General features: G+C 47.2%; 2 protein-coding genes across 2 annotated transcripts; one reads left to right on the top strand and one right to left on the bottom strand.

The window, feature by feature from the left end:
* The first annotated feature begins 80,308 nt into the window (after positions 1–80,308).
* GADD45GIP1 (GADD45G interacting protein 1) lies at positions 80,309–85,577 on the top strand. The gene is made up of 2 exons (XM_063119127.1): positions 80,309–80,661; positions 84,836–85,577. Exons 1-2 carry the CDS (start codon positions 80,339–80,341, stop codon positions 85,197–85,199), a joined length of 687 nt encoding a protein of 228 aa, XP_062975197.1. The 5' UTR covers positions 80,309–80,338; the 3' UTR covers positions 85,200–85,577.
* Positions 85,578–92,489: 6,912 nt separating this feature from the next.
* On the bottom strand, positions 92,490–134,716 carry LOC134393900 (tetratricopeptide repeat protein 39A-like). The gene is made up of 19 exons (XM_063118930.1): positions 134,699–134,716; positions 132,835–132,923; positions 123,407–123,502; positions 118,182–118,313; positions 117,634–117,701; positions 116,877–116,944; positions 115,321–115,385; positions 112,281–112,380; positions 110,072–110,137; positions 106,912–107,020; positions 105,297–105,364; positions 103,593–103,652; positions 101,467–101,628; positions 100,349–100,440; positions 99,469–99,589; positions 97,697–97,808; positions 95,797–95,911; positions 95,024–95,140; positions 92,490–92,672 (listed from the first exon to the last, which is right to left on the bottom strand). The coding sequence occupies exons 1-19, from the start codon at positions 134,714–134,716 to the stop codon at positions 92,555–92,557; spliced, it is 1,776 nt and encodes a 591-aa protein (XP_062975000.1). The 3' UTR covers positions 92,490–92,554.
* Between the last annotated feature and the right edge of the window lie 9,463 nt (positions 134,717–144,179).

The following is a 144,179-nucleotide window of genomic DNA, read 5'->3' as shown; positions in this document are numbered from 1 at the left end:
CGGAAGCTTCAGCTGGTACAAAATAGGGCAGCACGGTTACTAACAGGGACTGGCCGGCGAGATCACATTACGCCAGTCCTTTTCCAGCTTCATTGGCTGCCAGTCCAGGTCCGGGCCCAATTCAAAGTGCTGGTATTGACATTTAAAGCCCTAAACGGTTTGGGGCCAGGTTATTTGAAGGAAAGCCTCCTCCCATATGTACCTACCCGGACCTTAAGATCATCTACAGGGGCCCTTCTCCGTGAGCCCCTGCCAAAGGAGGTGAGGCAGGTGGCTACTAGAAGGAGGGCTTTCTCCGCTGTGGCACCCCGGTTGTGGAACGAGCTCCCCAGAGAGGTCCGCCTGGCGCCTACACTGTACTGCTTTCGTCGCCAGCTGAAGACCTTTTTATTCTCTCAGTATTTTAACACTTAATTTTAACTTAAATTTAAATCTTACTGTTTTAACTCTGTATTTTAATTTTATATCAACTTTGCTGTGTGGTTTTATCCTGGTTGCGCTTTTTATACTGTATTTCGTAATTGTGTTTTCACCTGTTGGGTGTTTTATTGTGGTTTTAATTTTTGTGAACCGCCCAGAGAGCTTCGGCTATTGGGCGGTATAAAAATGTAACAAATAAATAATAAATAGATAAATAAATTGTGTTTTTCAGGCAGGCATATGTGTGCTTTCTGTGTTCTTCTGTGCAAGGGACTGCTAGGCACAGCCACAACCAACCTGCCTCTTGCAACAGCCCACGGCTGCTGGCGCTACGAGTTCGTCTTAAGTAACATCCATATGCCTCCAGTTATCCCAGGGACGGATCTGCCTCTTCTCCCTGAGACCCACTGGGCAAGAAGAGGAGGTGGGGAAAAAAACCACACTCCAGATGGCCAGAGCCGGCTGTATTTGTAGTACAAGCCTCAGCTCCAACAGATGTGCCAGGACGCCATATTGCAGACACAGATGTAGGAGTCAAGTGCTCTGTGAAGACATTACATCTTCTTTGGGAAATGAATTAAAACACACACACACACACACACACACACACACATGCACGCTCGTGAGCGAAAATATCATTCCAACCGCTCTGGGCTCCAAGGCAAGAAATCTGCAACGTCTGTGCAGGTTGGGGAGTTAAACACATTCTCTTTGATTCCTCCCTCAATGCACTCCCCACCCCCCCCCACCCCCCCACAGCTGAATAGAAAGCGTTTCAGGGCATTTTGGATGCCATCCGCTCAGGATTTGCAGAGGCAATTAAAAGCGTCAAGAGGGTTTTCTGCAGTATGCAAGCGCTATCGCTCCACCTTGCTCTCGATTCTTAAAAAAAAAAAACCTAGCTAATGAAGGATAAACACTTGGCAGGGACTGATCCGGGCATTTGGGCCCAACCCAGACTGTTCAGAGATAGCCAATCAAATGATTCCATGATTTCCATTGTTTATGTGAGGGAAGATTGAGATGGTACTGTTGGACTACGAAAATCAGGAGAGCTGTCACAATTCCTGGCTCTGCCACAGGCTTCCAGTGCTGCCTTAGGCAGGACACGGTGCTTTCTATTTCTGGCTGGAAACTATATCAGTGACTTCGGGGGGATCTACACTATTGCTTTTAAAGCGCTTTAAAGCACTTTGAAAACGTTTTGAAACCTGTATATGCAGTGTGTCCTGGGCCCCAACAGTTGTCAAAACTGTTATAAAGCGCTTTAAAACGCTTTAAAGCAGTAGTATAGATCCCCCTCTTCCAGCAGCAGAACCAATTGTACGTTGTGATTACATCCCTGGAACATGGATCCTATTTCAACCACTCCTTGTGCAGAGATATGATGACCTCCTATCAAATCCAGTGCCCAGAGCAGTTTTGGGTGAACTGGGCAATGAGAATATAGCAATTAATATCCCACGGACTGCACCCAACCTAGCAGGAAAAATAGCCTTGGACCCTAAGCCATATTTCTGTGCCTCTTTTCGCATTACAATTTAAGAACGCAGAATGACGAGTCGCTCCCATTCAACTTGAAGAAAAAAGAAGCAACATTTATAACAGTGTGGAGAGAGCCCTTATCATCACTTGCGCCTCTGGTTCTTCTTTCCCGTCTGAAACATTTTATATTTTTACTTGTTAAATTACGTTCAGTTTCTTTCTGTCTGCCCATTCTAAAGAAATAAATTCCAAATATTATTTTGAATATTTGGCCCAAGGGCATCAAACCTTCTTCAGCCCAGGGTCCAAATTCAGCTTTGGAGAAGCTCTCAGGTGCTTCCAGTGGTGGGTTGGGCCATAAATATGAACCATAGGGGCTTATTTTAGCTCAAAGTTGCATGTTTAGACAGAAACACGTTCTAGATTTCCCACCGTTCTGAGCCAGTCAAACCCACCATCAGATACACGTGTTCCTTATTCTTTCATCCTACCGGTCTCACATTTATAACCGTTTTACTAAACTTGCATTACATAGGTCCTGGATAGCTGCTCAGTTTAAAATGGCTCTTCCTGCAAGTAATACCTACTTGGCTGTCTCTGCACCTGTGCCTTGTTGTGCCTTCGTCATTCCTCAAGCACGGAATTTTCTGAGTACTTTATATGACATCATTGTCCTCCAGTGCTTTTCCCGCACAGTGCTCCTTCTTTCCCCATGTTATTTCAGAACATGGAAAATGTGGTATTTCTTCGGTCACGCCATAAAAGCACCAGCCCATGTACTTGTACCTGGGTGAAATGAGGTGCTGTGTGTGTGATTGAAGTTATGATGATGACCGTAGTAACAACAATGGGGTGAGAATGTCTCCCCACCATGCCTGTGCCATTCCACCGCCTCCTCGTTCCGTATCCTGTTCCTCATCTGTCGGTTCCTCCTGCAAATTTCTCCGCATTTCCTTCGGTCTCAGCTGATGAACTGTCTACAGTACTGCGCTCTTCGAAGCCTTCCACTTGTTCTCGTGATCCGATTCCTTCTCGCGTCTTTATAAATCTTATTCCCGCTATCCTCCCTTCCTTGCTTCATATTATTAATTTTTCTCTGTCCTCTGGTTCATTTCCTTCTGCTTTTAAACATGCTACAGTCTCTCCCATTCTCAAGAAACCTACTCTTAATAGGCTATCTCTGTCTAACTACCGACCTGTCTCTTTGTTGCCTTTTGTTTCAAAGATCCTGGAGCGTGCGGTCTACTCTCGTTGTCCTGACTTTCTTTCTAGTAACTCTGCCCTGGATCCTTTTCAATCTGGATTCCGTCCTTTGCATTCCACTGAAACAGCCCTTACTAAGATCACCAATGATCTCCTTACTGCCAAGTCTAAAGGCCATTATTCCGTTCTTATTCTCCTTGATCTAACTGCAGCCTTTGACACGGTTGATCATGATCTTCTCTTAGATTCCCTTCATGACCTTGGACTTTGTGGCTCTGTCTATAACTGGTTTGCCTCCTATCTAGCGGGTCGCTCTTTCAGCGTGTTGGCTAATGGCAGCTCGTCTTCCTCCTTTCCCCTTTCAGTAGGGGTTCTGCAAGGCTCGGTGCTTGGCCCGTTACTGTTTTCTTTATACATGTTGCCCTTGGGCAAGCTTATTCAGTCTCATGGCCTCCAATATCATCTGTATGCCGATGATACACAATTATATCTCTCATCTCCGGAACTTTCTCCTGATGTTCACGATCGTATCTCAGCATGTCTTTCAGATATCTCAGCTTGGCTGCTTCATCGTCGTTTGAAACTTAATATGGCAAAGACGGAGTTGCTTGTTTTTCCTCCTAAACCTTCTCCTCATCTCTCTTTCTCTCTTACTGTCAATGATGTTACGCTTACTCCGGTCAAGGAAGCTCGTCGTCTTGGCTTTATATTTGATTCCTCGCTCTCCTTTATTCCTCATATTGAGGCAGTAGCTAAATCCTGTCATTTTTTCCTGTATAATATTGCCAGGATTCGATCATTTTTGTCTGTCTCTTCTGCCAAGACGCTTGTTCATGCACTGGTTATTTCTCGGCTGGACTACTGCAACCTTCTTCTCTCTGGCCTTCCTTCTTCTCACATCAGTCCGTTGATTTCTGTTCACCACTCTGCCGCTATGATCATCTTCTTGGCTCGCCGCTCTGATCATGTTACTCCACTTCTGAAATCTCTTCATTGGCTTCCAATTCACTTCAGAATCCAATATAAACTTCTCCTGTTGACCTTCAAAACTTTTCACGGTCTAGCTCCTTCTTATCTCTCCTCTCTCACCTCACACTATTGCCCCGCTCGTGCTCTTCGCTCCTCTGATGCCATGCTTCTCGCCTGCCCAAGGGTCTCTACTTCCCTTGCTCGGCTTCGCCCATTTTCTTCTGCTGCCCCTTACGCCTGGAACGCTCTTCCAGAACATCTGAGATCCACAAGTTCAATCGCAGCTTTTAAAGCTCAGCTAAAAACTTTTCTTTTTCCTAAAGCTTTTACAACTTGATGCTGTTTGGACTTTATACTGTTATACTGTTAGTTTTACCCTACCCTGCGCCTGTTTACCCTACCCAGTGCCTGTTTGCATTCTCTTCCCCTCCTTATCGCTCTACTATGATTTTAATAGAATGTAAGCCTATGCGGCATGGTCTTGCTATTTATTGTTTTACGCTGTACAGCACCATGTACATAGATGGTGCTATATAAATAAATAAATAATAATAATAATAATAGTATGGTTTTCTTGCATAGCACAACGCGACAGGAGTCTGTAAGTGTGGCAGAGCGGCAGCGTACCAATACGACTGTCAGGATCTATGCTGTACTGAGTGTTTGCAGGACCCAGGTCTTCAGTCAGGACCTGTCCTGCTGGGGTGTTTGCAAGCCTCAGGCCCCTGACTAACTACACACAGGAGGTGTGATTGGCAGGGCCGGTGCTACCATAGAGGCCACTCAGGCGGCCGCCTAGAGCGCCAAGCTCAGAGGGGCGCCGGGCACAGTGCAGCACTCATACGAGTTGGCTGTGAGCCGGTCCGGCCCGAGGATTCAGCTGCCCAGTCAAAGCAAAGCCAGGGAAGCTGGGGTGGGGGTGGGGCGGCTCCACGTTCGGACTTCTGGAATGAGCCTGAAAGAGAGAGAGAGAGAGACTGTATAGGTGAATGGGGTGCATCATGGGGTCTTTGAGTGAATGCATGTGTTCATGCGTGTGTTTGTTTGGCGTGAGTGATGCTGTGTGTGTGTGTGAGTTGGGGAGGGGGATGATTTGGAGGTGACATTCCTATTAAATAATGCATTTTAGACCCATCGACGTTCCTTTCCAATTTGTTTGCTATAATTGGCATGGCGTATTTCGTGCACTTCAAAATAAATTTAGCAGTTTCAAGTTTTGTGCTTCTTATTTTTTCCAGGTGACAGGAAGTAGAAGCAGCAGTACAGTGGTGGCATAAACTGGTCATGTGGAGAAGCCCTTTGTCTCAGGAATGGATTAGTTTTGCTTTGAAGCAACAGGAGAGGGCGTCGTTGCTATGCCACCCAGTCCTTTCCTGTATCAGACCAATTCCTTTGTCTGTATTCTTTACCTGCCTGTTTTGTAGGATTGTCAGGCCTCCTGAGTTTCAGACCCTGAGAGGTAAGGGGTGGGGCTTGGCAGATCATGGGGTGGAGCTAACGGTGCCCATTTTGGAATGCAGATGGCAGCCAGTGGCAGATCAAAGCCTGTCTACATGCCTTGCTGTACTGCCTGCTAGACACAGGCAGGCAGGGGCAGAGGAAGAAGAAATGGCAAAGGTGCTAAAGCCATGCAAGGAACAGCCTGCCCCTCCCTCTTGATTCTGGCTCTTCTCCCTGAGATTTTAGACTTCTGCCAGATGCTCTGAGAAGAATGTTAAAACCCTAAAGTCCTAACAACTGCCAACCCTACTGCTGTTGCTTAAACTTATGTCCCCGTTCTACAGCAGGGACTGTGGAGGAATCACAGGGGGACAAAGGAATGATCATGGCGACAGTACTGTGTAGCAGCACGTCCACAGGAAAGGGCCGACTAGACGGGGCTCAGCTCACATGCCAGCAGATGTCACACGCAGGGCCGATGCTACCATAGAGGCCACTCAGGTGGCCGCCTAGAGCGCCAAAGTAAGGGGACGCCGAACGCTGCACCTGGAAGCCGCTGTCCCACAGCGGCTCTGAGAGGGCAGCTTCCAGGCGCGCCGTTCCGAAGCCGCCTGCCTGCCTCAGCATCCTGGCTTCGCTTCGGCTGGGCGCCAACCCAGCTGAAGCGAAGCCATGCCCATCCCCCACTCCAGTGTCCTGGCTTCGCTTCGAAGCCAGGGTGGGTGCTGGGGTAGGGGGGCAAGCGGGCGGCTTCAGAATGGCACGCCCATAAGTCGCTCTCCCAGAGCAGCTTCCAGCCAGGCACACCGTTCCGAAGCCACCCGCCGGCCCCCCAACCCCAGTGTCCTGGCTTTGCTTCGGCTGGGCAGGGGTGGGTGGGTGAAAGCAGCTCACCTGCCTAGGGCACAAAATAGTCTGGCACCGGCCCTGGTCACACGACTCCATTCCATTCCCCGCCCCACCTAACCCTTTTAAAATATGAGATGCCGTTTCTGTTACATTCTTCAGAAGGTTGGGTGTCCTCTTCTACAGAGGACTGTCCTCTGTTCTGAAGGTATCCTCTCTTCAAAGGGCCGCCCAGTCCAAGTCTGCTTTCAAGATCAAGAACCATCTGAAGGGCGAGCTCAGGGGGCAGCAGACTGGGCCAAGGCACACAATGCAGGTCACCGTCTCCCACACTAGGGCGAGATCTACCGCATTTCTATTTAAATTATAATGATCGCTTCTACATTTGCATTTATACATGTAAATTAGCATGTGGATGTTTTATGCAAATTGTTGTCCTCTTCTGTCCTGTTTTTGGCACTTCACGAACAGGCACCCTATCAGGAGGCCCAAGCAGAACCAGTCTCCATTCTGAGTGATAGTAGCCGTAAAGATTTAAGGTCCACACAAAATTTTCTTTTCAGCTGTTCAATAGGCTCTAGAAGCTCATTCTTTTCACTGACATGGGGGTTGTGGGGAGAGAATGAACAGAGTCCCGAGGTCCTCCTCTGATTACCACTACTGCCACCAAAATACAAAGACAGGAGAAAGACAGGGTCAACTCCAGGCTTACCTATTCACAACAGCACCTACTGGCTGAGGCCCGATGCTCGCCTGCCTGGCCCCGCACCTCTGCCCCTGAGTGGGAAAAGCAGCCGTCTGTTTTTGTTTTGACATCTGGATTTCCTTGGTATGAAATTAATTTGTTGCATGGTGTCGTGGTGATGGTAAATAGAGGGTGGACATTGTGTGAACGCTGCTCCTAGACCTGCGTGGCTTGTTTTGGGTAAGAGGAAATTAACTTTGAATGATCTGGATCGCTAACCTCATTTTCTCCCCTTCTTTAGCCACGTGGCTTTGGGTTTTTATAGAGTATGTTTGGGTGTGCACAAGAGATGGAATCTGTATGCCTCCAATGGGCTTCCCTTTGGAGGGGAAATTCCCAATCAGCCTGCACCTGGGATCTTGATCCTTCCTCCTCTCTGTCTGTGACATAAAACATTAACATTAATAAAAATGAATGTGGTTAATATTCTGCAGCTCCAAAACTAGGTAAAGCTCTGCCCCTCCAGGCACCCTGTCGTCTTGTTCACACCATCAAAGAATTGAATTTATCTCAACAGGACATAAAGATCGTCGCTGGCTGACAATTTGTTTCCAAACACATTTCAATGCACTACTGTTAGCCTTTAAAGTAGGGGTGTGCACGGACCCCCCCAATCCGCTTCGTGGCCCGATCTGGAAAATCCGGATCGGGCCCGATCCTCTTCGCGCCGCTCCGCCCGTCTCCCGCTCCGCTCCGCAGAGTGAGATACAGCTTCGCCGCCGTCACTATATGGACGGCGGTGGCGGCGGCGGCGCAAGATAAATCACCCACCCACCCACCCCGCCCCCTTACCTTCCTCCGTCACGGGATTCAATTGAGGCCCCGGTTGAAGCTGGAAGAGGCCTCGGCCTTCACTTCCAGCTTCTACCGGGGCCTCAATTGAAGCCGGTGACGGAGGAAGGTAAGCGTCCCTCCTCCCTGCTCCCTTACCTGGCGCCGCCGGCGCCGCTGCATGGATGGCGGCGCCAGGTAAGCCAGCCCCCCGCCCCGGCCCAGCCCCCGCCCCCTTACCTTCCTCCCTCGCGGGCTTCAATTGAGGCCCTCGTTGAAGCCGGAAGAGGCCTTGGCCTTCACTTCCAGCTTCAACCGGGGCCTCAATTGAAGCCGGCGATAGAGGAAGGTAAGCGTCCCTCCTCCCTGCTCCCTTACCTGGTGCTGCCGCCGCCGCCACCACATGGATGGCGGCGCCGGCAGCGCCAGATTAGTCCCCCTCCCCCCCACTTACCTTCAGGCGAAGCTCCGGATTGAGGCGATCCTCTTTGCCTCGATCCGCAGCCCCCCTGACTCTCTTCGCCTCCGCCTTAAGGGTAGGCGAAGCCCCCCGCTCCGCTCCTGCCTCTCCAGTTCAAGGAGAAGCGGAGCACATCCCTACTTTAAAGTACCCTTTCCTAACCTGGTGCCCTTCTCATGTTTTGGACTTCAACTCCCATCAGACCTAGCCCACATGGCAATGGTCAGGAATGCTGGGAGTTGTACCCTAAAACATTTGGATGGCACCAGGTTGGGGAAGTCTGATTTAAGTAGTCAAAAAAATACTTGGACACTTGACTAGTCAATTGGCTCCACCCAATGCAAATAGTATATGGAGGACCCTTCCCCCCAGATCTGGACCATGAGCAATGTGGGCAAAGGGTTCAAGGCCCCCTCCTCCACCCCAGACCCATATGGGGTCAAGGGCACTCCTGCTACTTACTTTTAAAAAACCAAAAATATTCATGCAGCTGCTGATTGCATTAATAATATCACGTGTAGTTTAAACCAATATGGGCCTGTATGGTCCATGACGATCCAATAATAATGGTCCCATTCTGGAACAATTAATTCATTAGAACCGGAGCAAAGAATAGAAAGACTTATGCTAGCTAGAAACCAAGCCCAAGATAGCTAACTGTTCTTATGAAACAAGTTAAATTCTACACAATGGTTATTAATTATTATTTATAGCAATATTATGCAAATGTCAATATATGTGAATGATATTCAAGAGCCTGAACAGTTTCTTCTTGGCTCTTCTCCTCAAACCCCAGGGAGCCTCCAGTTACAGCATATTTTAAAAATTAAATTAAACATGCATAGCAACTAAAGTAAGCTATTAAATGCATTTATAGTTATGATAAGCAGACATGCTCCTGAGCTATAGTGACCAGATGCAAAGGAGGGCCCAGCACGGCTCCTGTAACTTTAATACTTGTACATAAGAGGAAATTTTGGCATATGCTGCTTGTCACGGAGGGATCACAAAAGCTGTAGCTGCTGAAATCCTTCCTGCAATTCAGCAAAGGCCCCTGTCCTGCCTTGCACCTGGTCATCCTCTCCACATCACTTGGTGACTTGTACCACTGTGTGTGTGTGTGTTCGCACAACTGTGATAACTATGTGTGTGGGTGTCTCTGTGTGGGTGTGCTCATGTAGGTTTGCTAGCTTCTTTCTGAACCCTGTACCCCTATTCCTATTTGGAAAGTCCCACAGCATGTGGTCAGTAGATTATGTTCTATGCAGTCACCATACCGTGAAAAGGATATTGTAGTAGAACTGGGGAAAGTACACAAAAGGATTCTCCGTATCCCACCAGCACGCACATTCGTTATGATGAGACAAGGGAGAGGCTTTCTCTGTTGTGGACCCCGAATGTGGAATGCCCTCCCCTTGGAGGCCCGACTGGCGCCAACGCTGATTTTATTCTGGTGCCAAGTGAAAACATGGCTTTTTAACAAAGCTTTTAATGGTTGAATTCACTAAGTTGGCACATCATTTTAACTGTTTTAATAGTTTTACTGCTTTTAAATTATATATTGTTTTAACTTGGTTTATGGTTTAATTGGTTTTTAGCTGTGTATATTTACTGTTTTATACTGTATGCTTTTATCTGTATGCCGCCCTGAGATCTTATTGATATAGGGCGGGACATAAATGTTTTAAATAAATAAATAAATAAAAAAGTAAATAATCAGGGGGCTGAAGCAACTCCCGAACAAGGAAGGATTATTTATTACATTTTAATACCGCCCAATAGCCGAAGCTCTCTGGGCGGTTCACAAAAATTAAAACCATGAAGAGCATAAAAACAACCAACAATTTAAAACACACATACAAAATACAATATAAAAAGCACAACCAAGATAAAACCACACAGCAAAAATTGATATAGGTTAAAATTTGAGATTACAACAGCAAAGTTTAAATTTAAGTTAAATTAGGTGTTAAAATACTGAGAGAATAAAAAGGTCTTCAGCTGGCGACGGAAGGAAAACAATGTAGGCGCCAAGCAAACCTCTCTGGGGAGCTTGTTCCACAACTGGGGTGCCACAGCAGAGAAGGCTCTTTCACAGCAGAGAAAGCCCTTTACAATGTTTCATAGAATCATAGAATAGCAGAGTTGGAAGGGGCCTATACGGCCATCGAGTCCAACCCCCTGCTCAATGCAGGAATCCACCCTAAAGCATCCCTGACAGATGGTTGTCCAGCTGCCTCCTGAAGGCCTCTAGTGTGGGAGAACCCACAACCTCCCAACGTAACTGGTTCCATTGTCGTACTGCTCTAACAGTCAGGAAGTTTTTCCTGATGTCCAGCTGGAATCTGGCTTCCTTTAACTTGAGCCCGTTATTCCGTGTCCTGCACTCTGGGAGAATCGAGAAGAGGTCCTGGCCCTCCTCTGTGTGACAACCTTTCCAGGCCCAAACTAGGCATTACTTGTGGTTAGCAAGTATGTCTGTTTTTAAAAATGTTTAATATAAGGCACATGAGGGGATTTTCATCACCCAGCCAACCCCTGCAACAATTATCATTAATTGTGTGTGGGGGGGGGGGGGAAGCTTCCATTGCTGCCAATGGGAACTTTTTACATATAAAGCTAATTGCCATGCAGGGGAGGATTTTCATCAGGATTGCAGCTGGGGAGGAACAGTTAAACCTCCTTTCCCTGTGCACTGCAGTCCTTAAGAAAAATATGGGGGTTGCACCTAGTATGATTAAAAACGAAAGAAAACTAGGTATGGTTGCAAACCGCGAAAGTAACATCTTAGTTTAGAAGAAAGGTGAGCAACAGGGGTCATGAAAGAGGTGTATAAAATTATGCATGGTGTTGAGAAAAAGTAGGGTGACCAACTGTCAGGATTTCCCCGGATTTGTCCTGGTTTTTGTTCTTTCCATGGTGTCAGGGGGGATTTTCTATAATTTTCAATAATGTCCTGGAATGACACACCCCCCTCTTTAAGGCTGCCATTAGCATGGCAGGAGGGAGTGACATGCTTTCTTGAGGCACATCATTCCCCCACCCCGAGCTCCAATTGAGGTCTTAAAGGGGAAAGTGGGTCATTCGTGGACATTATAGAAAAGGCCCCAATTGGAATGGATGGTGGTGGTGCAGAATGAAATCCTTTCCCCTCCTCCACTCCAATCGGGTTCTTTAAGGTGGCGGGGGAATAAAGTACTTTCTGCAGGACTCAGAAAGCTGCTTCCCCCACACACACATACACACGGTGTCCTCTTTTTTGATTTCCCAAATATGGTCACCCTAAGAAAAAGGAATATGGAGAAGGTTTTCTCCCTCTCTCAAAATAATACTAAAACCCAAGATTATCCTATGAAACTGAATCCTGGGATTTTCAGGACAAATAAAAGGAAATACTTCTTATTTATTATTTATTTATTTTATTACATTTATATACCGCCCCACAGCCAAAGCTCTCTGGGCGGTTTACAACAATTTAAAATGGTAAACGTTAAAAGTATACAAAATTTAAAAACCATCAAAAACATAAAAACTGTATAAAAAAAACAGTATCCATTTAAAAACAACAATTCTGGGGTCCATTAAAACCAAACTTAACGTTGTTAAATGCTGTTAAAACGCCTGGGAGAAGAGAAAAGTCTTGACCTGGCGCCGAAAAGATAACAACGTTGGCGCCAGGCGAGACTCATCCGGGAGATCATTCCACAGTCGGGGGGCCACCACTGAGAAGGCCGTCTCCCTTGTTGCCATCCTCCGAGCTTCTTCACAATCACATACCTTAAAATATGTAGTGATGGCCACAGACATGCATGTCTTTAAAAGGGGATTAGACAAATTCATGGAGGATGAAGTTATCAGTGGCCACTAGTCCTAATGGCTTTATGGTACCTTCAGGATCCGAAGCAACATGCCTGGGTATGTCCGTTGCTGGGAAACCAAAGTGGAAGGAGGCTGTTTTGCTGCTTGTAAGCTTCTTAGAGGCATCTGGTTGGCTACTCTGGGAAACCGGATTCTGGACTAGATGGGCTCTTCTCTGATCCAGCATGTTCCATTGGTGCTGGTCTCTTCCTCAACGCAGTCATTGCTACAGCCCCAAGTGACTTAACTAGAATAAGTCAAGAGGATGGAAGTGCTCTGGAGGGAGGTTCAGGGTAGGGTGACCAACTGTCAGGATTTCCCCGGATTTGTCCTGGTTTTTGTTCTTTCCATGGTGTCAGGGGGGATTTTCTATCATTTTCAATAATGTCCTGGAATGACACACCTTCCTCTTTAAGGCTGCCATTAGCATGGCAGGAGGGAGTGACATGCTTTCTTGAGGCACATCATTCCCCCACCCTGAGCTCCAATTGAGGTATTAAAGGGGAAAGTGGGTCATTCGTGGACATTATAGAAAAGGCCCCAATTGGAGTGGATGGTGGTGGTGCAGAATGAAATCCTTTCCCCTGCTCCACTCCAATCGGGTTCTTTAAGGTGGTGGGGGAATAACATACTTTCTGCAGGACTCAGAAAGCTGCTTCCCCACACACACACTAGGTGTCCTCTTTTTTGGTTTCCCAAATATGGTCACCCTAGTTCAGGGCTTCTAACGGAAAACAATATATGCTTAGGAGGGCTCTTGTGCTTTCAATCACTATACAACGGAGAGGATTTCAGTAAGTACAGTTTTTTGGATCCCTGCATGGACGATCCCTAATCTAGGGTGACCATATGAAAAGGACGACAGGGCTCCTGTATTTTTAACAGTTGCATAAAAAAAAGGGGGAATTTCAGCAGGTGTCATTTGTATATATGGAGAACCTGGTGAAATTCCCTCTAAATCACAACAGTTAAAGTGCAAGAGCTATACAAGAGTGACCGGATTTAAAAGAGGGCAGGGCACCTGCAGCTTTAACTGTTGTGATGAAGAGGGAATTTCACCAGGTTCCCCAATTATACAAATGACACCTGCTGAAATTCCCTTTTCAATACAACTGTTAAAGATACAGGAGCCCCGTCCTCCTTTTCATATGGTCACCCTACCTAATCTATGCAGAGCTAGGGAGCAGGCAGCCTTCACCCCTTATTCTTGATCAGATGACAATATCATGCAATTAACATTGCAATTTAATTTACCTAGAGGTGCTAGCATTGTACCAGCCTCTGCTCCTGTGTCTTTAACAAGAGTTTGATTGGTAGACATTAGCAGATGTCAAAGTCAAGCAAAGCTCTGCCCACTGATTTCAGTAGGATCAAGCTTCTATCAACCAAGTTGATCAGGGGTCTGGAAACAAAGCCCTATGAAGAGAGACTGAAAGAACTGGGCATGTTTAGCCTGGAGAAGAGAAGATGGAGGGGAGACATGAGAGCACTCTTCAAATACTTGAAAGGTTGTCACACAGAGGAGGGCCAGGATCTCTTCTTGATCCTCCCAGAGTGCAGGACACGGAATAATGGGCTCAAGTTAAAGGAAGCCAGATTCCAGCTGGACATCAGGAAAAACTTCCTTACTGTTAGAGCAGTACGACAATGGAACCAGTGACCTAGGGAGGTTGTGGTCTCCCCCACACTAGAGGCCTTCAAGAGGCAGCTGGACAACCATCTGTCAGGGATGCTTTAGGGTGGATTCCTGCATTGAGCAGAGGGTTGGACTCAATGGCCTAGTAGGCCCCTTCCAACTCTGCTATTCTATGATTCCATGATGTACAAACAGTGCAGCTGCAGGAACCCTTTTTTTATGGTCAGTTGGCAGTCTTAGAGAGAATGCATAGCCCATCAGTAGAAAACACACATTGCCCATGGAAAGTAAGCATCTCCAGTCAAAACGATGTCAAGGTCAAGGCCTAGGAATGGCCTCTGCCTGAGATGGATCAATAGTCTAACAGGTTATGGACTGATCAGCACCCCCAGCCGAGCACAGCTAAGGCAAAAGGTGGCCAAATGCTGGAGCCCCTCTTCTATAGGGATGCTTTAGGGTGGATTCCTGCACTGAACAGGGGGCTGGAGTCGATGGCCTTAGGCTCCTTCCAACCCTGCTATTCTATGATTCTTCTTTAGCCCCTCTTTACACACAGACCAAGTGGCAGGAAAGTCACTGGAAGCCACATTGGCTAGCAGTGTACGCAGCATTTATTTTTTGCATTTATATCTCACCGTTTCTCCAGGAAGCTCCAGGTGGCATAATGGTTATTCCTGCCGCCGCTGCCGCCACCACTCCCTTCCATTTTATCTTCCCGACAAACCAGCAAGGTAGGCTAGGCCCAGAAAGAATGGCCACCCAGTGAACTTCATAGCTAGGTGGGGATTTGGACCAGAGTCTCCCCAGTCCTAGTCCAGGATATTAGCCATCACACCGCACTGGCTTGCCATGTCAATTAGCTGCCACCACGTGGTTTTCTGTACACCGCCACGCATTGTGGACAAACACAGAGAAAATCACATAGCGGCGGCTGATCCCCACGGCGAGTTGCCTCACTCCAGGGCCCTGTTGTGCAGAAAGAACAGCAGCTGCTGCACAGACTGAGTCTCAACCAACCTTCTCTGGGCTTGTTGTTCAGGTGAAACCAGCCGCCTACGTTCCAAATTAAACTTTAATAAGTTCCATATTCTTCCTCTAGCAACAATGAAAAAGTATCCGAAGGCTGCAACGTAACTCATCGGCCTTGCAGCTGCCACTTCTGGTGATTCGTGTTTTGAGGCTTCACTGTGGTCTTTTGTTCAGTTTATGTTACTGAAAACAAAAACCATCAGGCGTACGTACACCCGTGGCCAAAGGTATGCAACATAGCGCAGCCCCCTTCGTGCCACAACCTTGCCAGCAACCAAAGACATATGATGAGGCTGAGATTTGGTACACTCCCTCTGCGGAATGTTCCCAAAGTCTTCAAATGCATACTCCTACTTGGTGTGTGCTATGTTGCCCCCGAAAGGTTCTTCTCTTAGAAAAGCATTCAAATGGAAGCAGTTCTGGTGTGCTGCCTCTAATGACCAGGGCATGTCCATTCTTCTGGACCATCAGTCAGGCTGGCTACATCTAGAACTCAGGGCACTGATGTTAGTGGAAGCCTGAAAACAAATGATCGTTCATTCAGATCGAGCCTCGTGTGGCGCAGAGCGGTAAAGCAGCAGTTCCTGCAGCCGAAACTCTCCCCACGGCCTGAGTTCGATCCCAGCAGAAGCTGGTTTCAGGCAGCCGGCTCGGGTCGACTCAGCCTTCCATCCTCCTGAGGTCGGTAAAATGAGTACCCAGTTAGCTGGGGGAAAGGTAATCACGGCCAGGGAAGGCAACAGCAAACCACCCCGCTATAAGGCCTGCCAAGAAAACGTCAGCGAAAGCTGGCGTCCCTCCAAGAGTCAGTAATGACTCAGTGCTTGCACGAGAGGTTCCTTTCCTTCCTTCCTTCAGATCAGCCTTCCCCAACCTGGCGTCATGCAGATGTTTTGGACTAGAACTCTCAGAATTCCTGACCATGGGCCATGCTGGATGGGGATGATGGGAGTTGATTCAGGGTATTAAAGGGGGTAAGATAGGCTGTACTGCCTCTGGTGTGCATATTCATCCCACTGTTGTCTCTGTACAGCAGTTTTTTTATGATGATTCAAAACCCTACAAAACAGAGACAAAAGAAACATGCATGGAACCCACAGGACGTTATGCCTTTAGTAGCCTGACTGTGCCCCATCACACCCCAGACCAACATGAACAAGCTTCCACTTGTCTTCCTCGGGGCATCAGGATTCTAATTGCATCTGCTCTGGAGCACAACCAAGCTCATCATGTGCCTTTACAACCTTGGCTGTTTCTCCCGAGGAACTGCAGGGGAGGCTCCCTGAAACCCAGGGATATTCAGGGTGCACCAAGAGAATTAGAATAGGAACGCTGTTCCAGTAGAGAGACGGGCTCGCCTCAGCTCCTCAGTTCTTAAATATGCAAGCCCAGTTATAATGAATAAAAAGTTAGTTGTTTTAAAGAATAAAAATTAGTAGAACTTAAAATCATGGGGAAATTCTCCAACTGGGACCCTGTTCTAGAGGTCATCTGAAATACCTTCTTGGAGTACTGACCTTCAAGGAGTTGGACAGAGTTTTCTGCAGCTTAGAATACTCGTTTCATACTCAGCTCCAAAGCATAAAAATCATCAGCCAGCTCCCTGCAAACTTTTAATATTATATTCACTTGGACCTCATGTGATGGATCCAGGATCTGCCTACTGCAAGAGGAAAGGACCTTCCATGAGAGGGTCCCCTTTTTGCAGACCCCCTCACCCCATTCAACAGTGTGTAGCATTCTTTTGCGTAGCATTTTCAGGGGGCTGCCATGGGACGGAGGGGACCGGGGAGTCCATTTCCGCCAGCACCATTGATCCAGCTTAAATCTGAATTCCACCCCTTGGCTTTCCTCTTTCCCCTTCGGGGTTGCTCATTGAAGTCTATTTGCCTTCTTTGCCATAAAATCCACTTACCTTTTTTCCCCAGTGTCCCCCAACCCCAATTTCCCAGAGAGGGTAAGAAGCCAATTGGCTCGTTCACCAAATACGTGAAGGCAATAGTTAGACATTTCGTTCCTTCCTTTTATGTGCCGGTTTTCTTGCACTACTTGTCTAAGTGGGGGCATGTATCATACTTTTTTATTTATTTATTTATTACATTTTTACACCGCCCAATAGCCGAAGCTCTCTGGGCGGTTCACAAAAATTAAAACCACAATAAAACACCCAACAGGTTAAAAACACAAATACAAAATACAGTATAAAAAGCACAACCAGGATAAAACCACACAGCAAAGTTGATTATAAGATTAAAATACAGAGTTAAAACAGTAAAATTTAAATTTAAGTTAAAATCAAGTGTTAAAATATTGAGTGAATAAAAAGGTCTTCAGCTGGCGACGAAAGCAGTACAGTGTAGGCGCCAGGCAGACCACTCTGGGGAGCTCGTTCCACAACCGGGGTGCCACAGCGGAGAAAGCCCTCCTCCTAGTAGCCACCTGCCTCACTTCCTTTGGCAGGGGCTCACGGAGAAGGGCCCCTGTAGATGATCTTAAGGTCCGGGCAGGTACATATGGGAGGAGGCGTTCCTTCAAATAACCTGGCCCCAAACCGTTTAGGGCTTTAAATGTCAATACCAGCACTTTGAATTGGGCCCGGACCTGGACTGGCAGCCAATGAAGCTGTAAAAGGACTGGCGTAATGTGATCTCGCCGGCCAGTCCCTGTTAGTGACCGTGCTGCCCTATTTTGTACCAGCTGAAGCTTCCGGACCGTTTTCAAAGGCAGCCCCACATATAACGCATTGCAGTAATCCAAGGGAGAAGTTATCAGAGCATGGATAACTGTAGCTAGGCTATCTCTGTCCCGATAAGGGCGTAGTTGGTATATCAACCTAAGCTGATAAAAGGTGCTCTTTGCCACTGAGTTCACCTGTGCCTCAAGTGACAGTTCTGGATCCAAGAGCACCCCCAAACTACGGACCCGATCCTTTAGGGGGAGTGCAACCCCATCCAGGACAGGGCAAACATCACCTCGCTGAGGAGCACAGAGAGCCCTAAAGAACCATCTCCAGCAAGGAGTTTTGCCCACTGATCCAGCGAAGACTTTCATCTATCGGAGCCAAGAGTAAGAATTGGCCTGAGATGACTTGACATATATGTGTGGAACAAAGGAGGAAGGAAGAAATAAAACAAATGAACAGGAGCAGCTAAGATGTCAGGAGAGCAAAGACGAGAGTGAATAGACAGCAACGAAGTAAGGAATGGAGTAGAGTAGACTAGAGTAAAAGAAAGGCCTACAAATGAAATAGTGTGGATGAGAACCAGAGTTGTAAATACCTAGGAGAATTCTCTGTCAACCATGGATTTTGAGTCCAAGCCAGAATAACTTTGGATTGGAAGCAAAAGATGGAAATAAGAGTCAGTCTTGATCCAGTTCTGAATTTGAACTGCAGTGCCCATGGTCAAAGGCGCAAGGGGCAGCCAGGCATATAATCCCACCCCCATTGGCTAGAACTGGGTAGTCTCCAGAGCAAAGGGTTAAAACGCTCCTGACATTTGGTAAGGAAAAAGCAAATAGATTCTAGAAACCTATGAAAGCCTCAGCAGAGAACACAGCCAAAACCAGCTTTCTGTTTTGGCCAATGGACGTGTTCAAATAGTTATTATTGGGAGGATATAAAACCATGTTGAACTTTGAATCAAACCCCAAGCCCCGTGATAGATTTTCTACAACTGCAGACTTTTGGAAGCAATTTGCAGAAATGTGCTGTTAAAAATATTGGCAAAAGTTAAGAACAAAGAAAACGAGAAGAAAGACTGAAACAAAATAGCAAAGGGAACGAGGGAGGGGGACGGGGGGCGGGTGGGGGGAGAAGAGCAATTGGACCATAAAGGGGGGGGGAGGGGAATTGCAAAAGCCAAATGGATTTATAGACTGTGATGTGAGAAGGGAGGGGACAGACTTTGTGAGATGGTGCTGGGTGAGGTTGGGAGAGAGGATGGAAAACTGCAATTAGCTAGTTCAGGGCTCTGACTGTTAAAAGCCATCACGTCCTCCTTGCAAGGAAAAGGGATCCGGAGGGCTCGCTTGGGCATGTCTTTTGAGGTTCCCGACAGCCCTGTCCTTTGCCCCTCTCCCACCCACCCACTCACACCCCCTATTGCTTGAGCAGTGTGGCTGATCCAAGGTCTTATTACAGCTCCAAATTGAAGCAGGCTCCTCAGGTTGAGCGCGGCCAAAACTGCAGAGCTTGGAAAGGGAGGGAGGGAGGTTGGAAGGTGTTTTTGGCTGAAGTCCAGGTGCGGAGGTTGGGTGTGCAGGAATGGACTGGGGCTGCTGGAAGGGGACGTGTGTTTCCACTTTGGGAAAGAGTATGTGAGTGTGTGTGCGCGTGCGCCTGCGTTCATTCGTACGTGCGCTAATGTTAAGTTTCTATTAGTTAACAGAACAAGAGTTCATGAAGCTGCAGGCCTGTGGTCATGAGCATGCTTTAGGTTCTGCAGCGCTCCAATGTCTTCCCCAACCTGGTGCCCTCCAGATGTGTTGGATCGCAGCTCCCATCATTCCCAGCCAGCATGATGGGAGTTGTGGTCCAACACATCTGGAGGGCACTAGGTTGGGGAAGGCTGCTGTAAAGACAGGTTTGCCTCACCTTTTGGCAACTTCAAGGGAGCGGCTCTCTCTAGGAGGCAGAAGTTGCAGCAGGGGAAACCGCAAATGAAAAAAAGGTGTGTTTCTGCTGCTGGGGAAGGGAGGCTGAAGAAGGTGACCAAGCTGTCGCCTGGTTATTTCTCCTTTCCCTTTAAATCTTCTGCTGGACCAGAAGCCCTTGGGGCCTTTGTCTGTCCCTTCCCCTACCTGCCCTATGGCTTACCGCAGCCTAGTTGTTCTTCTGGCAAACCTATGTCTGGGCTGTACCACTTCATTTTACAGGGAGGGGCCTACAACATGACGGGACCCAGACAACATAAAAATAAAAACTCCCCTGAATGTTGAAAACTAGCATGTGAAGGAGAAAGAGGCTAGCCTCGGCTTTTCTCTGACGTGCTAGCTTTCCATGTGTAGAGATGTGGCATTCAAGAGGCAGCTGGGCAGCCGTGTCAGGTTCCTGCATTGAGCAAGGGGTTGGACTAGATGGCCTTATAGTCACCTTCCAACTCTACTATTCTGTGATAATTCTACTTTTGGTCCCACATAGAAGCATTCCACGGTGGGAGGCCCTTCCCCTTTCCAGCCTGAAATGGTCAGATTTGTTATTAGCAGATGTGGGGGGTGGGCGAGCACAGTAGTAGGTTTAGCTGAGGATCACAGTGGTAGCAGCAGGAAAGCCAGGCGTCTAGCAGGCTCAGGGGGTGAGTCATCAGCAGGACCAAGAGATCAAAGATGGGATCGAGCACGAGGAGGCAGGTGGCTGGAACAGAGGCTCTGGAAATGAGCAGGTGACGGAGGTCACAAATGAGCTACAGTAGCCTCCCTCAACCTAGTGTCCTCTAGATGTGTTGGACTAGAACTCCCAGCAACCCTTAGCCATGCTGTCTGGGGATGCTGGGAGTTGTAGTCCAACACATCTCAGCAGCATCAGGTTGGAAAGGCTGAGCTAGAGGGATAAGCGGGGGAGTTGGTTGTTTTATTATGGTTTTAATTTTTGTGAACCGCCCAGAGAGCTTTGGCTATTGGGCGGTATAAAAATGTAATAAATAAATAAATAGAGGCCATCAAGCCTCCAGCATCCCCCTTGTTTTGGAAACTGGCTGTCATTTTCATAGCTTCCTTCCTACCAAGGATGCCCATGTGGCTATGGCTAGCCTGGACTGAGTAGCATAACCAGAGGATGCTAAAATAGTCGTTCCTCCTTTCTCACCTCCATATCAGACCTAGCAGTTCTGATGTGTACAATGGGCGCATCCAGTGAGGACATATTCAGATGCAAGGATTGTCCAAAGTAGACTCTAAGGAGGTGTGTCATTTCCCTCTGTCTCCCAGAACTTGACTGACTGGAACAGATGCCCTGGCAGATAAATGGGCACAACTTTTCTATTGATGGCTTGGTTAAGCTCTCATCTGAAAGTCCCTAGTTCAAATCTCATCTTAGCCATGAATTTTTGGGTTGGCCTTAACGCCCAAATTATATGTGACACTCAGTCCCATGTATCCCCCACACACACCATTTTTAAAAAACCAAAACCAGCTGAAGAGTTGCAGTCTTCAGCAGAGTATCACCAGTGGAGCAGTCTGGGCACTTACCATTTTCATTCATTTCCACTGTTGCTTAACATTTTCATTCCTGGACACTTTCATTACAAAATCCTACCTCCGGTGCCTTTCCACTCAAGGGTGAAAAGATATGAGTCCTAGTATATTTTCCCCTTGTAAAGTGAAAAGCAGCTGGGATGGATATTTTGAGAATACAAATGGTCAAAAGTGAAAGGCCTCCTTCATTATCTCCTTTCGGTTTTTTACCTAAAATGGCTGCTATTGTTTTGTTTTTTAAAAGAGGGTGTAGGGGAAAATACACATAACTAAGCATCATGTATACTTTGGGCTTTAGTCAGCCGTTGTCAGCCTTCAAACAGTAATGTGGGAATTATAATACTGGCATATCTTTCAAGACTGGTCTAAAGATTACTGATATTCTGTCTGAGAAGCAGACTGAGAAGCATTTGTACTCTTAGCCAAAGGACTTTTGTGCAATAAGTATTTTTTATCATATAAGTACTCTTCAAATACTTAAAAGGTTGTCACACAGAGGAGGGCCAGAATCTCTTCTCGATCCTCCCAGAGTGCAGGACACGGAATAACGGGCTCAAGTTACAGGAAGCCAGATTCCGGCTGGACATCAGGAAAAACTTCCTGACTGTTAGAGCAGTATGACAATGGAATCAGTTACCTAGGGAGGTTGTGGGCTCTCCCACCCTAGAGGCCTTCAAGAGGCAGCTGGACAACCATCTGTCAGGGATGCTTTAGGGTGGATTCCTGCATTGAGCAGGGGGTTGGACTCAATGGCCTTGTAGGCCCCTTCCAACTGCTATTCTATGATTCTAAGTGTAGGGGGAGGTATGAAGGAGATCCGCAGGCGGCTGCAATAGCCGATTCGCAGGTGCACAGGAGAGGAAAGGTGTAAAGATGCATGAACCCTAAAAGCGCACAGGTGTAAGTGATCAGGGCTTCACACGCTATGGAAATAAAGGGGGATAATATTTTCCTGATGTCCAGATTCCAGCTGGACATCAGGAAAAACTTCCTGACTGTTAGAGCAGTATGACAATGGAATCAGTTACCTAGGGAGGTTGTGGGCTCTCCCACACTAGAGGCATTCAAGAGGCAGCTGGACAGCCATCTGTCAGGGGTGCTTTAGGGTGGATTCCTGCATTGAGCAGGGGGTTGGACTAGATGGCCTTGTAGGCCCCTTCCAACTCTACTATTCTATGATTCTATGATAAGGGAGGAAGGATGTATCATGTACCAAAATGAATACTATATCTACATTCTGGCTCAGGGAAACCCTAAATTCTGTGCTCAGAATAAATTAATCTAATTACATAATTTGACATCTGTATTGCTTTTTGCATACTTTATTCTACTCCTCCCCCCCATTTAATTACTGGGATATTTGGTAAAACACCTGGTAGCAGAAGGCAAAGATGCCCCAATCATTGGCATGCATGCCCAAGCTTATTCACTGCAGTCTTAAAGACTAGAAACTTTCCTGCTTGTTTTTAATGAAAATTGAGATTTCTGTTGTGCAGAATTCTGTGCCAGATATCAGATCTTGTGCTTGTACAGCCAGCTCCGGCCAGACAGAATTACACATATCCTTTCCTTCCCTACATATCTGCAACTTCTTTTTCATTAAGTGCTTTTAACGTTTCTTATCACATTTTATCCTCAGAAGAACCCTGAGAGGTAGGTTAGGCTTAGATATGAAAATGTGCCCAAGGCTTCAGGCAGTACAGAGATTTGAACCTTGATATCTCCGTATGCAAACATCCTCTCTCCAGCACACTACAGGTAGCACCCCTGAGCTTATGACTTATCCCAACAGCCCCTGCTTGTAAGCCTGCCCAGTCCCCTGAATGGTCCTTAACACAGAATCCCTTATGCAAATTAGGATAAAGCCAGATGTAAGCCTCTTAGCAGCCATAGAAAGTCTGTCACCCACAGAGTAAACCAGGCTTTTTTACTTGCTTTACACACATAACTATATGCATGTAGAGTGCTGGTTCTTGCCCTCCCCTAATGCTTTAAGCAGGCTGTCTGCCTTTTATTCCTGCAGATGGAGGTGTGTTGGTGACACCACACATACTAGCCAATAGGTCCCCACTACACCTAGTCTCGCCCTAATAAGTTTAGAAGTTGCAGGACTCTCTCTCTCTCTCTCTCTCTCTCTGCTTCACCACACGAGGCTAAAATCCCGCATCCTTATCAGGGCTTCTGCTTCCAGATTCTTTGCACGATTAAGATTGGCTTCTTTACACAAGCAGACACGTGCTTTGAATCTGGGACTTCCTTACATATACAAGTTGTATATGTTTCGTTTTACAGCCACTAGATGGCACTGTGGTTATAGCCGAACGGCACAATTTCACACAGCTATTAAAACGTATTTACATGTATTACTGCATTATCTCTGATCTTTTTAAAAGTGGGATAAAAGTCAGAAAGTGCAGGAGATGCCCCAGAGGTTGATGACATTGTGTAAAGGACCTGCAAACATCCATGAATGACCAAGTGGGTGTGTTTGTGTGTGTTTCCAATGCAGTGATAGCACTTTTGAATCACCTGTGTCACAAATGTCTTCTCCCTTAAAAACTTAACTGCTTAGCCTGTCTAAGCACATGTCTCATGTGGGGCTGCCCTTGAAAATGGTCCAGAAACATCAGCTGGCATAGAACACCACTTCCTGTCTGTTGATCTGTATGAGTAAGAAAGAATTCGGAGTCATGTGAATGCATCAACCTCTGGTCCCTGCAACTTTACCCAGAACTCCCCATGTTAAGTAAAACTTTAAGAGAAACTGCCAACAGCCATGAGAACTAGAAACATGTTCCTTTTCCAAAAGTTAAACACAAACAAAATGGGAACTCAGTTGTTTAATTGTGTTAATGTTACCTTATGCACACACTAGTGAATTCCCACTTGTAAAGTGCTAAGTTCTTTTTTGAGGAGGGATTTTACTTCTGTCCTTAACCAGTTGGCAAGAGCCCTAATGCTCCCTCCCTGCTGCTCTCTTGTATGCCGTGGGGAGGATTTGTGGTAGGGAACAGGGAATTCTCAGTCATGTGGATGCAAGTTGAAAGGGGTGGTGGTCAGAGGAGTTATTTACCTTAGATCTCTTTGCCTACAGACTGGAAAGCCTTGGAACTATATCTGTCTCTGGCCCTTTGCAATGACAAGAAAGTGAGAAGGGTGTTTTTGTGGTTGCTTCTAGATGGAGGCCTCCTAGCACTACCAATCAAAAGCGGTCGGAAAACATGGGAGTGTTACAAATGAAAGATGACATTATTTGGACCTCTTGTAAAGTTTTGTGGTTGAGGCAGGGAGGTTGCACAATAAAAGGTTTGTCTGGAAGCACTCTCTGTTTCTGTGTCATCAGGTTGTACCAACTGGTGGCAGGTGGCTGCCATCTTGGAAGAGGCATTCCACCTTCTTCATCGCACTGGAGAGAATACTTCTTCTAAAGTGGCGCTTGTTACTTGGTGGCAGTGGGTGGTGATGCCACACAGTTTGCTTTATCTCAGAAGCCACATTCCTTCGTGAAAGACAGGAGAACGCCTCATCTAAGATGCTACCCACCTCGCATGGGTTTTAAACCAGCCTTCTCCAACCAGATACACCCAGGCGACAACTACGACCCTCAGAGGAGGCCCTGCTGGCCGTTCTGAGTCAAACGGCATGCCCCCATGAAGAACCTTGGCGGCAGGGCCTTCTCTGTGGCGGCACCTACCCTCTAGAGGAACCTCCCTCGTGCAGTTTGGGAGGCGGAAAACATAACACCTTTTAAACACCTCCTGAAGACATACCTTTTCACACAGGCTTTCCCTGGTCTTTAATGTAGCTGGTTTTATATTGCCTTTTAACTTTTTAATATTTTAAATTTATTCTTATTGTATTTTATGGTTTTTAACTGTGCACTGCCCAGAGAGCTTTGGTTGATGGGCAGTATAAAATGTAAATTATTATTATTATTATTATTATTATTATTATTATTATTGTTGTTGTTGTTGTTGTTGTTGTTGTTGTTGTTGGACTGCACTTCCCACAATTCCTGGGAATGATGGGAATTGCAGTCCAACACATCTGGAAAACACCAGGCTTCAGAAGGTGTAAACACCTGATTGCAGGCATTCTTTCAATTTAATTTTAACAAAGTTGCAGCCCCCTACTACTTAGGCACTTAAAAAAAAATCAAAACATTTTAATTGATTTATATAATCAAGCAACTGACTATATGCCACGCTACATCCCTAAAGTACAGAATCCCGTGGGAATTACCTGACTCCATATCTTTGGCTGATTGTATGAATATGTACAGATGATACACGTACCCCCCCCCACACACACACATCTGGCTTCTCCTCTTTGAAAACAGCCACACTAGCTGTTTAAGATTACGGCCCCAATCCTGCTAACTAAAGGAAATGTGTCATGCAGGAGTGCTAAGTGGCACCGTATAGATACCCTACGTGTATCAGGGGTGCTTATGCAAGCGTTCCCACTGGATTGTGTCCATTATACTTAACATTACAAGTTTAATACTTTTTAGACGGGGAGGAGAGGGACAATTCTTTTAATATCCGCCGATCCACTAGCAAGCCTGCTACAACCGCTAACCCTTTCCCTCCTGTTTTCTCTCTCCCTCCCTAACTCTCTTTTTCTCCTCTCCCTTTCTTTAATTAAAACCGGATTTTGCTCCTGGCCTGCCCAGGAATGAGGCATGGAAACCATTACGCCTACTTATTATTGTTTCAAAACCTTCCCAAACTGCAGGTTATTAGGAGGAATAATCTCTCGTTCAACCACAGCATGCAGACCTGGGGACTGTGGTGCACCCTTTTCTTCCCAGCCACTGGCGGGGTGGCCGGCAGCCCTTCGCAAGGGTGCCGTGTTTGCCAAATCAGGTGGTCTGGAACTGCCGTCAGTGCAAGCACTGTGGAGAGTCTAAATGGGTTCCGAGGGAGCTGGGAGCCCAAGCTTCTGTGGCGTGGCCTCTCAGAAAGCCAAAGCCAAGAGATTCCCCCAAGCACCCTCTTCTTCACCGGAGCTGCTGGCATTTCATATAAATATAAGGTGCTGAAATCCTGGCAGCTGACCTGTGGTGGGGATAGAGAAGATTGGCGTGACATCAGAAGCTACTTTCTCAGCTGGGTAGGCGGAGTTGGCAAGGGATACCTCTGCCATGGCAGGTGACGTTGCAAAGAGCAGAGAGTCTTGGGGCCTTGCTAGACGGAGGTTTAGCCCGGTGCTCGCCCTGGGCTCGCCCCTGTGCGTCCAGATGACGCACAGGGGATCCCGGGGTCAGGCAGGGGTGAAACCTCCCTGGGCCCGGGGTAAGTGAAACCCCATTTAGCCCAGTTTTTCCCGCGGTCTCGGGCTCAGGTCGGGCTGAGGCCGGGACCGTGGACGTGTGGACCGTTCCATTGCTTTTCCCGGCTACCACACTTACGCGTGAGTAGCCGGGGAAAGTGGCAGGCGGGCTGCAGCGCTCCCACCCACCCCATCCCCCGATTTCCCCCCCACGACCTCCCCTGGTCTCCGATCCCCCCCGTCCCCACGTCCATGTCTCACCACCACCCCATCCCCACCTGCTGTGTCCTGCTGCTGCTGCCACCACCAATGTCCACAGTCGCTCTGTCCTGCTGCTGCCGCCGCCGCCGCCACTGTCCTCAGCCAGCGTTTCCTGTTGTCGCCATGTCCGCCCTGTGATGCGTCCAGGGGAGGTCATGGGGGGTATCGGGGGACGGGGGGACCCTATTTCTTGTTTTAAAAAAATACTTACCTGGTCGTTGGTGCACTCCTCCGCACCCGGCCGCTTTAAGTGGGAAAAAAATGGCGGACATGGCGGGGCTTCCCTCAGCCCCATCGGGCCTCAGGTGTAGACGGGACCTACAGGCCGTGCTACTTCTAGCGCAGCCTGGCCCCTCCTCACCGCCGGATTCGGCGGTAGGTCTAGCAAGGCCCTTAGAGTCTGTCCTCCTCCATTCTCTAATTATCCACTGCCTGAGTTATTCAAAAGCAGGGCTGGTAGTCAACCGAGATTTGTGGCTGCCACCCATTCCGCCTCCCCCTTGATGTCTTGCTGGGCTTCGGAGAAGACCTCTGAAGTTAAGTATAACGGTAGGCACAAGCCCCCAACTTGACCCCCTTCCCCAGGCTCAGAAGAAGAGTCAGGCTCTCTGGCCTACAATTGCACTGGGCGCTTTGGAGGTGCTCTGAAGCAGAGAGGAGTCCGCCTGACTTCGAGTCTATCTGACTGTGGTTGGAATTGTGAAGGGAGCAGCAATTAGGGGCAGGCGCTGTCCAAGATGCACTGTGCCATCCAGCTGGTGCGACCCAGGATGCTCAACAATGCTGCAGAGGGTGCTGGGGAGTGGGGTGGAGGTGAGCACAACTCTTGGATCACACACAGCAGTGTGCCGTTGAGACTGCCCTGCCCTAATTTTTGACTATTTGCATAGAAAAATACAACCACAAATACAGTCCACACACATACACACACACACACTGCCGCTAAACTCTTTTGCAGTACAGAGAATTCTGCTCTTCATGTTGGCCAGGCAAGCAAGGCCCCATGGCTAGAGACATATGCTCAGGGCTGTGTGCAGAAATGTAACATTCTGTGCATTGATACAATCCAGATTATGCGCCATGAAAAGCTGAATTCCCCATCATGCCTAAATTAGGCCTATTTGCATAAATTGAATACCTTGTTGCCCTTTTGCATTCTTTAACTTGGTTTTTGTAATCAAGCAAAGGAGCTATACAGGATACCAAAGTCTCGATTGGAAATCTTACCCAGCTACCCCTCTGCCCTGTGAGATCTCAGGCTGCTTTGACCACACTCTTTCAAGAATATTTTTGCATCCCTAGGGACTAGCATCTTGCTTATTTTAGAATAAAATGAAATGAAAGTTTAGATTCTCAGGGGCCTGATGCCTGTGCCCGGTACCACAGCCTGTGTGTTCTCTGTGCTCCTAGGGAGTTGCAGCCCTGATGTCTACGCTGCAGAGTATTTCGCATGCTCAGTAATTCAGGCATGAGCTGGAGCTTGGCACCACAATCTCCTCTTTCACGGAAAATGAAATGCAACTACGGCTGGCTGTGTGCAACTAAACTATGCAAATCAGCTGTGGCCCTCTGGCTCCGGTGTAATCCGGGTCACTACCAAACCAGCTGCCCCCTCCTGCCCTCGCCAGGCATGCGACCACTGGCTATTCTTTTCTGAAAACTGCTCCTCAGAGAAAGAACACCAAGTAAGCTTCTGTAGCTGGTCTACTAAAAAAAAAGAAAAAGAAAGCATGACTGGAAATGCTTGAGAAATATGGAGCATTTGAAGTAGCTTCATCCTTTTTAGGGTAGATTTTGTATATCTGTTTTTAATGTTCATTGATTTAAACTACGGATGTGCTCCGCTTCTAATCGGACCGGCGAATTAGAAGCGGAGCGGGGTGCTTCGCCTCCCCTTAAAGCAGAGGCGAAGAGGATTGGGGGGCCGGCGGAGCGTTGCGAAGAGGATCGAGGTGAAGGCGGATCCTTCGCCTCGATCCGGAGCTCCGCAAGAAAGGTAAGTGGGGTTTACCGGGCCCTGCCGCTGTCGCTGTCGCCCATGCGGCGACAGCGGCAGGGCCCGGTAAACCCCCCTCCCTCCTCTCCCTTACCTGCCTCCGTCCGCGGTCCCTCGGCTTCTTCAACTGAGCCCGCGGCTCAACCAAGAAGTCTAGGCCGCACTTGCGGCCCAGACTTCCTGGTTGAGCCAAGGGCTCAATTGAAGAAGCCGAGGGACCGCGGACGGACGCAGGTAAGGCCCCCTTCCCCCTTGGTCCCTTACCAGGCTCTGCAGGTAAGGGAGAGGAGGGAGGGGGGCTTACCTGGCACCATTCCCCTCCACTGCGGAGCTCCGATTCGGAGCCGGAACTCCGCGGCGAAGAGGAGCAGACTATGGGCAGAGCGGTGCGGAGCAGAGCAGGCCTGATCCGAAATTTTTGGATCGGCCTGCGTGGCGGATCGGGGGGTCCGTGCACACCCCGAATTTAAACTTTTGTAAACCACCCAGAGAGCTTCGGCTATGGGGCGGTATATAAATGAAATAAATAAATAAATTTAGCCTACTTTCTGTACTGGCTGATAACGATGTACGATTCTGCCTCTTGCCCCTCTCTTCTTTACCCCACAACTCTCCTCCTTATCCCCCCCCTTCCTTCTATGAGCAGGTCTACACATTACCCAGACTTCTGTGGAACTTTCCCCTGGCTTTTTTTTTTTCTAACGAAAAGGAATCACTGAAGGAAGTCACTGCCCATTCAGGAAGGAGAAGGGTGCTTCCAGACAAGATTGTTAATGCGCAATCGCCCTGCCCAATTCATGGAATTTTGCAAGGGGGGTGGGGGAAATGACATTGTCTTCCATTTGTAACTCTCTCTTATTTTCCCACAGCTTCTATCTTTTTTCTTACCTTGGAGAATCTTTTAAAGAAGAAAAAGACGGGATAATTTGTAACACACTCAGAGAACGTTACTTATTGGGTGGATTAAAAATGTAATAAATAAATGAGGCTTTCAACCCCCCACATTAAACAGGCTACTGCTTCCGGATTCTTTGTGGGATTAAGATCAGCTCCTTTACATGCCTTCCCCCCACCCCAACAACCCACTTTTCCTTCTTTCTCTACCTTTCTATACGTTCCATTATACAACCACTAGGTGGCAATGTGGTATAGTGAAATTGTGCAAATAAGCCAGGGTTTCATGCTGACATCTCCCTCCCAATCAATTTCTCCCAATTATTATTATTATTATTATTATTATTATTATTATTATTATTATTATTTCTTACCCGCCTCTCCATTTTGATCGAGGCAGGGAACAACAATACACGGTAAAATATATAAAACTGAATTAAAACATAATATACATTGTTAAAACATCCTAAAAAAGAAAAGAAAAAAGCCTTGGTTTGCAGCCTCTCTGTTGCGGCAACCTTGCGTGATCTGCCACCCTTGGGTCAGTCCAGAACCAACTCCCACTCTGCAACTCCACCTCCACAGAGATATCTCAAGATCTCCACAGGGTGGTGAGATGTTGGGTGAAGCCTCCATGGGCGACTGACCCCAAAACCCACTTCTTGGGGTGTTGGATGGGTAGCGTTTTACCCCTCAAGCAGGGCCAGATCCTTGGCATGTCGTTCCTATGGTGTTCCATGGCATTTTAAGAAATGCAAGTGGTAGCTCCTGGACCCAGCCACTGTTTAAAAGGGGGGCCAGAGGGCAGGGTGGGTTCCCAGTGTGTGCTTGACACTGGGCCTGCCCTCAGGCGCTGGCTTTTCTACTCTAGTCCAGTTGGCTAGTGAGTCACCAAGGCTTTTGTAGTTGCCCTGTATTGTACGACTTGACTCGTTTATTTGAGCCATTTGGGCTGTGCCAGGCATCTGAGACATGGAGCGCTTTGTTCACGCCTGTTCCATGTTTGAGACATACTATATAGACTCTACACTGGGAATTGTGACTGTTGTAGTCCAAGATATCTGGAGGGCACCAGGTTGGGGAAAGCTGGTCTGGTTGATGGAGTTAATCCACAAGGGTTTGATGGGTGACGTGTACATAATCCCTCCACCCTCCATCCCTCCTGCCTAAGGAAATGATTCTGTGAGTCTCCCATGAAAGTTTTTTCAGGCCCAGGAAGCTGCAGTCCAAACTCCTGTGCAATGGCACCCCCTAGTGTGCATACCTGGAGAAGCAGGAGGAGGAGAAGGCAAAATATAAGGAGCTAAAGCACATCCTGTTCTCTTCCCAGGGCACGCGCACACGCACACACACACATCTTATAATGGGAATGGGCCATGCCCCCACACTCCCAACTTCCATGGCAAGGGAGGAAAGAAAAGTCCGCCAAGTAATGGCACTGGGATATCATGGAAGGAAGGAAGGAAGGAAGGAAGGAAGGAAGGAAGGAAGGAAGGAAGGACAGATGGACACAGACAAGCTGGAGCGTGTTAAGAGGAGGGCAACCAGGATGATCAGGGGTCTGGAAACAAAGCCCTATGAAGAGAGACTGAAAGAACTGGGCATGTTTAGCCTGGAGAAGAGAAGGTTGAAGAGAGACATGATAGCACTCTTCAAATACTTAAAAGGTTGTCACACAGAGGAGGGCCAGGACCTCTTCTCGATCCTCCCAGAGTGCAGGACACGGAATAACGGGCTCAAGTTAAAGGAAGCCAGATTCCGGCTGGACATCAGGAAAAACTTCCTGACTGTTAGAGCAGTACGACAATGGAACCAGTTCCCTAGGGAGGTTGTGGGCTCTCCCACACTAGAGGCCTTCAAGAGGCAGCTGGACAACCATCTGTAAGGGATACTTTAGGGTGGATTCCTGCATTGAGCAGGGGGTTGGACTCAATGGCCTTGTAGGCCCCTTCCAACTCAGCTATTCTATGAGTCGAAGGAAGGAAGGAAGGAAAAGGAAAGGAATTCTGGATCTAAAAATGAAGAAAGAATCATTCTTTACTTTCTCTCCTTTATTCATTATTCATGGTCAATATCAATTAGTAAGTGTTAGAAGCTTTATAAATAACAAATAACTTATTAGTATGAAGTCATAATTTCTATTCTTATTCTTATTCTTATTATTGTCTCTCTTTTTCGCTTGTGGCGGTTTTTCTGGACAGACATGAGGGGCTTTACAAAGTCATGCAGTCTTTTACTGATTCAGGAATTTCTTGACTATTAAGCATGTTTTAAGTATGACTGCTTTCTGGTGTGGATGTATTTTGGTAGGCCCAGTTTCTGAAGGTTTTCTGTATAGTTTTTTTATGTGGTGCCAGTGACTGATGTGACTAACAGAATAAGCGTGACCTTTTCCTGTTGCCGTAATTCTTTAACTTCCATATTGCATATTTTCTTCTTCCTTTTCTACAACATTTTTGTCATTAGGTATTGCTATGTCGATGAGGTAAGTGTGTTTTTCGATGATGATGATGATGATGATGATGATGATGATGATGATGTGGTTTACTATTTTCCCTCTGTCTCATGTGCAACCCTAAGCTGCATCTAGACAGCAGCATCTTCCACAGTGGCTGGGAAGCTACCTCAAGGGAAAGGTATCAAGTTACCATGGAACCTCCTCAGGCACATGATCTGAGACTGGTGCTCCAAAAATCCTCTGCAGCACTGCAAGGGATCACGGGGTGCACCTCAGATCACATGGCACAGCTTTTGGGGGCAGCAAAATGTCTTAGGCTATGCCTTCCTACACCTATCCCATCCACATCACTTAGCTCCAGCCCTGCAGGACCTTTCCTTCCCCTCAGAAAGAAGTCACTCACTCAACCGTTAGGTTGTAACCAAAGAGATTCAAGGCCACATACAAGAGTCGGCAATGGGATGACATTGATCAGAGACTTCCTGTGGATGTAGTGTAGGTCAAGGCAAGATGCGCATTTGCCAGTTCCGTTGTAAGACTTGGAAATCAGGCCATTTCATCAGGATTGGACTGTCTCACTAGCTGTATGATTTAACCGACCACCATCCCTGCAGGCCCCAACATTATCAGGTTGCTTTAATTGCAGCCCTCCAAATGCTGGTGGACTGCTACTCCCACGATCCCTCGCCAATAGAAATGCTAACTAGGGCTAACTAAGTCCACAACACTTGGGGGTCCACCAGTTCTTCAGCCCTGCTTAAAAGCCTCATCTGTATCCTCTTAATTGGTCTTTAGTGAGTGTAGAATTTCATCCTGGAAAAAGACATTGGCTTTATACGACGTAGCCTGCTAGAGTAAATGATTAGTTGTTTAAATACAAATCCCATACATTGCTTCGAGTGTTTGCGTATTCAGCGGGTTAATCAGAGACCGAATAAAGGGCTCCAAAATATCAAGGAGCTCTTGACATGCCACTTTTGCATCCTTTATTTAGAATGTTTTTAATTGCCCCTCCACTTAAAGTGCTCAAGACAATGTATAATAAAAATACAAAGTTTAAATACAAAAACTTAAAACATACTATAAAAGCAGAGAGCAGCATTTAACTTGGCAGAATGATGTCTTTACCAGCCATCTAAAGAACACTAAAGAGGAGGCTATCCTAACTTCCCCGGAGCTAGGGAGGCTGTTCCAAAATTGGGGTGCTACTACAGAAAAGGCCCTGTTATGAACACCAATCAACCTCACCTCCCTAGGACGTGGGACACACAACAGGAACTCAGATGATGAGCACAAACATTATTATTATTATTATTATTATTTATTTATTTATTTATTTATATAGCACCATCAATGTACATGGTGCTGTACAGAGTAAAACAGTAAATAGCAAGGCCCTGCCGCATAGGCTTACAATCTAATAAAATCATAGTAAAACAATAAGAAGGGGAAGAGAATGCCAACAGGCACAGGGTAGGGTAAGCAGGTACAGGGTAGGGTAAAACTAACAGTATAAAGTCCGCACAACATCAAGTTTTAAAAGCTTTAGGAAAAAGAAAAGTTTTTAGTTGAGCTTTAAAAGCTGCGATTGAACTTGTAGTTCTCAAATGTTCTGGAAGAGCGTTCCAGGCGTAAGGGGCAGCCGAAGAAAATGGACGAAGCCGAGCAAGGGAAGTAGAGGCCCTTGGGCAGGCGAGAAACATGGCATCAGAGGATCAAAGAGCACGAGCGGGGAAATAGTGTGAGATGAGAGAGGAGAGATAGGAAGGAGCTAGGCCGTGAAAAGCTTTGAAGGTTAACAGGAGAAGTTTATATTGGATTCTGAAGTGAATTGGAAGCCAATGAAGAGATTTCAGAAGCGGAGTAACATGGTCAGAGCAGCGAGCCAAGAAGATGATCTTTGCGGCAGAGAGGTGAACAGAAACCAACGGACTGATGTGAGAAGAAGGAAGGCCAGAGAGAAGAAGGTTGCAGTAGTCCAACCATGAAATAACCAGTGCATGAACAAGCGTCTTGGCAGAAGAGACAGACAAAAATGATCGAATCCTGGCAATATTATACAGGAAACTGGCTCGTATGGGAGGAAGGCAGTTTCTCAGATATCCTCTGCCCCCTGTACAAGCCATTTCAAGAACGTGGGCAGCAGCAAGCAGAATACTGATTTGTCACTGCAGCAAAACATGATTCAGAGCTGACCCGGAAGCAACCTGGGTCACCTGCAAGTAAGGGGAAAGAAGGCCCTCCTTATATGCCTGCTAGACACCAGAATATCCTCCATCCCTCTTGCCCTTGGTCGGCCCCTCTTCCTTTTGCCTTCCACTTTCCCTAGCATCAGCCTCTTCTCCAGGGTATCCTGTCTTCTCATTATGTGGCCAAAGTACTTCAGTTTTGCCTTTAATACCCTTCCCTCAAGTGAGCAGTCTGGCTTTATTGCCTGGAGTATGGACTGGTTGGATCTTCTTGCAGTCCACGGCACTCTCAGAATTTTCCTTCAACACCTCAGTTCAAAAGCATCTATCTTCCTTCGCTCAGCTTTCCTTATGGTCCAGCTCTCGCAGCCATAGGTTACTACGGGGAATACCATTGCTTTAACTATGCGGACCGTTGTTGTCAGTGTGGTGTCTCTGCTCTTAGCTATTTTATCAAGATTTGTCATTGCTCTCCTCCCAAGAAGTAAACGTCTTCTGATTTCCTGGCTGCAGTCAGCGTCTGCAGTAATCTTTGCGCCCAGAAATACAAAGTCTGTCACTGCCTCCACGTTTTCTCCCTGAGCTGCGGGTGGCGACGGCCGACAGAAAGCTCTGGCGTGGGCTGGTCCATGAAGTCACGAAGAGTCGGAAGCGACTGAATGAATAAACAACAAAGACACAGTGCACCTCCAGGTGATATTGAACCCCAGCTCACTGGCCCCAGTTAGTTGCGTGCACTTCACACCAAGTCAAAGAAGAACTTGAAGATAAGCCTAAATAAAGGGTGCTGCCTCTCCTTGGAGGGAGCAGGGTGGGTGAGTGGGGACTGTGTGAGCAAGTCATTCATCATGTGCATTTGCTGATTGGTTTTAATAGTGACGACCACGGACCAACACTGATAAGAAGGAAAGAGACATCTCAGAAACAAGACACGCCGTGGAAAGTGCCCACTCCGTTCTTTGCCGTATTAACGAGCCCGGGCATAACCTGGAGAGATTGCAAAGCACAAAGAGGCCGCTCTGTTATTTTAGTATGAGAAGCTGTCCAGATTTTGTGCCTGGAAAACTTCGCCCAGAGTCCTGGGCGAAGATAAAGGACGAGCCAAACCTGATTGGAATCAGAGCTGTTCCCCGGCAAGAGATAAAAGACGGTGCGGCCCTTGGGATCCATCTCAGGCCTAACCATCCTCGATCATCAGCAGTTCCTGGAAAGCACCTGAAGTGGGGTGGGGGACACTTTAGTGGTGCACTCTCCAGTGAGAAGAAAACGCACGACAGGGAGCACAGGGATGAAAGAAAAGCGGAGGAGAGATACGGAGAAAAATGCCTTGCTAGAATCTCTCCTCTGTCTTATAGACAGGAGAAGGACTTTGGACAGTACCAAAAGTCCCACTCTCTTTCCATCAGTCCCTGTCAGAGGCACCAAGTGGACTGACAGAACCTGCAATTAAAAATCTCCCTTTGATTGCTACGGGGGAGGGTCTTTTTGCAGCAAAAGTCAGCTCAGCTCCCTCTACCAGCAGCTCACCCAGGTGCAAGACTACATTAACGCACCTGCTGCTCCCCCCCCCACTCCACACATGCACACAGAAAAACATCCGTGTGTGTGTGTGTATGTTCAGGGGGGAGGCAGTAACAAAAATCTCACAAAGCACAAGAGAAACACCATCTGTGCAGGGAGGGATGAGCAAAGCGCACTGCGCGCCTCCCAAAATCTGGAGCCGCGATTCGGTCACGCGGGGAGAGGAGGAGACAGGCTGAACGTATGAAAAGAGGTAAGAGAGGAACCTTTGGCAGTCGTGAATCAGTGAATTATTAAGATCAAATTAGTTCCATTTATCAACTCGCCCAGCTGAGATATTGCTCGCAAGCGGTGCTTGTCCCTGGCCGGGCATCCTCGCTACATCTGCGGCTGGTTGTGGTTTAATACAGATGCCAAACTCGTAATTCTAACGAAGGGTGACAGGGTCACCTTGAATCCCAGATGCTCACATTCTGACAGATGGCGCTGGCAAACCTGATTAGCTGCCACCATGCCAGCTCCGATGCCACCTGCATCCCTCCCTAGATTCACCCCCCACCCACCCACCCACCCCATCCTATTACTCACACCCCACCCCTGTTCTCGCCTCCCCCAAAGTAGTCATTATCCAGCCACTTCATAGGTAGGGTGTTTGGTGGTAAAAACAAAAACAAAAACGAGGCTCTGTCATGGAGGGTTTCCAAGGCCGTGGTGGGATGAGTGGAGGAGAACGCCAGAACAAAAGGACCAAATGCAGAGAATATAGTTGGACTAGGATATTGGGAGACCCACATTCCCCTTTGTGTTATTTCAGTATTGATTGGATGGATGGATGGATGGATGGATGGATGGATGGATGGATCCCAGTCAAATGAAAAGTGGATCACAGATACACGGAGTTGGAAAGGATTTTTAAAAATCACTTAGCTGAGCTCCACATCCAAGACCAAATGTTTTTAAAGCAAACCAACCAACAAAGCCGCGTCCCATGGATTAGGCAAATACATACTTCCTATCCCTATGTACAGTGCACTGAGGGACATCAGGAAGGCAGGACCATCACTTTTGAACAATGTGCACTTGATGTACAGGAGCATCAGCCCTCTAATGACACACCGTCCAACACGAAGATGGGCCTCTTTTAACCTCTGAAATGTTAAGGGTGCAATTCCATGCATGTTGAGAGAGGGAGAAAAGCCCTACAGCTCTCCGCATTCCCTAGCCAGCATGCCTGGCTGAGGCATGCTGTGAGTTGTAGGACTTTTTCTCCATCTAAGCATGCATGGGATTGCATCCAGTTCTGGGCTCCACAATTCAAGAAGGACGCAGACAAGCTGGAGCGTGTTCAGAGGAGGGCAACCAGGATGATCAGGGGTCTGAAAACAAATTGGGTTGTTTTGGGTTCACCTCGATCCAGAGCTCCAGACGCAGTTAAGTGGCGGGGAGGGGGACTCACCTGGCGGCGGTGGCACCGCCGCAGCCCGTGTGGCGATGGAGCCAGGTAAGGGGGCAGGGGGAGGGGGGGCTTACCTGTGTTTGCTGCTGGCGTCAATTTAGGCCCCAGCTTCAAGCCAGAAGAGGCCATGGCCTTCTCTTCCGGCTTGAAGCCGGAGCCTCAATTGAAGCCCATGACGGACCGCGACGGACACAGGTAAGGGGGCGGGGGGAGTTGGACTTACCTGGCTCCACCGCCGCCATCCATGCAGCGACGGTGGCGGAGCCAGGTTAGGGGGAAGGGGGCTTACCTGCCTCCGTCACGGGCTTCAACTGAGGCCTGGCCCTCAGCTGAAGCCCGCAACAGAGGCAGGTAAGGGGGTAGGGGGGAGTTTCACTTACCTGGCTCTGCCGCCGCTGCCACAGTCCGTGCGACAGAGCCAGGTAAGGGGGCAGGGGGGAGGGGGGCTTACCTGCCTCTGTCATGGTCCACTGCGGTCTTCAGTCGAGGCCCCAGCTTGAAGCCTGAAGAGGTCGTGGCCTTCTCTTCCGGCTTCAACCGGGGCCTCAATTGAAGCCCGTGACAGACCGCGATGGAGGCAGGTAAGGGGGCGGGGGGTTGGCTTACCTGGCGCCACTGCTGGCACCGCTGTCCATATGGCGGCGGAGCCAGATCTTGCCCCGCCGAGCGGAGTGGGGGACGGGCGGATCGACCCGAAACAGTTTGGGCCTGATCCAGAAGTTCCAGATCAGGCCACGACGCGGTTTTGGGGGTCCGTACACAGCCCTACTGCATACACAAGAGTTCCACTGCAAGTCCCAAGGGGAAAGAGGTGAGCGCCATCACAATCACTCGCCCAGTGAGGGCGAGGCTGAGGCATGAGTACTCCAGTAGCATCATTCCCTCTCCTCTCCCACTCCATTCTGGCTACAAGCGAGACCCACTTCATGGCCCGGGCAGGAGCCCAGGTCTTTGGTCTGTACAGGGCTCCTCCTGATTGGCTCAGTTGTGCCTGGGGGTGGGGCGGCTCCCTCCCCATCTTCGCTAGTGTGGGGTTGTTTCATTGATTCACACTTGGGCTCCCCTGAATGTAAAATACGAACTGTTCCACCTGGTTAGGGCTCCTCGGACAGCCACTGTGCTCCCGGCGTCTATGATTGGCCCCCCTGACTGAAGGTGGTAAGAAGACAAGAGCACTCTGTCAGTTGCAGTGGCAGAGGGTGAGGGAACTGCAGTGAACCACTGGAGGCGGAGGCGGCTGTCAGTGTCTGTCTAAGGCCATTCTTGTTGTGCATCCTGACTCTTCCCCCTTGTCAAGAGAGTCTTTCTCACCTTGGGTAGATCTGGCCTTGAACTCTAATCCTAAGAGAGCCACGTATATTCATAGAATCCTAGAATAGCAGAGTTGGAAGGGGCCTACAAGGCCATCGAGTCCAACCCCCTGCTCAATGCAGGAATCCTCCCTACTGTTTAATGCATCCATCGGATATGATGGACAAGAGGAAGAGGGGGAGAAAGAATCATAGAATCCTAGAATAGCAGAGTTGGAAGGGGCCTACAAGGTCATGAAGTCCAACCCCCTGCTCAATGCAGGAATCCACCCTAGAGCATCCCTGGCAGATGGTTGTCCAGCTGCCTCTTGAAGGCCTCTCCCTAAGTGGGAGAGCCCACAACCTCCCTAGGGAACTGGTTCGATTGTTGTACTGCTCTAACAGTCAGGAAGTTTTTCCTGATGTCCAGCTGGAATCTGGCTTCCTTTAACTTGAGCCCGTTATTCCGTGTCCTGCACTCTGGGAGGATCGAGAAGAGTTCCTGGCCCTCCTCTGTGGGACAACCTTTTAAGTCTTTGAAGAGCGCTATCATGTCTCCTCTCAATCTTCTCTTCTCCAGGCTAAACATGCCCAGTTCTTTCAGTCTCTCTTCATAGGGCTTTGTTTCCAGACCCCTGATCATCCTGGTTGCCCTCCTCTGAACACGCTCCAGCTTGTCTGTGTCCTTCTTGAATTGTGGAGCCCAGAACGGGACGCAATACTCTAGATGAGGCCTAACCAGGGCCGAATAGAGAGGAACCAGTACCTCACGTGATTTGGAAGCTATACTTCTATTAATGCAGCCCAAAATAGCATTTGCCTTTCTTGCAGCCATATCGCACCGTTGGCTCATATTCAGCTTGTGATCTACAACAATTCCAAGTAGCCTTCCGGCCCGGCCCTGGGAACTATGTGGCTATCCCTCCTCCCTTTGGTAGGTGTTGCACTCCAGAGTAGTGGTTGTGAGGCGCATGCAGGGATTTGCTCTCCTGCCTGGGGGGACTGGGGATTGGCTGTAGCAGGGGCTTGAATCCACATACCTGAGCAACTGCAGCCAATGGGTTGGGAATGCTGTGGCTTTGTTGTGCATGCTGTGATGCAGGGCGTTTGCCCCCCATTGTTGTGAGTTCATTGGCTCTCTCCATGTGTGGGTGGCACATAGGTCCAAGATTAACATGTTCCCAGGGATGGCAGGTGCATGTCTGCCATTTTGTATTTTCAGGTTGTGTATGTGTGTGTGTGTTTTCTCTCCTCTCCCGGAACGAGCACGCAGGAATACAGTGGCCATTATTTTAGAGCAGTGGTTCCCAAACTTTTTCAGGTAACCACCCCCTTGGTTCCACAAACTCATGCCCAGTGCTCCCCTACCCTTCACTATAAAAATCATTATTCAGAATAGCAGCTTTCAACGAACCACTAAGGAAGTTAATAACAATGAAATTTAAAAGAGTAACAATTAATTGAATATTTATTCAAAATCCAATTACATTTTTTTTAGTTTATTCAATTAAACATAATTGATGAACTTGATCCAGTGATATCATCTTTTCAAAGTCTGATAGTCATTTAGCAAGAATATTAGATACCACATTTAGTAACAAGGGTAGATAAGAGTACCTCACTATTCTGTAAATTCTTAATGTGATGGATGGGCTTGATGAAGTGATACCAGTTTCCCAATGTCTGGTTTAAAGTCACTTAACATGAGTCTTAAATCACCACGTTTAGTAATCTGGAGTCGATTTCTTCGCTTGGAGAGAAGTAGGCAGACCACACTAAAACCACATTCCACCAAATAGGATGTTGGAAATGCAACCAGGAGCTTCTGAACCGCTCTATATAGTGTAGGGTAGCAATTCACCGTTAAAAGGACTCTTCTTAAACGGTGTTAATACACGTGTGGATTCTTCCCCTATATGGCTTGGGACCAAACTACCTTCTCCGCTAAAAATGTCCCTGGGTTTTAAGACCTTCTGGAGAGGCGCTCCTCGGAAAAGACCACCTCGAGATGCCCCCTTGCCTCTTAGCGCCCCCCCTACGCAAACCCACCGCCCAAGGGTGTGGTACCGCCCACTTTGGGAACCACTGTTTTAGAGTAATGGTGGCATCTCTCTCTACCCCAGCCCACCAGTGTAACTGGAGTCTAGAATTGCTGTGCCCATAAATAAGTAAGTAAATTCTTTCCCTCAAACTGGCTTTACGCTAAGGGTAACGCCATACAATAACAATACATTCATTGGCTGAACTGGCCATATCAGTTTCCCTGACAACCACCCAGGGGCAGTGAGGTTGAGGGATTCCATGTGCAGAGTTTGACTGGAACAGGTACTTCTTCCAAACACACACCGACCCAAAGATACAAACACGGAGTGGCTGGCCCCCTGCATTATGATCACGATGGCCTTGTAGGCCCCTTCCAACTCTGCTATTCTATGATTCACGTGCTCCAGTTTTGGTTGATCTCTGCATTAAAATCCTATTCAGTTTGTGCCTCTGTGTGCATACAATCAGGCTGGGGGAAGGTGGGGTGCTGAGCTACCAGCATGGCACGATGAAAGAAAGACTCAGGGCTTCGCTCTTAGGCCGCCTAGACCACCTCTGAATGCATCTCATTATAAGCAACACGGACATAAAGGATGGGATGGGATCAGGAGCACCATTTGGGCCCCCTGGCTTTGCTCAGTGGATGCCCTACATACAACATTATTTTTAGTGGAGTTCAAAGCTAGCATTCAGGGAGATTAATGGATCAAACAGTCACATCAGCTGCCGTTCCAAACAGTTGGCCCCACTGGGTGGGGTTTGCAGAGAATGCTTCCAGAGCGCGGCTCATGGCCTGAATGGAGCCAGCCACCCACCTCACCCGCGGTGACTTAACAGCTGCCAGGCGTCTTGGGCAATGCAGGAGACCTGGCTGTTTTGTCCGGTGTCCAGGACAAACTTCATCCTTGGTGTATTCATCATATCCGCAAATAAAACAGTTGACGGTGTTGCTGTGCATTGGGTTACTGACTCCCTTTTGGTTCTGTCCTCTCTTGTAAAGGCTACTGATTTTGGGTCTGTATAGGTAAGCATGGGAAGAAGGGAAGGAATAGAGAATTTTTCATTTCCACCAAACCATCAGCTCTCAAAAACAGCTTGTGTATCCCACTTTGCAAACATTTAATCCAAAACAAAGCATGTGGCTTTCCTAATCTGGATTTTTTTCAGACAAGATGTAAAAAGTACTGGAGGAGGAAGCCAACGGATGGGTTTTTTTGTTTGTTTTTTGTGAATTCTTACAGCTCCGTCACACCAGCGATTTATCGCACACTCGCCATGCCTGGAATGCAGTTTGCAGCCCAGTACTCACATGACGTCATCCCTGTCCTGCACTCATTTCGCCTCTTCCCCTCCATGTTTTGTTTCTTTTTGGAGAGGGGAAAGTCTGGATTATTTTCCCTCCCTGCAAAATAAATGTGCCCCTCCCTCCCATGCATTGCTGTCATTGCATTCTATCTGACCATCCTGTTCTTTGTTGGGGGCATGAGTGTCTAAGGGCAGTCTCGCTACAAAAGAGGAGGGTGGTGCGGTTCTCTACTGAACTGTGAAGGAGAGGGAGAGAGGTCCCATTTAACTCTATGTTCTTACTCCTGAGTAGGCATGAACAGGGGTACATTTTCACCTTAAAAGAAATGTAGAAAATGCACCCTCCTTGCCCGCAGCTCTCTCATTTTTAAAGATAAAGAGATCAAAACTGGTGCAATGATAGCTCTTAAGTAGAGCTTTCAGCATGCCAAGGTTGAATCAGATCAGTTCATCCCTTGATTTTTTAGGATTTTTTTTTAAAAAAATCTCCCCTAAACCCTTTTCCTGATAGCCCACCAGTGTGAAGGACCGCTTTTCCTTTCCTTTGATCATGGGGAGCTGTGCATCTCCAAGTTAATAAAATAGAGATCTGCTGGTTCCCTTACCCAAGAGCAAATCCCATTGATTTCAACTGCATTTGCATCCAAGTCATACTAAAATCAGATGCATGCTTCCCTTTGAGTAAAAACCCTATGAAAAGAGAGAGACTTACTTCTGAGTGGGGTCACTCAGGCCACAGCTAGACCTAAGGTTTATCCTGGGATCATCCAGGCTTCGCCCCTGCCTGAACACTGGATCCCCTGTGTGTCACCTAGATGAACAGGATGATCCAGGGATAAACCTTAGGTCTAGCGATGGCCTCAGAAGCTTTTTTTTAAAAAAAGTCTAAAACACCAAACTGGAAAGAAGTACTCTGCAACTCTATGCTTACTTCTGAGGTCCTACTTCTGTTTACTCAGAAGTAAATCCCTCTCTGTTCAATGGGGTTTACTCAAAGGTGTGTATTTATTTCCCAGTATTCTGCCTGAAGTATTTGGTCACTGAAAAGTTGTGATTTTTTCCTGAATGAGAGCTTCCATTACTATTGCAAGTTCCGTGTGGAATTTAGCTCCATAAGCATCATGGACTTACAAAGAGAGTCTCCACCGTCAGGGCCGTTGCTACCATAGAGGCACTCAGGCGGCTGCCTAGAGCGCCAAGCTAAGAGGGGCGCCGGGCGCAGCACAGCACTCATGCGCATTGGCTGTGAGCCGGCCCGGCCCGACGATTCAGCTGGGCCTGGGCAGACAAGATGGCGCTCCACGCCTGCCCAGCCAAGCGAAACCAGGGACCCTGGGCTGGGGTGGGGCCTCCACGTTCGGACTTCTGCCCGGAAGCCGTCCTCCCAGAGCTGCTTAAAAATCAAAGTTGGCATTTTGGGGAAGGGGGCGTGGGGTGAAAGTAGCTCACCTTGCCTAGGGCGCAAAATAGTCTGGCACCAGCCAATGCAGGAAACTTTATTCATTTCTTTGTTGGCTTCTTTTCTCTGTCGGTTTTAAATGCCCTCAAAGGCTGTGGATTCAGTAGTATAAAACTAGGGCTGGACTGAAACAACTCCTCCATTTTTTATGCTAACCCCATATAACTGATGTATCTGCACCATGCAGTACCCAGCAGGGTAGAACTTGTGAATTGCCAAACATGAGGAAGCAGGTAATCAAGAAGAGGGCATGGATTTGCATAAAATATTCTTATTCTTATTTATATATAGATATGCTAATTTAGTAATGATTATCATAATTTAAATACAATCCATCTCACCATATTGTGGAAGCCTGTGAGTGTTATCACACAGCGGTGGGGTGGGGTGACGTGTGGAGGGGTGGAATCCCGTTTCCTTACCGCTGCTTCTCCGCACTTCCTCATTGTTCCCGGTTGGGAAAGAGGAAGTAAACAAAGACCACGAGGTCCATTCAAAGGCCGTTTTTATCATGCCACTTTTTCTGCACACAGCAGGAGATAAACACTTGTTTGATGGACCTCTGTGTGCCTACCTTCTCAGTACCAACACTGGTAATGGGCAACAGTTCTTCAGGTCCTTGATCTTCAAAGCAGACTTGGACTGGGACTATGGTAGGGTGACCCTATGAAAAGGAGGACAGGGCTCCTGTATCTTTAACAGTTATATTGAAAATGGAATTTCAGCAGGTGTCCTTTGTATATATAGAGAACCTGGTGAAATTTCCTCTTCATCGCAACAGTTAAAGCTGCAGGTGCCCTGCCCTCTTTTAAATCTGGTCACAGTATAGCTGCAGTATAGCTCCTGCAGCTTTAACTGTTATGATGAAGAGGAAATTTCACCAGGTGAGACATGCATACAAATGACACCTGCTGAAATTCCCTTTTCTATGCAGCTGTTAAAGATACAGGAGCCCTGTCCTCCTTTTCATATGGTCACCCTAACTATGGACAACCGTCTGTCACGGATGCTTTAGGGTGGGTTCCTGCATTGAGCAGGGGGTTGGACTCGATGGCCTTGTAGGCCCCTTCCAACTCTGCTATTCTATGATTCTTTGGGCAGCCCTTTAAATAGAGGACTGTCCTCTCTAAAAGAGGACACATGACCACTCTAGCAGGCGCATTTTACTGGAGCCCAAGGGTTCCCAGCCCAAGGTGCATAGCCAGTTATGGATCATGTTTGAAGTTGTTTATCCAACTTGGGGTTTTGTATCTACCGTATTTCTTTGATTGTAAGACACCATCGATTGTAAGACGCACACTAATTTCAGTACCACCAACAGAAAAAAAATCCCCTAAGACACACCCGCGATTCTAAGATGCACCCCATTTTTAGAGATTATATGGGGGGGGGGAAGTGTGTCTTAGAATCGAAGAAATAGGGTATATATGGATTTAGGACGTCTAGGGCAGGAGCCACACTGCTGCTTTATAGTAGTATTGAAGTGCGCTGATGACTGGGGCCCATGGATACATCTACACCAAGCAGGATACAACACTATGAAAGCGGTATGAAAGCAATATAAGGCATGTGTCCTGGGCCCCAACAGTTGCCAATGCACTTCAATACCACCATAAAGCAGTAGTGTAGATCCTGCCTCCATATACTGCTTTCATACCACTTTCATAATGCTATATCTTTGTTAACGTCTTATAATTTTGTTGTGTATTTCAAACGTTTATGGTTCCCCCCTGCCCCAATGTATGTTTTAAACTTTGTAAGGTCGCCTTGAGGCCCAGCATTGGGCAAAAGGCGGAATACAATAAATAAATAAATAAATAAATAAATAAATAATATCTTGCTTGGTGTAGATGTGGCCTAGGACTTCTTGTGAAAGAGGGATTTTCGTAGTGAAAACTAACTGCATCACGAAAACTCAAACACTATTGAAACAAAGTTCAAAACCCAACCAGTATGCCCTCCTCCTCCAACCCAACCACTGTTGTCCCACCTTTTCAGGAACTTTTGCTGGAGTTCCACCCCTTCCTGTACCCCCTCCTCCACCCAACCCCCATTTCCTTGCCAGCTGCACATCCATGTACGTGCTCATCCTGCCCACTTTTTTTAAAATAAAAATAAATGCAAACTGCATTGTTATCCTGTACAGGGGGAGGAGGAGGAGGAGGAGGAGGGTTGATATATCACTAATTGGCACTAGATCTGGGCTAGCATGATGAATTCCATCTTCTTAAAATCATCTGGAATGACCCCAAAGCAGCCAGCCCATATGCTTTTCATCACAAAGTATTAGGCTAGAGACAGGCAATGGTTTTTAAAACAATTGAAACAGGTTTAAGAGAAACATCACTGTCTATAGTGCGTACGTACATAACCAGGCAAGGTATGGGTGGGAAATGTCCTCAGAAAGAGAAGAAGCACAACCAGGCCTTTAGGGACTTTTGTACAGGTGGCTGTTAATCTACTGAAATTACTTTTAGTTCCGCCACAGAATTGAGATCTGAGCACAACACAAGGAGCATTTCCTTTCCTGCTTTTCCACTACATAACCTCTACGTGGTATACTAGCCATAAGAAATTTATGTTTGGTTTAACACAGTTGGTCACAAAGTTTTGTGTGGTGAATGGACGGCAAGCAAGCATAAACCAATTAACTATGTGGGGTCTCTCTGTTCATAGCTAGAAATCCTTTCCTCATCATTATTTTCCATGCACTATGAAGAGCTCTAAGGTCAGGGGAGCGACTGCAGCAATTCTTAGGAAGGTTGGAGCCAGAGTGCTTATGCCCAAGGTGACAGCAAGTGGAGGCTTGCAACTTGGGAGAAGCTGGTATGGGCAACAGCAGGGTTGACCTGGGGGGCACAGGTATGTGTGCATTTGTAACCGAGAATCCTGCAATATTGCCACAGGCCACTGGAAGAGAAACTCTTGCTAAACTTTCTAGGAGCAGTTGGGAGCAGTTAGCTGGGAACAGAGATTTGAAGAGGTTGGCTAGTTATTATAAGTCAGATGGCTTTGGGGTATTTAGGCACCTGAATCTTGTGTTTGTAGGAAGGAGAAAGCCAAGCAAGTTATAAAGGAAGGTCTACAACTTCACCAGATGGGTGCAAGCAGATTGCCTGTAAATATGGATCTAACTTTCAGCCAGATCTTTAGAGAGTGGCGGCCAAGTCAGGCTGGGGGAATAAGGAGAAGGATTAGTGGAAAGGCTTTTTAGTATCGTGCTCTGTTGTTGTTGTTTTAATCTTCAAATCTGGGAGTGAAAATAAGCCATTAGATCTAAAAACGTAGGGACACAACTCCTAGATTCTACTGCAGACTCTAGATGGACACAAAAATCCACTAAAATGGTCCCACTCCCACTTTGCAAAACCAGTGAAGGTTGTTTGCTGGGAACCCTTCTGTTGCCTTGATGCCCTCTGATGCAGAAATGACCCGCACATATGCGCACGCGTGCACAATGTAGGACATGCTGCCCCAAACTTTTCGAATGATATGAGCAATATTGGTTATGAGCACTATGCCATGAGCCCAGTGATCCAACCTCAAGATCCAATGTTCATTGGCCTCTCCTGATGCATCCACTGTGAATAACCGTTTCATGGCGTGCAGACTCCACTTCCCAGGGAAATGTGGCAGTTATTCCAGCAGCACCCTTTGCACAGCACTTTTCAGATCTGCAACTGAAATGGCCACTATACGGGAACACGCACGGTAGGGACCTGCATCCTGGCCCTGCATTTCCCATCTCTGCATTTTCTGCCAACACATGGCTCCCAAGTGACATCCAGTGGCTGGCTCCATTCATCACAGGACAGCCTCTCCAGAATGCTTGCTCCCAGGGAGCCACCACCATACTACGAATGCAGCCTAGCCCATGCTTGTTTTTTGCTCCTATTTTCTGCAACCATTTCCATCGCAATATTGAGAAGGAAGCAGGAGAGGGGGAAAGAGCAGCTTTTTCAGCGTGTTCAGAAGAGGGCAACCAGGATGATCAGGGGTCTGGAAACAAAGCCCTATGAAGAGAGACTGAAAGAACTGGGCATGTTTAGCCTGGAGAAGAGAAGATTGAGGGGAGACATGATAGCACTCTTCAAATACTTAAAAGGTTGTCCCACAGAGGAGGGCCAGGATCTCTTCTTGATCCTCCCAGAGTGCAGGACACGGAATAACGGGCTCAAGTTAAAGGAAGCCAGATTCCGGCTGGACATCAGGAAAAACTTCCTGACTGTTAGAGCAGTGCGACGGTGGAATCAGCTACCTAGGGAGGTTGTGGGCTCTCCCACACTAGAGGCCTTCAAGAGGCAGCTGGACAACCATCTGTCGGGGATGCTTTAGGGTGGATTCCTGCATTGAGCAGGGGGTTGGACTCGATGGCCTTGTAGGCCCCTTCCAACTCTGCTATTCTATGATTCTATGATTCTATGGAAAAACTAGTGGTTGGGTTCTGAAGATTTGCACAAAATATGGACCCTGGTGAAGAAGAGATATGCAACAGAAAAGGTGGTATTTTTTTAGTCAGCTGATGACACCCAAATATATTTCTCTATGCCTTCGACAACAGCGTCAACTAAGGATAGTGTGTCTCCTCTGAATGAATGCTTGGAGGCGGCAATGGGCTGGATGAGGAAAAACAAACGGAAGCTGAATCCAGACAAGATGGAGGTGTTCGCTGTCAAAGGCCGCAACCTGGGTTTGGAGGTGTGTCAGCTGGTTCTGGATGGGGTTACACTCCCTCTGAAAGACTGTGTTCGCAGCTTGGGGGTGCTTCTGGATCCGTCGCTCCAAATGACAGCCCAGATAGATGCGACAGCCAGGAGTGCCTACTATCAGCTTTGGCTGATACGCCAGCTGCGCCCCTTCCTAGAGTCGGAAGACCTAAAGACGGTTGTGCATGTGCTGGTAACTTCGAGGCTCGACTTCTGCAATGCGCTCTACATGGGGCTACCTTTGTGCCTAGTCCGGAAACTTCAATTAGTCCAAAATATGGCAGCCAGGCTGGTCACTGGTACACCTGGGGTGACCACAGTTTTAAAATCTCTTCACTGCCTGCCAATTAGTTTCCAGGCAAAGTACAAAGTGTTGGTTATCACCTTTAAAGCCCTACATGGTTTGGGTCCAGGCTACCTGCGGGATCGCCTTCTCCCGTACAATCCGCCTCGCACACTCAGGTCCTCTGGGAAGAATCTACTTCAGTCAACCAAAACTAGGCTGATGGGTATTACCCAGAAGACTGTCTCTTCTGCTGCTCCCAGACTATGGAATGGCCTGCCGGAGGAGATTTGGCAACTTGACAGTCTTTTAGAATTTAAAAAAGTAATAAAGACTGATCTATTCCAGTAGGCCTATCCAGTGAAATTTTAGAATGTTTTTAGGATGTTTTTAGGATGTTTTAATCATGTGTGCTATGTTTTAATCAGTTTTTAATATGTTTTATATTCATTGTTGTACCCCACCTCAATCCAAGTGGAGAGGTGGGCAAGAAATAAATTATTATTATTATTATTATTATTATTATTATTATTATTATTATTATTATTTTATTGGCCTGAGAGTAAGTTTTATGCTTTAAAATTAAAAAGGCTTTGGGCGGCAGAATGGAAAGGTCATTAATATTCATCCTTAGCTAAACTCAGTTAATAGAACAAACCCCTCTCACTCTGGAAACCTGAAGGCATAACATGTTAGTCTTCCATTAGAAAAAAGGGGTTTCAAGTGATTCTGTTTGAAATATCTCAGCATCTCAGACTAGGCCTTGCTCTCTAGACATCAAGAAGGAGATCACTGGCTCTTTGACAGACAGATACAGGGAGTCTGTGAACCACTAACTCTCTTCCTTGCCTAGCTGAATTCTTAGCCCTTGGTCTGCTCTTCTACCTTCTGTAGGGTGACTATATGAAAAGGAAGGACAGGGCATCTGTAACAATTGTAGAGGAAAGGGAATTTCAGCAGGTGTCATTTGTATGCCTGATGGAGTACCTGATGGAATTCCCTTGTCATCAAACAGAAACCTGCAGGAGCCCTGCCCTCTTTTGTATCTGCTCACTCTAGTATAGCTCCTGCAGCTTTAACTGTTGAGATAAAAAGGGAAATTCCCTTTTCTCTAAAACTGTTGAAGATACAGGAGCCCTGTCCTCCTTTTCATCTGGTCACCCTAATTTACAGAGCAATCCTCTGTATGCTTATTCTGAAGTAAGACCCATTGAGACTTTCTCCCAATAAGTGTGCATAGAACTGCCGCCTTTACATTCATTTTAATTCTTGGGGACTATTCACGCAAACACAAGGCTGCCATGAATCTAGTTTAATGCAGCTCAATGCTTGCAGGTGAATATTAAGACGATTATATGTGGTTGAGATTTTTTTATCTGAGAAGAATAAAAATTTGCTTGTAAATATCACAATATTACAGACAAAATACTGCAGAGCAATGTACTGTTTTCAACCCTTTTCCATTTTAGGGGTGGGGGGTGGCGGGAATTACTGTGACAGATTTCTTATTTTCTTCAACAGAAAAGTACTCAGCAAAATTAGGCTATACACTGCACTAGTAACCAACCATTTTTTGTATTGGAATATCAGACGTAAATGTAAAAGAACATTTACATTTGAAATAAGTGAGGCAGATAGCCTACTCCCCAAACTGAACTTTTCTGAGAATATTGTACAATCCTACATCCAGTTTTTAAGGTGTGTCTCCCCATGCCACCAGATCTAACTCTACAGGCAATAAAATAAAGGCTGCATCCTATGCACATCTTCTTGGAAGTAAGTCCTATCGAACACAAGAACTTACTTCTGAGTAGATATATGAGTAGATTCTCTTCTCCCAGGCATTTTTAACAGCATTTTAACAGCATTTAACAACGTTAAGTTTGTTTTTAATGGACCCCACAATTGTTGTTTTTAAATGGATACTGTTGTTTTTATACTGTTTTTGTGTGTGTGTGTGTGTGTGTGTGTGTGTTTTTAAATTGTATACTTTTAATGTTTACTATTTTTAAATGTTGTAAACCACCCAGAGAGCTTCGGCTGTGGGGCGGTATATAAATGTAATTAAATAAATAAATAAAATAAATAAATATGCTTAGGACTGTGCTGTAAGATAGCCTTTTCGGGAAATAGAACGATCGAGGTACTAAAAATGAAGATTAAGTATTTATGAACCTAGCCAGACTTCTTATTTAATAATGATGGGGGTGGGTGGGTGGGAATTCATGGCTTATATTTTCTACTCCGGTGCTTGGTATTAACAGTTATCTCAGATGTTCATATACATGAATCACATAATTCCTAAAGTATTTGAGAGCCATAGGTAAAAATGCTTGCACTTATTTAATGGGAACACCCCATTTCTATCACCATGATCATTTTGGGAACAAATGAGGTTTCTAAAAATCCCAGTGAAAAAGGAACCCAAGGACATACAAATCTGTTTTTCGGTATGCAATACGTATCTTATAAAACACAGTCAATATTGCTCATCAGGTGTTATTATTTCCTAAATAATTTCCTACATAATAATGATCAAATACTACTTCTTTAAGGTACTTGTCATCCCCAGCTCTTCCCTGGCAAGTCTCCCAGAATGGCTTGCATAAAAAATATTAAAAGAAATCACAATTACAATTTTAGAAAGCCCGTAAGACAAAACAGTAGCCAGTCAAGCTGATAATATTTCCAGCTTTAAAATGAATTCTGGAAAAATAATTCTGCTTTATATGAAGTAACTTTGTATATCTAATAGAACTAATCTAAGATGGACTCATTCAGCAAGCCTCAAATCATAGCTCTGTTTCACCTTTCTTGCAGGGGGAGGGGTACTACCGAACAGAAGATGCAGCAGAGACAACCATCATAATAATATGTATTGATTTATTAGTATTTATAGAGGTTTTAAATCAACAGATTTCAATGTAATGAACAAAAAACATAAAAACATAAACATATAAAAACGATGTTGGGAATAGAATGCTGACATCAACTTATGTGTCTGCTTCCCAGCAGAACCCAGAGAGGATTGGAGAATGTCCCGGATCCCTCAGGAGGGTGGAGTGTGCATAGAGGATGAAACAAGACCTCTGCCTAGGCCACGTCCTGAACCGTGCACGCTCCCCAAATTCATCTAGCTGCCATGCCAACTGCTCAGCCGAAACAAGTGCCGACCAGCCTGCCGAAGGTGGTGGAGGCCTCCTTCCAAGGCCCGTGATTGAAAGAAAGACCCCTTGGCCGAAGCCAGTACAGGGCCCTTGGCAAATGCCAGCGCCATGCCTGTACAGAAGCTGGTGCCGCCTCCTGTGCGGAGCCCAGATATCACCAGGTAGCCAGAGCCACCCCACATGTCTACCCCGAAGCCGGTGCCTCCCCGTGGGCAGAGCCTAGTGACAACTTCGCCGCCGAAGCCACGCCTGACATCTCTCTCGACATCAATGGCGGCCTGCGTGGAAAAGGCCGTGGAGATGTCTCTGGCAAAGCCAGGGCTGACCGATGGACCCAAGCTGGATGGAATGCGGCCTATGGCACTCTGGAAAAATGAAGGCATAACATGTTAGTCTTCCATTCAAACAAAAGGGTTTTCAAGTGATTCTGTGGAAGAAACTTAAATTATCTTGACTAGGGAGGAATGCGGCCCTGAAAATGACATTGTTAAAGCTGCAGGGCAGGGCTCCTGCAGCTTTAACCATTGTGATGAAAAGGGAATTTCACCAGGTTCTCCATATATACAAATGGCACCTGCAGAAATTCCTTTTCCTATGCAACTGTTAAAGATACAGGAGCCCTGTCCTCCTTTCCATAGGGTCACCCTAGTTTAATGCGAACACAAGACACTCCTCTGCACCAGAAAAGACAGGAGCACTATGTCGGTTCACATCTGAAAGAACTGTGCTGTTATTGCAACGGAAGCTCTAAAAATCACTACAATCCAGAGTCTTCAAAGCAAAACAGGATGACAACAGGGAGGAATGCAACAGTTTGGAGGAACATTATCTGGGGCAGGATCTACACTACTGCTTTATAATGGTTTATAATGGTTTTGACAACTGTTTGGGCCCAGGACACATTACACATACCGTTTTCAAAGTGTTATACCCTGTTTAGTGTAGATCTGGACTAAATGAGTGGTTATTTGGCAACAATATGGGGGCATGTGCGAGGAGGACTACTGTGGAAGTACTCTATAGTAAGAATAATATTTATGGAGCACATTTTCCTAAGCGCTCAAAAGACTTTGTGTGCATTATCTCAGCCAATCTTACAACAGCCCTGGTGTTACTCTTATGACGAAGCTTTTATTGCGCCTTTCCCCTGCCTTAAAGCTCTTTTGCCCTCGTATTATCCCCCTTTATTTCCATAGCGTGTGAAGCCCTGATCACTTACACCTGTGCGCTTTTAGGGTTCATGCATCTTTACACCTTTCCTCCCCTGTGCACCTGCGAATCGGCTATTGCAGCCGCCTGCGGATCTCCTTCATACCTCCCCCTACACTTAGAATCATAGAATAGCAGTTGAAATAAATGGGCTTTTGAAAAGCTCCCACTCATTTCAAAGGGCTTGTGCATAGAATCATAGAATAGCAGAGTTGGAAGGGGCCTATAAGGCCATCGAGTCCAACCCCCTGCTCAATGCAGGAATCCACCCTAAAGCATCCCTGATGGAGGGCTGTCCAGCTGCCTCTTGAAGGCCTCTAGTGTGGGAGAGCCCACAACCTCCCTAGGCAACTGATTCCATTGTCGTACTGCTCTAACAGTCAGGAAGTTTTTCCTGATGTCCAGCTGGAATCTGGCTTCCTGTAACTTGAGCCCATTATTCCATGTCCTGCCCTCTGGGAGGATTGAGAAGAGATCCTGGCCCTCCTCTGTGTGACAACCTTTTAAGTATTTGAAGAGTGCTATCATGTCTCCCCTCAATCTTCTCTTCTCCGGGCTAAACATGCCCAGTTCTTTCAGTCTCTCTTCATGGGGCTTTGTTTCCAGACCCCTGATCATCCCGGTTGCCGTCCTCTGAACACAACAACTTTATTGAACACCACAACCCTGCCCCCCCCCCCACTGCACTGATTGTGATGGTCATGGGGCTACTAGGGTGTTACTCTGCTTTTTCCTTAGCAATAGCCTCTTTTGTTGCTGAACAGATTTGGGGAAAACAAGGACTTCTCTCTCCTAAGTAGCTTCGTGGATATCCCCTGTAAAGTCATTAAATGCCCTCCTAGACATCTTTACTCAGAAGTAAGTCCCGTTTAGGAGCACTGAACATTGCCTGGGACCGGGCTGGTAGAAAGAAAGAAAGAAAGAAAGAAAGAAAGAAAGAAAGAAAGAAAGAAAGAAAGAATAGAGGTGTGTTGGACTACTGCAACCTTCTTCTCTCTGGCCTTCCTTCATCTCACATCAGTCCGCTGGTCTGGAGTGGGTGTGGAGAGAGAGAGAATCCCACTTCAGTAAAGTGCCCACCTGGATGGAAAGAGACACGGGGCTCTTGCTTCCCTGCTGCTTGACTCAAGGTTGCCTCTCCGCCTCCCCTTGATGCAAAACAGGGGGGGGGGCTACCTGGAATAAAAAAAATGTGCTACAGCCCTCCTGGGATTGGTATCATCAGCCAACTGTGGAGACAGCTGATGTCCAAGCCTTGTGGAAAGGGCCCGCTTCCTCTCCCCACCTGGCACAGTGCACCTCTCATACACACTCCATCTGTCAAACACACACACACGCGCACACGCACACACACACAAGCCCTCTGTGGCTCTCTAGAACTGGAATATGTGTTTACTCAGAAGTACGTCTCTGTTCAATGGGGTTTACTTAAAGGTAAGCATGCATCTGGTTTTAGTATGACTTGGATGCAAATGCAGTTGAAATCAATGGGATTTACTCTTGGGTAAGGGAACTGGCAGATCTCTATTTTATGAACTTGGAGATGCACAGCTTCCCACGATCAAGGAAAGGAAAATCAATTCTTCACACTGGTGGACTATCAGGAAAAAGGTTTAAGGGAGAAAAATTTAAAGAATCCTAAAAAACCAAGGGATGAACCAATCTGATTTAACCTTGGCATGCTGAAAGCTCTACTTAAGAGCTATCACTGTGCCAATTTTGATCTCTTTATCTTTAAAAACGAGATTACTGCGGGCAAGGAGGGTGCATTTTCCACATTTCTTTTAAGGTAAAAATGTACCCCTGGTCATGCCTACTCAGGAGTAAGAACACAGAGTTCAATGGAACCTCTTCTTGATCCAGATGGATTGCTTATAACCCACATGCAAATTTAATCCATAGATTAATTAATTGATTAATCAACTAAAACTCCCTTTTATTGAAAAGGAGAGAGGAAAAGGGGAGGGAAGCTACACAGCCCGCTGGAGAAAAGGCATGCTCCTCTCTTTCATCAGCAATACCGCCCCTTGCAAACATGCCCACAGAACATCGGATTGAAAATGATGGATGAAAATACACATTAAAGTTTGAGCGGTGTGTTTTCACATTACTGGAAAAACCAGATTTTCCACGCGCCAAAATACGTCACTAAGAAGAGGGAGGAATAACCACAATGCAATTCACTATGACAGCAGACTATAACACTGGTGTGGTGGAGCTTTCAGGCCGTAGCTAGACCTAAGGTTTATCCCAGGATTGTCCTGGTGTCAAACCTGTTCATCTAAGTGCCACACAGGGCATCCAGTGCTCAGGCAGGGACGAACCCGGGATGATCCTGCGATAAACCTTAGGTCTAGCTATGGCCTAAGTCACAGAATTTTACAGAAGTCTGGATGACAATAACTTCAATTTGTAACCCTCCTGTTTCCCCACCGCTTTTTATCCAACTCCCTTTGGACTAGTAGCCATTGATAGCCTTCTCCAGGAATTTATCCAACCCCCTTTTAAAGCCATCCAAATTGGTGGCCATCACCACATCTTGTGGTAGTGAGTTCCATAGTTCTTCTTCACAGAGCACATAGTTAAACTATGGAATTCACTACCACAAGATGTGGTGATGGCCACCAATTTAGATGACTTTAAAAGGAGGCTGGATAAATTACTTGAGAAGAAGCCAATCAATGGCTACTAGCCCTGATGGGTATGTGCTACCTCCAGTATCCAAGGCAGTATGCCTGTACCCACCAGTTGCTGGGGGAACGTGGGTGGGAGGGTGCTGTTGCACCATGTCCTGCCTTGTTGGTCCCTGGCCGAGGGCTGGTTGGCCACTGTGCGAACAGAGTGCTGGACTAGATGGACCCGTGGTCTGATCCAGCATCAGGGCACTTCTCATGGTCTTACGTACTTTCCTTTCTACAAAAAATATGTTAAGCAGAGAAAAAAGGAATAGGTGCACAGTGGTAGTGCTAGAAGCCCTCCATCCGCCTGGAAGCACCCAGTGGCTTTAGAAGACCACAGCTTTGTAACCCCATAACTGAGCTGAATCTGGGGGAGACTTCCAGTTCATAGCTCAAGCTCTTTTAATCAAGAAGCTTACCTAGCTCTTCTAAAATGTAGAGTGTTGTGGCACCTTAAAGACAAGAAATATATATTCTGGCATGGGCTTACATGTCCACAAAAGCTTATGCCAAAATAGATTTGTTAGTCTTGAAAGAGCCTCAAGACTCTTCATTGTTTTTGCTGCAACATGGTTGCCCTCTGGAACTAGTTTGTCTAGGCCAGAGGTGGGCAACTTGTGGCCCGCCAGATGTTTTGGCCTACACCTCCCACCATCCCTCACTGTTGGCTAGGGTTGATGGGAGTTGTAGACCAAAACATCTGGGAGGGCCGCAATAGGCTCCAAACACGAAGGGGATGTCACACAAACTCAATGGCAGCTACAGGCAGAAGTCAGACTAGTCCGCAGTCTCCCAGAGTACAGCATGTGCAGAAGACAGAGAGAGAGACTTTATAGGAAACTGCAGCCATCTGGCCTTGTTATAGGAGCACAGCTTTGGCTCAAAATTGTAGTTACCCCATCTCTTTATGAAGGATTTCATACAGCTGGAAAAAGGTGTTAGAAATTACTGACATAGAGTAGTGGATGGTCTGAGAGTCTCTTGGATAGGAGATCTCTGCAAGCCACATTTAATAGCAGAAAACAAGTTCAATATGTATGTATACATGTATGTAAGAAGAACCTGGATAACACAACCAAAATGCTCAAGGGGTCAGCTAGAGCCCTTTCACTAAAGCGTGTGGGGCTTTTCAGTTTTAAAACAAGAAAACTAGGGAGCCAGGCAGAGAAGAGGGTTGGGCAGTCTTGATAGAGATTTTCAGAATTATGCATAGGGTGAAGAAAGTGGACAGAGATCATCTTCCTTCCTCTCTCATCGGGTCACTGATCGGTAGTAGTTCCAGGACGGACAAATAAATAACTTCTTCATGCAGCGCACAATTCACACTACCACAAGATGCTGTGATGGCCACTAGCTGAGATGACTTAGGCAAATTCATGGTCTATTAGTCGATATTCACCATGATAGCTAAAGGGAGCCTCTGAGGTCACAGGCAGTATACCTCTAGATACTTGTTTCCTGCAAATGAGCAGGGGGTTGGACTCAATGGCCTTGTAGGCCCCTTCCAACTCTACTATTCTGTGGTTCTATGATCAGGAAAAACTTCCTGACTGTTGGAGCAGTACGACAATGGAACCAGTTACCTAGGGAGGTTGTGGGCTCTCCCACACTAGAGGCCTTCAAGAGGCAGCTGGACAACCCTCTGTCAGGGATGCTTTAGGGTGGATTCCTGCATTGAGCAGGGGGTTGGACTCAATGGCCTTGTGGGCCCCTTCCAACTCTGCTATTCTATGATTCTATGATCAGGAAAAACTTCCTGACTGTTAGAGCAGTACGACAATGGAACCAGTTCCCTAGGGAGGTTGTGGGCTCTCCCACACTAGAGGCCTTCAAGAGGCAGCTGGACAAGCATCTGTCAGGGATGCTTTAGGGTGGATTCCTGCATTGAGCAGGGGGTTGGACTCAATGGCCTTGTGGGCCCCTTCCAACTCTGCTATTCTGTGGTTCTAGGGCAAACAGCAGGGGAGGGCTTTTGCCTTCAGGCCCTGCTGGTAGTCTTCCTGGAAGCATCTTCTTAGATCAGATCGACCTTTGGTCATATCCATCAGGGCTCTTCTTGGGGATTTTTTGAGCTGTATTCAAAGGACGGGAAGCATGGGAAATTGACTTTAACTGAGTAGTGGGCACCACAGGGTAGAGTGACAGGCTCCTGCCCCCTGGATAGTAAACCAGTGGACATAAGAAATTGAACTTCTAAATGGTGGCAGTAGTTTGAAGGGCAGATGGGTACACCCTGGTGTTTCTGCCGAAAAGATGGGGGTTCTTGTGACTCACAGATTTAGCTTCACAGCGAAATCCAAGGGGTCTGTAAAGTTAGGTTTGGAGGTTTGGAACGGAAATAAACACAGAGGGACACCCCAGGCAGCACCCCTGAGAAACAACATGCAGTGGCAAAATAAATAATACAAAAGAGAGCTGGCGAGTCACCTCGAGAAGACCTACAGAGGTATTTCCAAAACCAGGCCAGCCTTCTCCCCCTCCCAGTCCAGACGCTCAGCAGCTCAGACCCCTGCCCTCCCCTTTGATCGCCGCCAGCACCCTTGGGTGAGCACTAAGGCAGCTTGGATGGGCCATGAAAGCCCACTGCAGCCGAGGCTGACTTGAGGACAATCCACACTGCTGGACAAGATGGAAGTGCCCAGGTGACTGAGTGCCAGCTTCTGCCATCTGCCATGGTGGCAGACGCGGAGAGGCTTCCGCCCATCTGTTCCCCCGCTTGGATTACAGAGAAGAAGGCCTTGGACCTGATTAGGAGTCGGGCTCTGGGTGAAACCAGCCCACCCCTTCTCTCCAAAGCAGAGGAGGAGGCCTGGCACAGGATCACCAGGTCTTACTGGAAGGGACTCCAGAGGATAAAATGCATTTACAGCACAGGCTGAGACAGCAAGAAAATTAACTTCTAGGGTCACACACCTCATCGCGGCTATGGATTTTGGGGGCGGTGGCAGTGGGAAGGGGGGGGGGTTAGACCTACTTCCAGCGTTTCCATCTGGCACCTCCTGCTATTCCACTCCAGACTGTTGAGCAGCACGTGCTGGGAACAGGGAGCAGAAGGGCACGGGGAAATTAACACACACACCAGCTCAGAGGAGCCTGGGAATATGCCACATTTCCAGGATACTAGAAATCCTCTCCCATCTTGGCAGTTCCAAGACTTCAGCATCTGCCACTCCTAAGTGCAAAGGGCAGTTGTGTGTGTTCCAGCGATGGCACGGGGGCTTTTAAGCAGAGCTCCCTCCCCCACAGCTCCCATCCTTCGAGCCTTTTTAAAAGCCTCTAAAAGCCTCTCTATTCCCCTTGGCCTTTGCCACTGCTGTTCTCATCTTCTCCTGCAGCTCCTGTGCCAATAGGACAGCTCCCACTCCCCAAATGCATCACAAAACGAAAGGCCTCCTCCACTCAGAATTTGGCTTCGATCCTTCCAGGCCACATGCATTTATGGAAGGAGGTCTCGGAACGGCTGGCACGCGCCTGTCGCTTATTATTGCTCTGCCCTCCGTGCTGAAATGATGCAGAAGAACTCAGTCCTTCCCCCAAAGGAAGGGAATGCACGTCTCCCTTAGAAACTTCTGAGGAAGTAGGAGTTTTAAATCCAGCCTATCTGGAGGGAAGCAGAAGAGAGTCTCAGGCCAGATTTGGTCTGAGGAGAAATCCAAAAGATTGTAGTTGGGATTGCTGCCTTCCCGTTTTTCAAACCAAACTTCCCTTTCTTTCTTTCTTTCTTTCTGCCTCATCACAAAGGTCAAAGAGCAACTTGAAACCTTCATACAAAGGTGTCCCTCTGACCAAATGTCCCCAGTTTGTGACTATGCCTTCTTCTTCTGTCGCATTGGTACACTTCAATTCCTTGGGCATCCAAGTCCTTAGGCAGGGTCTCAGGGCCTCTTTACACATTATGTTTTTATACTGTCCACCTAAAAAGTCATATGTGAATTTGACAAATTTATGTATTCAACAGTTAGGGTAAAAATTGTACAGAGCATGGTTATTTGACACAGTTCACCTGCTATAAATCTCACTATATGCTGTTGGCCATAGTAGTCAAGACAGGAGCGTCCACATTTGTTTATTCATGAGTCTGCCTCCATCACATCTAAATAGGGTGACCATATGGAAAGGAGGACAGAGCTCCTGTATCTTTAACAGTTGCATGGAAAAGAGAATTTCAGCAGGTGTCATTTGTAGGCATGCATCGCCTGGTGAAATTCCTTCTTCAGCACAATAGCTGCAGGAGCCTTGCCATCTTGACCAGTTACAAAAGAGGGCAGGGCTCCTGGAGCTTTAACTCTTGCTGAAATTCCCTTTTGTATACAACTGTTAAAGATACAGGAGCCCTGTCCTCCTTTTTATATGGGTCACCCTACGTCTAAAGGAGGAGGCGTCTAATTTTGATACAAAAAGGCGCCTGCAGAGTGGGGAACTGAACCTCACACTGCCTTATCTTGCACTCTGAAGCCTCAGGCAATGTTTTCCCTGGCTTCTGGTATCAGAGTCAGTATGGGTGGGAAAAGTATTTCAAGCCACTGGCTGCAGAGAGGGGTGGTAACGCACCTTCTATAAGGGGGAATTGGACAACCACCACATCCCTGCTTTCACAGAATCATAGAATCATAGAATAGCAGAGTTGGAAGGGGCCTTCAAGGCCATCAAGTTCAACCCCCTGCTCAATGAAGGAATCCACCCTAAAGCACCCCTGACAGATGCTTGTCCAGCTGCCTCTTGAAGGCCCCATTTAACTCTATGTTCTTACTCCTGAGTAGGCATGACCAGGGGGTACATTTTCACCTTAAAAGAAATGTGAAAAATGCACCCTCTTTGCCTGCAGCTCCCTCATTTTTTAAAATAAAGGGATCAAAATTGGCACAATAATAGCTCTTATGTAGAGCTTTCAGCATGCTAAGTTTGAATCAGATCAGTTCATCCCTTGATTTTTTAAGGAATTTTTAAACTTTCCCCCTTAAACCCTTTCCCTCATAGTCCACCAGTGCGAAGGATCACTTTTCCTTTACTTTGATCATCGGAAGCTGTGCATCTCCAAGCTCATAAAATACAGATCTGCTGGTTCCCTTACCCAAGAGTAAATCCCATTGATTTCAACTGCATTTACATCCAAGTCATACTAAAATCAGATGCATGTTTACCTTTGAGTAAGCCCCATTGAACAGAGAGAGACTTACTTCTGAGTAAACACCTATAGAACTGACTTTTAGTAGTGTGGTCACTCAGAAGCTTTGTTTTAAAGTCTAAAACAGCAATCTGGAAAGATGTCCTCTGCAACTCTATGCTTGCTTCTGAGGTCTTACTTCTGTTAGTAGGAAAACACAGGAGAGTTACAAGTGGAATACAAAGTCATCCGGACCCCCTTTAAAATTCCATGGATGAGGCTGGGCCTTTCCACAATAAAAGCCTTGTCTGGAAGCACCCCAGGCATTCCTGCTGGTCAATCTCCTTAGCTCTCTCCTAAATGTAGCCCTCTTGGGCTGCCAACCTTCTTATCTGTTTGCCTGCTGCTGCTCCCCAATACTTTGTTTCAACCTCCTTCGGTCTGACTCCTCAGCCTTAGACCTTTGAGTGCTATCGGATGCTTCCTCTGTGCCACCTTAAACTGCACGGCTCGTTCTAGGCCTAAAGGGAATCTACATGTCGTACTGAAGGCGCATGCATGCGCCCCCAGTACGCCCCCAAAACGATGGTGTAGATTCTGCCTACCTGCAGCCCAGAAGAGACAGAGGAGGTGGCGGCTGGGGAATCCGGGCGCGTCCTTGCTGCCGCCGCCTCCCCGCCGGCCTCCTGCTGCCGGGATAAGAGCGACCCGGGTCGGAGAGCTCGGCTTCCGCTTCCGCCGAGCTCTCCGACCCGGGTCGCTCTTACCCCAGCAGCAGGAGGCTGGTGGGGAGGCGGCGAGGAGGCGGTTGGGGAACCAGCCGCGTCCTTGCTGCCGCCTCCCTGCCGGCCTCCTGCTGCCAGGGTAAGAGCGACCTGGGTCGGAGAGCTTGGTGGAAGCCGAGTTCTCCGACCCGCGTCGCTCTTATCCCAGCAGCAGGAGGCCGGCGGGAAGGCGGCGGCGGCGGCAAGGACGCGGCCAGATTCCCCAGCCGCCTCCTCCTCCGTCTCTTCTGGGCTGCAGGTAGGCAGAATCTACACCATCGTTTTGGGGGCGTACTGGGGGCGCATGCATGCGCCTTCAGTACGACGTGTAGATTCCCCCCAGGTCCAGTGCTGATACTTGGCTACCTGAAACTTCTCATTCCATCCCCAAACATGTGCTCCAAGTGGGCTGCATCTAGCGTGTTGCATGCAGCCCTTTCCCCTTGCTTTGTTCCTCATCATGCCTGTATCCTTCTTCCCTTCAGCTGACAGCCTTTGGCAGCAGCTTCGCAGCAGCCAGGACCTGGAGTCTAAAAAGCAGTATCTTCCTGAGTAGGGTTTGCCAACTTTAAACTGCCTTTTACTTAATTGTTTAGCTGGCGCCCCTTCCCTTGTTCCCTGGAGAGGGAGGGAGTCGGGGAAGCTTAAGAGCCCCGCTAATAACATGGTGACCCCTGGTGAATTGCATGTGGCGGAGAGAAAAAAGGAGGACAAATTGCTTTTCTCTACTTCTTTGCCATTCCCAGCTTGTACCATCCTTCCCATCTTCCCATCCCAACAGCCCCAGAGTTAGTCCCAGACAGTCTACTTTAAAGGAAACTCCACTTTCCTTTTTTCAAGCTAATTAAATGCTTCAGTTTGGATGAGCACATCTGTCAACGGCAAGAACAGGACCGTCTGGGGCTGTTCTGCCTCTCGCCCCGCGTTTTCCTACTCCCTTGCTTTCTTCCTCTTTAAGCCTATTTGTTTCTTGTCAGTACCTCTCTGTGGAGACTCCCTTCTTTGCCTTCTCCAACAGCTTAATGGTTTCTGGCACCAGCAGACACGAGGCTCAGAAGGGCCCCTTTGTATCCAAGCTCAGCAGTGACTGCTTGTGACAACTGCCTCTGCCCCATCCTGTGGAGCCCTGGCTCCAGCCCCACCCCAACCCTTCAGCACCTCCAGAACTGGAAAAGCTACCTGGGTAGGTGTGAAGAGGCCACCCTCCCATACCCAAGCCCATCCATGTGCTGTGCTTGAACTCTTTCAAAATACGGAGAGAGAACAACGAATGATGGAGAAGTCGCAGTGCCTGCACATTCAGTCTCAAGTTAGGATCTAGCAGGTGATGAGTTGGTCACAGGTTAGACCTGGAGCAGCCCATAGGTTGGCTGGGAACAAGAAAGGGGGAAATTTTGGATCCCCTGTTAAGGTATGGATTTTCCCATTGTTCTTAGGACCAACAAAACTTCATTGTTGTTTATTCGTTCAGTCGCTTCCGACTCTTCGTGACTTCATGGATCAGCCCACGCCAGAGCTTTCTGTCGGCCGTTGCCACCCCTAGCTCCCCCAAGGTCGATTTGGTCACTTCCAGAATATCCTCCATCCATCTTGCCCTTGGTCGGCCCCTCTTCCTTTTGCCTTCCTCTTTCCCTAGCATCAGCCTCTTCTCCAGGGTATCCTGTCTTCTCATTATGTGGCCAAAGTACTTCAGTTTTGCCTTTAATACCATTCCCTCAAGTGAGCAGTCTGGCTTGATTTCCTGGAGTATGGACTGGTTGGATCTTCTTGCAGTCCAAGGCACTCTCAGAACTTTCCTCCAACACCACAGTTCAAAAGCATCTATCTTCCTCCGCTCAGCCTTCCTTATGGTCCAGCTCTCGCAGCCATAGGTTACTACGGGGAATACCATTGCTTTAACTATGCGGACCTTTGTTGTCAGTGTGGTGTCTCTGCTCTTAACTATTTGATCAAGATTTGTCATTGCTCTCCTCCCAAGAAGTAAGCGTCTTCTGATTTCCTGGCTGCAGTCAGCGTCTGCAGTAATCTTTGCGCCCAGAAATACAAAGTCTGTCACTGCCTCCACGTTTTCTCCCTCTATTTGCCAGTTATCAATCAAGCTGGTTGACAACTACCTTGGCTTTATATATTATCTCAATAATCCTTACAGCAGTCCTGCAAGGTAGGCCAAAGTTACTGCTATCCCCGTGTTGCAATCTGGGACAGGATGGGAAGGCTTAAGGCCTTTGGGATGAAATGAACCATGCCCTTCCCAGCTCATGTTGCCTCAGTTCTCAAGCCCAGCCTTTGGGCTTGCTGGACAGGAGAAATATGAGCTCACGTGTCTACTGTATGAGAGAATAACAGTGACAGTATGGAACAGCACCCTTTAACTTGCATCTTGAAATTATGGAATGGTTTTACCTTTTTGCGTTGTAACACAGTATGCTTTTAGTATTCAGAAGTCCTTTACTTTCTTCAAGGGGTTCTCCCTCTACCCACTTACACTTACTTACTTACACACACACACACACACATACCTATATATCCATTGGCTTTGGCAAGGATGAAATTGAGTGGGAGCTGTTAACTCTGCCATGTGGAGAACAGGCCCAGGCATGGCAGATGGTTACGTCTGGCATGTTATCCAAGCCATTTGGTCACATTGCTGTTTGCGGTCTCTGCTGCACGCACGCACGCACGCATGCATGTTGTCCTTGTGTCCTCCAGCCATGCAGAAGAGCAAGCCGCTTTCAAGCCCCATCCAGCTGCCACTAGCTAGATACGTTGGGGGTCATCCTGAGAGACAGAGTGAAAAAACTGCATCACCTCTGGGGGGAGAGACCCACCCACCCCCATCCACCCCGTGCAAAGTGTCTTTCGCTCTCAGGTCAAAATGCCCGCTTCTGAGGTAGCCTGGTGGGACTTTGGCAACCTCCCAGCCTGGTTGAGGCTGGCTACATCCAGAGCAAAGGGACATGGTTATGCAGCTGAGGCTCTTCTCCCTGCCCCAGATCGCAGAGATAGTCCCCCCCTCTTCTCAGGGGTTGGCAACAGACTCCTTTATATCCAGTCCATCAAAATGTTCATTGTAACACATCATGAATTCCTCAGCCAACAGAAGTTGGTCCTGTGGAAACATATTGCCTTACCTGTTTTGGATCTCTTTGGCAGCCCTGAAAGGAAGTACGTATTTAGCAACATCGAAATCAACGTTGTTTCTTAATGCTATTTTAAACATTCATTAGAAGCCTGTAACACTGATCTCTCTATAGCTGAGAATTACAGCTTCCTTGGAGGACACGCATTTTGGTGGTTGAAGGAGATAAGCCAAACGGCAGCCCCCACTCGCACTAATTAACATGGGCATAATCCACCAGGAAATTTTTCTAAGCGCCATTGAAATAAATGGGCTTTTGAAAAGCTCCCACTCATTTCAAAGGGCTTGTGCATAGAATCATAGAATAGCAGAGTTGGAAGGGGCCTATAAGGCCATCGAGTCCAACCCCCTGCTCAATGCAGGAATCCACCCTAAAGCATCCCTGATGGAGGGCTGTCCAGCTGCCTCTTGAAGGCCTCTAGTGTGGGAGAGCCCACAACCTCCCTAGGCAACTGATTCCATTGTCGTACTGCTCTAACAGTCAGGAAGTTTTTCCTGATGTCCAGCTGGAATCTGACTTCCTGTAACTTGAGCCCGTTGTTCCGTGTCCTGCACTCTGGGAGGATCGAGAAGAGATCCTGGCCCTCCTCTGTGTGACAACCTTTTAAGTATTTGAAGAGTGCTCTCATGTCTCCCCTCCATCTTCTCTTCTCCAGGCTAAACCTGCCCAGTTCTTTCAGTCTCTCTTCATAGGGCTTTGTTTCCAGACCCCTGATCATCCTGGTTGCCCTCCTCTGAACACGCTCCAGCTTATTATTATTATTATATTATTATTATATTTATTTGTATCCCGCCTTTTGCCCAATGCTGGGCCTCAAGGCGGCCTTACAAAATTTAAAACATACATTGGAGGGGGGTGGGGTGGAACAAAACCATAAACGTTTAAAATACACAACAAAGTTATAAGACGTTAACATAGATTTAGGGCCAGATTATTCTCCAAAGGCTTGCTGGAACAAAAATTTTTTAGCCTGCTTCCGAAAGCCCATCAAGGAGGGAGGCAGCCTAGCTTCAGAGGGACATCCTGGTGTGGTTTGTGCCCCAAGCTAGTCCAGGTCTGCCTGCCTCTTACTCTGCTACCCTTAATAGGACTCAAAGTCTAGCTGCCTTTGCTTTGCTTCACAGTAGGGCCACGTATCTGAGCAGTTGCTGAGATTGCTGATATAGGCAGCACTGGCTAACTGCTAATATAAAGAGATTTGGTGTACATGGTAAATTGTACCTGGCAGAAGAAGGGCAGATTACCTTCCATCAGCTTGACCTGTCACAAAATGGGGTGAGTATTATTACTTATTTTATTTATTTATTTATTTATTTATTTTGTTACATTACAATTTGGAGGTTGGGTGTCATTAGCAAAACATCTGGAGGTCCTCCGGAAAGAGGAGCTTGAGCTGTGGCCCAGAGAACCAGTGGAGGAGAGGGATTATTCTCGAGGCCTGCAGCTCAGTCATGGTCAGAAGGCCAGCCCTTCATTTTCTGAGACTGGTGCACCATCAAGGGTTGAAAGCAGGAGGTGGACTTTTCTGATATGTGGCAGGAGAAACGTTCAGTTGATAGATTCTTAATCCCATCAAAGTGAGTTGAGCTCTGAGTTCATTACAATTCGGTCACACTTGCATTGAACTGTGAGTCAGTAACAAAGGGATTGCAAAAGCATATGGGGTGATCAATCTCGCAAGCAACAACTTTTGAATACTGAATTATTGTTGATCGTTTAAAATTGCTTAGATATCTCTGTGTGTGTGTGTGTGTGTGTGAGAGAGAGAGAGAGAGAGAGAGAGAGAGAGAGAGAGAGATGTTTGTTTATATGTAAATGGTTTTATACTATGTATAATGTGTTTTTAAGGTTTTTAGTCTTTGTAAACTTCCCAGAGAACTTTGGCTATTTGGCGGTACAGCAATGTAAGAAATGAAATGAAATGAACGAGCAAATGGCAGTTTTGTGAAACTAACCGAAAAGCTACAGGATTTCAGATTTGCAAATAAGTTTCCCAAATCGTGAAGACTGTGCTTGCATCAGAGATTCAGTTCCTGCTCAGCCCTCACTTCCCGAAGCCACACGAAACCAGACTTGGATTCTTCATGCAGCTGCTGCTCTTTCTGGGCTATTGCAGCCTCCCAATGTAGAACACGGACTTTAGTCGCGTGTGTGTTGTGGGGGGTGGCTGGGTGGGAAGAATGAATCCATGGCATTACAGCACCCTCCCTGCCCCGTTAACAATAGGCTATCTTTGTCCCTGCTGTTCGACGTATCCGCTAAGCCTTGTTAGAAGTAGATAAATCTTTCTTCATGTAGAAGTGATGTCACTCTCCCAGACCCGGCTCTTGTGTGGGATACAAGCCAGTATGGTCACCTGTGGACCTCATTCCCATAATCTGCTGTGTTTACACTGAGTGCATCAATGTGGCTCATTCATTACGCATGTGTGCCTAACTATGAATACCTTCTAGTTCCATGTTCCTGTTCTTACCAATCAGATGTCAAGAGGCCGCTGAACAGAGATGACTGCAGGACAGTGAGGGAGTTCCGGGCAGTGTGGGAATTGGCCAGCACACTTGGTCACAAGAAAAGCTAGAGATGGCTCTCTCCCTGCTTCCTACAACTAATGCATATAGCAAAGTATCACTAGGCCTTGGACGTATGATCTAGGCTGTGTTCTGTCTGTTGTGTTTCAGATGTCTTCTGTTTCTTTCTTCCCACTCCTTCTTACTGGAGCAAGGCAGAATTGTCTTACCAGCTATAAAGGGAGGACTAGGATGGCCCATATGTCTAGGCCAGGGTTCTACATCCATTAGGGCGACCCTATGAAAAGGAGGACAGGGCTCCTGTATCCTGTAGCCCCCTCAAAATTGTAGGCCTATGCCAACTGGCCCCACTGGCCCCCCTTCTGCCCAGCTCTGGCTAGGGTATACATAGGGTGAGCATATGAAAAGGAGGACAGGGCTCCTGTATCTTCAACAGGTGCATAGAAAAGAGAATTTCAGCAGGTGGCATTTGTATATATGGAGAACCTGGTGAAATGTCCTCTTCATCACAACAGTTAAAGCTGCAGGAGCTATACTAGCTTGACCAGATTTAAAAGAGGGCAGGGCACCTCCAGATTTAACTGTTGTGATGAAGAGGGAATTTCACCAGATTCCCCATATATACAAATGACTCCTGCTGAAATTTCCTTTTCAACACAACTGTTGAAGATACAGGACCCCTGTCCTCCTTTTCATAGGGTCGCCCCCAAAACAACACACTCTACTTTCCCCTAAGATCATATTAAAGAGCATTGGCTGTTGGGTGGTACAGAAATGCAATAAATAAATAAATAAAATAAACAAACTCCAAGGAAGGGAGGCCGTTTGTAGGAAGCAGGAGTGAGCCCATGGGCTGAGATTGTTTGTAGGAAGCAGGAGTGAGCCCATGGGCTGAGTTTGTTTGTAGGAAGCAGGAGTGAGCCCATGGGCTGAGTTTGTTTGTAGGAAGCAGGAGTGAGCCCATGGGCTGAGATTGTTTGTAGGAAGCAGGAGTGAGCCCATGGGCTGAGATTGTTTGTAGGAAGCAGGAGTGAGCCCATGGGCTGAGATTGTTTGTAGGAAGCAGGAGTGAGCCCATGGGCTGAGTCTGTTTGTAGGAAGCAGGAGTGAGCCCATGGGCTGAGATTGTTTGTAGGAAGCAGGAGTGAGCCCATGGGCTGAGATTGTTTGTAGGAAGCAGGAGTGAGCCCATGGGCTGAGATTGTTTGTAGGAAGCAGGAGTGAGCCCATGGGCTGAGATTGTTTGTAGGAAGCAGGAGTGAGCCCATGGGCTGAGATTGTTTGTAGGAAGCAGGAGTGAGCCCATGGGCTGAGATTGTTTGTAGGAAGCAGGAGTGAGCCCATGGGCTGAGATTGTTTGTAGGAAGCAGGAGTGAGCCCATGGGCTGAGATTGTTTGTAGGAAGCAGGAGTGAGCCCATGGGCTGAGATTGTTTGTAGGAAGCAGGAGTGAGCCCATGGGCTGAGATTGTTTGTAGGAAGCAGGAGTGAGCCCATGGGCTGAGATTGTTTGTAGGAAGCAGGAGTGAGCCCATGGGCTGAGATTGTTTGTAGGAAGCAGGAGTGAGCCCATGGGCTGAGATTGTTTGTAGGAAGCAGGAGTGAGCCCATGGGCTGAGATTGTTTGTAGGAAGCAGGAGTGAGCCCATGGGCTGAGATTGTTTGTAGGAAGCAGGAGTGAGCCCATGGGCTGAGATTGTTTGTAGGAAGCAGGAGTGAGCCCATGGGCTGAGATTGTTTGTAGGAAGCAGGAGTGAGCCCATGGGCTGAGATTGTTTGTAGGAAGCAGGAGTGAGCCCATGGGCTGAGATTGTTTGTAGGAAGCAGGAGTGAGCCCATGGGCTGAGATTGTTTGTAGGAAGCAGGAGTGAGCCCATGGGCTGAGATTGTTTGTAGGAAGCAGGAGTGAGCCCATGGGCTGAGATTGTTTGTAGGAAGCAGGAGTGAGCCCATGGGCTGAGATTGTTTGTAGGAAGCAGGAGTGAGCCCATGGGCTGAGATTGTTTGTAGGAAGCAGGAGTGAGCCCATGGGCTGAGATTGTTTGTAGGAAGCAGGAGTGAGCCCATGGGCTGAGTTTGTTTGTAGGAAGCAGGAGTGAGCCCATGGGCTGAGATTGTTTGTAGGAAGCAGGAGTGAGCCCATGGGCTGAGTTTGTTTGTAGGAAGCAGGAGTGAGCCCATGGGCTGAGTTTGTTTGTAGGAAGCAGGAGTGAGCCCATGGGCTGAGATTGTTTGTAGGAAGCAGGAGTGAGCCCATGGGCTGAGATTGTTTGTAGGAAGCAGGAGTGAGCCCATGGGCTGAGATTGTTTGTAGGAAGCAGGAGTGAGCCCATGGGCTGAGATTGTTTGTAGGAAGCAGGAGTGAGCCCATGGGCTGAGATTGTTGCTGCCCTTTGGCTTGGGAAAGGTATAGGAGTGAAGGTTTGTTTTCCACATTTCAAAGGGTGGGCAGATGAGCAATCATTTCAACTAATTCCTTTTGTAAAGGTCCCCTCCTTTGCTCCAAGGTAACCAAAATGCTTACATCTGTGTAATTTTTTAAAGATAATAGGTTCTTCTGATTGCTAGTGCTAAGACCCCTCCATCTGGAAGCACCCTTAGACAGCAACTATGGAGTCACACAGAAAAGGTCAGAGTTTGGCTGTTGTACGTGCAAAGACCCAGCCTTGATCCAGAAGCAATTGTAGCCAGTTGGGTTGCCATCTTTTCAACCAGCTTCCAAAGCTGTGTCTTTAACTGCAGGTGACAATGTTCACCTCCATACAAGCTTCGCCTGCTGATTTCTGTGATTTAGATGGCTGTTTGAAGGCATATGTGCAGGTCTCCCTAAGTGGGGATACAGGTGGTTCCTAGTGAGCAGGGAACTCTAATAAGAGAGGTGGGAGGAAGAAGAGAATAGAGACATACTATGGGTGCTTCCAGTTGGAGGGCTCCTAGTGCGACCACTCAGAAGGCGATGTGGAGCTATCTTTTCTTCCTTAACGTGACCTCTTGCCCTCCTCTTATCATCTCCGTTACCATTCTCTCCTTGCAATTGCTGTTTTGTTTTTGCCCTGCCTGCAGCACTACAGAGCTCTAGTTTTGAAGCAATTTCTGCCTATTAAATGATTGGGAGGCAAAATTCCTTGCCAATCTGTTGCACATCACCCAGAGATCTACCAGTAGATCTCTATCTACCTTCTGCTCACCCATGGTGTAGAGGACTCACCTATTGTCACACCCAAGGGACTCCCCCAAGCTAGAATACATAATTCAGGGAGTGATTGCAGGGGTCACTGAGCTCCATGGCTCATGCACCAATACTGCCTCCATGGTTCATGTCACACAGACAGAAAAAAACACCAATTCAAGCATTTGTCAAAGAAATGACAGAATTTTTATATTTGCTAGTGGGGAAAAGCTCTAGACTTTGAACTTCTGAACTGAATTTTTTGATGTTATGCATTCCTAGGTGTTGTTGTTGTTGTTTATTCGTTCAGTCGCTTCCAACTCTTCGTGACTTCATGGACCAGCCCACGCCAGAGCTTTCTGTTGGCCTTCGCCACCCCCAGCTCCCCCAAGGTCAAGTCTGTCACCTCCAGAATATCCTCCATCCCTCTTGCCCTTGGTCGGCCCCTCTTCCTTTTGCCTTCCACTTTCCCTAGCATCAGCCTCTTCTCCAGGGTGTCCTGTCTTCTCATTATGTGGCCAAAGTACTTCAGTTTTGCCTTTAATACCATTCCCTCAAGTGAGCAGTCTGGCTTTATTTCCTGGAGTATGGACTGGTTTGATCTTCTTGCAGTCCACGGCACTCTCAGAATTTTCCTCCAACACCACAGTTCAAAAGCATCTATCTTCCTTCACTCAGCCTTCCTTATGGTCCAGCTCTCGCAGCCATAGGTTAATACGAGGAATATCATTGCTTTAACTATGCGGACCTTTGTTGTCAGTGTGGTGTCTCTGCTCTTAACTATTTTATCAAGATTTGTCATTGCTCCCCTCCCAAGAAGTAAATGTCTTCTGATTTCCTGGCTGCAGTCAGCGTCCGCAGTAATCTTTGCGCCCAGAAATACAAAGTCTGTCACTGCCTCCACCTTTTCTCCCTTTATTTGCCAGTTATCGATCAAGCTGGTTGCCATAATCTTGGGGTTTTTTAGGTTTCACTGCAACCCAGCTTTTGCACTTTCTTCTTTCACCTTCGTCATAAGGCTCCTCAGCTCCTCCTCGCTTTCAGCCATCAAAGTGGTGTCATCTGCATATCTGAGATTGTTAATGTTTCTTCCTGCGATTTTAACTCCAGCCTTGGATTCGTCAAGCCCAGCACATCGCATGATGTGTTCTGCATACAAGTTGAATAGGTAAGATGAGAGTATACAACCCTGCCGTACTCCTTTCCCAATCTTAAACCAGTCCGTTGTTCCGTGGTCTGTTCTTACCGTTGCTACTTGTTCCTTATACAGATTCCTCAGGAGGCAGACAAGATGACTTGGTATCCCCATACCACCAAGAACTTGTCACAGTTTGTTATGATGCACACAGTCAAAGGCTTTAGAATAGTCAATAAAACAGAAATAGATGTTTTTCTGGAACTCCCTGGCTTTCTCCATTATCCAGCGGATATTGGCAATTTGGTCTCTAGTTCCTCTGCCTTTTCTAAACCCAGCTTGTACATCTGGCAATTCTCGCTCCATGAATTGCTGGAGTCTACCTTGCAGGATCTTGAGCATTACCTTACTGGCATGTGAAATAAGTGCCACTGTTCGATAGTTGGAACATTCTTTAGTGTTTCCCTTTTTTGGTATGGGGATATAAGTTGATTTTTTCCAGTCTGATGGCCATTCTTGTGTTTTCCAAATTTGCTGGCATATGGCATGCATCACCTTGACAGCATCATCTTGCAATATTTTAAACAGTTCAGCTGGGATACCGTCGTCTCCTGCTGCCTTGTTATTAGCAATGCTTCTTAAGGCCCATTCAACCTCACTCTTCAGGATGTCTGGCTCTAACTCACTGACCACACCGTCTGACCTATCCCCGATATTATTATCCTTCCTATACAGATCTGTATATTCTTGCCACCTTTTCTTGATCTCTTCTGTTTCTGTTAGGTCCTTGCCATCTTTGTTTTTGATCATACCCATTTTTGTCTGGAATTTACCTCCGATGTTTCTAATTTTCTGGAAGAGGTCTCTTGTCCTTCCTATTCTGTTGTCTTCTTCCACTTCCGCGTATTGCTTGTTTAAAAATAATTCCTTATCTCTTCTGGCTAACCTCTGGAATTTTGCATTTAATTGGGCATATCTCCCCCTATCACTGTTGCCTTTTGATTTCCTTCTTTCTTGGGCTACTTCCAGTGTCTCAGCAGACAGCCATCTTGCCTTCTTGGTTTTCTTTTTCTTTGGGACGTTTTTTGTTGCCACCTCTTGGACAATGTTGCAAACTTCTGTCCATAGTTCTTCCGGGACCCTATCTACTAAATCTAGTCCCTTAAATCTATTCTTTACCTCCACTGCATATTCATTAGGAATATCTTCTTGTAAAAAGTTGTTGGGAGGAAGACCCAGAAAAGAGGCCAGATTTTAAGAAAATCGAAAGTACTCTAGCTAAGATATTTAGGTAAGAAATTGAATGACTTTGGTTGAAAACAAGTATTTATGGGTCTTCATGTCAAAAAGGTTCAGCACATGGAAAATGCAATTTTGCTGGAACTGAGACATTTTATTGTCATTGAATACAATGTGTGTGTATGTAATATATATAAGGCGAGGAAAAAGTAAAATAGTAAATAATCAAGAATATGGAAGAGAGCATGTATATTGCCCTGAGCTCCTTGAAAGAATGAAAAGGTTTTTAAAAAAAAAAAAAAAAAAAAAACACCCATAGATATTGGTGATTCAGGCGAGATGAACAGAAAATTGAGGTTAAAGACAGCAAAGGTAGGTGCCAGTGAAATATAAATATTAAAGATGAAAACATTGTGTTGGAACATAGAGTATATCTTATTCCCCAAACAATTTGATTACAATTATTTTCCGTTTCAGACTCAGCCTTTCTTAGCTAGGGTGACCATATTTTGGAAACTATGAAGCATGTTTTATCCAATTGTCCTATGCTCCATATAGAAGGAGTGCCACATGAATGAATAATGTTTGGGGATGTGGGAAGAGAGGGCAGAACAACACTCAACCCACTATATAATAATGTAGGCTAGAAAAGTGCTTTGTGTAAGTAACAAACTGGAAAGAGAAAGGAACTCAGGGATGCAGAATATAATTAATGAAACTGGAGCCCAGCCAGAAACAGGTTAACACCCTGACTCTTGGGGAAAGTGAAATAAAGAATATTTAATGACCGCAAGTACCCCCAAATCATTTCTGTAGTTAAAACTAGTCCAAGCAGAGAGACGGAGAGGAACCTTGAGCTAACAGTGCCTTGAAGGAGGTTATGTAGAAATCACACCATCGTTACAGGCCTGTGGGGGAGCCGAATTTTTTTCTGGATCAGCTTTGCATAGGGATCATTACCCTCCCGTAGAAATGAGCAATTTTTCCAGTACAGCAATCCCGGTATCTCATTAAAAACCATCAGGCTCAAAGCAAACAAACCATTGCATGTCATTTTCATTTTAATAGGGAGAAATAATTATTCTCACAGCCCAAAACGTACATAAAACTATCTCATAAAACAAGAGCCTGGTTTCCACGGAGTATTCAAAACAAGGTGTGTGCTTGTGTGCGCGCGCACACGAGGCACTGATCAATTGCTCCATTGTTAGGCTTCTACAGTGAGCTGGAATGTGAAAGTAATAGAATACCTTACTCAGATGACCAAATAAAGCAACAAGAACAACCCTGAGAAGTCAGGTTGAGAGTTTGGGGAGGATGGAATGCAGATAAGAGCATGCAGGCTGGAGAACACACACACTCCATTCCAAATGTGTTATGAGAGGAGCTATATTCACTTCCAGAACTCACCACCTCCCTGTGACACCCATCTCCAACCTTCAGCCATGCCCCATCTTTCAACTGGACAATCTCCATGGCAGCATGGAACCTCCAACTCTGAAGAATAAGGGCTACCAACAGTCTCTGGAAAGGGGGGAGTTTCCTCCTCCCTTTTATCTGTGACATGTCTGTATGAACTTCCATTGGCTAACACTGAAGAACAAACTAGCCCTATGAAGAGAGACTGAAAGAACTGGGCATGTTTAGCCTGGAGAAGAGAAGATTGAGGGGAGACATGAGAGCACTCTTCGAATACTTAAAAGGTTGTCACACAGAGGAGGGCCAGGATCTCTTCTCGATCCTCCCAGAGTGCAGGACACGGAATAATGGGCTCAAGTTAAAGGATTCCAGCTGGACATCAGGAAAAACTTCCTGACTTTTAGAGCAGTACGACAATGGAACCAGCTCCCTAGGGAGGTTGTGGGCTCTCCCACACTAGAGGCCAAGAGGCAGCTGGACAACCATCTGTCAGGTATGCAGAATATTCCTGCATTGAACAGGGAGTTGGACTCGATGTCCATGTAGGACCCTTCCAACTCTGCTATTCTATGATTCTATGAAAACTTTTTTCTAACTGGTAAAACTGTCCTTTACGAAAAGAAGACAGGGTGAGGAGGAACATACATGCCTTGGCCAATGTATACCTCTGCTTTCACATACTGTATATAAACCGCAGTCACAAAGTCATTCTCCTTCTTGCAGTGTTACAAACTATGCAGGACTGACAGTGCAATCCTCCACATGTCTACTCAGAAGTAAGTCCCATTGAGTTAAGAGGGACTTACTTCCAGGTAAGTATATACAGGATTACAGGCTAAGGCATAATAATAATAATTCAATGGAGGTACCCACTCAGTTGTGTTGCTGACTAGTCATATAATTATTTGAAAAATCCTTCATCCTTAGAGGTTTATCAGACAAGTGTCTTATTGCACGCATGCTACTGCTCACTTACGGATGTGCGTGCGTCCTTTAGACAATGTCTTCCGCCTCCTGCGTGCCTCCTGCTCCTTCCACTCATTTTTTCTGTCACAAAATAAACCCACCCAAAATCCAACTTTTTCTTTTAAAATGGAATGTGGAACGACCTCCTGCTGTGTGCAGGAAAAGCGATTAAAACAGCCCCTGAATGGGCCACTTGGTCTTTGTTTATTTCCTCTTTCCCCTTTGGGCAGGAGAGGAAGTAATGAGGGACAAACACGGGGGCAGAGAAGAGATGGTAAGGAAATGCAGATTTCCCCCATGTGATGATGATGCTCTCAGTCTCTGTGAGCCATTGATACAAAGGCAGGTATCCTACTGTGCTTTGTGCCACAGGGACTTAGGTGCTGCCAGTACATATATTTTCAGTCTGACAAATCGTGAATTAAGGTTGTCCAAACTGGGATATCTGCTCTTATTTATTTATTTAAAATATTTATATCCCGCCCTATATCACTAAGATCTCAGGGCGGTGTACAGATAAAAACATACAGTATAAAACAATAAATATACACAGTTAAAAACAAATTAAACCATAATCCAAGTTAAAACAATATACAATTTGCCTAGGCTCTTTGCCTAGATAGTGGTGTGAAAGACAGGGAAAAATTGAAAGAACGTTGCTATTGCGTTTCCTTTTCTAGCACCACCAACCTGTCTGAAAGAATATAGAATAGAAAGAACAGGCAGTATCAACAGCCAGCATAAGAGCTGGAAGGCAGAGTATTTTAATAAACAGTAGCAAAGTCATAGCATCACTACAGGAGTGGGGTAGTGGCCTTCCATTATTCATAGACAAGGAAGGCTTGGGAAAGTTAATAAAAAACAACGTCTAGATTCCCTGCTGAGCTGATACTTCATTGTTTCAGTCTCACATATGAGATACAGAAGGCACGTGCTCTATGACCTAACATATGGATTTACCCATCTGTCTTCTCAAGCGTTCAGTAAAATCCACTTTCCAGGCCTGCCTCAATTTACAAAGCCTAATGAAAGAGAAGCCTGCCCAAACCAAACCAGCTATCAAATCACAAAACATATATCTATGTATATTCCCCATGTCATCGCTGCTGCCACACACACACACACACACACACATTAACAGGATGAAAATATGTCGTTTTTTCCTGTATAATATTGCCAGGATTCGATCATTTTTGTCTCTCTCTTCTGCCAAGACGCTTGTTCATGCACTGGTTATTTCTCGGCTGGACTACTGCAACCTTCTTCTCTCTGGCCTTCCTTCTTCTCACATCAGTCCGTTGGTTTCTGTCCACCACTCTGCCGCTAAGATCATCTTCTTGGCTCGCTGCTCTGACCATGTTACTCCACTTCTGAAATCTCTTCATTGGCTTCCAATTCACTTCAGAATCCAATATAAACTTCTCCTGTTGACCTTCAAAGCTTTTCACGGTCTAGCTCCTTCCTATCTCTCCTCTCTCATCTCACATTATTGCCCCGCTCGTGCTCTTCGCTCCTCTGATGCCATGTTTCTCGCCTGCCCAAGGGTCTCTACTTCCCTTGCTCGGCTTCATCCATTTTCTTCTGCTGCCCCTTACGCCTGGAACGCTCTTCCAGAACATCTGAGATCCACAAGTTCAATCGCAGCTTTTAAAGCTCAGCTAAAAACTTTTCTTTTTCCTAAAGCTTTTAAAACCTGATGCTGTTTGGACTTTATACTGTTAGTTTTACCCTACCCTGTGCCTGTTTACCCTACCCAGTGCCTGTTTGCATTCTCTTCCCCTCCTTATAGCTTTACTATGATTTTAATAGAATGTAAGCCTATGCGGCAGGGTCCTGCTATTTACTGTTTTACTCTGTACAGCACCATGTACATAGATGGTGCTATATAAATAAATAAATAAATAAATAAATAATAATAATAATAATAATAATAATAATAATAATAATAATAATGTCCTCATCATGAGCACTGAAGAAAAAATAGAAGACACCCCATGTACTCAGCTGCTAGGTAGGTTTTCCATTCTATTTTTTTCCTGATGGGGCTCCTGTGCTTTTAACAGTCTGTAATCGGCAGAAATTCAAAAAGTGAAGCTTTCCAAATTGCTGCAACTCCATTCCAAGAATTACTGAAAGATTACTTTCTGGATTTCTACCTGTCCCGATTGAAATCTCACAGCTGTACTTTGAACACTCAAAAGCATCATATAACATCTTACTGTTTATTTTTCCTACGGTTTCTGGATGCAAGCTTTCCTTAACCATTTCTAGTCATTACTGCTGATTCCTATTTCCAGCATAGTTTTCCTAGTTCCACCGCCCAACTTTGACTATTATTGTCTTTTTATTGCCCATTTTCGTCTTCACTTCCCGTTTCTATGGTACCCTCGTCAAACTGTTTTGTCTTCCATTCACCATCGCTTGGCAGACTCTCCTCACAATGATGTATAATCCTAAAATGGAGGCATCCGCTGTTATTGCCATGGGGACCAAACATAGATGTAAGGAAATATTGAACTGTTTAATCCCCATATTGCAGGGTGGGGATAGAAGAAAGGGGAACTGAGCTTCAGCAATTTTTGATGATGCAATGGAGATTGCAATCCTATACACACTCACCATTGGTGGGACTAACTCCTGAGTAAACATATAGGGTTGCCCTGGTAGTCTACTGCTAACATCCTCATTCTGCAGAGCAGGGATGGAGATTACCACCACGCTGTATTATAATCTACACATTTCAAACGAGGGCTGGCAGGGTGAACACACAGTGATTTACAGCAACCCTCAAATAAAAGCTTCAAGTATTATCATATCTTTGCACCTTTTTTGGTGAAATAGAGTGGAGGCTGAAATCCATATGGGGTTTCAGCCAGAACTCTAAAGGAACTATCAAAGGTGCTGATAGCAACCACCATCATCCTCCAAAAATAGATTCAGCACCTTGGATAGCCCCTTTAGAGGCCTGGCTGATACCAGAATGGACTCACAGCCCCACCGAAATATAGCACCACAGGATAGATCTACACGAATGCTTTATAGCAGTATTGAAGTGCACTGATAACTGTTGGGGCACAATCCACATTCCATATTCCGCTTTCATAGTGTTATTTCCTGCTTTGACACAAGAAGATGTAGGTCTGGCCACAGACCCAGGTCTCCATGGTGTTTGCATTACGTACTGTGCACGCGTGGTGTTATCAAGATGGGGACAGGTAATAAAGCGATTACATAATAGGATATATTATCCGGATATTTCGAGCGAAATAATTTGGTTAACAAGTCCTCAAGAATCAACTGAAATTATCACACGGTCGTGTTGAAATCAGACAGTACAGCAAAAGGCACACAAAAATAGTGTGTCTGCTCTGAATGAATGCTTAGAGGCAGTAATGGGCTGGATGAGGAAGAATAAACCAAAGCTGAATTCAGACAAGACAGAGGTGCTTGCTGTCAAAGGTCGCAACCTGGGTTTGAAGGTGTGTCAACCAGTTGTGGATGGGGTTACACTCTCCTCCTGCGTTTGCGGCTTGGGGGTGCTCCTGGATCCGTCGCTCCAAATGACAGCCCAGACAGATGTGACGGCCAGAAGTGCCTACTATCAGCTTCGGCTGATACGCCAGCTGCGCCCCTTCCTAGAGTCGGAAGACCTAAAGACAGTTGTGCACGTGCTGGTAACCTCAAGGCTTGACTTCTGCAATGCGCTGTACATAGTGCTACCACTGTACCTAGTTCGGAAACTTAAACTAGTTCAAAATAGGGCAGCCAGGTTGGTCACTCATCTAGGGGTGAGCATATTACCCCAACATTAAAATCACTCCACTGGCTGCCAATTAGTTTCCAGGTGAAGTATAAAGTGTTGGTTATCACCTTTAAAAGACCCGCGCAGAGTGGTAAGCGGCAGTTTCTGCAGCTGAAACTCTCCCCACGGCCTGAGTTCGATTCCAGCGGAAGCTGGTTCTCAGGCAGCCGGCTCAGGTCGACTCAGCCTTCAATCCTTCCGAGGTCGGTAAAATACGTACCCAGCTAGCTGGGGGAAAGGTAATAACGGCCGGGGAAGGCAACGGCAAACCACCCCGCTATAAGGCCTGCCAAGAAAATGTCAGCGAAGAGTCAGCACTCAAGTGCTTGCACGAGAGGTTCCTTTCCTTCCTTTCTAATTATCTTTAAAGCCCTACATGGTTTGGGTCCAGGCTACCTGCGGGATCGCCTTCTCCCGTACAATCTGCCCCGCACACTCAGGTCCTCTGGGAAGAATCTATTCCAGGCAGTCAAAACTAGGCTGACAGGTATTACTCAGAGGACCTTCTCTGCTGCTCCCAGACTGAGGAATAGCCTGCTGGAGGAGACTCATAAACTTAACAGTCTTTTAGCATTTAAGAAAGCTATAAAGACTGATCTCTTCCGGCAGGCCTACCCAGTGGAATTTTAGGGTGCTTTTAGGATGTTTTAACAATGTATACTATGTTTTTAATCAGTATTTTATGTATTTTATACTTACTGCTGTTCCCCGCCTCAATCAAAATGGAGAGGTGGGTAAGAAATACAATTATTATCATTATTATTATTATTATTATTATTATCATTAAATACAGCTTTTTATACTATTATTATTATTATTATTATTATTTATTTATATAGCGCCATCAATGTACATGGTGCTGTACAGAGTAAAACAATAAAATAGCAAAACCCTGCCGCATAGGCTTACATTCTAATAAAATCATAATAAAACAATAAGGAGGGGAAGAGAATGCACCAAACAGGCACAGGGTAGAGTAAAACTAACAGTATAAAAGTCAGAGCAAAATCAAGTTTTAAAAGCTTTAGGAAAAAGAAAAGTTTTGAGCTGAGCTTTAAAAGCTGCAATTGAACTTGTAGTTCTCAAATGTTCTGGAAGAGCGTTCCAGGCGTAAGGGGCTTTTAACCTGTTGGTTGTTTTATTGTGGTTTTAATTTTTGTGAACTGCCCAGAGAGCTTCGGCTATTGGGCGGTATAAAAATGTAATAAATAAATAAATAAATAAATAAATAACACACATTGGGTTGCAGCAAAAGTAAATCCCATTAAATTGCCACCCCCACCCCAGCTCTCAAGCTGATTGAAGACGCACGTGTGCTTTTTCTTTTCTTTTTGTTTACTCGAATGGTGGAAAATATAATATAATATTTTATATTATGGTTTTATACTGTTGAATGGTTTTAATTTTTGTGAACCGCCCAGAGAGCTCCGGCTATTGGGCGGTATAGAAATGTAATTAATAAATAAATAAATAAATAAATAAATAAATAAATAAGAGAGCTTCGGCTATGGGTCGGTATATAAATTTAACAAATTAAATAAATAAATAAATAAAATGAAAATCCCAAATCGAACTCAAAAGTCACTCGTGCGTGCATCACTCTAAACTTTCTATCTCTACGATGAAACTTCCTCACCATCTCTGGGCGACCCCCCTTGCGCGATGACGTACGAGCCCAAAATGGAGGCGCCCGTTACTATAGCAGCAGCGAGGCCGTGACTCCAAAATGGCGGCGTTCATGCCGCCCGATTCAAGATGGCACCGCCCATAGGGGAGGAGCCTGACTCCAAGATGGCGGCTTTTATAGCGCTGGGGGGCGCCTGTTTCCAAGATGGCGGCTCGTGGAAGTCGGCTGGCGCTTGCGGGGGTCCGGTTTTATAACGCGCGGCCGCTGCGGCGGCAGCTTGGCGGGGTATACCTGCCGGACCCTGCCGACCCTCAAACGCCGGCCTTCCAGTTGACGGCGGCCTACAAGGCCAAGTTGTTCGGGCGTTATGGCGCGGCCTCTGGCGTCGATCCGGCCCACCTCTGGCCCACGCCGGAGCGACTCCAAGAGATGGAAGCTGAGGAAAGGACCTGGCACCCGCCGCTGAGGGAAATGGAGGCGGCGCTTGAGGAAAAGGAGCAGGCGGCCGAAGCGAAGAAGCGCCAGAGGTGAGAGAGGCGAGGCTGGGGCCCCGGAAAGTATTGCTTTTTGGGGGGTGGGGTGGGGGGGTGGGGGGCGTCTAGCTGGCCCTCTTTTACGAGGGGCGGCTTCTATTAGAACAGCCTTTCTCAACCTGGGGCGCTCCAGATGTGTTGGACTACAACTCCCAGAATGCCCCAGCCAGGGGCATTCTGGGAGTTGTAGTCCAACACATCTGGAGCGCCCCAGGTTGAGAAAGGCTGTATTAGAGGTCTTCCTGGTAAAAAAAACAATAACCCTGCGCCGGTTTCTTTGGGGGGGGGGAGAAGTCATTTCCCCGCGTTTAATGGGATTTGCTTCAAAGGATGCGTCGAGCATGGCTGGAGTTATCCTGAACGAGCAAATGCGCTTCGAATTCAACTGCAAATGCGCTTCGAATTCAACTGCAAATGCGCTTCGAATTCAACGGCAAATGCGCTTCGAATTCAACGGCAAATGCGCTTCGAATTCAACGGCAAATGCGCTTCGAATTCAACTGCAAATGCGCTTCGAATTCAACGGCAAATGCGCTTCGAATTCAACGGCAAATGCGCTTCGAATTCAACGGCAAATGCGCTTCGAATTCAACGGCAAATGCGCTTCGAATTCAACGGCAAATGCGCTTCGAATTCAACTGCAAATGCGCTTCGAATTCAACTGCAATTCTTCGACCCGTGCTTCGTGTGTGTGTGTAAACAACACGTCGGGCTACTGCAGAGAAGAGAGACAACAGCAGTGTGTAACGGGGCAGGGAGGGTGTGTGTGTGTGTGTGTGTGTGTGTGTGTGAGTGTGAGCATTTCAGGCAGGGAGATAGAGATGTTAGAAATACACGTGTCCCTGTTTTCACGTGTGAATGTGTTGGGGCGTATGAGGCAGGAGGCATTTGAACAGAGGCAACCAGAAGAATAGATCAAGGTACCAAATTTGGTGTAGGAGGAGACACCCAAATTAAATCTGAATGCATTGTGTGTATATATGTGTGTGTGTGTGTGTGTTTTATTGATTTTCAAGTAAGGAAAAGGAAAGGAACCTCCCGTGCAAGCACTGAGTCATTGCTGACTCTTGGAGGGACGCCGGCTTTCGTTGACGTTTTCTTGGCAGGCCTTATAGCGGGGTGGTTTGCCGTTGCCTTCCCCGGCCATTATTACCTTTCCCCAGCGGGGTGGTTTGCCGTTGCCTTCCCCGGCCATTATTACCTTTCCCCAGCGGGGTGGTTTGCCATTGTCTTCCCCGGCCATTATTACCTTCCCCCAGCGGGGTGGTTTGCCATTGCCTTCCCTGGCTGTTATTTCCTTTCCCCCAGAGTTAACTGGGTACTCATTTTACCGACCTCGGGAGGATGGAAGGCTGAGTCGACCCGAGCCAGCTGCCTGAGAACCAGCTTCCGCTGGGATCGAACTCAGGCCATGGGGAGAGTTTCAGCTGCAGAAACTGCTGCTTTAAAGGAAAACACTCAACAACAATATAAATGTTCCCGCAGCACTATTATAAAAAAGCATGGGTGTTCATTCCTTCAGTAAGCACTTGGTACAGAAAAAGATGCAGGTTAAGTTAGAACCTCTGACCAAAAGGATTCCTGAGTCATTGGGGGTCTAGGTTCACATTAATAAATGTGAAGAAGTCCAACCAGTTTTCCACAAATGTGTCTGATGTTATTTCTCCTCTTGCTAACCTGCTATGTTGTGTCAACTTATCATTTAAAGCTAGTTTCCAAATCTTATCAGACCAGCGTTCGATATATATATATATATATATATATATATATATATATATGTGTGTGTGTATATGGAATAAGGAAAAAATGGGAGGAGGAGATACCTGCAATCTCTAGATATTTGGAAACGTTTGTACAGTATTTTTGGATTTTATGTATTCAGAGTCCCCTCCTTTTAGGCGTTATAACCAGGGTCATTTCAATTAGTTTGGGAGCACACTAGTAGAGAGGTTGTGGGGGGAGGCATCCTGTCTGACATTGCAAGGGGCCTTGTGTCATACAATTCAGAAATGTGTGGCCCAAAGAAATGCAAACTTTGACAGGGCCCAGCAAAATGTCTCAGTGCTGCTTGCTACAGGTTTATAATCAGAGAGTAACCATGATGATCCCAGAGATGTGAGACAGAGGCAGAACATCGGTGTAGATCAGCTAGTGAACTTTGGAAATATTCAACACACTCTTTTGCCTTATGTTCTGAGGCTAACTTCACAGCTGTGGAATTGGAAAAAGATCCAAGAGAAAGGCAGGAGTGGAGTGAGCTGTGGAACTCTACCATGTTGGTAGCCGGTGCTAAAGTATCCAGGATAGTAAAGGCAAAGCAGATGGAAGAACTGCAGGAGACTCTTTCAATCAGGTGGCTAGACAGGAGAGCAGTGGATGAGAGTTGGTATTGTAATGCACATCAGGGGAGGGAATGAACAGTGCACACTAAAAATTGGCAGTAGATAGGAAGAGGAAGCACATGCATCCTTTTTATACAGTGCTTATTGCAGTAAAGTGCATTGATGATCACTAGCCAAAAAAAATAATCCTTTTAAAAAGGATTGCATTCATATACTGAGGATATTGTGACTCAGTGACTGCTACCCATGATAAGATGACAATCCAATGGGGAAGACACCAAAGGATCATCCAGCCCAACCTCTTAACTGCAAGTCAGCATCAGACCCTCACAGTCCAGACTTACTGCTAATGTAGCCCTCCAGCATTGTGGCCATACCTTATTTTCCATCCATGCCTCTCATCCTCTCAGGTAATGGTGTTCTCTATTCATAGGGAAATGTAGCCAAATGTCATTTCTCCAACTTGTCCTGTCATGCTGAGATAAGATTTTGGTCAAGGTTTGAGTCTCTAGCTCCAATGTTGGGAGGAAGGCCAGAAGTGGTTGGCAGCTGTGTGGCTTCTGGTAGGGCTGTGCTCCGCTTCTCCTCGGACCAGAGAAGCAGAAGCGGATCGGGGTGCTTCGCCTCCCCTTAAGGCGGAGGCGAAGAGGATCGGGGGAGCAGCAGAGTGGATTGAGGTGAAGGTGGATCCTTCGCCTCGATCCGGAGCTCCGCAAAAAAGGTAAGGGGGTTTACATGGCCCTGCCGCTGCCGCCCATGCGGCGACGGCGACAGAGCCAGGTAAGGGGGGGTCTTACCTGGTCCGTCGCAGCCCGTTGCTGGCTTCACTAGAACCCGTGGCTCAACCCAGAAGTGTAGGCCGCAAGCAGGGCCTACAGTTCCTGGTTGAGCCGCGGGCTCTAGTGAAGCTGGCAATGGGCCGGGACGGATGCAGGTAAGTGGGAGGAGGGAGGGGGCCTTACCTGGCGCCGCCCCCCGCCATTGTGGAGCTCCATTTCAGAGCCGAAGCTCCGCAGAGGAGCGGAGCGGACCCTAGGCAGATTGAGGCGGGATGGAGCGGGCCTAATGCGCAATTTGCGGATCGGGGGATCCATGCACAGCCCTAGCTTCTGGAATTCTTTGGCCATGCTGGACCAACCCACCCACCCCAAATCGTTTCAATTTCAGGGCAAGTATCAATGGTATTCCCCGTAGTAACCTATGGCTGCGAGAGCTGGACCATAAGAAAAGCTGAGCGAAGGAAGATAAATGCTTTTGAACTGTGGTGTTGGAGGAAAATTCTGAGAGTGCCTTGGACTGCAAGAAGATCAAACCAGTCCATACTCCAGGAAATAAAGCCAGACTGCTCACTTGAGGGAATGGTGTTAAAGGCAAAACTGAAGTACTTTGGCCACATAATGAGAAGACAGGATACCCTGGAGAAGAGGCTGATGCTAGGGAAAGTGGAAGGCAAAAGGAAGAGGGGCCGACCAAGGGCAAGAGGGATGGATGATATTCTGGAGGTGACAGACTTGACCTTGGGGGAGCTGGGGGTGGCGACAGCCAACAGAAAGCTCTGGCGTGGGCTGGTCCATGAAGTCACGAAGAGTCGGAAACGACCGAATGAATAAACAACAAACTTCTACTACAGTCTTATTTGTATGTTTTATTGATGGTGTTTTTATCACTGCTTTTAAATTTTATTTCACGTTTTGATTAAGGCGGGAATAAATTTAAAGTAAGTAAAAGTAGTATGTCTAGAAGCATCCAAAGGCTGCCTCTGTCTTGTTCCTCCCAGCTTTTCGGAGTCTAGAGGTGTTTGGCATTCATTGTTGCTCTCTTTGCAGAGAGGAGCTCATTGCTGCAAAAATGGCCAAGATGCCCCAGATGATTGCAGACTGGAAGCAGGAGAAGCAGCTGCGCAAGGCCAAGGAGCGTGAAGAAAAAGAACGGAGGGAGCGGCTACTAGCCGAGGCCCGTGAGCGCTTTGGCTACAACCTGGATCATCGCAGCACCCAGTTCCAAGAGATGGTGCAGGAGATGGAGAAGACTAGACGGAAGGAGCTGAAACTGCAGAAGAAGAAGCAGAGAGAAGAGACCTTGGCCAAAAAAGCAATGGAAAGAGCAGCAGCAGCAGCTGATGCTGCTGCCTCAGCCCTAGAAAAAGAGGGTGAGGCGGTTGCGACAGAAGTCTTGCACCCGGTCACATAGACTGTTGGTCATCGGTCTCTGAAATAAGTGCAGCCTCCAAGTTGTGACTCCACATAGTTCCTAAAGGCCCGGCGCATTTGTTGCAATTCTGATGATCTTTTAAGACCAGTTCCCAACTCTGCAAATAGGGATGTTATGGTCATAACAGAATATTCTGGGTTGTTTTTGACCAAATTGGATACTGAAAATGGATTTTGCGTACAAATGCCTTCCTTGGTCATGCCTCTGAATTCTTTACACTTTCTGCTAGTGAATACTGACGATGATGCTTCCAAACTTTGGCTTCTTTCTGTCCCAGTGTCCTCAGCTAGTTCTGTTCCCACTGACTAGCTGGATGAAGTGCTGCGTGCAGTTAAATAAACATATCTGGAATTTTAACCTTGTTTTTTTATGGTGTTTTTTTAAAAAAATAGCTGCTCTCAGTACATTATATTATTGGTGAACCATCTCAAGGAAAGGAAAGGAACCTCTCGTGCAAGCACTGAGTCATTACTGACTCTTGGAGGGACGCCAGCTTTCGTTGACGTTTTCTTGGCAGGCCTTATAGCGGGGTGGTTTGCCGTTGCCTTCCCCAGCCATTATTACCTTTCCCCCAGCTAACTGGGTACTCATTTTACCGACCTCGGGAGGATGGAAGGCTGAGTCAACCTGAGCCGGCTGCCTGAAACCAGCTTCCGCTAGGATCGAACTCAGGCCGTGAGGAGAGTTTCAGCTGCAGAAAGTGCTGCTTTACTGCTAAACCATCTCAAACAAACCCAGAAGAGCCCTGCCCAATGGGCTTACAACCTAGGACTTTAGTTGGATCCTTGCTTGGTGCATTTGATACGTTAACATTATTAAATTCAACTCAGAAAAGAATTTTGTGTCTCGAATACTTGCATAGGATCTTTGCAGCCATAGCTTCTCCATCATTGTGTAGCAGTGGGAAAAGCTTCCTCTTGACTATTCCTTCTGTGCAGCTATTAAAGGCAGAAGAATGCTGTTGGTTATTAAATCTGGCAATCCGAATTGTGAATGAAGGCAGACAGAACCAGGAAATCCTTCAAGTGGGCCAAAGGGATGAACCTGAAGTTTCTTTGCCTTTACCCTTCATTTAAGGTTTAATCAGTTTAAACTTCCCTACTTGTGTTGTGAGTGGGACTAGAGGACAGAGCTATGCCATTGGTAAGGGCTTCTGCCACTGAAGTTAGTAATGTGTGTGTTTTGAGTTTTGGCATATCTTCCAAAACTCAAAACTGAGCAGGGGATTGGACTCAGATGGCCTTGTAGGTCCCTTCCAACTCTGCTATTCTATGATTACCACTCCATTGTTCATCTTTATGCCAGCACTTTCCAGTCTCTAGGGCGATAGCAGGGAGGAGGGTTTGGGACTCTGGATTGAACACGTTTCTTGCGCCATAAAGCCAGCACAGCTCTCTCTATCACATAACCAAATTCACTTCTACCAAACATAAGCAGCTGTGGCTCTAGATTGACCCCCTTTTCCCTGCAAATGCTTACCTGTTTTTAAAACTACCCGTCTTGGGGACAGCAGCTGCTGAAATGGGCAGTTTATCTGAGCTGCTGGGAAAGGCTGTTGCTGACTGAACACCTTCCACTGAGCAAGAGCATACTGGAACTGTCTTAGCAGTGCACTCTCCAACTGCACTGCTCTAGCAAGAGCAACAGCAAAGGTCCATGCAGTGTGTGAAAACCGGAAAAAACCCAAGATTGTGTGCTGCCCTTTCTGTTTTGAACTATTGAGTTAAAAGCTCCCCTTTTATGGGCAGACCCAGAGAGGCTTATAACATGGTGATCTGCCTCCCTCTAGTGGCTCAGCTGTAGAGATGGATAGATCTATTACATCTCCATGTAAAAAAACAACCTTCATGTAGAGGTGAACTTGGTGGACGTACGGAAAGGGAGAAAGAGACGAGAACTAGATTCTGCCAGTGAAACAAGTTGCTCAGAGTCCTTGAACACGGTTATCAGCAAAGGGTGCTCTAATTGAGGTTCCTTTTCTCTTTGCATGGATGCTAATATTCCCAGCGTTGTATTGGGGATAGGCCATGCACAGACAATCACTTAGAACAGTTCCATTGCCCTCTTCCACCAGGCCTTGCCTGTCCCAAGAACAATGGTAGATTGGTGCGGTGTGTCTCACCACCATGCCAACATTCAAATCCTACTCACCTGTGAATGAGCGAATATCCTGTTGCCTGTAAAAGAGTCACCTCTTCAGCTACAGCAATCATGTGGCTACAAGCCTAAATTGTGAACTACCCCAATTAGCTTTTTCTCCCTAATAGAGAGTAGTAAAAGCCATCCTCTTCCTTGGGTGGGAGTGGGGGATACCTTTAATTTTGTTAAATGAAAGCAAAGGCCCTTATATACATTATTTTTTTTATTTTACATATATTTTTAATCATTGAATTAAAATCTGCCAGTGTTAGAACCAATATTTCTGACTAGAGCTCTTATTAGAGACTGAACTGTAATTCAGTGACTGAGCAAACCAACCTTTTTTTTAACTGGAATCTCTCCTTCCCCTAGTTCCTTGCTTACGCTGCAGCCACGTTGGACTGGTTCAGTCAACACGCTAAACCATGCTGCTTAACCACAAAATGGTTAAGGGAATGCATAGGGTGACCCTATGGAAAGGAGGACAGGGCTCCTGTATCTTTAACAGTTGCATAGAAAAGGGAATTTCAGCAGGTGTCATTTGTATATATGGGGAACCTGGTGAAATTCCCTCTTCATCACAACGGTTAAAGCTGCAGGAGCCCTGCCCTTGAGGGCAGGGCTCCTGCAGCTTTAACTGTTGTGATGAAGAGGGAATTTCAGCAGCAGCTGCATGCGTACGAATGACACCTGCTGAAATTCCCTTTCGTATACAACTGTTAAAGATACAGGAGCCCTGTCCTCCTTTCCATTCGGTAGGGTGACCATACGAAAAGGAGGACAGGACTCCCGTATTTTTAACAGTTGCATAGAAAAGTGAGTTTCAGCAGGTGTCATTTGTATATATGGAGAACCTGATGAAATTTCCTCTTCATCACAATAAAGCTGCAGGTGCCCTGAAAAAAGGGAAAGTGAGTAAACCGTTGCAGGATACATTACAATTTTGGAAAGGAGAATAAGGGTGCGGGGGGGGGGCACGAGACAGTTTTATATCATTTTAATTAGTTTCTTAATTTTATTATTGTGGTATATTAAGTTGATGTAATGTAATTATTGTATGCGTAATAAAATTCAAATAAAAATTGTTTTAAAAAAAGCTGCAGGTGCCCTGCCCTCTTTTAAATCTGGTCACTCTAGTATAGCTCCTGCGGCTTTAACTGGTGATGAAGCCAGAATTTCTCCATATATACAAATGACACCTGCTGACATTCCCTTTTCTATGCAACTGTTAAAGATACAGGAGCCCTGTCCTCCTTTGCATATGGTCACCCTTGTTGTTTATTCGTTCAGTCGCTTCCGACTCTTCGTGACTTCATGGACCAGCCCACGCCAGAGCTTTCTGTCGGCCGTCACCACCCCCAGCTCCCCCAAAGTCAAGTCTGTCACCTCCAGAATATCATCCATCCCTCTTGCCCTTGGTCGGCCCCTCTTCCTTTTGCCTTCCACTTTCCCTAGCATCAGCCTCTTCTCCAGAGTGTCCTGTCTTCTCATTATGTGGCCAAAGTACTTCAGTTTTGCCTTTAATACCATTCCCTCAAGTGAGCAGTCTGGCTTTATTTCCTGGAGTATGGACTGGTTGGATCTTCTTGCAGTCCAAGGCACTCTCATAACCATTTTGTGGTTAAGCAGCATGGTTTAGCGTGTTGTCTGAACCAGGCCAGTGTGTGTGTTTTTCCTTATATGAGGTGTATTGGAACTTAGTCAAGAGGTGGAGAGCTTCTCCTTGCTAACATCACATAAGGTGCAATTCAGTCTGAAATGGTGGCTCTGACTTGAGCCAAGTCTTAGAACCATTTCAGTTCAATAATCAGCTTAACAGGCCGTGTGTGCTTGAAACCAGCCATGGCTATCGACTGAGCTCTTTTTCAATACAAACACTGCTAATTAGTTCCTGTTTGGCATTTTTTACTTCCAGTATATGTTCCCTTTTTAATCTCACGTTGCAAAACAACCCCCCATCGCGACTGAATTACCTATCATAGAAGGTCCAACCCTATCTCCCACTATGTTAGCCATCTACAGATACTGTACACGAAGTGAGAATTTACTGCAATATGTATTTAACTAATGAAAATTGGGGATAATTCAAAAATTCTTGTCAGGAAAGAGCTAAAATGAGACACAACAAATCAACTATCTGAGCATTCCTCATTGATTAAAATTTTGCAGGTGTTCATTTACAAACTTTGCATGTCTTTTGGCAACTAACATGATCAGGCAACTCCTGAGGAAAGGTTACAACATTTAGGATTGTTTATCTTAGAGCAAAAGATTTTAAGGAGACATGATGGAGGGGTACAAAATTACGCCTGGTGTGGAGGAAGTGGATAGGGGGAATATTTTTCTCCCCCTTTTATAATACTAGAACCCAGGGTCATCCCATTAAGCTGATTGGTTGGAGAGTCAGGACAGGTAAAAGGAAGTACTTCACACAGCACATAGTTAAACTATGTTCCACAACGTGTAGTGATGGCCACCAATTTGGATGGCTTTAAAAGAGGATTGGACACATTCATGTTGAAGGCTCTCAAAGGGCTACTAGTCCTGAGATGCTCCTTCCAGTATCCAAAGCAGTATGGCCTATGTAAACCAGTTGCTAGGAAACATGAGGAAGTGGATGCTGTTGCACTCATGTCCTGCTTGAGCCTTTCCTGTGGACAGCTGGTTGGCCACTGTGTGAAGAGAATGCTGAACTAGATGGACCCTTTGTCTGATCTAACATGGCTTTTCTTATGTTGAGGTACAAGTAGTTTAGAACTAGGGTCGATGGGTATTGTTACAGATTGGTCATTGGCCAGAGAGGTGGCTTGGGGAAGAGGCACTTTCTGAGCTATGTCTCAGTTCGTGAGACTCCCCAAAGAGAAGGGGTAGAAATATACATGCAGATGCATGTTTGGAGATTAAGTTACAAGTGTTTTAGGAGAATTATATAGCAAAGATTTTACAGAAACCACATAAGGCAAAGAACAGCTAAGCTAAGGCTATACGTGGCATTATTTTGGAAGTTTAATCTACAACACAGATGAGGCAGAGTTGATGCCATTTAAATGGAGTAATCGCAGCATGCCGCACGGTTTGCTACTCTCCTTTATTCTTAGCAAAACATCTCTTGTGGTAGGCCTGCATTTACATTAAGACTACCATGTGGCAGCATACCATAGCCTACCATAAACCTCAATATGCATATGTACCTTGGCGTAGCTTTTTCTGTTCTGGGTTTTGCCAAGGTTCCCTACCCTGTTCCATTTTAACAGCAAGTCATACAACCTGTGATGGTTATTTGTCCAGTTGAAATTAGCCTTTAGATGAGGCAAACTGTGAGGAACGTGCCATTTATAGAACAGGATTGCAAAGGAATCGATATATAACCTTCATCAAGCAGACGGTTGTGTATGGGTTCACACACTTTAGCAAAAGTAGCAGGTAGTTGAAATTATTCCAAAACATTGCAGCAGCAAGGAAGGGCCCTGCCTTGTTCTTCTGAAGGTTGCAGCAGAGAGCAAGCCTTATACTAGAATATTCCAGGAAGGGCAAGTCATGGTGATCACTAGTTAAAAGAGATCAACTCCTGTCCTCAAAACTTCACTCTGTTGTAATCTGGCTCATGATTGATGAGCCCAATCCCTTTATACTACTAGGTCAAATGCTGTTGCAACTTGAAATGGACAAACTGCCACCCAGATTCCGCTCACTATCTGAAAACAGAGGAAGGGAAGAAAAGAGCCAATAAAAGCAGGAGAGGATGGATTCAGCATGCAACTGCTTTCCTCCATAGCAAGGGATTTCCCAAGGGACAGTTTTAACAAGGGTGTAACTGGGATCAGACCGCAGGTGAGCGTGGTGACCATGCAGTAGGAAAGCATGGGTGCACGAAACGTTGCCCCTTTTCTGCTTTTCTACCCTGCCTCTATGCCTAAATTTGATAAAGTCATTTATACCACAAGAGCGCTTAAAATGAGCAATACTAAATCACATTGACCTAATTCGCTCTCTCTCATGTGGGTTTCCATACATCTCTTAAGCAGCAACCCTGAGTAAAAGTATGGCAAGAAGAGTTCTGGGCAGACAGAGCTACCAATGCAGGCACAAAATCTGCCTCCTTACAAAGGAATGGTGTTGGATAAAACATGCATGAACGGTCTTAGCATGCCCTAGTGACTTTGTAGAATTCCCAGGCTTAAAAAGTACCAATTCAGGTAAGTCCACCAGCTGTTTTAGCCAGGATGGTCAACAAGAGAACCCAACACACTAGGGCAGCACTGACCTTTGAACAGAATGACCAAAGAGATACGTCCACACTTGTCCTGCAGCTGATGCTGAAATATCTAGGCCCAGCTGCTACTTGAGCTGGTTTCATTTTTTTAAACACTCTTTAAAATATCCACTCAGCTGCATGTACAAGTAGGGCGATCAGTTGTTTCCTGCTTATAAGGACCTGTGCCAAGATCACCTGCACACACCCCAAGTGCATGTAAACATCTTGTTTTTTCTTTCCAGTGTTTGGAAATGTAGTCCTTAAATAAAGACTGAACAGCATTTTTTTAAAAAAAAACAACAACAACAACCTCCCTGCACTTTTGAAAAAGAGAAGGCCACAGGAAGAGTAAAGTTTTCATCACTTAAAATAATCTCAGTTTCCAGCCAAAGCTGGGAGTCTTTGCCAAATTACTGGCACTTTCAAGTTGAATGCAAAAATGACATGGAGGGCAGGAGGCAAAGGGAAAGTAAATAAAGATTTGCCTATGAATACTAAATATGAAACCAAAAGGTACAAGGGGAGCCCAGTATCTTCAAGCTATTGCCAAGTTATGATGCACCTGGAGAAAGAGGGAGAGAGAACCTAGCCCTCATTTGTAGGACCCTGAGAGAGGAGATTGATTAATGCAGAGGAACTGCTCCTTTCGACTTCGTTGACTAGCAAGCAATATTTCTCAAGTTTCTCCCTGGTCTTGGGAACTGAAATCCAGCTGGGTAAATCACATTCATTCCCATACACCAAGTGTCAAATGCTAGATTGATAAACAATGGCCATAACTGGTGACCACACATTCCACCAACAGACCACCCACCCACTCCAAGGAGGGAGGCATCATTCCAAATCCTTATATTTTGGTAGGTTCTCTCTTTGGTTCAAGTGCTAAGGACAGCAGTCCACCTCCTTTTTTCAAAGCAGAAGGCAGGGATTGCTTTATTCCCTAGGAAGGGCTTGCTCCATCTGCACCATTTTCTTCCTGGCTGGCCTTGAGTTTAGACAACACAGCATGGATCCGGAACAGTGTTCGTGACTCCATCGAGTAATTCTTGTAGTTATTCCTGTTAGGAGAAGAGATTCAACAGCTGTCATATACCATTCACCAGAAGTATTAACATATTCTATTCAACTTGTTTTAGAATGGTGTGGAATGCTGCTTAAAGCAACCTTATGTTTAAGTTCTGTGAGGGTTAAAGCATCAAGAAAAGCCAAATCCTATGCTCTGCATAGATGTTGTAAATCAAGCAACTTGGCTTATATTTTCTTATTTTGCATATTTCCTTCGGTTTCTGCTAGCTGCAGGACAGCAGAATGCGGAAGCCCTCAGCCTTTGACAGTGTTGCTTTAGGCTCCTCTGATGGATTTCATCATTCATAAATTGTTTTCAAGCCCCCCTGAAACAAAGGCCCCCAAGTGTATAAAAGATAAAACAGCTGAGATTCGACACTAGGTATAAAATGCCATTAACTGTCTGTAGCGTATACATTCCAGTTAAAATATACTGTGCTTCATTCTCCAGCCTGTGCCATTTTGGTACCAGAGTGATGCAGTAGAGTACAACGCGTGTTTTATTTGAACTTTTCTTAACTATATAGTCTTTCAAAGAGAAGCTCTTCTGACACACGCAAAAGTGCTTCTTTCGTATGCGTTGCAACGATCTGTGGCTTGAGCAATAAACGTTTTGTGTTGGCTGCCTTATGGACTCTATTGGTTGTTAGCCATCCCTTAGCTACTTATCCATTGACTGGGTTTGGACAACATGCTGGGGCTTGTTGTGGCTTAGGAGAGAGCCAAGTTGAATACGCAATGCCAGCTCAAGCGTGGTCATGTGAACCCAGCAAGTTTGGGTTATGTGAGGGCTAAACAGCCTCCGCATAACCCTAAACAGATGACAGGTTATTTATTTATTTATTTACTTAAAACATTTATATCCCACCCTATATCATTAAGATCTTAGAGTGGTGTACAGATAAAAACATACAGTATAAAACAATAAATACGCAGCGTTAAAAACAAATTAAAGCATGATCCAAGTTAAAACAATATGTAATAGGGATGTGCTCCGCTTCTAATTGGACCGGCGAATTAGAAGCGGAGCGGGGTGCTTTGCCTCCCCTTAAAGCGGAGGCGAAGAGGATTGGGGGGCCGGCGGAGCGTTGCGAAGAGGATCGAGGTGAAGGCGGATCCTTTGCCTCGATCCGGAGCTCCGCAAGAAAAGTAAGTGGGGTTTACCGGGCCCTGCCGCTGTGGCTGTCACCCATGCGGCGACAGCGGCAGGGCCCGGTAACCCCCCCCCCCTTCCTCTCCCTTACCTGCCTCCGTCCGCGGTCTAGACTGCCTCCAAGTGCGGCCTAGACTTCCTGGTTGAGCCGCGGGCTCAATTGAAGAAGCCGAGGGACCAACGACGGACGCAGGTAAGGCCCCCCTCCCCCTTGGTCCCTAACCGGGCTCTGCAGGTAAGGGAGAGGAGGGAGGGGTACCTTACCTGGCGCCACTCCCCTCCACTGCAGAGCTCCGATTCGGAGCTGGAGCTTCACGGTGAAGAGGAGCGGACTATGGGCGGAGCGGGCTTGATCCGAAATTTTCGGAACGGCCCGCGGGGCAGATCGGGGGGTCCGTGCACACCCCTAATATGTAATTTAAAAGCAGTTAAATGAGGTTACATGAGGGTTATTCAGCCCTCACATAACCCACAGTCGCAGGGTTCACACGACACAACAAGCCTCAAGCGGGAGTTGCATGCTCAAAATAGCGGCCGCACACACCCTCCACATGCTGGGTGTGAGTTAAATAACCCACGGTGCACTGTCATATCATGTGAATGGCCCCATCACCTCCCGCTCTTTTACCACTCAACATCAAAAATCGAATCCAGATTTAATTAAAATCTCCCTATCAGATTCAGAATACAACATTCAGAATGACTTAATTCGTGTAAATTAAGCAATTCTGCATTCATTTTTGTTTTGTCTGAGCAGAAAGTGTTGGATCCAGAGTTCGTGAAAAGGACCAAGATGTGGGAGGAGGTGACTTATGCCAATATCTGTTACCAACTTAGTTCAGAACTGCAACAACTATGAAGGAGAAGTGATGCCATCCAAACCTATGCAAAGACTACTCTAAAACAGACTTCCCCAATCTGGGAACAAAGGCCCTTGCTGCATGAGAATCATGGGTATTGCAATCCAATACATCTGGGGCGGGGGGGGTGAAAGATGGGGGAAGGCTGCTCTAAAAAGATACACAGGAAAGTTATTGTTTCAGAGGAACCCAAATATTTTGGGGGCTAGGCAACACTCCTTCCAGGGCGTTTCTGATATGCTGCAGATAATTGCCCGCTGTACAACTGGGCACGCTTCCTCCCTCTTCCTTCAAAGCAGAGCATCTTGGGATAGGTTGGGTGTTCACTTACTTGGCCCTGCGAAGCAACTGCACAGCCTCTTCGCCCCGGCCTTGTGCCACGTACAGCAGGCTCAACTCCAGTAGCGCGTTGGGTACCAAGTAATGATCATACCGGATCTTCTTTTCACTGCAAGCAGATAGGCAGACAAGCAAATGAGAAGAACATGGGGGCGTTTGGGGGCTGGAGAACGAGTGGTCCTCATGTTGAGAATGTGATAAACTTGAGTTGATACAGGATGTATGGGAAGCTAATTATGAAGTGGCATGCAAATGGGAACCAGAGTGTGGTATTTGTAGAGGAAAGCAGGTAGGTACGTAGACAGGTAAGCGCATTAAGGATTTTATGATGCTCTGACAGCCAGGCCAAACTGAACCATGTTCTCAGTGGAAAATTATTACAGAAATTGAATCAGATTAAGGCAAAGCTGGGGGTGAGGGGAGCTCATTCACCAACCCCAAATCTTCCTCCTCTCCCCCACCCCATTCCAAAGCCTTATGTCATCCACCAAAGAACTTGGGAGCTTCAGAGGTTTTGGCAAATGGTTTTCAAAGAGATAACTGATATAATGGGATGGAAGGTTAAGTTAGGGCCAAGGACAGCACTGTTATCAATACATGAAGGGGTTAAATGTACACAAAATAGTAAAGGATTAATAAACAATTTATTAACTGCAGCTAGATTAATAATTGCCAGGAACTGGGATTGTCAAATAGAAGAATGGTACAAAGAAGTCTGGGATATATAAAAAAAAGAAAGAAACTGGGAGATTAAGGGCATCTCACCTGCCTTGAACAGCACTGAAGCAGGCCTCAGCCTCTGCCGAATTGTGCAAGTGCTTGAGGACTAGGCCTTTGAGGAGTAGCACCAGACATTGGTCATCTACCTGGTACTCACTGGCTGAGGGTATTGGGGGAGGTGGAAAGAAAAATCACAAGAGAGAGATGAGCCAGGCGAAACAGCTACTGCCCTATCCCCATTTCCCTTTAAGGGATCCTTGGCAAGGCATGCGTCCATATTGCAGATGTAACAGACAGTTCCCTTGTTCTGCACACACAGCTAAGAAGGGAGCCCAGGGTCTTTCTTCACATAAATGCCCTGCCGCCCATAACATATCGCAAAGTTGCTTGTGAGGCAGAACAGCCACACCTTGCAAAAACAGGACATAACGGCAGTTTCTAGCAAGGACTTGAGACTTTTAGCATATTGACCACTTAGACTAGTGGTTCCCAAAGTGGGTGGTACAGCCCCCTTGGGGTGGGTGGGTAGGGGGCGCTAAGAGGCAAAGGAGCGGCAGGGGGGCGCTTGAGGTGGTCTTTTCCGAGAAGCGCCTCTCCAGAAGGTCTTAAAACCCAGGGACACATTTATGGGAAAAGATAGTTTGGTCCCAAGCCATACAGGGGAAGAATCCACACATGTATTAATACCGTTTAAGAACAGTCCTTTTAACGGTGAATTGAAATGTTTCAAAAGCACCAAAACCCTAATGAAGAGACATACCCAGCTTGGTGTGCCCCGCCATGCCGGCTGCAAAACAGAGGCGTTCGCTCTCTTTTCCCTCGTCAAGCCCGCAGTGGGTTCTTCCCATTTAAAGGGGCCGCGTGCAGCACGGCCCCTTTTTCATTCTCAGCTCCTCTGCCCGGCCGCCACCGCCACTGCTTAGCCTGGGCACCCAGACCAGCGGGTTCCAGAGGAGCATGGGCCCTTTAAATGGGAAGCACCCGCCCCAGGCTTGCCGAGGGAGGGAGGGAAAAGAGAGCGAACGCCTCTGTTTGCAGCCGGTGTGGCGGGGCACACCAAGCAGGGTATGTCTCTTCATTAGCGTTTTGGTGCTTTTAAAACATTTCAATTCACTGTTAAAACGACTCTTCTTAAACGGTATTAATACATGTGTGGATTGAGGAGGATCTTGCTGGCAGCATGGCTCCGGACAACTCAGGCTGATGGAGCGCCTCTCCCAGCATGACCCTACCCAAACATACTACTCTCATCATCTAAGGCCCTCCTCAGAATGCCTCCTCCTAGCAGAGGTTTGCAAAAAAATTGAGTTGTTTTTTTTAAAAAAATTAAGTTAGGATACTGCTGTGATTGACTTGCTTTTTAAGCACATGCGTTCTCTTGCAGCAGCATTTTGGCCCCTCCGGGCACTCCTTGGTGCGGGGTTTGCCGCCGCCATTAACCCCTCTCCCCTCCCTCCCCGACCCCATTGGAATCCCAGGGGGCACTGGGCATGAATCTGTGGAACCAAGGGGGTGGTTACCTGAGAAAATTTGGGAACCACTGGCTTAGACCAACACACCTATTACTACTCCACTTCTACACATCTCTAAATATTGTGCCCAGACTGCAGCACACGTGACTTACATGGAAAAATTATGGGTGCTTCCAGATAAGGCTTTTATGGTACAGCCACGTTCAAAGAATTTTACAAGACATCCAGACGCTGGCTGTTTATAGCCCTGTTTTCTCAGAGTTTCTTCTGTCTTTTGTCTTACCACGGCAAATCCATTAAGACGGAAAAGGCGGAAGAGCTGCACAAAGTCTTTTGACTGGTAGCGCTAGGAGTCCTCTGTCTGACAGCGCCCTTTGTGGCAAGAACTCAAGCAAGACTACTTTAAGCACAATTGTGGATGCTTCTACCCACCCACCTGCCACTCTGTAATTTCCATGAGACCAACATGTTACCTGGTGCCTCTTGCAGCTTTTTCTCGGCCCGCATCAGGGTGTCTAGAGTCCCCTCGAGAAGCTCCTGTCGCTTGCCCAGGACTGTAAATCCATTCCACATGTACATCATCTCCTGGAAAAGAAGGCACTGCTGTTTGCTCCCCAAACAAGATGCTTGCAATGCACAGCACTTGGGGGGGGGGGGGCAAACCAAGAGCTGTGGGTACCTTTGACAGGAAACCAGTATGGAGCCCTGCATGGCGGCTTTTAAAAAGTAGTCTCAGTATCAGTAATCAAGCTGGCCTGAAACTACACCTTCTGACCCAGAGACACTTTGTCTGAATTCTAGATCATTATCATTATTTATTTATTTATTTATTTATTACATTTTTATACCGCCCAATAGCCGAACCTCTCTGGGCGGTTCACAAAAATTAAAACCATCATAAAACAACCAACAGGTTAAAAGCACAAATACAAAATATAGTATAAAAAGCACAACCAGGATAAAAACCACGCAGCAAAATTGATATAAGGTTAAAATACAGAGTTAAAACAGTATAATTTAAGTTAAAATTAAGTGTTAAAATACTGAGTGTATAAAAAAAGTCTTCAGCTGGCGACGAAAGGAGTACAGTGTAGGCGCCAGGCGGACCTCTCTGGGGAGCTCATTCCACAACCGGGGTGCCACAGCGGAGAAAGCCCTCCTCCTAGTAGCCACCTGCCTCACTTCCTTTGGCAGGGGCTCACGGAGAAGGGCCCCTGTAGATGATCTTAAGGTCCGGGCAGGTACATATGGGAGGAGGCGTTCCTTCAAATAACCTGGCCCCAAACCGTTTAGGGCTTTAAATGTCAATACCAGCACTTTGAATCGGGCCCGGACCTGGACTGGCAGCCAATGAAGCTGGAAAAGGACTGGCGTAATGTGATCTCGCCAGCCAGTCCCTGTTAGTAAACGTTTATTTATTTATTTATTTATTTATTTATATAGCACCAACAATGTACTTGGTCACATAAAAGCCAGCTGCAATTGCCCCATGCTAAGATATAGTCGCTCTGCATGTACTTAGAAGCAGTCTTTATTATGCTTTCACATGTTCCTCCAGCTGAGCCCGGATTTTCAAAATAGAGCACAATGCTTAAGGTTCAGTTTGGGGCCTGCTCATGCGAAGGGTGGGAAACCACGGTCCAGTGGGCCGAAGCAGGCTCCTTCCACCTGTAACTTCACACTGCCCCTGGCCTTGTTAAAATTTGACCACAATCAGGTTTCCAGCTTGCTACAAGCCCAACTCCATGCAGGTAGCAACAGGATCCAGCGCTGTGGCCTGTCCAGATGTCAGGACAAGACTTGCCGGTTGACACGGCCCATTTCCACAGCTGGCCCACACTTTCCTGGCCAATCCCATCTGCTCAGGGTGGCAAAGTGTAGGCCGCAGCACCTCCTTTCCGGCAATACTGTTTTTGTCTGCCCAAGGGAGACAAACTGAGGCTTCTCAGATCTTGAGACGTGTACACACGTCTCTAGTGTGCCGCTGGGTTTACACAAAATGTGTGGTGGTGGGTGTATGTTTCTCAGTTGGGTGGGTATGTGTGCAAATACGCTTGCTGCAGGAATGTATTAGAGGGCAAAACACAGCACTTTTCATTTCTACCTGCAGTCCAAGGGCCCAAATCTAAAACTGGCATAGTCATGAAAAGATTTCCTCCTTGCCCGAGACCACGATGCTTCACACACACCATACCCGCAGAGGCACGTCCCACGGGGCACAGTGGCCACGTGCTTCTATCCTTACCAGGGCCGGCACAGGCAAGGGAACGTGCTCGCTGGCTTTGTAGCGCCGGGCTTTGCGGATGGCAAACTTCTCTGTGGGTGGAGACTTCCCAGCAATCTTCTGCTTGAAGGAGGAAACCTGCCTGCAAGGCAAAGACAGGGGGGAGAATTTTGCTGCAGTCCCTTGGGAGCTGGGGAAACTCCCAGAAGAACATAATCCCGTTTGCAGTGACTCCTTGGTTACACTTGCCCAGAGGACCGTACTAGTGGCAGCACTAGACTTCGACTTACAACTTGCAACCATTCCAGACCGCACTGCTCACGCTTTAGCACTCCAGCAACACACATTAAGGAGCTATTTTGTCACAACGTTTGTTGCACAGCAATGTGATAAACATTTGCAAAAACTGGGAACCCCTAGTCCAGGACTGTTCCAGGGGCCTTACAATGGGAACAAAAGAGGAAGCCTTAGGCCGGGGTTAGGCAATCTTTTGGGGTGTGGGCACTTTTGGCAACTCGGGAAACTGTCCTGGGCACCGCCACAAAATGGCTGCCATGGGAGGTCTGGCAAAGGAGGAGTAAGCTGCCCAAAAGGCAGAATGCAAGGCAGAGGTGAGGTCTGAGCCCCAACATACTAAACAATTCCTTTGAAACCACAGTTTTCAGCACCAACAGAAACCTATTTCACAGCAATCCCAGCTGCTGGGGGGAAATGTGTATATATATTGGAGGGGGAGGAGTACCTTGACATCCCAGAAAGTTGTCTGGGGATGCATTGGTGCCTATGGGCATTACATGGCCTACCACTGCCTTAGCCCAACTCACTCACTCACTCCCCCCCACCCCGGCTTTGGCCTCCACTTAAACTCTCCCCAAGTTTCAGGAGCAAGCAGGTCTCTCACCGAAAAAGCTCAACTTCTTCCTCGCCGAAAGGTCGCGGCTCCTCCGCAGGCAGCATACTCAGGAAGGCGGCTTTCATGTACACATACATTGCCTACAAGGAGGCAAAAAGTATGTCTAGAAGGGTCGAACCCCAACGGGGAATGAGAAGGGCAGGGCAGCGGCAGCGGGTTTCTTTTGCAGCCCTAAGTGGCTGGGGAATCCCAGGGGGTGGAAGTCTTTTGGCGGAGCTGGGAGCGCATGAAAGGGAAGCCACAGCAGCTGTAGGCAGAACTCAGTATGGGATGCTCACAAACGAAGAGTTTGAGGAGAGTTAGTAGTGAGAAGCAAGTGCAAAAAAGAGAGATCCCAGGGCTCCAAAATGTCTGGAAGCCACTTTAAGCCCAGATGGGTGGAGCCTGGCTATGGTGACAAATGATAAGGGGCCCTCTGCACGTGTTTAGAAGACCTAGCCTCCAAAGTAGGGGTGTGTGTGAGAATATGTATGTTCCCAGCAGACAGAGCGTTGGCCCTTAAAGGCTAAATCTGAGTGGGACTTGGGTAAGAGGGTTTGCCTATCTCAGTTATGCATCTGCAAAATGGGAACAGTAAGGGAGGCAAGAAACTGTGAAGTCGAACACACATTCGAAGGCTCAATACAAAAGGCAGGACCAGCCTAGCTGTGCAAGTAGCCCCAGTGGTCACTAGTGCTGGCAGTCACTTTAGCAAAGTAAAGCAGCAACTCATCCAGGATTCAACCTTGCCGGGTTACAGGGGATGCTGGGATACAGCCCCAGTCCTGCTGCACTCCTGCAAAATATCTCAGGCTGGCCCTGTCACGTACTGAACTGCTGGGAAGAAATGCTCCCAGGTAGCGCTTGCCATGGGTGATACAGTTCCAGGGTCTGGTTCAAATTCCCTGGGTCCTGAAGGGTGGCAGAGCATGGTGGATTTAGGAGTTGCAGCACCTGAAGAAAAGGTCCAAGTGGCCTTGGTACCTATCGCTCCTTTTTGAGCAGAGAGGAGGTCTCCATTTTCCAGCAGGGAGGCCTGCCTTGAAGGAAAACCTGTTATTAAAGACGTTACAGTGCCACGATCCCTCAAACCCACTCACGTAGCCCCCCTAGTGCACGTTTCACACCTTGGACCAGCGGTTCTCCTTGCTCAGCAGGTCTGCATAGAAGTACGCCATCTTCCACATTCCTTTGTAGGCAAAGCACCACATCAGCTCCCAGTAGCACATGTGGTGAAACTGCTTCCAGGCCTGTTGCGCCGAACAGCCTTCCTCGAACCTCTTGATGGCCTGGGCAGAGATGGAGAGGTTTAGCCCGGAGAGCAGGTGAAGGGCAGAGACAACTCAGCACTTCGTACTGGCAAGCGTGGGGTGGCCGGGGACTTTATACTGTCTGGAAGCAAGGTTCTCAATTTTATCATTGTGGGGGGTGGGACTATGATCAGAGAGGCCATTTAATTCAGCTTCCTTTAAAAAGAGAGAGAGAGGAAGTTTCTAGCCCTTATTGCTGTGAAGAAACTTGAAAAAGGGTGGGAAATCATAGCATAGTAGAGTTGGAAGGGGCCTACAAGGCCATCGAGTCCAACCCCCTGCTCAATGCAGGAATCCACCCTAAAGCATCCCTGACCGATGGTTGTCCAGCTGCCTCTTGAAGGCCTCTAGTGTGGGAGAGCCCACAACCTCCCTAGGTAACTGATTCCATTGTTGTACTGCTCTAACAGTCAGGAAGTTTTTCCTGATGTCCAGCTGGAATCTGGCTTCCTTTAACTTGAGCCTGTTGTTCCATGTCCTGCACTCTGGGAGGATCGAGAACACACCCTCCTCTGTGTGACAACCTTTCAAGTATTTGAAGAGTGCTATCATGTCTCCCCTCAATCTTCTCTTCTCCAGGCTAAACATGCCCAGTTGAAATGCCTATTGAAATCTTGGAAGCCAGAGAGATTGTTTAGTGGTTGTGGCTACACCAAGAAAAATTTATTCTGAATGCAGAATATAAGTAATACAAATTAGTGGTTGTGGCTACACCAAGAAAAATTTATTCTGAATGCAGAATATAAGTAATACAAACTAATATGAAAGCATGCAAATACCCATTAAATGCATTTCCCCCTTTAATGTACAACTACTGAAAGGCACTTGTGTGAGATACAATATTAGGGTACAATCCTATCAACTGTGCCTCAATGGTCAGAAGCCCCCAAACTCAGAGGTGTCTAAACACCCAATGCAAGGTGAAGGAGCAGCAGAGGTGAAGTTTGACTGTTCTTCCCTGCTGCAGTTTTCACTAGATGGTCTATTTAGCCAGTCTAGCGATGCTTCAGAGTGAGGGGTAAGGAGGCTGGTGGAGGCTCAAGATAATGCATATCCTGGCCTCTCCAGTCTCCTCCCTCCCCACCTATGGGAACGCCTCCTTTTCCTTCTTTCTGCAGTCAATTTCCCAACCCTGGCAGTGAGCCAGTGCGGTTCTTTCAGCACTAGCTGTGGGGGGAGGGGGCCAGAGTGCTGACCAACATCTGGGGCCATAGGGTTGCTCTCTTAAATGCTTTATTCTGAACTTAGTACGAGGATTTTGTAAATTGTGAAGTAGAATTCCAACCTCAGAAAGGATCAATGGATCTGGGTACCACTGATGACAAGAGACGCTAGGAAGAGAGTCGTGATGACTGGAGACGCTAAGAAGAGAGTTGTGATCAGAGAGGGCAGAGAAGCCCCACTAGTACTTGGGAATCTTGGTGGGAGACACGTGCTTTCCACAGTCATGTCATTCCTTAAACAGCTTGATTACCCAGTATGCAACCTAGCACAAAATCCAACACAGGTGTAGAAAACGGCCTGCTCTGGATATAATTCTCAAGAAAGGGTCAGGCACTCTTCCAGACAGGGACGAAGTGCTTGAATTGAGGAACCCCAGCCTATGCTTGCTTTGCCAGCTAACATAACAAGAATGCATATCATTAGGAAAGCTTTGTCCAACCTGGTACCCTCCGGATGCTTTGGATTACAAGTTCCATCATCCCCTAGCCAGCAATGGCCATGCTGACTGAAGATAATATGAGTCATCGTCCAGCATATTTGGATGGTGCCAAGTTGGGGAAGCCTGGAGTAGGCTATTTAGAGCCGGACGGACAAATAGTCTGAGCTGGTGTGAGGGAATGGTTGGGTTAGAGAGCCTAACCCCGATTTAGGAACAGCCTCCAAAATGGGTGAAGACGCGCTCGTCGAGGTCACCCTCCTGCTTAGACAAAGCCTCTCACCTCATTGATGTTCCCTTTGATCTCTTCTATTCTCCCAGCGAAGAACAAGAAAATGGCACTCTGCAAAATGGAGGGAAAGGAAGCTCAGGCACAGAGGAGCAACCCCATGGAATAGGTGACCCAGACCCCTCAACCCTGAGCCCCATCACACACACAAAGGAAACGTTGGGGTCCCATTTATTGACCATGCGCCTCCCCAGACTGTGTGTGCATGCACAGGCAGTGGGTGTCCGAAAACACACAATACGCAAGTCTCCAAAGCAGCTCTCAGCCTGTGTAGGCTTCTGCACCCTTGTCAAAAGTGGTGCCGGGAGGCTGGCTGAGGATTCAGGAAGCCCCATCGAACAGAAACACCACAAAGGGAGAAGGTATTTTCTTCACCATTCCCAATGTCCCAACCATACTCCTACATTCTTGAGACTTTGAAAGCCTTCTGAGGATGGGCACAAAAGAGAAGGCTTTTCCATCAAAATAGTAGCCAAAAGGTGAAGAGGTGAGAGATGATCCAACTCTAAAACAAGCACCTTATCTTGTGTACATGATACACCTTATGCAAAATTAGTCTGGGGCAAAAGGTCAGGCACTGGGATCTCTACAAGCCTTCTAGGAAGGGAGGAGAACCTCAAGAAATTCCCCCTCCCGGTGGGACTAGGTCTACACACGTAGCAGAATGATGCGGCTGCAGGTGGCCATTTTTTCAATACTCAAAAAACCCTCCTTTCAAGAAGAAAACCAGCACACCAGGGATAAAGGTTATCTCTAGCCCATCTCTCTCTCTCTCCATGGTGTGCTGGCTGTCTGCTTACAAGAAAGTGTTTAGAAAAGGGAGATTTTTTTAAAAAAATATGATCCCCCACCTGCAGTCTGAAATGGTACAGTCCATTCTACCACTCCATTCCACTGAGTATGAAGATTCAGTCTAAGTCTTGAAAAAAACATGGGGCACAGAAAGGAGAAAGGAGAGAGAGAGAGAGAGAGAGAGAGAGAGAGAGAGAGAGAGAGAGAGAGAGAATCTGAATATCGTGAAAATACTGAACCAGAGAGCATGCTGTCCATTGATCAAATTATTGAGGGGGACAGGGGAGCCCTTAACAAAAAATCCCCCAGCTCCACCCACCAGCTCTTCCCCCATGTAGCCTTCTAAAAACTATAGTTAAGGGGGCTGACCTCAAAGGTAAGGTAGGGTGACCATATAAAAAAGGAGGACCGGGCTCCTGTATCTTTAACAGTTGTATTGAAAAGGAAATTTCTGCAGGTGTCATTTTTATATATGGGGAATCTGGTGAAATTTCCTCTTCATCACCACAGTTAAAGCTGCAGGTGCCCTGCCTTCTTCTAAATCTGGTCACTCTAGTATAGCTCCTGAAGCTTTACCTGTTGTGATGAAGAGGGAATTTCACCAGGTTCTCCATATATACAAATGGCACCTGCTGAAATTCCTTTTTCTATGCAAGTGTTAAAGATACAGGAGCCCTGTCCTCCTTTCCATAGGGTCACCCTAGGTAAGGAGACTTGAGACCTCTCCAGCTCCACTTAATCCTGAACAGAGAAGCAAAATTGGTCCCTCCTAGGAGCATAAGGCAGGCAAGTCCTGCTTCTGGGCCCCAGTAAGGTCTCTATGGAGGAGGACACAATTGTATAAGTGCCAAGTGATGGAGCTATAGGCCTGCAACATTGTACAGTGCACCCACTTAAGTCTCTTACCTGAGGGTAGCGGGAGAGGTATGGACTCAGCAGGGACTCAGCCTCTGTAAAATCATCTTCACCAATCCCTGGGTAAAACATAGATAGAGGGAAGGGTTAAGCTGTCTCCCAGGCAGGTAGTCTCTGATGGTGACGCCCCTACACAGTGGAAGGTAACCATATTTTGCAATGTCCCAGGGGATGCTGGGGGCACCCTTTGGACCACACGCTGCTTTATTTATTATTATTTATTTATTTATTTATTACACTTATATACCGCCCCCATAGCCAGAGCTCTCTGGGCAGTTTACAGAAATTCTAGAATTGAGATAAAAACAAGTATACAAAATTTAAAATTTTAAAACACAGAACATACACACATAAAGCATTAAAAGCCATTAAAAACTAAACATGTGGGTAATTAGGATGTGCTGCCATATGCCTGGGCAAAGAGGAAAGTCTTCACCTGGCGCCAGAAAGATAGCAGCGTTGGCGCCAGGCGAGCCTCATCAGGGAGATCATTCCATAGTCTGGGGGCCACCACCGAAAAGGCCCTGTCCCTCATTGCCACACTCCGAGCCTCTCTCGGAGTAGGCACCTGGAGGAGGACCTTAGATGTTGAGCGTAGTGACCGGGTGTATTCACGTCGGGAGAGGCGTTCCATCAGGTGTTGTGGTCCCAAGCCGTGTAAGGCTTTATAGGTCAAAACCAGCACCTTGAATTGGGCTCGGAAACATATAGGCAGCCAGTGCAAGCGGACCAGAGCAGGTGTTACATGGTCGAACCTTCTGGTTCCCGAAATCAATCTGGCCGCTGCATTTTGCACGAGCTGCAGCTTCCGAACCTGCAGCTTCATTGTCATCCCTAAAAATATTGCTTTCTTGGGTCACTTAACCCTAAGTCAGGTCAAAAAACCAAGTTCTAAAAGGTTTCTGCTATATATTCCCAGAGTTTCAGTGATAACTAGCCGGTCCCAAAGGGGAAATGCCTCAATCCCGTTTCCTGTCCTCCACACCCCCAATCCATCAGCCATTGCTGGAATAAAGGAGGCCACCTGACTTACGCTGAAACACTCTTGACTCCAAGCTGTGAAGAGGCTCCCTCCTTTTATTGATTAATTAATCAATCAATAAGCATTTGTATAGCATGCCTCAAGTGCTGATAGAGGCGGAGTTCGGACGGCACGCTAATCAATGGTGGTTTTCTATTTTGTTCCTGTTACACACACATGTTGATTAGTGAGTCGTCCAAACTCACCATCGGTTTCACCTACATTATCTCAGTACTCCTTAAGGCCAACCATATTAGGTAGACCAGTATTACTATCCCCATATGAGAAAGAGAGAGAAAGAGGTTTCAGTCATAATGCCAAAAGAGCGATCAGAGCACCTTTGATAGCTTGTTTAGAGTTCTGACTAGTTGTGACTGGAGCCTGGGGCGGATTCACCGCCGCACCTGACATCGGAGCCACCAACCTCTGCTGCGGAAAGGGCCCCAGATCTGCTGCCAGCCCTGTCCTCTATTGCTCTTCAACACTCCTGCATTGAGCAGAGGGTTGGACTTGATGGCCTTATAGGCCCCTTCCAACTCTGCTATTCTATGATTCTATGGAGAGAAGGCACTCTCATGACTTTACCTAAGATGAAGGTAAGAAAGGTATAGTAGCAGAGGAGCAACATTGTGCAAAGCAGTGCCCGCAGGTTGGGTGTGGTGGCTCCCTGATGCAGCTGTCGCAGACCATAATCCTGTTGGGGAAGGAGAAATAAAAATATTCAGATAAGCTGTGGCATGGTGGTGGTGAGAGAGCACCTCATTGCAGATAAATTCAGCAAAGATCAGGGGGGAAATGGGTTTAATTTTAACTTTTAAGGCCAGCCCAATTGCACGAGTAAGCCCAATAGTCAATTTAGGTCAGTAATAATTCTAGGGGAAGCAATGCGACCTCAGGTGCACCCCAGGATCCGCTGCAAAAGCACAGAGGATGCTGCGCTGGGGGCACAATTCCTAGATCTGTGCACAGCAAGAGGGTTTTGCCCCATCACCTACTGACAACTCACAATTTATTTATTTATTTATTTATTTATTACATTTTTATACCGCCCAATAGCCGAAGCTCTCTGGGCGGTTCACAAAAATTAAAACCACAAAAAACATCCAACAGGTTAAAAACACAATTACGAAATACAGTATAAAAAGCGCAACCAGGATAAAACCACGCAGCAAAGTTGATATAAGATTAAAATACAGAGTTAAAACAGTAAAATTTAAATGTAAGTTAAAATTAAGTGTTAAAATACTGAGAGAATAAAAAGGTCTTCAGCTGGCGACGAAAGCAGTACAGTGTAGGTGCCAGGCGGACCTCTCTGGGGAGCTCGTTCCACAACCGGGGTGCCACAGCGGAGAAAGCCCTCCTCCTAGTAGCCACCTGCCTCACTTCCTTTGGCAGGAGCTCACGGAGAAGGGCCCTTGTAGATGATCTTAAGGTCCGGGTAGGTACATATGGGAGGAGGCGTTCCTTCAGATAACCTGGCCCAAACCGTTTAGGGCTTTAAATGTCAATACCAGCACTTTGAATTGGGCCCGGACCTGGACTGGCAGCCAATGAAGCTGGAAAAGGACTGGCGTAATGTGATCTCGTCAGCCAGTCCCTGTTAGTAAACGGGCTGCCCTGTTTTGTACCAGCTGAAGCTTCCGGGCCGTTTTCAAAGGCAGCCCCACGTATAACGCATTGCAGTAATCCAAGCGAGAGGTTATCAGAGCATGGATCACTGTAGCTAGGCTATCACAAGGGATCCTGTGGTACACTTCTCAAAACGGTGCAATTCAGTCCCTTGGCACAAAATGTAGTAGGGAAAGCAACTTTTGATTTTACTAGATTAAAGCCAGGTGAATGAAGCAGGACCAATACAGGTATGTCTTTTCTCCATTTGTAAACTTCTTCCTGGCTGCAACAGTTGTGTTGAGGAACTTGGTTCCTGTATCTTTCTAACTGTAGGCAAGTCCATTTTCCATACTTCCAGCCAAGTGAGGTCTGCATGGCATAGATCACTGGATGCGCAGGTCCAGCCTCACTAGAAAAAATAATCCCCCAAAACCTCACATAATCCAAGAACCAGCTAGTGCAGGAACCTACCACAAACACTTGAGAACCGCCCAGAGAGCCTCGACTATTGGGCGGTATAAAAAAACGTAATAAATAAATAAATAAAATAAAATAAACACTTCAGCAGCCTATGAGGAGAGACTGAAAGAACTGGGCATGTTTAGCCTGGAGAAGAGAAGATTGAGGGGAGACATGAGAGCACTCTTCAAATACTTAAAAGGTTGTCACACAGAGGAGGGCCAGGATCTCTTCTCCATCCTCCCAGACTGCAGGACACGGAATAACAGGCTCAAGTTAAAGGAAGCCAGATTCCGGCTGGACATCAGGAAAAACTTCCTGACTGTTAGAGCAGTGCGACGGTGGAATCCGTTACCTAGGGAGGTTGTGGGCTCTCCCACACTAGAGGCCTTCAAGAGGCAGCTGGAAAAGCATCTGTCGGGGATGCTTTAGAGTGGATTCCTGCATTGAGCAGGGGGTTGGACTCGATGGCCTTGTAGGCCCCTTCCAACTCTGCTATTCTATGATTCTATGATTCTATGAGTCTATGTAACCTTGATGCACCGACATCAGCAAATGGGATAAGAAAGAACAGCACACACTAGTATATCCAAAGGCTACTCTGCCACCATTTTTGAAGTGGAAGTAGTGGGGCATTTTGTGGGCCGAGGGGGTGAGCGACTCCACCTACAGGATTCTAGATCTGGCTACGATTACCTAATCCACTGAGCTCTACCATTAGGTAGAGTGAGGAAGCTGCCTCAGGGTACTGACGCTGGTTATCATGAAAGGGTAGCAAATGATTATTTATTATACCATAATATCTTGACTAGTCTTATATATTTTGCAACTTGACTGGGGTGCTGCCTCAGGCTTTGAGCTGGCCCTGCACTGACCTGATCCAGGCCTCATCTCTGAGCGATTTGGTGTTCATCAAGTTTGGGCGTATACAAGAACCCTGAACAGACAGTGTTTGGGATTCAAGTCAGGATCCTTTGAAGTCCCTTTGAAGCAGACAAGACCTCCTTCTTCTTTCGTTTGGGCCTCCACAGCAATGTCTGTGTGGGCTAACGTGAGGTCCCATACAGAAGGCCACCAGGCGCCAAGCAGAGAATACAGGTGACCATTTACGTAAGCCTTCTAGATGGACCACATTGGTTCTAGTGCCAGCTCAAAGCATTTTGCTACCCCAAAGTAACTGTATGACATGACTCTAGCAGTGCCAGCCGGAATCTCCCACAGGGTCCTGAAATGCCCCTCTCAGATCACACACTGCTTCACTTGTGCCTCGAAAAAAAATTGCATCCCCTTGAGTCATTTTCTTGTTGCAGGTTTGTTAGAGTCTAAACTTCAGAGGGGAGGAGGCCATAATTGAGGTGGTCGCTTTCCCCGAGCCCTGGGAAAGCCTCTGTAAACTTCAATTGCATAAAAACAACGTCCTCCTGATCGGAGAGAGCCTGTAGATGAGTGCTAAAGCACATGCATTGAATGCATATGGTCCCTGGCTCAGTTCACAGGATCTCCAAGTAGCAGGGCTACGAAAGATCTTTCCCTACCTGAGACAGGTGCTACCCGTCAGAGTAGATAATGCCGGGCTAGATGCATTGCCTCTCTACAGTGCAAACGTACATCCCCCACACCATGTTCAGCCTGCCCAAACCACATGCACACGCCCCTCTCAGGCAAGCAGCTGTACCTTGTCCCCTGAAAAACCCGCAAACTCCAGAAGTTTCAGGATCCGAGGTGGAAAGAGGGAGAGAGTCTGTGGGAAAAAGGCATCAGTGTGAATGACAATGAGAAAACCTCTCCATCTGGACCTAACACCTCTTTAGCGATGGAATGCCCACTTTTCCAACGTGACCTTCTCCAAGCCAGGTGTCCCCATTCCAACCTCTTCCCTACCAAAAAGCCTGTGCTGAAACCCACGGCCCTAGGGGTAATATCCTGTCAGCCAACCTCCTCACAGCAGCAACCAGCAGTTGTATTGCTGGAATGAAGGCAAACTTAAGTACTTGACTTCTGCACAGTCTACACTGTCACATCAATACAGTATTGCTATCCATTTCTGATGTGCTCCAGAGAGTATTTCCTGCTGTAGAAAAAAATAAGGTGAAGGAAGCTCTTTCATACTTCCTATCTGCGGTATTGCGGAAAAACACACTGAAACATTTTGGTCCCGCTCAGGACCATAACATTCTGTCTGCCCTTACAAAATTTTTTCCTTCATTGTTGCAGTATCCTGTTCTTGACTCCTTCCCAATGAGCGCCAAATAATGTCACCATCTTTTTATAGGGAGAGACGCTGGTCTAGCTCTCCCTTGGGTAGTAAATGCCTGGGCTGTACCATTCAGACTGGAGGTGGGGGCTTATATGATCGAATATTCTCCTACTTAAAAAAAACCAATCCAGACGTGGCGGACAAGGAAGGTTGTAACACTACAACTGTGTAGGGTGACCACATGAAAAGGAGGACAGGGCTCCTGTATCTTTAACAGTTGCATAGAAAAGGGAATTTCTGCAGGTGCTATTTGTAAGCATGTCGCACCTGGTGAAATTTCCTCTTCATCACAATAGTTAAAGCTGCAGGAGCTATACTTCAGTTATACTGTGACCAGATTTAAAAGAGGGCAGGGCTCCTGCAGCTTTAACTGTTGTGATGAAGAGGGAATTTCACCAGGTTCTCCATATATGTATTTCTGGGCGCAAAGATTACTGCAGACGCTGACTGCAGCCAGGAAATCAGAAGACGTTTACTTCTTGGGAGGAGAGCAATGACAAATCTCGATGAAATAGTTAAGAGCAGAGACACCACACTGACAACAAAGGTCCGCATAGTTAAAGCAATGGTATTCCCCGTAGTAACCTATGGCTGCGAGAGCTGGACCATAAGGAAGGCTGAGCGAAGGAAGATAGATGCTTTTGAACTGTGGTGTTGGAGGAAAATTCTGAGAGTGCCTTGGACTGCAAGAAGATCCAACCAGTCCATACTCCAGGAAATCAAGCCAGACTGCTCACTTGAGGGAATGGTATTAAAGGCAAAACTGAAGTTCTTTGGCCACATAATGAGAAGACAGGATACCCTGGAGAAGAGGCTGATGCTAGGGAAAGTGGAAGGCAGAAGGAAGAGGGGCCGACCAAGGGCAAGAGGGATGGATGATATTCTGGAGGTGACAGACTTGACCTAGGGGGAGCTGGGGGTGGCAACGGCCAACAGAAAGCTCTGGCGTGGGCTGGTCCATGAAGTCACGAAGAGTCGGAAACGACTGAACGAATAAACAACATACAACTGTTAAAGATACAGGAGCACTGTCCTCCTTTTCAAAGGGTCACCCTAGTTAAAGAGTGAAGAGATACTTCGATACTTCGTATGCACCTCTGTCATGCTCGTCCTTTTTTTTTTCTAAGCTAAGTAGCCCCAAATGTTGTAACGTTTCCTCACAGGGAGTGGCTCCAGTTCCCCTTCTCTGCATTCCAGCCTCACTGCCTCAGGCCCCTTGAAATGACCGCACCGGTGGGGACCTGCTGTGGAAATGGGTTAGAACTCATTACCTAGATGCAGAAAACTGAAGCAAAGGAGATGGGACCTGGTGCATTCCAAGTTGGCATTCCAGTTGTGCCTTGCAGCAGCTTAGCACTACCAGCAAGGAGTGGTCATCAACCAAATTATCCTTTCATTCCTTCTCAGCATGTACATTGGCAAATGCAAGACCACCATAAGGCTCCCGTATTCTCTCCTCCAAGGAAACGGATTGTGGAGGAACCGCCTTTCCTTCCCAGCCTGTACATGGTCCGAGGGGAAGTGAGGACGGTGAAAAGCAACCGAAGAAAGCCTCTCGGTTGCTCCTCATAACTCATTTTCTGTCCTTATGCCCGTAAGATGTTGCGGAATCACACTGTTAACTCACCAGGTTGAAGGCACCAATGCCCAATGCAATTCCCCCCTCAAGATGGACGCGAGCAGAGCTTGTTGGCAACTGATTGGGTTGAATGAAACTGTTGAGTTCTCTGAAAACGGAAGAAAGGTTAGCACTCTTCTAATCCTTAAAAGGTTGTCACACAGAGGAGGGCCAGGATCTCTTCTCGATACTCCCAGAGTGCAGGACACGGAATAACGGGCTCAAGTTGAAGGAAGCCAGATTCCGGCTGGACATCAGGAAAATCTTCCTGACTGTTAGAGCAGTACGACAATGGAACCAGTTACCTAGGGAGGTTGTGGGCTCTCCCACACTAGAGGCATTCAAGAGGCAGCGGGACAACCATCCATCAGGGATGCTTTAGGGTGGATTCCTGCATTGAGCAGGGGGTTGGACTCGATGGCCTTGTAGGTCCCTTCCAACTCTGCTATTCTATGATTCTATGATTCTATGGAATCGCATTGCACCCTCACCTCCCAGAAACTAAAGCACACAGCCCATGACTGGACAACTCCCATCCTGCCCCCAAGTCACACAGTTCAAATAAATGTTACTGTTATGACAAGGGATACAGCAGGTGGGGGGGGACACCTCGGAAGGTCTGGGAGACATTTTCATCCCCTGTGGGGGCTAAAACGGTGGGGGAAGGATTTTAAAAATTTAAACAATTAAAACACTACAGCTGCTAATTTTGACTCTTTGGTGCGTCATAGTTGCTCTGGTGGCCTTTTTAAAATATATACGTATATATTTTTGAGGGGGGCTACAGGGGTCTCTTGTTGCCCACCCCTGGTATACAGGAAATGCAGTTCACTTCCCATGACATTGAATACCACTGCTCTAAGGCAAAGATGACCCAGGTTCTGGATTCAAACCTCCAGCCCTTGTTTTAGGCACTGCCAACCCAGAAAAGGTGAATGCTTGTACAGGAAATGTAATAATGTCTTGGATCACCACCAATATTGTTCTCCCAGACATTCATGAATCTTAATTGCTTCCCGCTGCTTTAAAGTTCCTAGCAGGAATTGGGGTAATAGGGTCCGTGTCACAAATTTAAATAAGCTGCAAGAGGCTGCAGTTTCACTTTCTCTTGTGTCCGTCTCTGCCCATTGCAGAGAAAATCATTGTGGTTTAATGGTTAGAGTGTTGGCAGGGCCGGTGCTAGACTATTTTGCGCCCTAGGCAGGTGAGCTGCTTTCACCCCCCACCCCAGCATACCTGGGTGCGGGGCGCCATCTTGCCCAGCCGAAGCAAAGCCAGGACACTGGGTGGGGTGGGTGGCTTTGGAATGGCGCGCCCAGCCGGAAGCCGCTCTGGGACAGCGAATTCCAGGCGGCCGTTCCGAAGCCACCCGCCCGCGCACACACACCCCCCTCGCGTTCTGGCTTCGCTTCAGCTGCGCACCCGCCCAGCCGAAGCGAAGCCAGGATGCTGGAGTGGGGGGATGGGCGTGGCTTCGCTTCGGCTGGGTGGGCGCCCAGCTGAAGCCAAGCCAGGACGCTGGAGCAGGCGGGCGGCTTTGGAACGGTGCACCCGGAAGCCACCCTCTCAGAACCGCTGTGGGAGAGCGGCTTCTGGGTGCGGCGTTCGGCACCCCCATACCTTGGCGCTCTAGGCGGCCGCTTGAGTGGCCTCTATGGTAGCACCGGCCCTGAGAGTTGGACTAGGACTGGGGAGACCCAGGTTCAAATCCCTCTTCATCCTGGAAGGTCCCTGGGCCAGTCACCAACTCTCAGCCTAACCTACCTCCCAGGCTAGATGTGAAGGTAAACTGGAAGAAGGGCTTGATATAACGGAAATAAATCAGTAAAGGCTGATCTGGCAAACAAGTGGCCATTTCTTTCCTCTCTTCTGAATTACACACAATTTCTCATCATCCCTTTGGGGAGGAAAGGCATGAGCAGCCTCCAAAAATTGGAAGTGCTTTCCTGACACTTTTGTGGGACGCCCTGTCTGGATCACGGCAGCAGGAGCTATCTCTCAGCCTCTTCTATCTCAGCCACTCTGCTTTGACCCTCATTGCTAATCTACAACTCAAAAGATGAATAGTATCACACAGTGTCCCTGGGACTGTGGCATTTCACACTGCAGTGAAGGGGGAGGGTGTGTGTGCATATGTGTGCGTGTTTTAATTGGGGGAGTAAAGAAGACCCATGTTGGATCAGACCAAGGGTCCAGCTAGTTCAGCACTCGGTTCACACAGCGGCCAACCAGCTGTTGACCAGGGACCCCCAAACAGGACCCTCCCACCCACGTTCCCCAGCAACTGGTGTATCTAGACTTGCTGCCTTGGACACTGGAGGTGGCACATAGCCAACACGACTAGAAACCATTGATTGCCTTATCCTCCAGGAATTTATCCAACCCATCCAAATTCATGGCCAGCACTGTATCTTGTGGTAGCAAATTCCATGGTTTAACTCGGTGCTGTGTGAAGAAGTACTTCCTTTTATTTGTCCTAAATCTCCCAAAAATCAGCTTCACGGGATGACCCCGGTCTCTAGTATTATGGGAGAGGGAGAAAAATGTCTCCCTATACACATTCTCCACACCATGCCTAATTTTGTACACTTCTATCACCTCTCCCCTTAGCCTCTTTTTTCCAAACTAAACAATCCCAGTTGTTATAACCTTCCCTCATAGGGGAGATGCTCCAGTCCCTTGATCATTTTAGTTTCCCTCTTCTGCACTTTTTCCAGCTCTACAGTATCTTTTTTTAGGTGTGGCACACAGAAAACTAGCAATTCAGGGGAATGACTAGGCTAAGATAACCCTGAGATCCTAGTATTCCACATTCAGGAAATTTTGATGTGTGATAACTTTTAAACCATGTGCTCTCCTACCCCACATCCTAGAATGATGCAGTCCCAGGAACTCTGAATTTATGTACCTGCAGGTATTTGGCCCAGAGACTTTCCCATTCCAGAACCTGGCACACTGTCCTCTTCCCCTCCTGCATTCCCACCTTGTGGTACTTCTGACTGAATCCTGCCCCATTTTTCCAGCCCTATCAGCTGCCAGAACAACTCACCTGTAGATGAGGTAGCTGCTACGCACCTTGATCCCCCCTTTTATGAAATTCACCATATTTTCATCCTGTAAGAAGAGAAATAAGTTTTAAAGTCTCAAGGTGCAGTGGGCAACTCAGTTCCCTGGTTTGTCGCATCTAAACCTGGGATGCAAAACCTCAGGCCCAGGGGCCACAGCGAGCCCTCCAGGCTTCCCCAGGAGGCCCCACCCTCTTTGCCCCCACCACTGCTGGTTTCATGGTTTCCCGGCTTTTCTGCCATTTTCCCCCTGTTCTAAAAGGCTGAAATGCCTTCCCTAAGACTTAGTCACTGGCAGTGCTCTAAGCTAAGATAGGCGGGTATTTGGGGTATTCTGGCCCAGCCCTTTTGACTTCAGCCCCACCCACCACTAGAAGCCACGCACGCACACCCCGAGAGTGTCTCTGAAATGAAAGGGGTTCTGGGGTGGGACCATTTACTACAGGCATCCATCACAGATGGCCACCGCCAGGGCAAGCCACAAGCTTTCATTAGACAGTGGAAACCACTCTCAGGAAGATGTCTGCTCTTGCCATGTGTCCCAGATGTCGTGGGCTCCCTTCAGCAGAAGATGGCTGTCCACTGGCAGCCATCTTCCCCGGAGGCAAGCCGGCAGAGTGATTTCTGCTCTCTGCTGCTGGCTTTGTCTTGGTTTTCATGTGTACTGTTTTTATTCATTGCTTTACTGTTTGTACCTTATGTTTTTAACAGGTTGTACACCACCCAGAGAACTCGGCTACTTTAAAAGTGCAATACATAAATAAACAAACAAAGAGTACACAACCACACGTGTGCTGCTATGTGTACGGATGGATCTCTTGAATTTATTATTATTATTATTATTATTATTATTTATTTATTTATTTATTTATATAGCACCATCAATGTACATGGTGCTGTACAGATAACACAGTAAATAGCAAGACCCTGCCGCATAGGCTTACAATCTAATAAGTTGTAGTAAACAATAAAGAGGGAAGGAGAAAGCAAACAGGCACAGGGAAGTGTAAACAGGCACCGGGTAGGGTGAAGCTAACAGTATAGAGTCAGAACAAACTCAATATTTGAAGGCTATAGGGAACAGAAAGGTTTTTAGCTGAGTTTTGAAAGCTGTGATTGAGTTTGTAGTTCTCAAGTGTTCTGGAAGAGCGTTCCAGGCGTAAGGGGCAGCAGAAGAAAAAGGACGGAGCCGAGTAAGGGAAGTGGAGGTCCTTGGGCAGGCGAGAAGCATGGCATCAGAGGAGCGGAGAGCACGAGCGGGGCAACACTGTCATTGCAAGAGAAACAGAACAGGAACTAGAAGATGCTCCCTTCCTAAAGCCAACCAGTCTGGGAAAGAGGCAGGAGGAGGGACACGTGGCAGTGGCCAGGCGTTTCCTACAGGCAGCTTCCGTGCCAAGCATAGAAGGCTGAGCGGGCGCACTGCTAATTCTTTAGTGTGGGAGGGAAAATGCCCCCACCTCTGCTTTCTGCAAGATAAAGACAAAGGAATAGAATTTGCTGCTTGTGCCTTGCAAGGGAGAAGAAGAGTCCCCCTTACCTGGAGAAAGGTGAGGGCCGCCCGGTGCAACAAGCATTCTGCATAGCACACTTCAGCGTGCAGCTCCTCTGTAACAGGAAACGCACAAATTCAGGGAGGGCAGACATAGTTTCTAACCATGCCTCCATCACTTATCCCTTACAGCTACACATTCACCTCAGGTCCATATTGAAAATTGGCCACAAAGAGTAGAAAAACAATGGGAGTAAACAAGAGAAAATATTAATTATAGGCCAATGTGTTTCAGAACCTAATGGTTGTTAGTCACGGAAATTCAGAACGATTTCCCAATAGGCCCCTTCCAACTCTGCTATTCTATGATTCTAAGATTTCTTTAGATTTGAATATGCTAGCCCTTCAGCTTCCTCAGTTACCCCATTGCTTTCTTACCCTTCCTGCTTTATTTTTGTGTTTTCCATCTTGTTGGACGGTGCATCCCCAAGAGGAAATGCACTGGGTCCCCCTCTGGAAGGTGGATGAGGACCATCGCCCACTGAGAGAAACCCTCCACATACTATACCTGTTCCCTCCCACAAGCCAACCTATACCCACATCAAGGCAGGAGGAAGATGGCAACGTAAGGATTCTTGGGCTAGGTCAGGGCAAGGTCTACATAGTCCAACCTTCTGCTTACGACAGCTGCCAGTTACTTGACTCTGGGAAGCTCATAAACATTAGATCTCTCCATCCGTTATTGGCTGAAAAACAACAACCAATGGTCTTGACTCCCAGCATCCTCTATATTAACTTTTCTCACCCTCTGTACAGGCATCTCCACCTAGTCGACTCGAGAAGGTGCCAGCCACCGTGCTTTTCCTCCGAAACCTACCAGGTAAACCAAAAGAAGGTGTTCAGTTAAGCTTTCCGTCTTTCACATCCTCCGTTTCCAACATATGCCCCAAAGGAAACTTTGCATTCTTTCTTTGTGCCAACGACATTGAGTCAACTTCCTCCATTAAAGACCATGTTCTCCCCAACTGCAAATCCCATTCTTGCAGCAACCTTTGTGGTCCCCCTTTCAAACTGGGGAAGGGAATGTTGTTTTAAAAACAAACGAACACAGGAGGGTGTGACGATTTCCTTCTCTCCTGTAAGCAGCTGGAATGGTACAGTCTATTCTCAAACTTGGGTCAGAAGGAGAGAACTAAATACCCACCCACCAATGGTGCAGCCAGGTCAGGATTCAGAAGGCATCTAAATGATCTCCCATCCCCTTGGCAGGGATCCTGCACCATGGCTCTAGAAGCAGGTCCTATTCCCTTGCCCTACACCTCAGCTCAAATAGCTGACCAAGCCAGTTCCCACCTCTGGCAGATCTCCTGTGCATCTTTCATGGTGTGCCCAGCCTGGACAATGTCTTCATGCTCAAAGGTCATCATGGCTTGCATCTCCAAGATAGTGGCATAGATTAACGCATGATACATGCTCTCTCTGGCCCTGCCAAAAAGAACCAAATGCAATACATGGCAAAAGGGAAAAAAGAAGTGGTTGGAGGCAACAGATCCTCTACTACAGTGGTTCCCAAAGTGGGCGGTATTGCCCCCTTGGGGGCGGTGGGATTGCATAGGGGGGCGTTAAGAGGCAAGGAAGCAACAGGGGGGCGCTCGAGGTGGTCTTTTCCGAGAAGCGCCTCTCCAGAAGGTCTTAAAACACAGGGATACTTTTATGGGAGAAGGTAGTTTGTTCCTAAGCCATAGAGGGGAAGAATCCACACATGTATTAATACTATTTAAGAAGAGTCCTTTTAATGGTGAATTGAAATATTTCAAAAGCACCAAAACACTAATGAAGAGACATACCCTGCTTGGTGTGCCCCGCCATGCTGGCTGCAAAACAGAGGCATTTACTCTCTTTACCCTCCCTCCCTCAGCAAGCCTGCGGCGGGTGCTTTGGATTTTGAATAAATATTCAATTAATTGTTACTGGTTTGAATTTTATTGTTATCATCTTCCTTAGTGGGTTGTTGAAAACCGCTATTCTGAATAATGATTTTTATAGGGTAGAGTAGGGGGGCGCTGGGCATGAGTTTGTGGAACCAAGGGGGCATGACCTGAAAAAGTTTGGGAACCACTGCTCTACTACAGCCTTCCACAACCTCGTGCCCTCCAGATGTGTTGGACCAAGTTGCAGTCCAACACATCTGGAGAGCACCTGGTTGGAGAAGCCTGCTCTATTAGTTAAGATGACAGCAGAGCACACATTGTTCTCTCTAGGTTTTTTAGACTTTACTCTACTGAAAAACCATAAAGAAAAGGAGAGAAACCATCTGAACTTCAATCACAGCCATCTAAGCTTCATTTCCTCACTCCACAAACCAAAAAATTGATGGAGCATTCCTGATGACAATTCATTAAGTCATAAAAAGAGTTAAGCTTTAATGTTTTTTTCAACGTTCTCTGGCAAACTAAGAATAACCCAGCCGCCTATTGAGTTAAACCCATGAACTACAATTCAAACAGTTTCATGCTAAAATCCACACCTCATGGCTTAAGTTAGGATTCTTCCAGATGAGGCTTTTATTGTGCAATTGCATGGCTTCATTCATGGAATTTTAAAGTGTTTCCCTACCGTTTCTTTCATTTCCCTTCTTACCGCAACCTTAGAGTGACCCTATGAAAAGGAGGACAGGGCTCCTGTATCTTTAACAGTTGCATAGAAAAGGGAATTTCTGCAGGTGCTATTTGTATATATGAAGAACCTGGTGAAATTCCCTTTTCATCACAACTGTTAAAGGTGCAGGAGCTATACTAGAGAGTGTCCAGATTTAAAAGAGGTCAGGGCACCTGCAGCTTTAACTGTTCTGATGAAGAGGGAATTTCACCAGGTTCTCCATATATACAAATGACACCTGCTGAAATTCCCTTTTCTATGCAACTGTTAAAGATACAGGAGCCCTGTCCTCCTTTTCATATGGTCACCCTACCGAATGGAAAGGAGGGCAGGGCTCCTGCATCTTTAACAGTTGCATACGAAAGGGAATTTCAGCAGGTGTCATTCGTACGCATGCAGCTGCTGCTGAAATTCCCTCTTCATCACAACAGTGACCCTATGAAAAGGAGGGCAGGGCTCCTGCAACTTTAACTGTTGTGATGAAGAGGGAATTTCACCAGGTTCTCCATATATACAAATGACACCTGCTGAAATTCCCTTTTCTATGCAACTGTTAAAGATACAGGAGCCCTGCCCTCCTTTTCGTATGGTCACCCTACACAACCTCCCCGCCCCCCACAAAAAAAAGCTGTTAAGCAGGGAAAGACAGAACAGCTTCTCAAATGCTTCGATTGTGAGCACTAAGAGCTGTCTGCCTGGAAGCACCCTCAGTGACAAATCCAGTTTTTCCAGAAATGGAAGTCTACTTTTCAAGGGGACAAGGCAAGAAGGGGGTGCATCTCACAGTGCAAGGCCTTCACGAGAATATTCTTCAGCGGTGAGAGAAAACCAGAGTTCACCTTTTTGTCTGTTTGGATTCCCCTGCCCCACCTTTTCTTCCTCTGCTTTCTTGGGGAAGGCAGGAGCAATCGGCCACTCACAGAGAGGGGTTTGGACCTTTTGAACCTGTGTTTTCTAATATGTATGCATACACAAGAGAGTCTGGGATCCATTCCCTCATGTGCACAATATGCAAGATATTTGCATACTGCTTTGGCTAAGCTCAAAGTATGTTTAGACTAAATAGCAAACAATTCTAAAAGCTACACATACCATGGCTGTTGTATCCAGCTTCCATCAAAGGCCATATAGAATCATAGAATCATAGAATAGGGGGAATTGGACAACCACCACATCCCTGCTTTCATAGAATCATAGAATAGCAGAGCCGGAAGGGGCCTACAAGGCCATCGAGTCCAACCCCCTGCTCAATGCAGGAATCCACCCTAAAGCATCCCTGACAGATGGTTGTCCAGCTGCCTCTTGAAGGCCTCTAGGGTGGGAGAGCCCACAACCTCCCTAGGGAACTGGTTCCATTGTAGTACTGCTCTAACAGTCAGGAAGTTTTTCCTGATGTCCAGCTGGAATCTAACTTCCTGTAACTTGAGCCCATTATTCCGTGTCCTGCACTCTGGGAGGATCGAGAAGAGATCCTGGCCCTCCTCCGTGTGACAACCTTTTAAGTATTTGAAGATCATGCCTCCCCTCAATCTTCTCTTCTCCAGGCTAAACATGCCCAGTTCTTTCAGTCTCTCCTCACAGGGCTTTGTTTCCAGACCCCTGATCATCCTGGTTGCCCTCCTCTGAACACGCTCCAGCTTATTATTATTATATTATTATATTTATTTGTATCTCGCCTTTTGCCTAATGCTGGCCATATAGAATCATAGAATAGCAGAGTTGGAAGGGGCCTCCAAGGCCATCGAGTCCAACCCCCTGCTCAATGCAGGAATCCACCCTTAAGCATCCCTGACAGATGCTTGTCCAGCTGCCTCTTGAAGGCCTCTAGTGTGGGAGAGGTTTTGCAACCCCTCCAGAAAACCAAACAGTAGAATTTGCACTTTCCCCAAATGTTTCATTCATTCGTGCGAAAACTGGAGTAAGCAGTTCCCCCTCCCATTTTGCTCTCCAATGTTTTGTTTTCGGCTGCCCATCACAGCACCCTCAGGTAGCTGTTTCTCCTGTCCCAGCTGCAGATGCCAGGGAATGAGCCTTGGACCTTCTGCATGCAAAGCATGTGTTCCCCCACTGAGCTATGGCCCTTCCTCTTCTTGTAGCATCTTTTGCACAAAGCTAATTCGAAAAAACAATGAGCAGAGATTCTCCCCCGGGGATCTAGGTAGCTGCTTGGCTATCAGCATATAGTATACAAAATATAGTTTGTTGTTTATTCGTTCAGTCGTTTCCGACTCTTCGTGACTTCATGGACCAGCCCACGCTAGAGCTTTCTGTCGGCCGTTTTTTTTTTTATTTATTTATTTATTTAAGGATTTTTATGCCGCCATTCAGCCAAAAAAGGCTCTCATGGCGGCTTACAAAAGTATTTCTTGACAGGTGGCCGTTGCCACCCCTAGCTCCCCCAAGGTCCTATGGTGTGTTGATCTTTAGAACATCGGATTCGTCGTTCACCACCAGCACCATCAGCCGCTAGCCGTCCTTTCGGCTTTGAGCTAGCTGCGTCATCACATCTGGGGCTAGTTGAACTTATCCTCTGTTCCTCCCCAGTAGCATTTTGACCATCTTCCGACCTGGGGGTCCCATCTTCCGATGGTATACCCACATATCTCTGGTTGTACTGATCCATTTAGTTTTCATGGCAAGAATACAGCTCTATTCACAGTTGGACTACTGCAACCTTCTTCTCTCTGGCCTTCCTTCTTCTCACATCAGTCCGTTGGTTTCTGTTCACCACTCTGCCGCAAAGATCATCTTCTTGGCTCGCCGCTCCGACCATGTTACTCCACTTCTGAAATCTCTTCATTGGCTTCCAATTCACTTCAGAATCCAATATAAACTTCTCCTGTTAACCTTCAAAGCTTTTCACGGTCTAGCTCCTTCCTATCTCTCCTCTCTCATCTCACACTATTGCCCCGCTCGTGCTCTTCGCTCCTCTGATGCCATGTTTCTCGCCTGCCCAAGGGCCTCTACTTCCCTTGCTCGGCTCCGTCCATTTTCTTCTGCTGCCCCTTACGCCTGGAATGCTCTTCCAGAACATTTGAGAACTACAAGTTCAATCGCAGCTTTTAAAGCTCAACTAAAAACTTTTCTTTTTCCTAAAGCTTTTAAAACTTGATGTTGTGCAGACTTTATACTGTTAGTTTTACCCTACCCTGTGCCTGCTTACCCTACCCTGTGCCTGTTTGCATTCTCTTCCCCTCCTTATTGTTTTACTAGGATTTTATTAGATTGTAAGCCTATGCGGCAGAGTCTTGCTATTTACTGTTTTACTCTGTACAGCACCATGTACATTGATGGTGCTATATAAATAAATAAATAAATAAATAATAATAATAATAATAATAATAATAATAATAATAATAATAATAACTAGGGGGCGGGGGCAGGGGCGGGGAGAGAAAGCTCTTCTTTTGTCAAAATAAGTTTCTAGCATGCATGCTTCTTGATGAGAGGGGGTACTGAAATAATAATATATTTTTGACAAAATTTGACACAGCAGTGCCTAAATGAGGCTTTGAAAGGATAGGACATATGCAGTTTGCAGTCTCTTCTGCTGACCAAACAAACCTTGTTCCCCAACTAATTGTTCTATCTATTGATGATGATGATGATGATAATAATAATAATCAAACCCTCCTTTTCCAGCTAGACATATAAAAACAACAACTACAAAGTTCCAAACTAAAATGAACAGTACAAATCAAACAATTTGAATTACTTCCCTTTTGAGCTCACACAACTCTTAGACTTCCCTTCTTCTATTCCAAGGCTTCCTTCATTTGCAGTGTTACGATTGCCCAGTTTGGGTTTCCTGGACCCAGAATGTTGGAGGAGGTTTTAACATGGGGGTGCATATAAGAACAGTGGGGAGGGACAAGGGTCCCGGGTACAAAAGTGACTGGCATAGGTGCTTTCACACTCACCTAGGCTGCAGCATCTCCAGGCTCTCACTGAACTGGTTATGCAGGAAGCAATTCAGTGCCTCTGTACACTCAGCCAGAGCGGTCTCCAGGGAGCTGCTTAGGGGGAGGAAAGCACAGAATGAAAAAGCATAACCAGGTATGGCCCAATCGATTCTTGGAAGATCTGGCTACGACAAAGAAACATGGTAAAAGTGGCCAGCCATCAAAGGAGGGCACCCTACCGGGAAGAGGGAGCTTGAAGTATGTAAGGCATGATTTATTTTCAGTCCCAAGGTCCAACATTTAACACCAGAACCCAGACGCGCAAGCCAGCATGAAGTACTGCAATGTTTTTAAGTCACCCTATTCTGAAAATTGCTCAGATAAAGAAAGACCAGAGGTTTAAGAACCTTCAGATGAAAGGAGCTGTGGGTCAGCCCCTAGGAATGCCTCAGCATACTTTGCCAAAGCCCAGCAGTTCAGGGGGTCACAGCTCAAGCTGCAACCCCATTACCATGAGGGGGAAAAATAGGTTAGAACAGAATACTGTTGATGCTTGAGAATATTTATGGAAACTTATTTCTCTGTTTCCATATACCTATTGACCAGATTTTGTGAGATTTGCTGAAGCCAATCAGAGAAGCAGTGGTAGAGCAGAACAAAACACTTTATTTATTTATTTATTACATTTCTGTACCGCCCAATAGCCGGAGCTCTCACATTATGAATACTATGGTGAGTTGCTGACCCAGGTTCTTCTCTGGAACCGAAGAAATACGCTTATGCAAGTGAACTAGGACTTGGAACTTGAGACACAGAGAGATCTGTGCTTCTCTGAGTGATGTGCTCTCCCAAAAACTACCTGCCCCAGAGTTCCTTGTGCTACATAGGCAGAAGGGAGGGACAAAGCATCATAATAATTAGGGATCTTGATCCAAGGGACAGCAGGAGCCAGCCCAGCTGGTAGGGTTTATAAGCCCAAAATACAAGTGAGTAAATGTCTAATTCACTCTCACTCACACCTATCTCATACTGCCATTGTACGGGATCATAGTATGTATGTGAGAAGGGAGGCCATGTTCCAAATTTGTACTGCCCGACCCCCAAATGATGCTTGGGCCCTGTTTCTGAAAGCCTTTGGAATAGGAGGGTGGGAACAGTTCTGAATGCACCAAGATCTCTAGAGCTTTATCAGTCAAAACCATCATAAGAACAGAAGAGCCCTGCTGCTGTATAAGACTAAGGGTCCATCTAGTTCAGCACTCTGTTCACACAGTGGCCAGCCAACTGTTGACCAGGAACCCACAAGCAGGACATGGGTGCAAGAGGACCCTCCCACCCATGTTCCCCAGCAACTGGTGCATTTAGGTTTAGTGCCTCTGATACTGGATGTAGCACATAGCCATCAGGACTTGTAGCCATTGATAGCCGTCTCCTCCAGGAATTTATCCACCCTCTTTTTAAAGCCATCCAAATTTGTGGTCATCACTACATCTTGTAGTAGTGAATTCCATAGTTTAACTATGCGCTGCGTGAAGAAGTACTTCACTTTATGAGTGCCCCAAAGGCAACAACAGGTTGCACCTCAACAGCAAATAAGTTAGATTGGGCCTGTTCAGACAACACACTAAGCCAGTGGTTCCCAAAGTGGGCGGTACTGCCCCCTTGGGGGCGGTGGGATTGCATGGGGGGGTGTTAAGAGGCAAAGGGATGGCAGGGGGGCGCTAACAGGCAAAGGGGCAGCAGGGGGGCGCTCGAGGTGGTCTCTCCAGAAGGTCCTAAAACCCAGGGACTGAGCAGGAAAGAGCAGCAAATTCAGCTGGTCTCCCCACTCCGCTCCTGCTCAGGAAGGACTTTCTCACTCACGCAGCCGCTCTCTCCTCCTATCTCAAGCCCACAGCGGCCCCACCAGAAGTAGGGGGTGGGGGAAGCACCCACAGGAGGCAGCAGAGCAGGAAAGAGCGGCGAATTCAGTTGCTCTCCCCACTCCGCTCCTGCTCAGGAAGGACTTTCTCACTCAAGCAGCCGCTCTCTCCTCCTATCTCAAGCCCACAGCGGCCCCACCAGAAGAAGGGGGTGGGAGAAGCACCCACAGGAGGCAGCAGAGTAGGAAAGAGCGGCGAATTCAGCTGCTCTGCCCACTCTTCCCCTGCCTAGGAGGGCCCAGGGCTTCTTTCCTGCTGGAGCCACTGCCGCCTGCTCGCTCGCTCCCCCGGCCAGAGCTGCTCCCTCCTACAAGCTGCCCTGGCAGACCTCTCGCGATAGTTGCTGCACAAGGCGGGAGCCATGTGGCAGAGAGGAAGGAGCATGTGGAGGACGGCGGGCGGCAGAGCAGCTGCCAAAAACAGCAGTCAGCCAGCAGGCTGGGTGGGGAGCAGGACTGCTTGTGCTGCTGCAAGGTATCACCAGGCTCCCTTCCCACCCCCCATCAGGAGTTGCACATTGGGGCCATCTCCCCTCTGAGCTGCTGCCCTCCTGTCCTAATCAGCCCGGCAGCTATTGTGAGGCTTGGGGGGAGGGGGGGTTGGAGAGAGAGAGATGCTGTGTGTCTTCCCACCCCCCAACAAATCTGGACTACAACAGGATTGGGAGAGAAAAGAAAGGGGGGAGGGAGAGAGAATTGCAATTCCCCAGGTCCTTCCTAGCTAAAGAAGATTCAGCAGCACCTTTTTCCAGAACGCTTGCTGAAACCATTCCTATCTGCCCTTGCTTATTTCAGGGTATCCAACCCCCTTTTTTCAAGCATTCTTTTGGTAAACATGGTATGTGTGTATCTTGTGTCACCATAAAAACAGAGCTGCAACACGATCCTAAGTATGTCTACTCAGAAGTAAGCCCCACTGAGATCAACAGAACTTACTCTGAGGTAAATGTGCATAGGATTCAGCCTGAAAACGAAGAGAGGGTGAAGAAAAGACAGGAGAAAATTAATTGTAGAAATAGAATAGCAAGGTAACTGGGGGATATTTAACCATATTTAAAGACAATAAGTACAGTAAAATTAGTGCCCCTCTACTTCAGTCCCAGCCAGGTTTTCCATAGGAAAGCTCTGTACCAGGTGGCAGATAATGATTTTTAAATTTTAATTAAAATACATTATCCTTTCCTATAACAAAATGGTGCTTACTCCTAAGTAAGTGTGTTCCACTGAAGAAGGAAATCCTATTTGATTCCTGTATTCATGCTAGTATGACATGATAAGTTAAAGGCACAATTTCATGCATGTTTAGACAGAAAATAGTCCCTCTAAATAGGAAGCACCCGCCCCAGGCTTGCCAAGGGAGGGAGGGAAAAAGGAGCGAACGCCTCTGTTTGCAGCCAGCGTAGCGGGGCACACCAATTGGATTTTGAATAAAGTATTCAGTTAATTGCTACTGTTTTGAATTTTATTGTTATTATTTTCTTTGGTGGGTCGTTGAAAACCGCTATTCTGATTAATGATTTTTATAGTGTAGGGTAGGGGGCCATTGAGCATGAGTTTGTGGAACCAAGGGGCAGGGCCGGCGCCAGACTATATTACGCACTAGGCAGGCGCGTTCTGAAGCCTCCGCCCCCCCTCCCCCCCCCCGTGCCCGCCCCTGGCTTTGAAGCCAGGACGCTGGGGTTGGGGCGGAGGCTTCGAAGCAGCACACCAGAAGTGGCTTCCTGGCACGCCGTTCTGAAGCCTCCACCCCGCGCCCGTTCCTGGCTTTGAAGCCAGGACGCTGGGGTTGGGGGGCGGGACGGAGGCTTCGAAGCGGCACGCCCGGAAGTGGCTTCCTGACGCGCCGTTCTGAAGCCTCCGCCTCCAACCCCTGCATCCTGGCTTCAAAGCCAGGAGCGGCTTCCGGCCGGGCTCTGGCTTCGAAGCCAGGACGCTGGGGTTGGGGGGCGGCCAGGGCGGTAGCTTTGGAACAGCGCGCCCGGAAGCCGCTCTAGGAGAGCAGCTTCCAGGTGCGCTGTTCGGCGCCCTTGTTTGCTTGGCGCTCTAGGCCGCCGCCTGAGTTGCGTCTATGGCAGCACCGGCCCTGCCAAGGGGGCGGTTACCTGAAAAAGTTTGGGAACCACTACACTAAGCCATGCTTAGGCCGCTAACCCTTTTGCAGCAAATGGTTAGTGAGCATGTTTAAACAGTGATTATGTAGCCACCATGGTTAGGGAAGGTTCACATGACATGCTAAGCCATAATGTTTAGCTCAAAACCCACCACGGCTTAGTGTGTTGTCTGAACAGGGTCATTGTTTGGTAATAACAAGTGGAGGTTTGACATTTAGTGGCGGCATCGCTAGCTCTCCCAGGTCCTGCTGACTCAGTGCTTACTCAGAAGCTAGATATGGCCAAACCAATGGAAGCTGAATGCAGATAAGACTGAAGGAACGATGGTTGGAAGGACATGTGACCTGGGAAACAAGGACACCCATTATAAATTTGAGCTTAGTATCCCTTTATCCTCGTGCTTTTGATTTTGTGATGCAGGCAAACCACTTCTTGCTTGGCAAGCCATATGAAATGGCAGTCAACAGAAGCTCTATTCAGGCGATGTGGGGTGGGCTTTACATGCCCGCCCTTCCGTTGCTGTTCTCAGGTTGAGCACAACTGTCTGCAGCAGGGAGCCCTTCTCTATCCTTGGAGGCTCTCTGTGCAATTTAGAACCCAGAGGCAGAAAGGCCCCCTGCTGCAGACAGTCACCCTCGACATGTGGAACAGAGGAGGCGGGTGGCTCCGATGTCAGTGGGGCAGTGAATCCACTCCAGGTTTCAGTCAGAACTCTAAAGCAGCTATCCAAAACTGGACAACTCCTTTAGAGCAGCAGTCCCCAACCTTTTTGGCACCAGGGACTGGTTTCGTGGAAGACAATTTTTCCACGGACCGAGGGGTGTGTGAGGGGATGGTTTTATGTAGTTTGGGGGGTGCTCTTGGATCCAGAGCTGTCACTTGAGGAACAGGTGAACTCACTGGCAAAGAGCACCTTTATCAGCTTAGGTTGATATACCAACTACGCTCTTATCTGGACAGAGATAGCCTAGCTACAGTTATCCATGCTCTGATAACCTCTCGTTTGGATTACTGAAATGCGTTATACGTGGGGCTGCCTTTGAAAGCGGTCCGGAAACTTCAGCTGGTACAAAACAGGGCAGCCCACCTACTAACAGGGACTGGCCGGCGAGATCACGTTACGCCAGTCCTTTTACAACTTCATTGGCTGCCAGTCCAGGTCTGGGCCCGATTCAAAGTGCTGGTACTAACATACAAAGCCCTAAATGGCTTGGGACCAGGTTATTTGAAGAAACGGCTCCTCCCATATGTACCTGCCTGGACCTTAAGATCATCCACAGGGGCCCTTCTCCGTGAGCCCCTGCCAAAGGAAGTGAGGCAGGTGGCTACCAGGAGGAGGGCCTTCTCCGCTGTGGCACCCCAGCTGTGGAATGAGCTCCCCAGAGAGGTCCACCTGGCGCCTACACTGTATTCTTTTCGTCGCCAGCTGAAGACCTTTTTATTTTCTCAGTATTTTAACACCTAATTTAACTTAAATTTAAATTTTGCTGTTTTAATTCTGTATTTTAATCCTATATCAATTTCTGCTGTGTAGTTTTATCCTGGTTGTGCTTTTTATATTGTATTTTTGTATTTGGGTTTTCAGATTGTTGTTTTATTATGTTCCTCGTGGTTTTAATTTTTGTGAGCTGCCCAGAGAGCTTCGGCTATTGGGCGGTATAAAAATGTAATAAATAAATAAATAAATGTTCATTCTTTGGACACAAGACATACGCAACAGCATTTTCAGTGCCAATGGCCAGTAGCATCACCCATCACCAGTCCAGTGTGTAGCCCCCTACTGCTAAAGTTTTTGTTTTCAAAAATCAACTATGTCCTCATCTAATTACTCCTCAGATTAAATGTAATACCCTGTGTATTATTCTGCACAGAGCTAACTGAGCAGATGGGGAGAACAGTAACTCACTCAATGACTTAACTATGAATTTCTCCCCTGGATCCTCTTTCATGCTATTAGGAAAACGCCCGTCCCGGGCCTTACTGCTTCCTTCCCTCCTATCCAGACAAAGGAAAGGCCCTGCAGTTCTGTTTGTCCAAGTAACCTGCCGGCTACCTCCTGCGCGTGCTCAGCAAAGCTCTTCCAGCAAGCACAGAGTTATCCAGTCTGAGAACACTGAGCAAACACAGGCTTGGCCAAGCTTTTGCCAGCACATCCACCCCACCTTATTCAAACAGGACTGGGTCCTCAAAGGCACGTCATAAGGCAATCTTCCCATAGTGACACTCCGGACAGTCTTCTGGGACCTTCCAGGGTAGGTCCCAGAGATGCTGGATTGATAGCAGGGCTACAGTCTCAGTAGGTCCAAGTTCAATTCCTGGCTTAGCATAGGAATGTAGGATGTTGCCTTGTATTGAGTCAGACCATTGGTCCATCTAGCTCAACATTGTCCACACCAAGGGAAAGCAACCTGGTGCCCTCCAGACTTCTTGGACTAGAGCTCCTGTAATCCCTGACCATTGGCTGTGCTGGCTGGGGTTGATGGGAGTTGCAGTCCAAATATCTGCCAGGCACCATGTTGCCCACCCCTGGTCTGCAACTGTTTGGCAGCAGCTCTTCAGAGTGTGAGACAGGAGCCTTTCCCAACTTTACCTAGAGGTGCTGGGATTGAGCCTGTGACCTTTTGCTTGTGCAAAGTGCTTTTACCCCTCAGCTATGGCCCTTCCCCTTAAAGTTACAGCAATCCAGCCAAGGATGCTATGGGTACTCATCTTCAACTGCACAACTGTCCACAACCTGAGAGCTGCATCCTCCGCAAAGTTGTGAGGGATCCTGGACCAGCCCTGACCTTAAGCCACGGGACTTGAAAAAGGCAGCTGACTGAGACCTTAGACAGTTTCTGGCCAAAAACCACTGCCTTACAAGGCAGCCCCTTATACACACTAAATCAGGAATGTCTTGACCAAAATGTAGGATCCACAGTGATCAAGAACTAGCTAAAGACAGCCCCACATCCTTAACTTGAACCCATCTCAGCCCAGACACCAATTCTGCCATTTGGAAGCCACCGCACAATTTTCCAACCATGTCAAACGGGCTTGGTACAAGAGACCCGAGCAAATCACACTGGAATAAGGGACAGCTTCCTGGTGAGTTGTGCCTACAGGTGGGAGGTAGAAGCACACAGAGAACTTAAGTGTCTGCACCAGCTGCAGGAGGACGTTTTGTGGGGGTGAGAGGTCTCAGCCCAATAGTGAAGGGATCTACGAGATGGTAGGAGCAAACCATGGGTATCATTGATGTGCACTGCTTGTTGCGAGCTTCCTGGGGGGGGGGGGCAGGGACAGAGGGCAGGACTGGGGGAACTTTGGTGCAACCCATCAAACGCACTGCCTTCCTGGATCTGCCAGATAGATGCTTGTCAGTTCTCAAAAACAAGGCGTAAGGGTGCTGCCCCCAACATCTACCGTTCACAGGTGTTGTCCCATTTTTTAAATCTTTAGGTTGGAATCTATGTCTCTAAATCCAAAGGATGCATTTTAAAATTAAACATTTCGAGTTCAGACTGTGCCATCCAAGTTTTAAGTTCAGTATATTTTTGTTCTTTCTTCTCTTGGTTTTCCCCCCCCCCCCTTTTCCTTTGGAGAGAATGCTCCAACTTCAGAGATAAGATAAACGAAGTTTTTGAAAAGTCAAATATTCCATCTCTCCTCTCTTTTCAACCCTAGATTTCCCCTCAAAGTCTGTCTTATATTTTGGGGGTCATCTCCTTTTCAAGGAATGGATATGTACGAGTGACCTTACATGCAAGATCCTAGACAGACCAATATCAAAGTGATGTCTGTTGGGTGGAGAGCGATCATTACCCAAAGCAGCCTCCCCCCCCCACCTGATGCCCTCCAGATGTTTTGGTCCAGCTGCCATCAGCCCCAGCCGGTGTGGCCCATGGTCACATTTGAGGGGAATTGTCTAAAACATCTGGAGGGCACCAGGTTGGGGAAGGTTTCCTTAAAGCCTCCCACAATTCAAATCCTACTTTAACATCAAGATGTCATAAGAGTTACATCACGTTTTATCGGCGCTGTGGTTCCAGAGATTCCCTCCCTACTCTGGGGCCATTCATAGACTCCTGCTTCGTTTTCCCCCGCACGAGACTGGGGAGAGAGTGGAGAAGCTGAACGGGTGGGAATAGATGGAAGAGGAGGCGAAGTACTACCCAGCCCAGACGTCGAGAGGGCCGGAGCCCAGCAGAGCCGCTTAGGGGAGCATCCTCCTGCCAGGACTCCCACGCCCCCGGGCAGGCTGGTCCCCCCGCCCTGCGAAGAAGCCCGTTCGGTTGCCATCCTAAGCGCTTCGGGCACCCCGGGACTAGGGAGCGGGGCAGCTGCCAGCTGTTTGGGGTGGGGATGGGGGTAGGGTGACCCTATGAAAAGGAGGACAGGGCTCCTGTTTCTTTAACAGTTACATAGAAAAGGGAATTTCTGCAGGTGTCATTTGTATATATGGGGAACCTGGTTGAAATCCCCTCTTCATCGCAACAGTTAAAGGTGCAGGAGCTATACAAGAGTGACCAGATTTAAAAGAGGGCAGGGCTCCTGCAGCTTTACCTGTTGTGATGAAGAGGAAATTCCCCCAGGTTCCCCATATATACAAATGACACCTGCTGAAATTGCCTTTTCTATGCAACTGTTAAAGATACAGGAGCCCTGTCCTCCTTTCCATAGGGTCACCCTAGGCGGGGGGGGGGGGGGGCGCTCTCCCGCAAGGGCAGCAAGCCCCGGGCCATGTCGCCGCTTCTTGCGGCCGCGTTTTCACCGCCGGGGAGGGCCAAGAGGCCTCGTTGGGGGGGGGGGTTTGCCCCAGGCGCCAAAACTTGGCCGGCCTTGGCTGCTCGGCGCCGGGACTGAAGTGTGTGTTGGCCGAGGGAGACCATGCGCTGCTGCGCCTCAGGCAGCAACAGTTCTTCGGAAAAGGCGCGTGGGGGGGGGGGGGGACGGAGGGGCCGAGCCCCGGAACCCTTCGCTCCGTTCCTCGAACCCCCCCCCCTTTTTTGTGCCTAGAGCGAGGCGGGGTCTCTGTTCCCCAACCGCCGCCCTCCCGCCACCTGCCCGCGCGCCCGCTCTGCATTGCAGCTACCTGGCGCGCGAGAGAACGCGAAACTCTCTCCCAGGCGGCCAGGAGGAAACGAAAGCGGCGGGGAAAGGGGGAAGAGGGACGGGGCCGGGCCGGCCGGGCCAAGAGCAGCACTCGCTCGCTCGCTCACCTCCTGCCGCCGCCGCCGCCGCCGCCTTCCAGAGCCATGCTGGGGGCGATCCCAGCTGGGGAGCCAGAGGGCTTGCTGCAGCCCCGGAGGAATGCGCGACGCCACGCACGCAGGCGAAGCGGCCCGGCTGGGCTGGGCTGGGCTGGGGCTGGGGCTGGGGCTGGGGCTGGCTCCGCCCAGCAGGTGGCTGGCTGGCTGGCTCGCGGCCCCTACCTGCACTGCCCTACAGCGGTGACGCTGCGCCTGCCTTGGGCCCGCGCAGAGCCAGACGCCAGCCCGGGGCCCAAAGCAGGCAGGCGGACCTGCGAGAGGCGCAGGCGCCGGGGCCAGACTATTTTGCGCCCTCGGCAAGGTGAGCTCCTTTCATCACCCCCCCACCTCCCACCCCCCCAAAATGCCAACTTTGATTTTTTTTAAGAACAGTTGTTTCCTGGAAAAAATAAGAAGCACAAAACTTGAAACGGCTAAGATTCATTTTGAAGTGCAAGAAATACGACATGCCGATTATAGCAAACAAATTGGAAAGGAACTTCTAGGGGTCTAAAATGCATGATTGAATAGGAATATCACCTCCAAATCATCCCCTCCAACTCACATGCGTGCGCACACACACACACACTCAGCATCACTCACTCCAAACAAACACATGCATTCACTCAAAGACCCCATGATGCACCCCATTCACCCATACATTCTCTCTCTCTCTCTCTCTTCCGGGCCCCACCCCAGCGCCCCTGGCTTCGCTTCAGCTGGGCGGGCACAGGGCGCCATCTCGCCCACCCAGGCCCAGCTGAATCCTCGGGCCAGGCCAGCTCACAGGCAACGCACCTGAGTGCTGCGCTGTGCCCGGCGCCCCTCTTAGCTTGGCGCTCTAGGCGGCCGCCTGAGTGGCCTCTATGGTAGCACCGGCCCTGGCGAGGCGGCTCCAGTTCCGCCGCCCTGGGTTTCACTCACCACCCGCCAGAACTCTAAAGGAGCTAACCGAAGTGCTGCACCTCAGGCCCCCAAGTGGGTCCAGCCCCTCGGAGAGCTCCTCTGCCCTTCTGGACAGCTCCAAACGGATTCACAGACCCACCGAAATGGAAGCCACCAAAAGAAATTGCAGAAATTGCCCTGGGGTTGCTTTTCCTGGCTGTGGCAAGGGGCCCCTGATGTTTTCCAAACGTAGCTGCCACACACAGACAGATATTCAACAGGAGACTGCGGCGCCACCTGGGCCCACTAGAACAAGCCTCGCCCGCTGTCTAACGGCTCTGCTTGTCCTTCAGGCAGCTCTTGAAGGCATAGGAAAGGGACTAGGTAACCTTGGTTGCTTAGGGTCATAGAATAGCAGAGTTGGAAGGGGCCTACAAGGCCATCGAGTCCAACCCCCTGCTCAATGCAGTAATCCACCCTAAAGCATCACTGACAGATGGTTGTCCAGCTGCCTCTTGAAGGCCTCTAGTGTGGGAGAGCCCACAACCTCCCTAGGGAACTGACTCCATTGTCATACAGGAAGTATGTAGCACCTGAAAAGCACTCAAAGCATTTCCCAGGTAGTATCTTGCGACTGTCCTTACAACAGCCCTGTAGGTCAGTATCATTAGAATTATAGAATAGCAGAGTTGGAAGGGGCCTACAAGGCCATCTAGTCCAACCCCCTGCACAATGTAGGAATCCACCCTAAAGCATGGTTGTCCAGCTGCCTCTTGAAGACCTCTAGGGTGGGAGAGCCCACAACCTCCCTAGGTAACTGATTCCATTGTCACACTGCTCTAACAGTCAGGAAGTTTTTCCTGATGTCCAGCTGGAATCTGGCTTCCTGTCACTTGAGTCCTCAATTTGCAGGTGGCAGGACTGAGGCTGAAAGACCGGTAGCGCCAGTCAAGTGAGCTTGTGGAAGAGGGGAAATTCAAACCAGGGACCATGTGCTTTCCTGCTCAGTTTTTAGCCAGTATAATCCCAAGGCACCATCCTAGCCCAGCTCAAAGGACGAAGACCTCATCTCTCTCCCAACTCTGCATCTCCTCAAGACCTTCCCTTCTAAGTGCAGCAACACCTAATTTAGTGCTCCAAGGGGATGGGTCCCCTCAATTACATTCGATAATTCAGCCATTGGTCCCTTTGTACTAAGACCTGTCACTTCAGGCAGCCTAGACTATGAGCTCCATCACACCAGTGATTTATCGCACTCTCACCATGCCTGGTATGTTTTTGCACTGCAGTACTCACATAACGCCATCCCTGTCCTGCACTCATCTAACCTCTTCTTTTTTTTTTTTTTTTTTGAGTTTCCAGTTTTTTCCTCCATGCACAATAAAGCTGCTCCTCTGTCCCATGTATTGCTGTCCTTGCGCATTATTATTATCATTATAGTTGTTGTTATTATTATCATCATCATCATCATCCCACCTTTTGCCCAATACTGGGCCTCAAGGCAGATTTACAAAATTTAAAACATATACATTTTAAAACCTAGGAAAGAAATATACAAAAGTTAAAAATATATTTCAAAGTTAAAACAAACATTTAAAATACATGAAAATTTAAAAGTCCTTAGCATAGACAGAATCCCAGATTATTCCCCAAAGGCCTGCTGGAACAAAGAAGATTTTGCCCACATTCCGAAAGACCATCAAGGCGGGAGCCAGCCTAGCTTCCCCGGGAAGAGTTCCAGAGCACTGGAGCAGCCACGGAGAAGGCCCTCCCCTGTGTTCCCACCAGGTGCGCCTGTGAAGATGGTGGGACTGAAAGAAGGGCTTCCCCAGAAGATCTCAAAGCACGGGCAGGCTCATAAGGGAGAATACGGTCTTTTAGATAACCTGGACCTCAGCCATATATTGGACCATCCTGTTTTTTGGTGTGTGTGTGTCGAAGGGCGGTCTCGCTGACAAAAGAGGAGGGCGTGGCAGTTCTCCGCTCAACAGCTCAACCATGAAGGGGGAGGGAGGGAGGGTGCCCAGACACCCCGTGGAGAATGCCAGAGAGGCTGCCGCCACCAGTGCCCAGGACTCAGTCCCATTCAATTCTATGGTTCTTACTCCTGAGTAGGTGTGTCTAGGTTTCCTGACCAGAACAATGCCAGCTTCCCATTGCCATGCCAACATTGACCAAACACTTCTCCAAAAACTAATTGTAATACTTTCTCTTCACTTATATTGTTTAATATGATCTTAGGGGAAAGCATAGTGTGTTGTTGTACCACAATTGCACAGTTTCAGGCTACTGTACTATTGTATTTGCGCAGAAATAAAATATTTTAAAATACATATGTAATTTACTGCAGGGGGGGGAGGAGAACAGAGAGAGCAGGGCAGGAGATTTCACTGGCAGAGTAGTGATACAGGTGAAAAGATACACGAGCTGAAATAGCCCAACAACACACAGACGTGAAAGTGCCCAGTGCTAGACTGGCTAAGGAAACAGGAGAAACCGCAGACTCAAAGTGTGTGTGGGGGGGGGGGGAATAGGTGTGATGGAGCTCTATCTCTTCCAAAAGTGGCACCCAGGCAGTCTCTGGCGCACTACAAGGGCCTTTTGATGGTGCACTGCTTGTACAATTAGGCAGGGCCAACCCACGAGAGAAGCCAGTAGCTGAATCTTTATGTATTTTTTAAAAAAAGACAGAAGGGCAGCTTACATATTAATTAAAACAAGACCGTCCCTGCCCTCAGGGACAAAGAAAACAAGAGAACTCGGGCGCTGTAATGCAACCAGACTTTGTTTGTTTGTTGTTGGTCATCTTCTCATGACAAGCTGGAACAAAAACAGAAACAAGCTGGAACAGGAACAGAAACAGAGGAGGGGCCACAAATTGCTGGTCTCCCATCTAAGCTAATGGAGTGGCCCTTCTTCTTCTCTCTCCCTCTTCTACACCCTCATGGAGCGATTGTTGGATGACACACAGGGAAGAGGTGAAACAGGGAAGAGGCTGGACTTCCCAGGAGGGCTGCAGAGGCCCTGCTTTCCTTCTCTGACCCTGCTTACATCAATGCTAGTGGTGGGAGAGGAACTTCCACCACACCTGAGAACAGCAGGCTAGCTTAGGGGGCATGGGGAGGCTGTCTGGCACACTCAGCTCTGATCTCCAACACTGTGCTGCCATTTCACCTAGCTGCTGCCACCTAAGATGGCTACCTCACTCTATGTAATGGTAGCTGTGTCAGTCCTGCAACCAGGCCAGGCATGGTGGAAGCAGCTGTTACTTCCATGGGGGAATCATAGAATCGCAGAGTTGGAAGGGGCCTACAAGGCCATCGAGTCCAACCTCCTGCTCAATGCAGGAATCCACCCTAAAGCATCCCTGACAGATGCTTGTCCAGCTGCCTCTCAGACATCCCTTCCTCCTTGCCATATGGGAGACACCAAGACTTACTGAGCAGACAAAGGATGGGGGTGAAAGTGAAAGCACCCTAGGATCACCATTCCTTGGGGCTGCATACTGCTGTGCAGCTGGAGAGATTTCCATGGAAGTACAACGCTAGCCTTCCAACAGAGGCAGCTTGATCCTAACAACAGAGACTTGAGCGCAGACAACTAAAAGGAAGAAGGAATGACAAAAAAAGGAAATTGGAGACACAGCCACAGCTGTGATTGGCATTGTGGCCTATTTTCAAGCCCATTAGTTCGCCTGTAATGCGATTTGTGTACAAGGCGCGTGCTTTTCTACAGATGGTTCTTATTTATTATTATTTATTTATTTATTACATTTTTTATACCGCCCAATAGCCGAAGCTCTCTGGGCGGTTTTGGTTTTGGGGTAAGCGGGGGTATGGGGAGAGAAGGGAAGATTCCATGAGTTTAACTTTAGTTGCTTCCTCTATCACATATTTTCTGTGTAGCCCTGCTCAAATAGGGGCAAAACTCATCTACAGGGATGACGCTTCATACACCAGGAGACCCGGATTTTGCGGCGTGGTGCCAGCGGGTGCAATGGAAGTCTGACCAGACAGCCAAAAGAAACATTGGCACCAAAAGCTTTAGTTTCTTCCTTTAAATTAATTTCCAGAGGAGGAAAAAAAGTGTCTTCATTCACTACTACATAAGGAACAAGGCGACTTTATTGTCACTCATTGATCTGTTCTACATTAAATGTCGACAAACCTGCTTTTTGGAAACACCCAGAGACTTGGAGAATAGACATATGGTATGGGGAAGTCCACAGGCAACAGCTATTTTAAGAAGCTAGTTATTATCCAGTTAAGGATAGCAACTCTTAGCACTATGATATCAGTTCAGGCATGTGTCACTTGACTTTTTAAGCCATGCCAGGGTTCTTGGGCACAAAAGGAGCCTCTCAGTGGCAGTGGACATAGACTTAGGATGACCAAGACTCTCGTTCACGCACTGGTTATCTCTCGGTTGGACTACTGCAACCTTCTTCTCTCTGGCCTTCCTTCGTCTCACATCACTCCGCCGCTAAGATCATCTTCTTGGCCCGCCGCTCTGACCATGTCACTCCACTTTTGAAATTTCTTCATTGGCTCCCAATTCACTCCAGAATCCAATACAAACTTCTCCTGTTGACCTTCAAAGCTTTTCACGGCCTAGCTCCTGCCTATCTCTCCTCTCTCATCTCACACTATTGCCCCGCTCGTGCTCTCCGCTCCTCTGATGCCATGCTTCTTGCCCGCCCAAGGACCTCTACTTCCCTTACTCGGCTTCGTCCTTTTTCTTCTGCTGCCCCTTACGCCTGGAACGCTCTTCCAGAACACTTGAGAACTACAAACTCAATCACAGCTTTTAAAACTCAGCTAAAAACCTTTCTGTTCCCTATAGCTTTTAAATATTGAGTTTGTTCTGACTCTATACTGTTTAGCTTCACCCTACCGGGTGCCTGTTTACTCTTCCCTGTGCCTGTTTGCATTCTCTTTCCCTCCTTATTGTTTACTACAACTTTATTAGATTGTAAGCCTATGCGGCAGGGTCTTGCTATTTACTGTGTAATCTGTACAGCACCATGTACATTGATGGTGCTATATAAATAAATAAATAAATAAATAAATAAATAAATAAATAATAATAATAATAATAATAATAATAATAATAATAATAATAATAATAACCACCAAGCTCAGTCACAAGTCACTCGCTAAGCCGCTATTCTTTCCCACACACTCAGTATGGAAACTGATGACCAACAAGACTATGGGATAACTGAGATGATAAAGCACTTAGAGCATTATTATTATTTATTATTATTATTTATTTATTTATATAGCACCATCAATGTACATGGTGCTGTACAGAGTAAAACAGTAAATAGCAAGACCCTGCCGCATAGGCTTACAATCTAATAAAATCATAGTAAAACAATAAGAAGGGGAAGAGAATGCAAACAGGTACAGGGTAGGGTAAGCAGGCACAGGGTAGGGTAAAACTAACAGTAGAAAGTAACTGTAGAAGTCTGCACAACATCAAGTTTTAAAAGCTTTAGGAAAAATAAAAGTTTTTAGTTGAGCTTTAAAAGCTGCGATTGAACTTGTAGTTCTCAAATGTTCTGGAAGAGCGTTCCAGGCGTAAGGGGCAGCAGACGAAAATGGACGAAGCCGAGCAAGGGAAGTAGAGGCCCTTGGGCAGGCGAGAAACATGGCATCAGAGGAGCGAAGAGCACGAGCGGGGCAATAGTGTGAGATGAGAGAGGAGAGATAGGAAGGAGCTAGACCGTGAAAAGCTTTGAAGGTTAACAGGAGAAGTTTATATTGGATTCTGAAGTGAATTGGAAGCCAATGAAGAGATTTCAGAAGCGGAGTAACATGGTAGGAGCGGCGAGCCAAGAAGATGATATTTGCGGCAGAGTGGTGAACAGAAACCAACGGACTGATGTGAGAAGAAGGAAGGCCAGAGAGAAGAAGGTTGCAGTAGTCCAACCGTGAAATAACCAGTGCATGAACAAGCATGAAATGTTTTAATCAAGGCCAAGGAATTATATAATTTCTCAAGCTCATCCTTATGTAAGAATTGAGTAAGATATTGGAATACTATAAAACTACTGATGTTTTGCAGACTCAGAAAATGTAAATCATAGCGTTGGAAGATCACCTAGTCTGCTCAATGCATACTCTGCACTGTAGGGTGCAGCTATGGCATCCCTCCCATATAGCCATACAGCTAAGTAATTTTAGACCCTGGACTTAATGGTCTTTATGTGTGGGTGGGGTTGATGGCCTTATAGATTATATCAACTGTGAAGCCCAGAATTAAATTTCTCTTCCCTACTGCCATTCCATGCTTTACAACTGCTTCTGCATTGCTTCTAGGCTAGAAAGTCAATTCTAATTTAAAATTCTAAAACAACACTCCAAGCACGTTGGTTTGCATTTTAAGCTCACTTCAATTATAGCAACATCATAACTACAGAAGTAAAATGAGAGTTTGCTTCTGCTGCTGCCCTCGTCATCTCAGGGCCCCAAGGCCTGGCCCTAACTACAACACTGCATAGCAGATCTAGCTTTCTGTACGGCAGAGACACGGGCAACCATAGATTACAAACAAAATAAGAATTGGATGAAATATGGGGGTTCAGCTGTCAAAGTTGACTAGTTACATAGAAGTGGTAAAAAGTAGACATTTTAGTTTCCATTTTGAATACTATGATCAAATGCTAGCAACTATCTCACTTTATAAGACAAAGCAGACGTAATCTATTTCTTTGTGTACATTGTGCAGATATACTATCAAAGTGTATTAGTGATAAACACAATGTGTGTGTACAATGAGAGATTGTGCAGAAAATAGGGGAAACATTTCACTCTACACCTCTAGGGATAAATTTTGTCCCCAAAATTCTCATTTTAAAATTTTACATTAAATATTTTCCAGAAGTTCTCTTGAGCATCTAGAATTCTCCAGATGTCCTTCTGATATTTTATAACTGCTTTCTTTGACATGTATCTGATTTCAAAAGTTGGTATTTTACAAGATTTGATAGTTGATAATGCAATAAATGACATGCAATTTTTTAAATAGTATTTGTACTGATGGCCAACACAGAAGTACTTTTTAAACTATCTATCTCCAGGGGACGGAAAACCTTCCACATCAACATCTGCCCTGAGCATTGCAGAGGATTTGGGGTGATGTTCAAGGAGGATGTTTTCAATGCATGTGGGCCAGTGTTGGTCCTGACCATCGGCCACTGCGAGCTGAGAATACATATAACAATCACGTTGCTACACAGTGCAGAGGAAGATCAGTAGTTGTGGCAAAGCTGTCTTCAGTTTTTCTTCTTGTTGGGAAACCTTGATAAACCTACAAAAGAAGCCAAGATTCTCCAGAAGATAGTTTGAAATCCACAGGTATAGCATATATGATCGTTAGCACATAAAATTCCATGAATGAGACAGGGTAACGGCACAATATCTAGAAGCATACCAAGTCTAAGATATTCATATTGTAAGTTTAATTTTTTTCTCAAAATGCAAATTGAAATTTTGCTTAAAAGTTAGGTTTTTAAAAAATGCCATTGTGAAATAGAAAAAAAAATGCAATTATTCAAATTTTGCTCATGCACCTCAGCTCTACTCTCCTTCCATATGTGCTCACCATAAATCATTTCCATTACTCCGGATTAGAATTGGCTGCATCCTGAGCCTGAATGGATCCTTTAGGAGCTGTAGATGCATTACAGGGAGGGGAAACCTCCAACCTGCAGGCCTTATCTGGCCCACAGAGGTGTCCTATCTGGCTTGCGGAAGCTTGGGGCAAAGAATTCCCTTATCCCTGATTTGTGGTGCCCCGGAAGCCTCTGATTCTGCTTGGGAAAGAAGTGCATTAAGTGCTTGCAGGAGCTGCTGCTGCAAGTGCTGAGTCTTTTCCCTTTGCACACAGCACATGGCCCCAATCGGGACAGTGTAGAGTTCATAGAGGCAGCATGCCTTGGCTCAGCTTCACCTGCCCCATGCCCTCATCCAATGGGAGATGGCATGGGGCAGGCAAAGCTACCCTAGCCAATGTATGAGGTGGATCTGAGATGGCTTCACTGGCTCCTTGGCCAAACGGTCAAATGGATGGTCCATCCTGCAAGTCCAAAGACATGGAGACATGGTCACACCCATGACACCATTTGACCTGCAGAGGGCTCAGATGTGTGTGTGGGGGGGGTCACCTGCTTCCACACCTGAAATTAGTTCTCCAACCCACTAGGAATATTTCAAGCAGTTGAGATTATCTTTCCCTTCAGTTCATAAAGCTTTTTTTTTCTGACAGCAGTCAGGTCTCATTTATTCTCAAGATCAAGTATAACCAGCCATTAAAAAAAGGGGGAGGAGGGGGAGTACACATTGATTGCCCAGACGTGAGGCAGGCCCCATATGGGGCAACACAGGTGGCCAGACTCTTCCTTCCCAAAAACAGATTTAATTTGAACAAGAGAATTTCAGTTATCAGCCAGTGTGTGTTACCGCAAGGATTGGCAGTTAAACTGCTCCCAGGTTCCTGCCATGGTATTTCCATAATAGCTAAGGGCTGTTGTTTATCCTCACAGCAGCAATCTGGCCTCTAAGCCACCAACATCAGCTGTGCGTCAAGCGGTGGTTCCTTAGCAACCCATGCAACAGTATTTCAGGGGTCGGCCTTGTACCATCCATCCCTGAGGGAGCAGCAGCAGGGGAAAGTGTGCTTCCTTTGTCACTCATGTGCTTGGCTTGACAACAAACTCCCCCAAGACCTCTTGGTGAATGGGGACGAGTTCAAGAAAGCAATATCCTTCTGCAGAAGGGCCATTTCCCACAGGGCACCGAAGAACGGGGGCCTCAAGACTTGGTAAAGTTCTGCTCTTTTTTAGGTCTGGCGTTCTATGCCCAAGCCAGCCTTGCTGCAAGCAGATACCACCATATTGGGCCTCCAATCTTGCCTTTTTCATCAAGCTTCAGTCCAAACAAAGGTCCTTCCATGGCTGACATTTTGAGACCATCTCTTTTCTTGCCATTTGAAAGCACTGAACAAGCTATTTGTCCTGGGGCGCTAAGTTTTTCCCTCTTCGGGTTACTCATCTTGGTCGGTGACCTTGTACATGTTTACCCTGCTTCCTGAAGAGCCCAGGCCCTTCTCTAAGTGACTCCACCCCTATCGCCAGATTCACCTACAGCTGCATTTTTCAGGTCAAACCACTTCCAGTGTAATAGCCTGTCATGATAAAGAATCCTCCATCAGAGCAAAAATTACATAAATGAGCCCAAGGCCCTACACATTTAGCTGCAACCTGCCTAAGAGAGGAACAGATTATGTTGGTACAGCCATGACCTTGGGGCAGGCTGGAGCATAGCACACTTCCATGTCTTGCGCTCAGCAAGTACAGCTTCTCGAGTTACTCCTGCACAGCATCTGGTAGTCTCGGGCGTTGTGTCCTCAGATTATGGACACTTAAGACTATTCTCCTCAGAAAAGCGGGTTTTTTTTATAATTGATTCAATAATTGGCTGATCAAACACTTTCATAGCCCAAGGAAGCAAAAGGCACATTTGAAAGACACCTACTCATTTAGGCTCAAGAGTTGCCTCATGTCAGTGACAGATTAGGAAAGAATATTTCAGCCTTCCATTCCGGCACGTAACCCATGCTTGTCACCTTTGCTAGAGGTTCTCAAGGTTTCATGCCAATATGGTTTGTTACAGATTATTTCTTAAACAGCACAAGTACTTCTGGCATGGGAACATTCATATTTGTATCTTCATCTTATGACTAGTAATACTGGATTACTAGCTTCATCATCTGTAAGAGGTCTCTGCAGAGGCCACCAGTGAGGGAGGAAGCAGCAGCCAGGCACCTCTCCACCGTGCCTGGGTCCAGCTCCAGCTGAGAGCCCCCTCCCTCCTGCTACCAACTGTCTCTGCAGAGGCCACCAGTGAGGGAGGAAGCAGCAGCCAGGCGCCTCTCCACCGTGCCTGGGTCCAGCTCCAGCTGAGAGCCCCCTCCCTCCTGCTGCCAACTGTCTCTGGAGAGGCCACCAGTGAGGGAGGAAGCAGCAGCCAGGCACCTCTCCATCGTGCCTGGGTCCAGCTCCAGCTGAGAGCCCCCTCCCTCCTGCTACCAACTGTTTCTGCAGAGGCCACCAGTGAGGGAGGAAGCAGCAGCCAGGCGCCTCTCCACCGTGCCTGGGTCCAGCTCCAGCTGAGAGCCCCCTCCCTCCTGCTGTCAACTGTAACTGCTGAACTTTGCAACTAAGATTGTAGTGCCTGAATTTGCTTTCCTTTCCCCCCCCCTCCTCCTCCTCCTCCTCCCTCCCAATCCCCTTTCCTTTTGTGTCATGTCTTTTAGATTGTAAGCCTGTGGGCAGGGACTGTCAAGAAATACTTTTGTAAGCCGCCGTGAGAGCCTTTTTTTGCTGAATGGCGGCATAAAAATGCTTAAATAAATAAATAAAATAAATAAGAGGTGTGTGCAAGTCTAAGTAAGAGGGTTTCCATGAGCACGAGGTTGGACCAGGTCAAGGGCGAGGAACCTCAGGCCCATGGGTCAAATTTGGCTCTACAGGGCTCCTCAGATTGCAACACACCCCAAATTATTGGGTGCTCTCCCACCTTTGGCACATTTTCCCCCATTCTAAAAGGTTCAAATGCCTCTCCGAAGGCTGAGTTACT

The sequence above is a fragment of the Elgaria multicarinata genome, chromosome 3 (genome assembly GCF_023053635.1).
Source record: "Elgaria multicarinata webbii isolate HBS135686 ecotype San Diego chromosome 3, rElgMul1.1.pri, whole genome shotgun sequence".
Lineage (NCBI taxonomy): Eukaryota > Metazoa > Chordata > Lepidosauria > Squamata > Anguidae > Elgaria > Elgaria multicarinata.
This window is presented reverse-complemented; position numbering and strand designations above follow the sequence as displayed.

What these genes read in the sequence shown, in the direction of transcription:
- GADD45GIP1 (XM_063119127.1), top strand. Translation starts at nt 80,339, where the DNA reads ATGGCGGCTCGTGGAAGTCGGCTGGCGCTTGCGGGGGTCCGGTTTTAT. An exon ending in GAAGCGAAGAAGCGCCAGAG is followed by an intron (nt 80,662 to 84,835) that starts GTGAGAGAGGCG and finishes CTCTCTTTGCAG; the next exon opens with AGAGGAGCTCATTGCTGCAA.
- LOC134393900 (XM_063118930.1), bottom strand. An exon ending in CCTTGCCTGTGCCGGCCCTG is followed by an intron (nt 97,809 to 99,468) that starts GTAAGGATAGAA and finishes CTTCTTTTCCAG; the next exon opens with GAGATGATGTACATGTGGAA. An exon ending in TTCAGTGCTGTTCAAGGCAG is followed by an intron (nt 95,141 to 95,796) that starts GTGAGATGCCCT and finishes ATCTGCTTGCAG; the next exon opens with TGAAAAGAAGATCCGGTATG.